General features: G+C 40.8%; 4 protein-coding genes across 6 annotated transcripts; 1 reads left to right on the forward strand and 3 right to left on the reverse strand.

Annotated features, from left to right (window-relative positions):
- Window positions 1-2901: 2901 nt before the first annotated feature.
- On the reverse strand, window positions 2902-8990 carry pheta1 (PH domain containing endocytic trafficking adaptor 1). Its single transcript, XM_061673398.1, has 3 exons — window positions 8808-8990; window positions 8285-8382; window positions 2902-6044 (listed from the first exon to the last, which is right to left on the reverse strand). The coding sequence occupies exon 3, from the start codon at window positions 6010-6012 to the stop codon at window positions 5179-5181; it is 834 nt and encodes a 277-aa protein (XP_061529382.1). The 5' UTR covers window positions 6013-6044; window positions 8285-8382; window positions 8808-8990; the 3' UTR covers window positions 2902-5178.
- Window positions 8991-12964: 3974 nt separating this feature from the next.
- On the reverse strand, window positions 12965-34287 carry prr16 (proline rich 16). The gene is made up of 3 exons (XM_061673399.1): window positions 33592-34287; window positions 27378-28457; window positions 12965-15597 (listed from the first exon to the last, which is right to left on the reverse strand). The coding sequence occupies exons 1-2, from the start codon at window positions 33724-33726 to the stop codon at window positions 27591-27593; spliced, it is 1002 nt and encodes a 333-aa protein (XP_061529383.1). The 5' UTR covers window positions 33727-34287; the 3' UTR covers window positions 12965-15597; window positions 27378-27590.
- Window positions 34288-37137: 2850 nt separating this feature from the next.
- On the forward strand, window positions 37138-57416 carry hsd17b4 (hydroxysteroid (17-beta) dehydrogenase 4). Of its 3 annotated transcripts, XM_061671978.1 has the most exons (25): window positions 37138-37283; window positions 37783-37836; window positions 41457-41564; window positions 42793-42852; window positions 43085-43106; window positions 43179-43225; window positions 44151-44235; window positions 44742-44929; window positions 46695-46786; window positions 46874-46898; window positions 47035-47163; window positions 49743-49852; window positions 50425-50537; window positions 50605-50728; window positions 51347-51398; window positions 51479-51550; window positions 51623-51726; window positions 51814-51879; window positions 51999-52068; window positions 53120-53226; window positions 53882-53968; window positions 54043-54126; window positions 54198-54339; window positions 54424-54551; window positions 56728-57415. In XM_061671978.1, the coding sequence occupies exons 1-25, from the start codon at window positions 37232-37234 to the stop codon at window positions 56815-56817; spliced, it is 2211 nt and encodes a 736-aa protein (XP_061527962.1). In that variant the 5' UTR covers window positions 37138-37231; the 3' UTR covers window positions 56818-57415. The 3 variants fall into 3 exon arrangements, with proteins under 3 accessions (XP_061527962.1, XP_061527960.1, XP_061527961.1); XM_061671976.1 differs by having other exon boundaries at window positions 51479-51726; window positions 56728-57416; XM_061671977.1 differs by lacking the exon at window positions 42793-42852 and having other exon boundaries at window positions 51479-51726; window positions 56728-57416.
- A 1981-nt stretch (window positions 57417-59397) lies between these two features.
- Window positions 59398-118568, reverse strand: LOC133399935 (dmX-like protein 1). Its single transcript, XM_061671980.1, is given in 52 exon segments — window positions 59398-61749; window positions 64556-64773; window positions 64892-64944; window positions 65121-65212; window positions 65434-65511; window positions 65981-66108; window positions 68171-68231; window positions 69008-69155; window positions 69784-69902; window positions 70071-70157; window positions 72648-72765; window positions 72981-73182; window positions 73277-73362; window positions 73517-73665; window positions 73756-73964; window positions 74639-74896; window positions 77337-77458; window positions 82990-83063; window positions 83249-83440; window positions 84584-84751; window positions 85151-85249; window positions 85613-86400; window positions 87184-87328; window positions 87525-87659; window positions 90718-90883; window positions 90981-91078; window positions 93041-93210; window positions 94894-95004; window positions 95128-95314; window positions 95408-95544; window positions 95776-96034; window positions 96612-97421; window positions 97582-97847; window positions 98411-98465; window positions 98467-98630; window positions 99664-99783; window positions 99885-99978; window positions 100364-100453; window positions 100632-100753; window positions 101467-102160; window positions 102741-102979; window positions 103097-103273; window positions 103698-103854; window positions 104451-104637; window positions 109259-109443; window positions 109541-109607; window positions 109786-109918; window positions 110003-110081; window positions 110436-110513; window positions 114492-114617; window positions 116256-116423; window positions 118199-118568. Coding segments are annotated over 51 exon segments (9036 nt in total). The 5' UTR covers window positions 116343-116423; window positions 118199-118568; the 3' UTR covers window positions 59398-61500.
- Window positions 118569-128334: the final 9766 nt, after the last annotated feature.

Consider the following 128334-nt stretch of genomic DNA (forward strand, 5'->3'; position numbering starts at 1 on the left):
GGACCGGTCGCAAGCCAATCACATGGCCCATTAGACAAATAAGCATTCAAACTCACATTCAAACCTATGGACAATTTAGAGTCTTCATGAACCTAACATGCATGTGTTTGGAATGTGAGAGCAAGCCGGAGTACCTGTAAAAAAAAAAAAAAAATAAAATGCATGGCTAGAACAAACTCCACACTGGAAGACTGCAGTCGGGATTTGAACTCCGAAGCTCTCAAAAGCGAGGCAGATGCGCTTGCCGCTAGCTCACCTTGCTGCCCGTAGTAAGTATTTGTTTAAAACAAATGACTTTCTAGTTGAGTATTGAATATTTTATTGCTTGTGAACTGTATTCTATGCAGGATCGTATGTTTATGCTCATAATATTACAACTATAGTACTTTTTCTTGAACTACAGCATTACTTTATCGTTTAAAATTGCTTTTTTTTTTCTCAAAACAAAACAAACTTTAGTTTTATAAAATTATGTTGTAACGAACATGCAGAATCCACACAAAAAGGCGAGGTTCAAACCCCGAACCAGGAACTGCGAGGCAGACGCTTGCTCACTGTGCTGCCCATGACGTCATGTGGCTGTTACAATTTATTTTATTTTTTTTGTCACCTGCCTGGCTCGAATAAACCAAGCTGCGTCATTTCACTTCATTTAATGTCAGTGAATCTGAATTTGGAATGGATGCAAATTTTCACAGAATCGCCAATTGTAAAATGTTGTAAGCCATTTTATTGATCATCAAGCAGGCACACACATTTCTTCTATCTTCTTTATACTTTGCTCATGTCCAGTTTATGCTATGGCAACACATGCTTTGATATTTTTAGGAAGTTCGCATTGATGGCTTCAGGTTGACCTTTATTTTGATGTTGCAAGACAGGAAGTACTTTCCATTTGTCCGTAGCGTCATACTACCCGGCCAATTTACAGAGCATTAGTATTTATAGTACATACCATTACACACACATTTTATAGACTTGTGCTACTTAACTTCCCTCACAGGATTAATAAATTATATGTATTCAATGAAATCTCGCCCGCCTATTAATTGTTTAGTTTAATGAAAAAATATATATGTATTGATGTAAAGTCCTCCATCAAAAATTGTACCATGGTCAAACTGATAAACAGCGACATCAAGTGGATGACACGCGAGCTTTTTTCTTCTCCTTTTTAAAAATACAATTAAGACCAAAAGTTCTTCATTCGTACAACCTACCTGTATGTTTCTCGGTTTTCGTGTCTGCGGACTTTTGTCGCCGAGTTGGAGAAACTGGAAACATGCACGAGATACCGAGACGTAAAGTTGAATAAATTGTCGTAAATCACCCATGTCGCGAAGCCTGTTTTAACTGGGTACCTAGAATAATAATAATAATAATCTTTTATTGTCATGAACATGCATGCATGCACACGAAATTTGTTCTCTGCATTTAACCCATCACAGTGAACACATACACGTTAGTGGAACACTTAAGTATAGGAATAAAATATATGGGATATCATCTTTCTCCTGTCTTATTAATCTATGACTTATATTTACTTTTTAAAAAGTATAAAAAATATGTAGAATTATGCACATACTAAAATGGAAAGGATAATATATATTTCTAAGAATAAAAACTGCATATGCATGTGGACTATTTTATACAACCTTATTGTGTTGTTGTATAATTTGCTGTGCAAAGTTTTTTTTTGTATTGTATGTACAAATATTTTTTAAAAATTCCACATTGTTCGATTAAAAGGTGGATAAAAAGTTAGAAATGGCTTGTAAAATTATTTAAAAAGTTCACACTACTGCCCAATCCTGACAGTTTTTATTTTGGTTGTTTACAGTAGGTGATTAAATATACTTCAAGGTACCATAATCATCAGAATGCTTGATATTGTGAAACAATACTGCCAAAAAAATCTTTTTAAATGACAATATGACAACTTAAAATTGTAGACAAGCCTTTCATAAACAACAATCCATGTCACATTTGATTACCATACAACTGTCATTGATGTCATTAAAGTGACATAACAGGGCAGTCAACTGTGATCAGAAATGATGGCAAATGCTGTCAAGTCAATAAAACAGATGCAATTGTAAGTTTGTCAGATATTTTAAAGTACAACAGCATTAAAGTATGCGTGATTGATAACATTGATTATTCAAAACAATACCTGGATCATGTGCATAAAAACGTCACAAAATGTTACATACAAAAGATCAATGACGTTATTCGAGTTGAAATTTGGCACTTCTGATGATGCGACAATTATTATTCATGCGGTTAAATCGGCACATTCACATCATATGACACCTGCTACCATAGGTGTTGGAAGTTAACAGATGCAATTGCAATTTGAGAAAAAAAAAACCCTCCCTCTTGTACCATGTGTGCAACATTCATGATAATGCTGTGCAATGATGCGAACCGAAGCCACCCAGCTACTGTCGGAACATGTCATCAAAATAAAGGAAAACAACATAGAAGCAAAGTGTGGTCCTCTGACGACACGTGACTGGGAAAATAGTTGTACAAACAAAGTGTTGTGAATGCGTACTGAGTCACCATGCCCGTTTTACCGAGCTCTGTCTTAAACAACTTCCAACATGGAAGAGGAAACATGAGGTCAGATAAGATAAGTTAGCATTTGTCCGCGTTAAGATCGCGAGAGGCGGGGTACACCCTCGACTGGTGGCCAGCCAATCGCAGGGCACAAAACAAACAGCCATTCATTCGCAATCACACCTATGGACAATTTAAGAGTGTGACAAAGTGTCAAGAGGATAGCTACTCTTTTGTCAATATTCCACTGACAATTGTCATTTAGGCAAAAGTGGAAAGGGAAGAGAGAAAAAAAAAAAAAAAAAAAAAAAAAAAAAAAAAAAAAAAAACAACAACAACAGAAAAAAAGTGATTTTAGTTTGCATCATCCCATATTTACATCATAGCTGATTCTCCTGTGCCAGACAGGATGCACAATCAATCACAAATACTGTCCTCACTGATTAATAAAACAAAGAATTTGTTGCCAAGGAATGATGTAGTCGCCATTGGTATTGTAAATTTTTTTACGTAGTTCACTGGACTTGATTGCTCAGTTGGCACTTCCAATGACACTGGAGCCACGTTCACGGATCAGAGCCCATAACCTAAGAACCGGCATTTTACCGCCTTTACACAGAATCAAAGGAAGCAGGATATTTCACACAGCATACTATGGTTGGGCATCGAGAATCGATTTGAACCGGGACTAATGTTGCGGCTCTGGCGGAATTGTTCAACTTTAAAAGTTTTGGTTCCCAGTTTCGATGCCTAGTCCGGCGATCCTGAACAAGAAGTGGCGAAAACCTACGACGAAGAACGAAGACGTGCTTGTGACCAACGGCGACAGCACCGAACAAAAGTGCGTCTTAACTTTGTTCAAATTAATGATCAGTCGCCTCAGTGCAACACTTGGAATAAGATTATATTGTGCAAAGGAGGAAAGGAATGAATGTTTGATAGCATTTGGTCCGATTCATAAATCAAAAATCAAAAAATCATTTAAAAAAATCATCGGTGTCATTTACTTTTTGTGCCAAAATGCTGAGTTTCGTCAGAAACATAATGCATCCATTCATTTTCTTTACCGCTTATCCTCACGAAGGTCGCAGGCTGCTGGAGCCTATCCCAGCTATCTTCAGGCGGGGTACACCCTGAACCGGTCGCCAGCCTATCGCAGGGCACATAGAGACAAACAACAATTCGCACTCACATTCACACCTAGCATGTGGGAGGAAACCGGAGTGCCCGGAGAAAACCCACCCAGGCACGGGAGAACATGCAAACTCCACACAGGCGGGGTCGGGATTTGAACCCCGGTCCCCAGAACTGTGAGGCAGATCTGCTAACCAGTCGAAGACCGTGCCGGCGGCTGAAACATTAATTAATGAATATTAAGTAAATTGGGTTAGCTCCACACACATTGGCTTTTAGTTCATAGGTTTCATAATGATACTGGTTATAAAGAACCAGGAGTCAAATGTTTTAGTCTATGCTGCGGGGTGCTAAGAAAATGGATGTTGATATTTTGGACACCCTTTACTTAAACCACGCAAACTTTTTTGGCCCAGCCCCCTAAAAGAATCAGAATCGAGAATCATTTGGAACCGGAATAAGGAACCGGGATCGGGACCGGAATCGCTCAAATTCAAACGATCCCCAACCCTGCAGCGTATTGCAGCTGGATCAATTGATGACGTCTGATATTTCATTGGACTGCACAACAGGGAGGGACAAATTAGTTGTGTGTGTTAAACTTCAAACTCTGGTCCCACTATTATAAAATTCCCTCACAGACAGTGGAAAAAAGTGACTACAATCTCAAAAGGCTGAAAAGTGCTGAGTCGACTTTGTTCTCCCCATTCTGTATTGATCCCATTTATATAGAACAGTGACACTGGAGAAAAAAAAGTCAGGAAAATGTCTGCTTTTACAGCCAGTGTAAAAGTGGTTCCTACCGCCATACAGCAAAAAAATTGCCAGGTCAACTTCTCCCCAGTCTGTGTCGGTGCTGTTTACACAGAAACTAGTAAAATAAAAAAGATGGAAAAATGCTGAAATTGCTTCATACTCCCATGGCGTGCCTGTGTCATATACATAACAAAGGCATGACTATTTACAAGGAAATGCCAGGTTGACTTTGCTCCCCACTATTTCATTTCGGTGCCATTTATAAAGAACAGCGACACAAAAAGGTAGAAAAATACCTGCTTTTGCACAGTTGGTGTAAAACTGACTACCACTTCCAAAAGGCGCGAAATTCCTGGGATGACTTTAAACCCCATTCCGTGTCTGTGCTGTTTGGACAAAACGGTGACACTGAAAAAAGGCAGCAAAATGCCATCTTTTGCAAGCAGCATAAATGTGGTTACAACCTCCAAAGGCAGAAAAATGCTGGAGTCGACTTCATTCCTCCATTCTGCGGTTGTGGTTAATGCAGAACAGCGACAAAATGGGAAACTGCTGGCTTCTACAGACAGTATAAAAAGTGGCTTGTGATCAGAATTTCAAACTTCCAGGGTGTAGTCTGCTTTTAGCAGTAAGTCATCGGGGATCACCTCCAGTCTCCGCCTCAACCCTGGAAAACGGAACAACGGAATGATCTAATCTTGGAAAATTTGATCCGTCTCCAGGGGTTCACTGACTTTGAAGCCACTGGGCCCTCAGCTCCTCCACCTCGAGTCCGTACCAGTCGTGGAGCTTGGAGAAGCATCCGGTGACGGGGGAGAAGGGGCTCTCGAGAGACGCTCCTCTTCTTCTGGGGGGCACCGGGGGAGCCCTGACTCCGTTGGTCCCGTGAGCTGTCAAGCCGTTATTTAGGGAGTCGGCCCCGCATTCCCAGGCCACGCAGGAAGACGCCCCCTCAGACGAACCGTTAGCCAAGACGGGGTGCGGTTTGCTCCAGGCAACACCGTTCTCCTTGGGACCTCCGGACATGAGCTGGACCTCATCCTGGTGGTTCTTTTGTCCAGAGCTGGACGACGTCGACGACAAGGAGGACGACGACGACGACAATCTGGATTTGGACGTTCGCTTGGATGCCCTGGGCCTGCCCTGTAGGCCTCCACCGGCCGCCTCCTGGATCTCCTCCAGCTGCCTCTCCAGCTCCTTGACCACCAGTCTCATGTAGTCGAAGCTGGCCCGCGACAATGCCTTGACCCACGACTCCATTGCCGCTTGGCTGTCGGCTGCCATCTTGTACACGCGAGCCCGTGCGCAGTCGAACTTGACGGCAAAGGCGAACTCCTCGGCCGACTCGCACAGCTCCACGGTGCAGCCCTCCAGAATGATGACGCCGATGGGCTCGCGGCCGTCGCGCTCCTCGAAGTAGAAGAGCATGTTGCCCTTGAGGACGAACCAGCGGCGGTGGTACGCCGTGTTGCGCTCTCCCTTCTTGAACAGGAAGCCCGTCTTGTCGGGCGGCGAGTCGCACGTGGCGTAGTGGGCCACGCTGCGTTCGTTCAGCTTCATCTTCACGCTTCCTCGGCGGATGATTAAATCATCTGCAGGAAAAAATCATCTTAGTCACAGGCCACATCATAGTTAAGGTTTCCCCCAGAGGGCTGCTATTACTGTGAAAATCACAAATGCATCAATGAAGAGCTGCAGCTATTGAACATATTTTAGTTTTCTAACGATTATCCCATCGATTAATCGGATAAAAAAACAATTTTGTATTATTCAACGCAATAACAATGTACATTTGGGACTATCAGCCTCACATTCTACATTCTACTGTAGTATCTGTGACTTTGAAAGTGTATGGCTTTAATAGGCGGGACCTGAACTGGTGAGTGACGTGGGCGTCAGCAAATGAGAGAGTAGAGTTGGCAGTTGTCCTTGGGACAACGAAACGTTCCCTCGTGTTGGCGATCGTACACGTGCTCTTATGGTAGTCATTGAACTTTAACCCTTGTTAAGAGTGAAATGATCCTAAACTTTGGACATTCTTTTACAGACTCTTTACTCCTGGCTCGCCGCCACCGGGTTAACTTATTTCTACACAGAGTGGTTCGTGCGACTGCAGTAACATGAGTCCATGGCCAAAAATTATCCCTGCGAAGCTACGAAGCAAAGAGTTTGCTTCAACCTCTTTTGGTAATCTAATTACTTGAGTTTTCCGATTAACCATTGCAGCCCTAATATAATGACCTAATATTATTACGTACACAATTTCTGCTTCATTTCATTTTTATATTTTCAACACATTCAAAAAATAATAAATACTATTGTTAAATTTTTGTAAAAAATGTATATGTTGGGAAAAAAAAAAAAAAGCTTGTAATACCTGTAAAGAAGTGAAGAAACATTGCAATTTTGGAAAAGAACATCCATTCAGCAAGAAACATGAAGTAGACACTATTTGCTTTAGTGGACAACACAAAAATGATGTAGCAGGGCGGATCTGGACCTCGGGCCATAAATTTGACACCTGATTTTGGAGATTTAAATCTCTTTCACAACAACATAAACTTTGCTTTGGCGTCACATGTACGCCGATAAACTGGGTCACAGCATTAAGTAAAGAACTCTAGTCACAGCGGACACATCCGTGTGTTTGGATCAGTGATTATTTATTTTTTGTCCTGTTCGGCTGTTAGGTCAAGCAGAATGGAAAATCTGTATCCCTTTTCTGCCGCAACAGTTTTACTGTGTCACAGTGGAGCTTTTAAGCTTCCGCTGTGGTTTCTTCGTATTATAATGGAGGTTTATTGAGAATCAAGAGTCGATCAGTCGGACAGAACAATTTTTTTATTTTCAAAGTGGAACTAAAAATAAACAACTGAGATCATATGGTTGCACATGTGCGTGCACCCTCTTATAAATGACCATGTAGCTGTGACATACTTTTTTGGCATTATGGCTAAAAAGTTCAACATGGTTTTAAGTCCCCAAGACATTTTTTCCCCCCACACGCTATTGGGAGAGATCAAGTTTATTTTTTTTAAATATATATAAAGCAAGGTTGAACAATTTGGCCATCATTCAAAAAGGTATGCGTGGCGCAAACACGACACTGCTCATCCCCGAAAGAACACCACACCTACAGTGAAGCGTGGTGGGCACAGCATCATACTTTACGGCTGTTTTTCTTCAGCTGGAACTGCGGCCTCAGTCGAGGTGAAGGGAATTATGAGCAGTTCCAAATAGCAGTAGTGTTAATACAAAACCTCCAGGCTTCTGGGAGAAAGCAAAAATATTTCAGGAAAAGCCTACTAGAACAGCTAAACCTCATTTAGGCTCAATGAGAGACACTTTGAATATATTATTATAGGTTCTGTAATGGTGTTTTGAAATGATTTGCATTGGTCCACTGTAGGTGTATGGATGTACTATGGATGTAATTATTCCATCCATCCATTTTCTATAGCTCTCTTCATTAGGGTTCCAGATGAGCTGGAGTCTATCCCAGTTGACCGAGGCAGGGTACACCCTGTACTTGTCACGGAGCACATAGGCACAAACAAGCATTTACACTCGCATTCAAACCTACGGAAACCGAAGAAAACCAATGCAAACATGGGGATCAACACGCGAACTCCATATTCGAATCCATAACTTACCGTAAGGCAGATTTGCTAACCATGTTACCTTGTGTTTATTGTACTCGTTTCATTTATTGGAAGTAAAATAAAATTTAAAATCCTAACAAACACCAAGTGTGGTTAAGTAAATAAAGACCCAGGCTAACCATAATGTGAGGAACTAGTGTTTTGACCCCCATCCAAACAAAGTCACTTACATGTACGTGGTCTCTTGTTTCCATCGCCGCTGCAAGCTCATTCATTTCCAAACGTCCACATGTCGTAGCTCATCTTTTAGGCCATTTTCAAAATCCCCCTGACAAATAGGGGGGGGGGGGGGGGGGGGGGGACACGACAGACATTTGACTTCACCATAGATTCGAAAATAACACGTCGCTGTGAGCTGTTTTTATACCCCCCCCCCCCCCGAAAAAAAAAATGATTCACTGCCTTTTGTCACCAGCTTTTGACGCATCAGCACTTTTCCGAGTGTAAAAACAAAAAAAACGGCGCCGTAAAAAGAAGAAATAGAACACAAAGTGAAGTGTGTGGAGGTAGACTTTTTTGTTTTGTTTACTTGTTTGTTTGTAGTAATGTGTGCATCGTTTTTCCAACACTTTGAAGGGCAGATGATGATTTACAGATTGAAGCATTAAGAGTTCCACTACGCGAGAGCTTAGATAGCAGCGTAAAGCGTACACATTACGACGTCAACTCGATGTATGTTATTTAGAATGTTACCCGCTAAGCAAAGATGTTTGTTCTGGAGCAAGTCGTCGCAGTGGGTCCATCTTTTATCCGCCTTCTTCTTGCTCCCATTTTTTCCCGATGTCACGTGACCCAAAAAAGAAGCGCTTGTGTTGTGTTGTGTTGTGTTGAGGCGGCCAGTTAGGTGGGCGGGGATTGGAGATGGACTTTCTTCCCATTCGGTGTGTGGCGGCATACAGATGGACGACAGAATAAAACGAACGCACCCTTTGGAACTGTGGGATACTGCAGTCAGTGCTGCTTAAAAAAAAACATGTATCCATCCATTTTTATACATTTTTATAATTGTTTACAGTACAGTATATTATTATTTATATGTGACAATAATTTCACAAATAATACATTTTTGTAATTTTAAATCTTTTGAATAATAATTTTTAATAATAATAATAGCATAAATAAGATCTTTTGAATAATAAAATAAACAATATTCTGCATTTCGGCATTTACTTTTTTTTTTAAATACCAAAACCGATGAGATACATTTATAACTGGGTAAAATTCAGGGAACTATTTATTTAGTTATTTAAATCTTCACCAAGAGATGCTGCTGACCCTGGGAACTCCGTGCACTTTTTTTGTTTTTGTTTGACATTTCAGTTATATTGAAAATGAGGAAAACATTATCAACCGTAGAACATTTTAGTGAGCTACTCATTTATTTAACTTATTTAACTTTATAAGTCATGCTGCTGAGCCTGGGAGCTCCCTGCACTTTTTGTTAGAATTTTAAAACAAAGATGTCTATTGTCTAGTTAAAAAAAAAAAAAAAAAAAAAAAAATTAACATGTTGCAAATCTGAAAAACTGTTGAATAAATATTTGCTGTGACTTGGAGATTGTATTATTCAAAGGTTTGACACATACTATTCCTTTAAAGCAAATGAATATCAGCTCCAAAAAAAAAAGATAAAAATAAAAAAAATATGTATTGTTACCTCATCTTTTAATTTATATTTTTTAAATAAAATTAAGAAGTAATATTTATCATATTATACATATTTAAAAAAAATATTTCTACTCAACATTAGGTATACATGCCTAATTTAATATACAGTATTTGGATTCGATTCCATGAGAGGGTGCTGGTGCGCCTAATAAACTGACCGTTGACTATGAATCAATAACAAATAAAAAAAATAGTGTGAATTTTCGAGAGCCACTTTTTTGCACATTTAGAACAATATTTGTCAACTTTATAGTTAAATCCAAATATTAAATGTTACACCTAAATCTCAAATCTAAATATATATTTAAATGTGAGATATCTAAATACGTTAAATATGTATAGAAATGTTAAATTCATATATATATATATATATATATATATATATATATATATATCTTAAATGTAAATTTAAATATAAATCTTAAAACTAAAGATAAATCTACAGTATATATAAATGTTAAATCTAAACCTAAATATGAATCTTACATTTGAATATAAATATTAAAACTAAAGGTTCAATTTATATTTAAATATAATTGGTAAATATAAATGGTAATGGTAAATGTTTCAGGTCAAACTAAATATTCAGCTAATGAACAAATCCACAGTGCCAAGAAACAGAAGCACCAAAATAAAAGCTGTGCTGGAAAAAAAGAACCACAGCAGCAGCAACAGTTCTTTTTTTTCTCCCCTCGCCACTAGTCTTTCCAAATCAACCTCCAGGGCTGACGTCCGCTCTTTTGCGGCTGGCGAGCAAACACTCTGTGGCAGACAGGCCAGTGGGAAGCACCGGTCTTCTGGCTGGTTCTCTCTTTTCTGGCTGGTCCCCTGCCTTCCCGGCTCCTGCCCCTTGACTTCCGTGCGACATTTCTTCATAAAAGTGACACTAAACACTCAAAGTACTCGTCAAATAAAGTTTCCATAACTGGTTTGTTATTTCAGGGAGTGATAATATAATTCCAAATGTCAATTTCCCTGGATAAGATGTTTTTTTTTTTTATGTTGTCATTTGATGCTACAAACACATCTTTTATTCTGGTACTTCCATTTCTTGGAAGTGTGGATTTGCATATTTACTAAATATTTAGTTCAACAGGAAACATTCAGATTTAGCATTTCACATTTCTATTTTATTTTTATATTTAGATTAAACATTTAAACAATTATTTAGCATCACCCTTTGAATATTTACATTTAAATTTAAGATTTATATTTAGAAATAGATTATGTAAATGTATGTATATTTAACATTTATATTTAATTTATATTTAGATATATAGTTAACATTTAAATAAATATTTAACGTAGATTTGAGATTGAATTGTAACATTTTATATTTGGATTTAACTATAAAGTCGACTAATATTGTTCTAAATGTACAGAAAAGTGACTTGAAAATTCAGAATTTTTTTTTAAACATGTTTTGAAGCTAAATGTGACAAAATGTTGCTGCTATTCTTTGCGTGAGCAGCTTTACAAACGGCACCCCACAAATAACCTCAACCCTTAAATATACATTATGAATCGAAGACTTTATCAGCAGCATTTGACATTTAACATAAAATATTGCATCCAATGCTCATGGTGCAGCATCAAGTTAGTTAAATTCATTACATTAAAATTGGATTAATATTTGGTGTGAAAGATAAGCATGTTTTTGTCTAACCGTAGAGACCAATTGCTTTTTCCAATTTCAATTTGATTGATATAGTCTTAATTTAAAATGTAACATTAATGTAACTTTAATCCCTGAAAGACAAATCCATTCCAATCCAATCCACAAAATCTATAACCCTAACAAGATAAACAGTGAAAAATAAAAAAATAATTGGAAGAAATTGATGGAACATGAAACACACACAAACATATACATGCAGTGCACTATATGGATTTACGCTGTGGCCTGCGGGGTACACAACATTTGCAGCTTCCGCGTAAAAGCATTGTCATGTTTTCCCTCAAGAGCCTTGAGTCAGTCCGTTCCAAGCTGTATGCCTCACACCAGTAACGTGCATGAATGAATGAACACTTGCTGCTGTGTGCATTCGTTTGAAGCAGCACATGTGAGGCAACACTTTACAATAGTCAAACAAGCAATCTGACAGGAAGACGAGGCCTTGTGAGGAAATACAAACGTTATTTGATTCTCTACATTAGAGATGTGCCATATTTGGTGGATGTTCAAAATGGAACTAAATTGGATGAGAATCTTGTTATAAAGAAGGGCAGCACAATGGACGAGCGGATATCTCGTCCGCCTCACAGTCCTCAGGTTCTGGGTTCGTCCGTCCGGCCTGTGCCTGAAGCTGCTCCTCTGCCCGGATTTGGTGCTGTGCAGTAAGTAGATGCACACGATTGTCCATGATGGACAAGATGCTTGTTCATCCTCCTCCTTTGTGCCACAGACGTCAGGCTGTCCAACTCATCCACACCTTCCACCTCAGTCTATTCAGTCGAAAAGCATCCGTTTTCTTGACGTTGCCCCCCAGCTGCATATATGAGGACGCTTGCCACCATAGACCGGAAGAAAATCCGCGGCATCTTTTCGCAGATGTTAAAGGAAACCTAAATATATATTTTGTTAGTCTTTAGTCTTAGCAAACTACCAGCAACAAACAAAAACTTTTTAACAAAGTTGGCCAGTAAAGATGATTCCGATAAGAGTTTGCAACCGCAAAATTGTTACCAGATAAGCTATCAGATAGCCTAGCTTCTTCGATTTCTCCTTCTACGTATTTTCCATCAGTCTGGATGTGCGCCATGCTGCCTCTAGCAGGTCAGAATTCATACTGTGATAGACATGGTTATGTATGTGGTGTGTTTCGTTGGTTATTTTGAGTATACCTCAAACTATCAAGATCGGTGTGTAAGGTGTACCCGCTAAAATTAGACATCTAAATCCTCTCTCTCTCGCCGACCAGGCCAAGCCAATGTATATTGTCCAAGTCCGAATGGTAATTTAATCTCAGCAGAACATTCAGGTTGAGGAATTAGAACTGTTGACATTCTCCTCTTCTTGATTCCTGCAACCCTGACCTTCAGCTTTTACGATGGCGCACTGCCACAGTCGCTGACCGTGCATTTGTTCTATCTTTCAGAGTGAGGCCGATGGCGTTTTGCACCACGAGGCAACCCTGACGGTCTCATCGCACTAATCTGCAATTAACGGATGCGGCTGTTGATGTCATTTTCATTTCCTTTGAAAAAAAAGCTGCTTTGATTCAGCGTGATGCCCGGGCTGACGCTTTCATTAACGCCGTTTTTGACTCCGAGGGATGCGACGAGCACAGCTGATGACAAACAAAGCGGCATTACGAACACACAGACAACATCAAGTGCAAAGTGTTTACTTCTCATAATCTCTTTTTCCATCCATTGGCAAAGATGTACAGCAAAAATATAACAGACTTCTCCCATCCCATCCCATCCCAGTTTTCTTTGAATCTTGTTGAACCCGGTCGTGGAAAAAAACCTAGGTAAATGAAACATTTATTTTGTAAAATTGACAGCAGTCTCACCTTGACTCATTCAAAATGACTTTTGATCATCTATTCATATTAATATCCTTATTCTGTATTTAATGTCCATTGCTTAGATGAACTGAGAAACAGATCTTTAGGCTAAACTTGATGGACATACAAGACAGTGGAACCTCTAAGGTCGAACACAATCTGGTTGACCTCCGATTTGATTAGATTTTTTATATTCTCTATACAATTGTTTGGTGATGCATCAATGTGCAATGCAATTCTTCCTCCAGGGCCCAACAGGTTGAAATCTCTCATGATTGTGACTTAAGAGGCATGTTTCCCCCAACTACTGACACATTTCAACTGCAGGTACTTTACTAGGAACTAGGAACATTACAAGAATTATTACCCCGCTTATATCAAGCCCCAGGCACCTTCCGATCTTCAGCACTGAACACCACGTCTGATCGGATAAACCTTGTGAATCTTGCAACTGAATATACTAAAAATCAGGAACTTGACGTTGTTGGTCAAATTCCAAATTGTATGACCTCGAGGACATTAGAGGTTCCACTGCACTGAAACAAATGAGAATGTACGATCTCTTATCAAGCTGGCAGTGTGAGGAGTAAAAGACAGGATTTCAGGGGGAAAAAATGCATAGAAAAAGACAGCATGGAAGGACAAGCTGAGCACTCACATTCACTCGCAGCACAATGCATTCTCGCCTCACACAATTGATATTCTTTGCGCTCGCTCGCCCAATGCCGCTCCGTCTGTGAAGTGTCTCTCGGCGATAGCGCTTCGTTATCGACACTTCTCAGTCGTCAGACACCATATCAAAAATATCCTCTATTGAAATGTTAAGTCTCTGTAAAAAAAGGCCTGAAATCTAGAGATACTGTGTATCAAACATGCTCATGTAGATTTGTATAGAAAGGAACATTTGATGCAAATTAATACCTGCTCAAAAATCAGTGTACATAATAGTGAGATGGATGATCAACACATTGTCTGCGACAAATGGTGCAAACCGACAGGACATCGTTTTTACCTGGCTTCAGTCCAGCAGAGAATCGGCCCACCTCTCAAAACAAACACACACATCCACTTATACTTCTTTAAAAGGCAATTTCCAGCTCTAAAATGTCCTCCTGTTGACTAAACTCACAGCTGCCTGCACTGACACCTTTTTTTTAGCCATCATTTAAGCGTTATTCCAACCAAGAAAATGAGGCTGATGTTACTGTGTAGTCCCCACAAAGTAATAGAAGTAGTATAAAAGTGCCCAAACACACGCACCACTACGACATACTGTTCTTGCTACAGTAATAAAAAATCCTTTTGTCTTTAGCGTTAAAGTTTTGGACAATGTTTGTTAAGAATTGAGCCAGGCCAACAAGGAAAAGCACCAAAATCAATAGGTTTCTTTCCTTGACCATGCAAAATTCATTTAAAGATCCGTTTACCATTGTTACTGTTGGATAGGTAACAAGGAACCTGAACTGATTTGTATTTTGCTGTCATTCAAACATCAATAACATTCTTGTTCTAAAGCATGACTTCAGCTACCTTGGCGCTCTTATGCCACAATGTTACAATCCAAGTTACAATTGTTACAATCCAAGTTACAATTGTTACAATTGCTTTGACAAAAATATTTATGCCTGAAGATCGATTACTGGTGGCTTGACAATGAACATAAACTGGTTTGGCCTTTGAACTGTTTTTATTACCATTCAAAATAAAAAATAAAAAAAATCTTGTTTGTTTTGTTGTTATGTTTCCACCCATCCATTTCCTCGCACATTCCTAAACTATGCATGTTAGCTTCACTAAAGACTGTGAACTGAATTCTGTGAATGAAATCGGATGCCAACGTGATCTGAGCTCACCCACCTCGGCCATTTTGTGTCAGCTTCTTGCTTTGACAAAGTGGAATTAGTTTAATTAGCAGTCATATATTATGACTGGCTTGTAGCTGATAAGGATTATGGGCAAATTTGGCATTTGACATACTTTATGTGTGATGGGATTGGTTACAAATAATTCATTAAGCTTGCCTCATTCAAAATAAATAGGATTCTTTTCTGTCCCAGTTGTCCAACTGCAATGAAAGGTCATGACTTTGCGAGGACTACAACATCTTCTGTCTGCACAAAAACCCCTCCTCCCCAATCCTCATTTCACCGTGCCTTCATGGAGGTTCCTTTTTTTTCCAGGTGCTCAGAATCCAAAGGCTGTATTTATCTCCTATTGGCGGAGAGCCGTCAAAAATAAGATGGATGCTTGGCCTCCCCTGTCCAGCATCCTTCGCAGGTGTAGCTGAAGGGTCTCAGAGGGACCTGCAAGGGAATGAAAGAGAGCAAAGGCGTTAGATGGAACACAGACGAGAGCCACTTGACTGAGCGGTCGCCGCGACAACTATTTGCACTGAGGGAAATATAAGTATAGTGAGGCGCGCACACGCACAAACATACCCGTGTACACACGTTGCACAACTAGAACCTTAATAGCGGGAAGCCATCGGGAGCATTTCTTTATATTTAAAAAAACAAAACAAAAAAAACGTGCAATCTGTGGCCTTTGGCACTCCTAAAATAGCCTCTTTTGTCATCTTGTGTCGCTTCTTGGAACACAAGATCATGTCTGGGAACACTGAAGAGGTAACGTCCTCCACTGACGTGCAGCAGATGCCACAAACCTTTAACAATCCCGAAAGGAGGGTAAAAATCTCCACATGCATTTATCTTTCTGTATATCTCAAGAGTGTGAGACAGACACACACCGATCTCACGTAATGCAATGTGACTCTGTAAAGCTGGAGTTTCCCCCACACACAAAAAAAAATGAGGCTGTGGCTGTAATTAGCTTAACTATGACTTAAACCGCCATGTGTCGTGCTCGATCTCTTTATTGCAAGACACACTGTCTGCACGACACACAAGGCATCTGTAAAGCAATAGTCCATTGTGGAAATTAGGTATGTTACTGATGAAATGCAGTATTTGTGGGTATATGTCTGCGTGCACAGGGAAGGATTCAGACTCATTTTCTTGCATCATGTTCAGGACAAGTATCACTCAAGTGAGCCAAACTCCCACTTTGAAAATTAATGAACTTTCTACATCATTTATGCAAACTTTCAGGCACACAAGGACTCAATTATTTTGCTTTGACGATTCCCTTCCAACTCTGCCTTTTTCAATCACGCCACTAAACTGTGATAAAAATGAACGCGTAGATGAGCTCTTGGCAGAGTGTCGTCCTCGACGATGAGCCGGAGACACGGCGACTAATTAATATTCACTGGCCAAGGGTGTGCATGTAGCTCAATCTTGACACCTTTATTGCACACTTTTACGGAGCGATATGCACTTGCCAGGTTGCAAAATGAAAGGAAAATAGAAAAAGAGGCATTGGGGAGTGTGAGCCTCTGTTTGACGTTTTTAAGACACTGCTGACAAATCAAACGTTAAGCTCTGAAGCTGGTATTCATTTTACAAGGATGTCAGAGTAAGAGCCGTAATGAGTTTGAAGGGCGTCCAAGCCAAAAGGTCCGATAAGCTCTGTAAATGGTAAATGTGCCTCATTTAGCGCTCCAATTCTCAACCAGTCTTCTTCATGGCAAGACCCTTTGCAATTCAGAGCCAGGATACCAGGGGGGTACACGAATATCAATAAGTGGGTCTAATTTGGGCCTGATTATACCCGTCCCATCAAAGTCAGAGTTAGCAAAGGCTTAATTGTCACACGTCTCGAAAAGAATATCCTGAACAATTATCCTGTCGTGTAGGGTGTGCTAAGAGTGATTTTTCCTCCCCAATCCACTTGGAAAACGGCGAAGCCCACAATCGTAACTGTTCAACCTATTCGATATCTACGATCACAAAGTCTTACGTGCTACCGTTTCCTGTCATGTGTGGGGTCTTTTGAATTTTAAAAATGGTCAATTTACAGATGGGGGTACGATTAATTCACTGAACACTATCAATGCAAGGCTACGTTACTTACCGTCAGTCATGATATTGAGTTTATACTGTATGTAAACTTTTGGGGGGATTATTACTCTGTCAAAATAAGAAACATTGATTTTGAAGGGCTGCCTAATGGCAAGGTAGCTTGAGCTCAAAGTTAAACTCGATCCACTGCAGATTGTTTTGGGCAAAGCAAGAACCACCTCGATTTAAAAGTCAAGTTGGCCAGTTATTATGCTATAAAAAAAAGAGAACCTAATTCAGTTTGAATAATGTAAAACAGAGGAGAAAAGTCAAATCAGTCCACATTAGTTTGCATATATATATACACCAATTACAATACTGATTTAGTCTTGAGTTTTGGGGAGTGACTAGTCAAAGCAAAAATACTACTGATTTTGGACAATAGATTCACATTCCAAGTAGGGTTGCAGCTATCGAACATTTTCAGAATCAATTATTCTACAGATTATCCCGGCGATTAATCGAGTAATCGGATAAAAACTTATTAAACAACAAAATGTGCCATTTGTGCTGCAGGTATTATTGTTGGGGTCGCTACCCTAACGTGCGGACACTGTAAAATCTGATTGAGTGTGTGTGTGTGTGTGTGGCTTTAAATGGTGGGGCCTGGCCTGGTGAGTGACGTGGGAGCCAGTGAATGAGTGTGGAGGTTTGGCTGTTGTGAGCTCAGTTTAGCAGCTGGCTGTTAATTCCACTCACCTGTTGCTCGTCTGCATGTCGATTGAGTGCCCGGGTGTCAGTTGTGGCCGTAGCAGCGAACCGTATACAGTGTATGAATGTGCTTATTACGTGTTTATTTTGTTACCGTTTGTTCAATAAAGCAATGGAAAGCGCACTGGTGGCTGCCTCTATCCTTTGAGGCAGAGATTTTTCTACAACATATTTTTGTAATATGTTGTAATTAAAGTTATTTGAATAATGGTTTCAGTCCTAGATCATTTTCAGCGTTCATGCTGGGTTTAAATCTCAACTGAGCTTTAATCTTTCACGACAAAGCAAGAATTTTAAAAAGTTTACTGATTATTGGTCTATACAAGAACCCTATTCATTTCGCATGACATAAAACAAAGGTCAAGTGGCAAGTCAGTTTATGGTTATTGTCACCTATCAGTCACATCACAACACTGAGCTAATCTTCTCACACTCACTCTATTTCATGACACAAATCTTATTGATTTTCAGACAATATCCGGGAGACAAGAACAGACTAAGTTGATTTGGGCTTGTTGTCTTTCACGTCAATGCAAGGACCCTGTCAATTTTGAAGAAGATGAGGGGCTGAGGTCAAATGTCTCTCTTTGTTGCGTCATCAAAGAACCCTGTTGATTTTGACATAAAACAGGGGAAGTGCCACAGCGGTTAGACGTCACCGGTAGCTACTTGTCACAATACTGAATTCATTCATTTCTCTATGCATTCTTTGTCAGCGTTCTGTCATGTTCCAGTCTGAACTGGGCTTCAAACATTCACGTCAACACAAGACTCCTTTCAATTTTAAAGCCATGCTAATGAAATTGCTGACGTCTAGGATTATTTCTCCATACCCTAACTAGCAAAATCAGTATTGATTTTGTTTAACACGAAACACTAGTCAAAATCCACTGTTCCTTGTCAGCTGTCGACACATCAGAATTATCCAGCAATGTTCTTCAAGCTCTCAGGGATCATCTCGCTATGTAAAAGCAGGAAAACTATTGATTTTGGGTTTCATGAAGTCATACAATCTGCACATATTTTTCTGGATTATTTCTTATGTCACACTATAACCTATTTAGGGTAAAAATATTCAAGAAAACATTGGTCAGAGATTGTACCGGCCCTCGTTTTTGTCTACTCTCAATCAATCAAGCAATTTCCGAGCCATTTTCCTCTCCGGTGGTCGCCTCGCCGGGAGGACAGTGTTGGCTGCATAGTGTTTTAGTTAATTATGGAAGCAGCAGGTGTAATCATTTGCCCAATTAGCTTTGACACTTTATCGCTTCGCTCCATCGCAAAGTGAAAACACATGAGGCACCGCCGTGTCATTTATCAGCGGAAGCGTAATGAGCGAGCGGCTCCATTTGTATTTTAAAGTTATCGAGTGGCGGACGCGAGTGAGAAACAAGCGCGAAGGGCCCGTCTGATGAAAGACAGCGTTTGAAAGGCTGCCAGCGGTGCCCAATGTACTGTATGGACGGAGCTCCGTAGACTACCAGGGGGGATTGTTGGAGAGTGGGAGTCGTATATCGTCAGGACGGGCTCAGACCAGAATCATCTTTATTTGCCAAGTATGTCCAAAAAAAAACCACACAAGGAATTTGTCTCCGGTAGTTGGAGCCGCTCTAGTACGACAACAGACAGTCAATTGACAGAGAACACTTTTGAGACATGAAGACATTGACAAAAACAGCCACTGAGCAATAAAGGGTTGCAAGTTATCTGGTAATGCCGGTACAAATGTTTTTGGTTTTATTCGACAATTGTGCAAAAAGATGCAGAGTCCTCTAGCACTTAGATGAAAAAGAGGTGGGCTACGGGGAAGTGGTGAGCTGCTGTAGGGAGTAGGTCAACACGGCTGACTCAGTCCTGACTCACGACGGAGCCGGTTAAGATCCATCTCCTCCCCGCCCATCCCAAAGTCGGAAGCTGATACATAAAGTTAAGTATACGTACAACAGAGGAAGACACCAACACCCTCATCCCTGATGTGCTTTGGAGCAGGGGGAATCTAAAGTGGCCCACATATACTTGGCAGTAATCGAGCTAAATTCGAGCAATCAGCAAAGGCCTGATTATCGGATGTCTCTGAAAGATTATCCTGAGCGATTATTCTGTGGTGTGGGGTGTGTTCAAAGTGCTTTTTCCTCCCCAATCTGCTCGGTGCCAACCATTTTCTTTTTTCCGAGACTTTATGTGTTTGAGCATTTTCCCTCCCTTGCGATCAAAGTCAGCAAAGGCCCGATTATCAGATGTCTCTAAAAAAGTATCTTGAGTGATTCTGACTGTAGTGAGTGGTGTGTTGGGTGATTTTTTCCCCCCCTCGTCAATCTGCTAGGAATATGGTCGGTGCTCACCGTATTTTACTTTTTTTCCTTTCCAAGATCTCATTATCTAGCAATTTTTTTTACCTCGTTATGGGTGAGGTCTTTCTCATGTTTGAAAAATCTGTTAAAGCGAGGTGCACACGTACCGAGAATAGGGCGTAATCTGAGCATTTTCCAGTCAAAGCCAGCAAAGGCCCCGATTATCGGAGGTCTCTGAAAGATTATCCTGGGCGATTAACCTGTGGTGTGGGGGTGCGTTAAAATATTTTTTTTCCTCCCTGATCTGCTCGGAAAATGATCGGGGCTGACAATCGTCACATTCAATAATCCCGATAGCTTTAGCGATAGCTTTTAAATGATATTTCTGCACTGTACGCTGTTTTAATTGCACTCTTAGTTTTTTTCCTCTTTGTTTTAAATGTTTATAAGATGTTTTTTCTCTCTTTGTTCTTAAATGATTTTAATCATGTAAAGCACTGAGTTACCTTATGTATGAAATGTGTATATAAATAAATTTGCTTTGCTTGTGTGTGTGGTCAACACAGAGTTCCGCGCAGCCACTGACTCTGTGAAACATAACAGCCAATGTAATGACAATGTAATTACCAGATAAGATAACAGTTAGCCGAGATTATTCTATTTCTTCTTTTATTATTAATCTTTTTTATTTTCCATCAATCTGACTGATCTGTAGCACTGTGGTGCCTCGCATAGGTCAGTGTTGGTACTACGACAGACAACTGGCTTGAGGGAGGAGACTCATGATTCTCAGTGGAAATATTGTTTTGTGTGTGGTGTGCAGTGTTGGTCACCTAAACTACACTACACTACACACACGCAGACTATAAGTAGCAACGCGATATGATTTGCCAAAAATGACTGTCTGTCAAAACGCTGAGTCTGGCTGGAACGGCCACCGCAACCTGAGTACAACACAATTTTGAAAATCGGATGATGGGTTTCGTTTTAGTTTTTAGTTTAGTTTTTTTGTGTCTGAAAAGAAATTCCCTTTTTTGTGAACGTTTTTGTGTGATATCGCCAAGAGAAAATCTGTTCAAAAAATTTGAGTAAAACAGTAAAAATGATTTCTCAACATATCTCCTTGACCGTCTCATTTCACCTGTTACTCAAGGAACCCCCTTCTCCGATTAGCTGACAAGTCGGCTAAAAATATCCACCAAATTCCGAAACATCAACACGTCAAAATTATCGTTATGTTTCTAACGGTGTCAGTTGATCTGAAAACTCGACTTAATTAGTGTAAATGGAACATTATTGTGAGAAGGGCAGTGTGGGCTGTAGAATAGGTCATGCACTTGAGCAACCAATTGTTTTTTTCATGAATTTATTTGTTATGGAGGATTTTAGAGGCAATTGAAGTGCTCATTCCATGTTTTTTTTGTTTTAATTCCACAAAGATGGCGGCCACTGGTCACGTTGCTACTGTAAGAGCAGTAAAAACACATGTGTAGTGTTTTCCTGGTCATATGTGGGGTCTCTCACATTTTCTACATTGGTTAAGATGTTAAAAATCGGTACGCTTTAGATGACACAAGACAACGCAAACATTCAGAGATATGATCGTGTTAAATGGGATTTCCAGTGTTAATTTTACACTGCTGCCAAACGCATGATCTGGATCAGACTCGGATGAAAGGCTTTAATTAAAGTTTCATTTAACTGAGCGGTTGAACGCTACACCCAGCGACCCTGTGTGCTCACAGCAAATTTTGGTCAAAGCAGATAAGATTTGACAGATACATGAAGGAAATCCACTTTGGTAGACTCTTGCGGTCTGATGCTCATGTAAAAACATAATTAACGATTCATTATTAAAAAAAACTCTCAACCAAAAGCACATTTTAGCTTTAGTCTAGCAGACACACCAATGTAGATTTTTCCTGGTCACGTCAAATGTTGACCACTTGTTGCTGGGCAGAGTTCATCAGGATCAATCATACCTGCCCTACAAGCCAATGGGAAAAGTGGTAATATTGTACTGGATGTCAGCCACAAGGCTGTTTGAATAACAAACTAGGAACTGATGTCATCGTGCCCCTGGACAGACAGCTGAGAGGAAAAGGAAACAAACAAAAAAACATTTTAATATAAAATATTAAAATATTAAAATATTAAAAAATGAACAGTGTCAATTTCCTCTCTCCACTGACTAGTTCATTAGCCAGCAAGGCAGCCAAAGTGCTTATGTGTTGTGCCTATCAATGAAACTGGCTGCACGCCATTCTGTAGAACACACTGCTCCGTTCATCTCAAGTGTGCGTGTGTGTGTGTGCGTGTTACTGTATGTCAGTGGGAACACACCACCAGACTCATTAGCCTGAAATTGTACAATGCAAATAGCAGGAATTGTTTGTGTCGATGAGGGCCATCACCTCGAGGACAAACCTGCATCTATTAAACAACACGTCCTCTCACACACTCGTGCTGTCTCGCTTCCCTTTGGCTCAATTCACACGCATGCATAATCCAGATGTTAGATTGAAAGGCCGCCGATGTCACGCGTTGGATTAATCAGTGAGCATATCCCACTCAAAAAGGACACCGCAAGTCTAAACAAATAAACACTCAACGGTTTAGACTCCAGATACTTATCACATGACATCTGCCTTACCAGTATAAATAAAACATGATTATATATAAGCAGCTATCTATCCAGCTATTTTCCATACGGCTTGTCCTGATTGGGGTTATTAACTCATTGCCAGCTGTTGTAGAGCATTTCGACTAATGTTTCAAGATCCACAGAATTTTGCGCACTGTGACAATAATAATAATAATATTCATAATAATTAATCATATCATCATGATAGTATCATTTGTATGCATTGTAACCCGCCGTAGTCTGTGACTCACCTACACTAACGCGGTAGTAAAATCATCATTATAATAAATACTGATATTAAGAACCCTTCTCGGCCATCAATACAAAACAATCAAGTGAAAAACAGTAACTACGGTGGCAACTGAGCGTGCCTTCTTGTGCCGCGGGATGACGTATTCTTACGCTGCTGAACAGACGTTGCCTATTGTTGGTTATCTAGTAATGTAAAACAAGGACCTCTTGCACATACAAATATTCATTTTACTGAGCAGATGCCAACGTAAATAGTAGCATGTAGCTGAACGCATAGTGGCTGATGACTAGCTTGGAAATTCTCATAAAAACATGCCAACAAACTGTTACATGTTCCCGCTCTGTCTTTTTTTTTTGTCTGTGAGGCATTTCTTTTCCTAATTGTGAGTAGCTTTATTGTGCAGATGTTAACTGATAGCTGGGATAGGCTCGTGCCCCCCCGACTCTAATGAGGACGAGCAGTACAGAAAATTGATGGATGGATGGTTAACATCTCTTTTTACATGTATGACGATTAACAATGTTAAATTGTTACTTGCGGTTATAAACGATTTTATGATGAAATTATTTCACTTCACATTATTTCTTTCAAAATTAGTTTTGAAATGAGAACAATTTGCAAGTCAACCGGCATCACGGAACCGATGGTATTCAACTTTGGAGTTTCCACTCTAATAAACTATGCAAGGCTGCAGTGTTTAAATAACATCAGACTGCAAACGTGTGACAAAAGGCCATTTGTGAGCAGACCTCGACACACTGGAGGAGGCTGTACTGTACTGCCAGTTCTGAGCAGATGGCGCCGTTGGACATGTTCCATCCTCAGAGGAAAAAACATAAGCTTGATGCGTCTTTGAAGTCCTGCACCTGTCCAATTTGGCAGTCGCCACCGTCGCCTTGACCTTGAGCCATCCCTTTCTCGAGGTACTAAGAGCCACAGCGGCACATGTGGAAACACCTGTCTGCCACCAAATGTCTGCAGATGGGAGACCTAACTCGTGCTGACCTGTGTGTGTCAGATTTTGGGATAAAAAGACACTTCTTTTTCCTTTCTATGCCTCATTTCTTCTTTCCAGTTTAGCTGTTCCAGAGGACATAATCGAACTGTTTTCATCTAATGTATTTTTACAATAGAATCCTGTATTTTTGGGGGGTAACAGATTACAAGGCAATGACAATCTCGATACACCGTTCCCCAATTAGTCACCTGCTGCACCATCCATCCATCCATCCATCCATTTTCTATAGCGCTTATCCTCATTAATGTTGTGGATGAGCTGAACCTTATCCCAGCTGACGTTTGGCCTGATGTGGGGGTACGCACTATACTGTTCGATAGCCAATCATATGAAAAATTTAGGGTTTTCAATGAACCGGAGTACCTGGAAAAAACCCACACAGGAGCTGAGATTCTAACCCTGACCCTAGGAACTGTGAGGCAGACGTGCTAACTACTAGCCCACCTGCTCTGTTGTGTCATCTACTTATGACAAATAAACCTCTCCTTAAACTAGACCCCAAAATGTAACTAAAGTATCTCAGTTCATATAACTCACACACTGACATTAAATAGTTAACTCGCTGAGTCTACTTGATCTCAGTTGCAAACCAAAATAGCAGCACTGAACAACATATTCTCAGATGAATTCAAGTGCGGAGTCTGACTGCTTCCCTGTGTGGTATTAAAGATTACCTTACGTTATGTGATTACGTGTAACGTTCTACTCGACTCTTGACATGTGATCGCTCCACAATGTTGTGTGCATCCATGTTTACGCTCTGGGGAGCAATATATGACTTATTTGTGCAATGACCGCCTCGGTGCTTACCTTTTCGCTACATTTCTCCATGTACTTTAGGCAAGAAGCGACACCTTGGACTGGTCATCAGCTAATCACAGGCCACATAATAGACAAAGAGTCATTCACACTAACATTTATGGACAATTTACAGTCAATGAAGCTAACATGCATGTTTTTGGAACTTAGAAGAAAGCCCTATACAAGCACATGGAGTGCACGGAATCTCCACACAGGATAGTCAGAGCTGCAATTCGAACCCTGAACCTCAAAACTGAGAGAGGCAGACGTGCTGAAGGCTACTGTACCGTGCTGCCCCATTTCTCCAAAATTCGACATTGTTGGTCCGTCATTTTCATATTGCTTTAAACACCAATTTCACCTGAAATAAACTGTTGCAGACCAGTAACATTGTCTAATATTATTCCAGAACTACTAAAAAATAAAGGACCCCCCCCCCCCTCCTAATAGTCATCCCGCCCCATCTGTAGTTGAGTAAATAAAGGCCCCGAGCCACTAATTGTGAAAATATGTGAATAAGTGTTCCATTCCGCTACAGTGCATTCACCAGTTTGCTTTAGGATTTGTTTCAGATTTGTTGTTTGTTTTTTTACTGATGCAATAGAATGCAAGTGATACTGAATAATATACACCTCTATTAATAGACACAGATGTGCCGCTGAACCATAACAACATCAAGCAGTAGGTCAGATTCCTGGATGTGTACGTAACAATTTACTCAGGCCACACTGCATCCATTACATTCAATTTAAAGCAGCCCAGTGGTTTTTGCGTAATCATGCTGGCAGATGGACAAACAAGACAGCAGATGTGGGTGAACATTAACATGAAAATTGTTTATGTAACGCACTGCCGCTCCTAAAAGACACAGCATTTGCCCCACATTTCGGGCTCAGTCATGATTTCACTTGAATTTATTCTTTGTTACGTTCCTCATTTGTGATGAAAAATGTGCAGCGGACGTAGCAGAGTCGTGGGGGCCGATGTCAGCACAAAGGTCGTGTGAGGCGCTTTGCGTTATCTGCTGTAGACTAATGCAGCTAATTAAGGGCATCACCGCAAGGAAGGTGCTACTATTCTCAGCCTACTCCAGGGGATGGTGTCGCCCCAACTCGACCCGCTGGACATGTCCCCCAAACACACACACACACACACATATATACACACACGCACACACTCGATTTAGAAAGTCACATGCACACAGAGTTCACGCACAAGGGCGGTGGCTCTTTTTAACAAGAAAGCTAATGCTAAACTGTGATGTTACGTCGGCTTTATGTGGAAATGAATGCTTTGTGCCCCGTTTGTGAGATAGATGATGAGAACTGATGACCTTACTGCATTTTTGAACAGAGCTTTACTGAGAACAATTTGACCGCAATTATCCTCAAACTTTACAGAATCGGTATTTGTTTATGTCAAAGCAAGAAAACGATGGATTTTGCATATCCACTATCCAAAGCAAGATTATGGGGATAGGATAGGGGCTCAATTTTCAACTAATCAGCTTTAAAACCGTATTTGCCAAGTCATAGATTGCAGAGGTCGGTCCAAGGTAAGATTAGTTAGTACACGTTACTTGTCAGGGCTCTGTAAGGGCTCAATTGTCTATCATCTTTAAAATCATCTATTCGTTCATTCAATTTTGCACTTTATCTAATGACAAGGTTGCAGAGGCAGCTGGGGTGAAATAACATTGCGACCATTTTGCAGTTATTTGCTATGTCAGCACAAAATGATCTTGATTTTGACAAAAGAATGTAGAGGTAGCTTCGTCTTCAAACATTCCCTTCAAACCTTTTGGTAATTTCTCCACATCAAAACAACCCAATGAATTTTTAATAACATCTGATGCATGATTTTCTGAACTACTATTTTCTACTCAAACTTGCAAAGGTTATGTCAGACTATTGATTTAGTCTCATCAAGTCACGTTCTAGTTATTTTTGTGTCATAGAATATCTGAAATGCAAAGGAAACAGATTTCCTTATTTGCGCCACGAAATCATGAATTAAACAGTGGTACTCCGACTTCCCGAGACTCGTTAGTACCAGAAGCCTCCATACAGACACAGATATTTACCCTTGAGTTTTAGTACAGTCAGCCCCCTCTCTAATGAAATATTAACATTAACTCGCTGTATATTTCAGTACAGACTGGTTTGGTCGCCATTCAATCAGGCCACATGAACTGCACACAGAAAGGACTGAGCTGGGATTCAAAATCAGGAACTTTCAATGTGAGTCTGACGTGCTAACCACATCAATCACCCACAAATCAAGTAACACATGAACAACCATAAGCTAATAAACTTAAATGCAGCCAAGCATGCATTAGTGCACATATACAATTGCCCCTTTGTTCCTCCTTGTGACAAACCCATTTTCACAAGCACACACACTCACCGCTTGGTCTAAATCTGTGTGCATACGTCTCGGAATCCATGGTGGGGCCCCTTGCTCTATTCCGCTGAGATTTCGCCTCCCTTGTCTCCCATTTTCCAGCCTCGCTGTTTGAATAATCCCAAAAATTGGACTGGAGCAGAAGGGGCTCACTAAATAGAAAACACTATGAACGACTCAATATTGTGTATGATAGACAGGTCACAGGGCTTGTCGTCAAACCGTGGTTGTGGTCGATTTGCGCAGGATTGTTTTCTGGGGTTTGAGGGAACCCGAGTGGGGAGGTACGCAAGGTGGGGGAGGAGGAGTGCTCGCCTTGGGTGGAAAACTGTGGCTGACCGAGAGGCCGCCGTTCTCCAGCATTAGTTGGTGAGGAAGACAAGGAGGGGAGGAAGGAGAGCAGTAGTGCACAGGGCTGAGTCGCATGTCGTTCAGCTCAGCCTGCAAGTGCAGCTCTGAGTCATCCACGTCATATTGGAGGTCACAGTCCGGACAGTAGCCGTGATACTGGACCTTCTCGCTGAAACGGACACGTTCCCTCTCACGGGGCTCCCTGCCAGGGGCCTTGGGGCATTTGTTCTTTTCGTGGCGGAGAAGGGGCATGGGTCTGGGCAGTGTGGGAACCAGGCCCGACTCCGGGACACCGCTGTCATTAGTAATGAAACACGACGTCGGGGAGAATAAATCCCGGTTTGGGTTCAAAGAAAAAACAACACCGTTCTTCAATAAGGATCCATTAGCCTTGGATATATTCCCTGATAGGACTAACGTCGGCTGAGGCAGATTCTTCCCGATGTAATCCTCGGATCTCCCCGAGGTAACTCTGGGCGGCGGCAAGGGCGGGTGCGCCTTCTTGTGTACGCTCAGAACCGCGGGAGGGAGGGCGAGGATCGGGGCGACGGGGGCCGGCGGTATGAAGAGGCAGTCGTCAGCGAAGAACTTCATCTTCTCCAGGCTGGACGCCGTGGTGGTGGTGGTGGCTGTGGAACTGGAGCTGGAGTTGAGCGTGTCCGTCTTGGAGCTGTCCGTCAGGCCGTCCTCCAGCTGCAAGTCGCACGTCAGGGTGTCAATATCGTGGACGACCTGGCGGAGACAGGACGTGTCACAAAATAAATGACATAGATATCCTCAGCCAACAACAACAACACTGTAGAAATAATGAGCATTATCATGTAGCTCCTCATTCTAATCAATGCATCGAAAAGCTCAAAGTGTAGCATTTAAATGGATACACTTTGATTGGCGAGGCTGATTCAGGAGATTAAAAATCAATTAAGATATCACACTGACACAAGCACCGTGGGGAGAAAAAGAAATAACAATTTATGGGGACGGCCATAAGCCTGCCAGACTCACATCTGATTGATGGACTGCAACGATCCCATTCAGCATCACAAACACGAAAAAAGCGGCAAAAGCCACAAAATCCTGCATGGAAATGTCAGCTGTAACTCAGAGCTGGTGGAAGCAAAAGTGAAAGGAGACAGACTTAAATCCAGGAGCTATTCCAGATCTGGATCTTTATTTCCTTTGAGCCATGTTAAGATCTGCAAACAATCCATTAGCTGATTAGACAACTAAATGGAAAATCTGGATTCAAATTCAAGATGGTTTGATATATTAACTACAGTACTTAGCTTGTGTAGAAAAATCTAATTCGGTTGAAACTGGATAGCATTTGACAGAAGCGAATGTGTTCACTTTTAGGCCTACTGTGGTGTCCTACAGTGAAATCATATAAGATTACAAAATAGATAAGATTTCATTTGTATTTTTAAACATATTTAATGACATTATCAATGGAAGAATACCTATTCTTCATTTAAAAAATAATAATAAATAAAAATTTGCACACACAAACTGGAGCCAGAAGTTGCATAAAATTATGCAGACATCCCACTAGCCACTAAAGAGCACAAAAAAAATTGCATCATGATTCTGTATGCAATTCAAGATTTTCTTCAAGTTACTCAATTTTTGGGTTCGGTCGTCCCCAGAGTTAGGCACCAAATTTCATGCAAATCCTCTGACATTCTTCTTAGTCTTTGAAGGAAGAAACAGCAAAAACTGCCTCATTCGCAGTGCAGCTTCCCCCCCCCCCCCCCCCCCGTTTCAGAGAAAGCAATGTTGGCATTACCGCCAGACGAACGGCTACCCAACAGTAGAGCACGTTGCAAATAACATCAGATATCAGCCCTGCAAGCGACACAATAGGACAGCGAGATGATCAGTCTTGGTTGTGTGCATAGTGTGCCAAGGTGGAAGAGGAGACTGGAGAGATGCATAGTGGGAGAATCCAAAGAACACCGTGAGAGGAAATTAGGCCAAGAACAGAAAGATTTCGAAAGAGTAAATTATACAAAGGAATCTGCTGCCTACTGTGCGGTAAACACAGAGAAAGTATCTCTGCAGACTATACTGCGTTGTCAGTGAACAGCAGATAAATGGTCAAGTGTGAGATATGCTATTGGCACATAGATAACGCTAGTATTGGAAAGGAACTAAACCAGGCATCAATTCCTGGCAATCAAGAGGCGGACAAAGCACAACATGTGGGTCTGAAAACAAAGCAGTGGAATGGGTTTATTATCTGAGGCTGTTCAGTGCTTTAGCATCAATGGGATAATTCACACTGAATGCAGCTTGTTTTATAAAAAAAAAAAAAAAAAAAGAAATATTGTTTTTGTACAGCTGTTCACGTTGCTTTAAAGTCAATTGGAGTCTTCTGGGTTGAATCGACCGTGACATCCATGGTTGTCAGATTGGGTAAACAAACGTAGCGAAACACACTCACCATTATGAAAGCCGGCCCATATTTGTGGGTAATTACACAAGATTCACCTAGGTCGGCTGACTATCCTACTTCTGACGCTACTTGTACACAGAGGACCCTCAACCAGGATTGGAATCCATGTCTATTATGGTGAAATTTTTCCATGAGCAGAAGAAGCTAGCTTGATATGACTTCAGCTTACTGATGTCCCCTCTACTGACACCATTTTTCATGGAGCAAGAGGACTACCCTTAACCCAGCTTAGAACCTAGATCAACAGTATTATGTATTAAAAAACAAACAAACAAAAAACCTGCACACTGACTACAGTGTCATGGTAGCTCCATCAACTTTCTGATCATCCCACTTCTGTTCTGAACTCTGTGAAAAAAATGACGTCAAACATTAACACAAGCATAAAATGGTCAATAAAGTTGGTTGAAAACCTCATCGCCAGCACTTATCATCATCTCTTGTTTGCCTTTTTGTCAAAAGTTTAGAACTCTAAGAAGAACCATTAGCACACAGCTTTCACATCTTGCACTTTGGAGAGGATTCCGTCGGCTCAGTCTGCCTTGAAGCCCAGATGGAGAGCTGCAGTTCTGGTTGTCCTTTGGGAACTTTCTCCGATCTCTACAAAAGGATTTATAGAGTTCGGCCAGGAGGATCATCTTGATCTTTTTATTTTTTCCTCACAAATACTGTTCTCTACTGATTGTTCTTGTTTGTTTTAGGCCATCTGGTCGAGGATAGTAGACCATGTGATGCCCTCATTTGGCTTTTATTGGTCTGCAGAATGCCGATTTTCAGTTCAGTGTGGCAAAAAGTTGCTAGTAATAGTAGCAAGTTGCTACTTAAGAACGTGCATGGTCTTAAATGACCAAACTGGCAAGTGGCCACCATCTTTGTGGAACTTTCTTAAAAAAAATTTAAAAATAAAAATTTGAATAAGCACTTTAAATGCCTTTGAAATCCTCAATAACAAAAAAATTGATGACTGACGTACATGACCTACTGCCCACACTTCTCTGCTTACCAATAATGTTCCATTTGTTTTAATTAAATTCAGTTTTTAGGGCACCTGACGGCATTTTGACACATGGAGTTGTAGAACGCCCTCGGAATTTCAGTCTGGACAAGCTTATTGGTGGATATTTTTAACTGAAACTTGTTAGCCAATCGGAGAAGCGCTTCCTCCCTGAGTAGCAGACGAAACAAAAGGGTCCACGAGATATGGTGAGAAATAATCAAGTTATTCTGTTTTCTCTAAATTGCAGGTGTTTTTTTTTTTTTAATTACCAGATTTTTTTTTCTAGGCAATAGCATACAATAACATTACCCCCCCCAAAAAAATTATTTTTCCGGAACCCATCACCCGATTTTCAAAATTGTTGGAGCGTTGTATTCAGGTTGACATGGCCAATCCAACCAGATTTGGTATTTTGACAGACTGTCATTTTTGGGTAGTCACGTTGCTACTTGAATAGAGAAGCGTAAGCTTATTTCGCTCGCTACATCAAAGTACCACAAGTACCATCCACTCGCTGAGCTTGCCATATGTTGTAAAAGCCAGCAAGGCACTCTTTTATCTACCATTAATCCTTTTATATTTTGATCACCTGCGCCTTTATTTGTCTGAATTTCGGTTCCTCTGTCTTCTTTTTCTTGTTCCTGAGTTCAGTGAGGCAAGGCAGAGAGCAACATATCATGCACAGTCTTGAACACAGAAGCTTATTTCTGTGCCAGCACAGCAACATTATTTGTCAGCAGATTTTTGGACATTTTTGGAACAACTCAATCTTGATTTTGGAAAAATAAGATGAACTCTGAGCAGTCAGTCTTTTGAGATATATCTTGCTGCGCAAGACGTAAGAATGACCACACAGTGCATTTAACATTATTCAGTGATGATAGGGACCACAGTGTTCTCTGAGAACATCAAGGACAAGACAATTTTTTTGTAGTCTTGTGACATCTCTGTCTCTGAGCTCTTCACAGGCAATTCCGTCAACCTTGTGGCTCGGTTTCTTTACAGAGACGGACGGGTGTGTGCCTTTTTAAATGACCATCGAGCCAATCAAGGCAGCACGTGAGACCTGCGTGCACGTTTACACAGCGACACAGCAGCTACTGTATATGTATTTAGATGTGTGACAATGACAGCATCCGGTGTGACATACTGGATAAAATATGGACCGCAACAATTGCTTTTAACACAAAATTGCCGGAGAAGTGAGTGGTTAAACGTCACATCCCTCTCCCGAGATCACGTGCCCCCATTCCGTGCAGTTTATACAGAAGAGCAACATGAAAAACGGTGTTCACAAACACTAAAATCAAAAGGCTCATTGATTGCTTACTTTTAAAATCAAACGTATTTTGATCTGAAGCATTCATGAAAATTACAGCAACAACAACAGCTGTCATTCATTTTTAAATAACCATATAGTCTGGTCCACACAGTTCCCTTCATCTTCAAGACTTGTGATGCAAATTGTGTCTCGCCATTTGACTGACAAGAGGAGAAACAGATCGAGCGCCAAAAAGGCAGATAAAATAAAGGCCCGGCCAGATAAAGTAACGGAGCTTAACTCTCACCGCGCTTCTAAAACGGATAATTTGTTGGAACACATGCAAGACGTAAGTGCAGTATCCCAGCGTGCAGCCGCTGCTGTAGGCCAACCACCACCCGGCCGGGCCTGTGCCAAACATCTGTGCAGGGTGCCTCCTCAAAGCCAGGCTCGCATCCAGCACCCTGTCTATCAGATGCGTGCATTTCAAATGGATTATAGGCCAAGGCTGGCATTGATAGCAACAGCCCCTTGAGGCATCTTTTCTGCTTGCGTGGTGTCCGAACAAATGATCCTCTGCACAATTTACTGCAAGCTACAAGGGAGGGGGGGGGGCGAGGAGCAAAAGGGAAGGAGAAAAGAAAGAACATTGCACACACAAAACAACAAAAGATTGATTACAGCGCCTTCATGCTCTTATTTATCTCCAATGCTTGGTGGGCGACATGGAGATAACAGCACAAAGTTGCAGGACATAAAAGCAGAAGAGGTTGCGCTTGAATGGCTGTGAGGGTCCTTCTTAGAGTTCTTTTGACTGAAAAAAGTGAAGATGAATACGAGCGGAGGAAGCAAGGGACAAGACCGGGACGGGGGTACAGCTCGCAGCCAGTCGGCATATGCTCCAGGATTGTGCCAGGGTGATGATGAAACATGATGTAAAAAGTAATGTAGGCTCCCAGTCCTTAAAGCTTCTATGTGAGTCAAAGTCATGGGACTTCAGACCATCTCCTGTACCACATGTCTTCCAGAGCAGGGGGAGGAGTAAAAGGTTGTTTGTGCATGTGCCGTAAGGAGCTTGACATCACTAGCATCTATTAAAAAGACACCTAATGAAGACTGAACATTGTGTGGGTGTGTGTGTGTGTACGTTTACCTCTTTAAGCTCCTTGGCCACATCCTTGAGGTCGCCCAGGATGGTCTCCAAATTGTCCACGATGGTCTTGATCTCCCTCTTCACTTGCACTTTGGAGACTGCTCCCTCTGCGCCGTCGGCGGCTGTCCCGGACATGCTTGACACTTTACGGCCGCCCTATTCCCACCATCGTGTCAACGAGTACAACCGTCTTCACGCCGCGCTGAGGACACTTTTTTTTGTTTTTGGGCCATGTCCGCCCTCCCCGTGTTGTTTTCTCCCACTCAGGTGCCCTACATCGCGGTCAGCCGGGGCAGGACGCTGTCGCTGCCAAGGCGGCGAGCTAACGCCGTCCGCCACCGCGCATGCGCACTCGAGCGCGACAACCAACGCTTGAGTGTAAATATTGTGTCATAATGTCTCCGACAATGTCGAGTTGGGTTGTTGTTTTGGGTCCCTTTTTCCTCGCTTCCCACCTTACCCGACCGGTAAAAGCAAGCCAGACGCCCGCGAAGATCCCCTCGCGCGAAAGTGCGCCAAATTCAACATTTTGTTGAGAAGACGAACGTGTTCGTGACGTTAAATAAAAAATTAATTAAAAAAAGAACAGGAGGAAGAAATGGAGGTGACGAAAAGGGGAGGAAGCACAGGAAGTTGGCCGCACCGAAGAAGCAAACTCAATTGTTCTAATTCTCCACAACCGTCGACTATTTTCGTCATAACACGCCCCTCTGTCAGAATTTGTCGTTGGGAAAATGTCCCCGGGGGGCGGGAAGTCGCCGCCGGTTCACTGCAGCCCAGGCGCGGTTCTCTGAGCCAACCTGCTCCGTGTCATCGTGTCTGCATCGCGGCTCCCTTGGAGAGCCTGAAGCAGTCGGCACACGAAGATGCTTTCTCTCTCCTCTTCCTCGTTTTTTTCTTCTTCTTCTTCTTCTTCCTCCTCCTCCTCTTCCTCCAACTACTCGTTGCCACTGACTAATAAAACTGATAACATACTTAACATTTGCGCGTCATTTCGGCTGTCACTTAGCTCGAAAGTGAAACGTATATATAACCTGTACAAAAAAAAAACAACATCTTTTTGCGAGTGCAGGTAATGTGTTTGCAAAAGTGTGGACACCTCATAACAGGGTATGTGGCTGTGTTCAGAGTTAACCAATCACATTCAAACTTATGTTCAATAGGAGTTGGCGCACACCTGCCACCATTTAAAGTCCCGCTCATTAACCCCAAATAAAGTTCTGATGTTCGAGTAGGGGCGGCACGGTGCGTGAATGGTTAGCACATCTGTCTCACAGTTATGAGGACCTGGGTTCAAATCCGGCCTAGCTTGTGTGGAGTTTGCATGTTCTCTCCATGCCTGCATGGGTTTTCTCTGGTTTCCTCCCACGTCCCAAAAAACATGGATGGTAGGTTAATTGAAGACTCTAAGTTGCCCGTAGGTGCAAATGGTTGTTTGTTAATGTGTGCCCTGCGATGGGCTGGCGACCATTTCAGGGTGTACCCCGCCTCTCTCCCAAAGATAGCTGGGATAGGCTTCAGCACGTCCACAACCCTAGTGAGGATAAGCAGTATGGAAAATGAATGGATGAATGTTCTAGTAGGCTTTTCCTGACATTTTCGTAGTCACATCTGATCGCACAAGCCATGGTCCGCAGCTTCCACAGCATAAGAGTGACCTCACTGGTCAAATAAATAAATTCAATATGCCATGGAATACAGTAAAGACAGTCATCAACCAGTGGAGAAAATAGAGCACAACAGCGACATAAGCAAGAACTGAACAACCCTCCAGAATTCATGGAAAGATGAGAAGAACACTGGTCAGGGAAGCTGCAAGAGGTCAACAGCAACACTGAAGCAGCTACAGGAAATTAGAATGAAAATTAATCTGTTTAGTGCATGTGACAACAATCTCCTGCCATCTTCATATGTCTGGGCTATGAGGGCAAGACAGTAGGGAGCCTTATCTTGCAAAGGAAAACACCCAAGGCCGGCTGCATTTTGCAAAACACACTTGAAATGTGTTATGGTCCAATGAAACCAATTCATTAAGGTATGTTTAGTGCACACTGCTCTTCACCAAATGAACACCATAACTGCAGTACAGTGTAGAATGGTGACGACAACATCACACATGGATGCTGTTTTTCTTCTGGGCCTGGAACTGGGGCCTTAGTCAAGGTGGAGGGAATTATGAACAGTTCCAAATAGCAGTCAGTGTTCGCACGAAACCTTCAGAAAAACATGTCAGGAAAAGCCTACTAGAACATTTGATTTTTATTTGAGGTTAATCGGAGACACTTTAAACGTTGGCAGGTGTGCGCTGACTCCCATTTAACACAAGTTTGAATGTGATTGGTTAATTCTGACCACAGCCAAATCTCCAGATATGAGTGTGTAAACACTTTTGCCACGACATCTCAGTTGTTAATTTTTATTTACCCTCTTAGAAATGTTGATTTTTGTTTCCCAATTGCATTGTACAGGTAGTACATCACATTAAGTTTTGAAATTTGTTCAATTAGTTATCACTCTCTCATTCCGTTACACAGTAGCACAAAAACAATAGGTGTACTTTTTCGAGAATATATTGCATAGGTGTCAATTATAGGCTCAGGGACCAAATCCGACCTGCCACATTATTTTGTGTGTCCTGCTAAAGCAAATCATGTCCATCTACTGCATGTTTCTTGCTACAAATCTGTGCCAAAATTGCCAATTGACTTAATTTTTAATAACGCAAACATGTTATTGTTTCCAAACCTTTTATGAAAAAAAATTTGAATCTATTTTCCATGTCTACTGATTTAAAAGAAACTACAGGGTTACTGAAAAGCAACTGGCATTAACATTGGTAATAAAATCCATATTCCCGTTACAAATTTATTGACACAGATCAGAATCAGAATCAGAATCAGAATCATCTTTATTTGCCAAGTATGTCCAAAACACACAAGGAATTTGTCTCCGGTAGTTGGAGCCGCTCTAGTACATATGTGATACATATTCTTCATTACATGGGGAAATGAAATTAAATCGTCATACATTTCATAGCATGCTGCAACCTTAGCTGAATAGTCAAGTGACCGGCCATCTGGAAAATAAAGAATAAGAATGAAAAATCCCCATTAATATTGTCTCTGTAAGACATTTTTTTCATAATAACATCAGTGATCCCCAAAAAATTCTAGAAGCATTTTCTAACTTTTACAAAGCTTTTCATCCACTCTTTACTTATCTATCAATTTGTTGTGAAAATTAAATATGATGAAACAATTACACATACACGTTACAATATATTGATTTAACTGGTTTAACTGGAAGTCTTTTTTTCTTTAATAATACGACTTTATTCTCATAACTTTACAACTTTTCTTCTTGAGAACAAAATATTTTTTAACATTTATAGGTAACATTTATAGACTTTTTCCTACTTTTTAAAAAAAATTCCGACGGCATTTAGGAATACACGTTAGAATAATGCGTGTGTGTGTGTTGGGGGGGGGTTAATGTATTCTGGCTTCTGATTGGCCCCAGCACAGTAAGCCCCTCCCCTTTGCGGAAGTGGAATTTACCGTGAAAGTTCACCCTGCTTGGAAAAGAACCCAAGTGACAAGCGGTCCAGCTCGTGAAGACGAGAAATAACAGAACAACAGCGATGTCTTTGACATTTGATAGAAGAGTTGTGCTCGTCACCGGTGCCGGGGGAGGTAAAATGACCTTGGAAACATTACTTTTCCGGATATTCCCTCGGCTGTCACTAATGCTAACTCTGTGCACTCAATTGTACCTACACAGTGGTGAGCTTCGGAATGCTACCCATCTGGTCAGGATGATTATGTTAGTAATATTAATCACGGGATGGTTATGACAACAAGTGCATTATTCTCTAAGCATTTCTTTGTACCAGCGGTTTGTTGTCGCATATTGCTGCAAACAGTCCATGTGCTTACAAGTAAACGATCCCATATAACTAAAACAGCACTGGAATTAATTGAAGGCCAATTTGTAGAAATGATACTGAGCCGGTTGTTCGATAAATCCATCAAAAGACAAGACATTTGCTTCCAGTAGACCACAGGGTTCAAAGTACAGTCAAGCCGAGCGTGTGAAAGGGCACGTGCAGCAACACGAACACAAACAGACAATGTGGGTGTTCATTTAGTTCAAAATAAAATAATTAAAACTCGTGTTTCTTTCTGTGCGCAGGTCTTGGGAAGGAATATGCACTGGCCTTTGCTGAAAGAGGAGCATCTGTTGTAGGTAAATATGGACTCTGACCTCATCCCCTTTAATTCAGATGTTTTTTTTAAAAGGAATACTATTGTGTAAATCTGTAAAAAACAATATGTACAGTGTATGGTACTAAGGAGTATTGGGGCCACACTGAATATCAAATAAGAAAACTAATAGAATACGGTTTTAGAGTCCCGGGACTAAGGTCACCATATTATAAGCCACCCAAAAAGAAAAAGTTTAATATTGCAAGATTAAGGTACAATATAACAGGAAAACACTTCTCTAGAACTAAGAGAGTTTTTCTGTCAGTACTTAACTGGATACACAGCATGTACTATTCACACGGGGGAAAAAAACTGTACGAGAGTAAAGTCATGACATTGAAAGATAAAGTTGTAGTCGAATGAATTCTTTTTTTTTTTTTTTTTTTTTGCTATTTTAAAAGAAGTCTTAATACACAGGGAAAATTTCATTTTATGAAGTTGTAATATTACAGGGGGAAAGACCCTAGAGAATAAAATGGAATTAATATGATACAAATGTAATTAAATGAAAATAGTTATGAAACACTATGGATGTTTGAATGTTTACAAAAGGTTATGAGAATAAGTTTTAATATTAGTAGAAAAAATATGTTTATGAGATGTAGATTTCTCTCGTCATTTTACAAAAATTGTTCATATTGCCATGGAAAAAATGACATTTTGTAGTAATACAGTCCTAATGTTAGGAGAAGAAAACTAATCGTAAGAATAAAGTGGTAATATAAGAACAACTTCTGTAATTTTAGCAGCAAAAAAAAGGTCCTCGTGTTACACGAAGAAAGTAATAATATAAAGAAGTGACTTTCAAGAAAATACAGCAATAGTCTCCATATTTCAAAAAACAGTGTTGCAAGAAAAGGTGTGCTATTGCAAGAATAAAGTTACACTACAACAAGAAAAAACATTTGTAAGAATAAGTTGACCTTATCTGGAACTATGAATGTTTCCTTTCAATGCTTAACTAGCCAGACAGCATGTAATATGATTCGGGGACGATTCTATGAGAATAAAGTCATATTATTATGAGGGGGGAAAAAAATAGTCATTTTATGAGAATTAAGTTGTAATATTACAGTGACAAAGCATAATGCTTTTTCTTTTATTACAAAAAAAACCCCAATACAAATTTGCATAAGAATAGTATAATGAAGAAAGCTTTTACAAGAATAAAGTTGGAATACTATCTTAGAAAATGTTATTTTACAAGAATACAGTTTGATTATGATATGATAAAAATGTTTAAAAGAATCATATTTTAATATTGCCCACAAAAGAAAACATACAAACTTTATAAAAATAAGCCTAATATTATGGTGGGGGGAATCCGAATTTTTGAGAATGAAGTTGTAATTATTTTGTCAGAGTAATTTTCCAAAAATCTTACAAGAAGAAAAAAAGACAAGTTATGATATCACAAGGAAAAAAAGGTACTTTACAGGTAGAATATTACAGAAATAATGAATTTTTATAAGAATAAAGTTCGAGTATTAGAAGTGAATAAGAAAACAAAAGCCAAACAACAACTTGTCATTGTATGAGAATCAAGTCATGGTATTATAGGAAAATTAAAAAACAATTTTAAAAGAATAAAGTTGGTATATACGATAATGTAGTTTTACAAAAATACATGTAGAATATTACAACAACAAAATATTTGAATTTTAGGAGGAAAAAATGAAGTGGGAACCAGAAAATGTGGAAGAATGAAGCTATAAAATTCACGTAATATTGCAAGTTTATTTTCGTGATTTTTTTTTGTTTTTCAAAATAACTTACCCTATTAATTTCAGTGTAGCCCTAATACTCCTTGGATAGATATAAACAGTGAATATAAAGTCGACACGCCCCTGTTCAAATGGTTTTTGTGATATCAAAAAATTACTAATCAAAGAAATTCCAGAACAGTCGAGAAATAAAGTAATTGACATCTCTCAGTCTGGAAAGGGTTACAAAAGCCATTTCTAAAGCTTTAAAATTCCAGTGAACCTTAGGGAGTGCCATGATCCCAACATGGAGAAAACATGGAACAGTGGTGAACCTCCCAGGAGTAGCTGGCCTACAATGATTACCCCAAGAGAACAGCAATGATAACTTTTAAAGAACTGCAGACCTCCCTTGCCTCAGTTAAGGTCAGTGTTTATGACACTACAATAAGGAAGAAACTGGGGAAAAATGACATCCATGTCAAAGTTCCAAGGCAAAAACAACTGCTGACCAAAAGGAACATAAAGGCTTGACTTACCTTTTGCAAAAAAATACATCTGAATGACTCCCAGGACTTTGGGTAAAATATTATATGGACTGATGAGATGAAAGTTGAGCTTTTTGGAGGGTGTGTGTCTCATTACATCTGGTGTAAATGAAGCACAGCATTTCAGAAAAGAACATCATACCAACAGTCAAACATGGTGGTGGTAGTGTGATGGTCTTGGGCTGCTTGGCTCCTTCAGGACCTGGACAACTTTCTGTGATTGATGGAACCATGAATTCTGCTCTTTAACAGAAAATCCTGAAGGAGAATGTTCAGCCATCAGTTTGCGACCTCAAGCTGAAGCACACTTGGGTTCTGCAGTAGGATAACAATCCAAAACACACCAGCAACTCAACTTCTGAATGGCTTCAAAAAACAAAATGAGGCGTTTGGACGGGCCTAGTCAAAGTCCAGACTTGAATCCGGTTGTATTGCAGTGGCATGGCCTTGAAAAGGCAGTTCATGCTGGAAAACCCTGGTGAAGTCAAACAATTCTGCAAGGAAGAGTGTGCCAAAATATCTCCAGAGATGTGAACGACTCATTGCCAGTTGAGAAAATGCTTGATTTCAGTTGTTGCTGCTGAGAATGGTTATTAGGTTTAGGGGGCCAATACTTTTCCATGGCACTGTAGCCGTGTTCAGAATTAACTGATCTCATTCAAACTCATGCTGAATGGGAGTCAGCACACACTTGCCACTATATAGAGTGGCTCTTATTAACCCTAAATACTGTAAAGTTCAGCTGTCGTTGGAGATTTTGAATGATTGCTTCATCTTTCGTATGTCATTTTTTTATATCACAAAAATCTGGTATTTGAACAGGTGTGTGTCAAGTTTTTATATCCACAATAAGGTTTACAGTGCATTTTTTATTTTTATTTTTACAACAGCTCAGATATTTTCTTTTCCTAGTGTGTCATCAGCCTGGTGTATTTTCTAGTATTTACCTATATACTGTAGCTTAGAATGATTTCTTGCTGAGTGTGAATTAACATTATTATCATTTTGAATTATCATTTTGCAAGGTTCACAGCTAAGCTCAATTTAAGCGGTGCTGGATCATGCCACTCTGCTTATGCTGTATGTCCAAGTGGCGCACTTGTGATCTTATGGAGCATCCTCAGCTTTAAGAGGATCATTGGTAGCACATTCTAGTGCGCTGTATTGATTGACACAGTGATTTAGACGCAAGCGGTGGCCATAAACATGTTAAATAACAGCTACTATCTACATCGAACTTGTCCTTGAACTGTGTGACGAGGCCTAGCGAAATGCTCCTAATCACCAGCAAAGAACTGCACTCATCGGCCATTTATTGCTAATCTTTTTCTCCTCTTGCTACATTCAAGTGAATGACCTTGGGGCAGACAGTAAAGGGGGTGGAAAGAGTTCTGCGGCTGCCGATAAGGTTGTGGACGAGATAAAAGCCAAGGGAGGAAAGGCAGTGGCCAACTATGGTGAGAAGTTTTTGGACCAGCCGTCAACCTCTAGCTGCATTGTCTTCTGTCATGTGTCACTATCTCTCCTTGTTTGACCAGATGATACCCCATTTGTATCCTCCACTTTTAAATTTTTGTTTAATCCATTCCAGAGTCAAATTTTCACCATCATAAAACTTATAATTACAGGCAACATTAACATTCCAAGAGTAACGAATCCGAGTGAGCTGTTGCGCAGTGTGGGATTCGACGACTAGTTTTCATGACGACCACCGGCCACGGGTTTTGCTTCAATTTAAAAAAAAAAATGTAATGGTTGGTGAACACCGTCACAGATGAAAATAAAAAATGCACCAGTCTCGCACAAAAAAAAAATTCGTACCAATACAGAATATAAAGTATATTGTGTTTTACAACAATACTCAACTATATTTATGATTTCATATGTACCTGTGGCAATAAAGCTAAGCCTGGAGAGTCTCTCTTGCCAAAATGCACGGTTGCAGTCGGCCAACAGCCTTTTAGAATACCCACAAATATCGTCGTCTTTGTGGCCCTCTTCTTCCTTGACAATCCCACCATGTTTTTGTGGTTCAGTGAAAATTTTACAGTACAGTATATTGTATGTGGAGCCCCAAAACCCGATAAAGGGTCACGGACTGTGTCGGTAAATGTACGGTGCTCAATCGCTTGGTGTGCTGCGAAGAGTCGCTGTAATTAACATTAATATGTAACTGTATTTTTTTGTGATGGCCCACTTCAGTCGCGTTCTCCCATGTTGCTCGTTGTGCATCAGGCCCAACATTTTAATATTAGTAACTGTAAAAAAAAAAAACTATTGTAAAAAGAGTCAGTCACTTCATTAGGGTGTCGGGTGTTCCGGAGCCTATTCCTATCGCAGTCTTCTTTTTACACTTGTACAGTGGTTAGGTATTGTTAAAATGTTACATAAAACATTGGCTGTACTGTTAATATAGGTTTTATGTTGGTGACAGTAAAACCCTGGAACAGATTATCTCCTATGTATAATTTCCAAGAAAATGTCAAACCAATTGAAATGATGCATTGCAATCAATAATTGTGGCTATCGGACTAGGTTAAGTAATTGGATTCTGTTTGTTTGTTTGTTGTGTATTCTTTTCATGAGCATATTATTGTAACGTTCAGTTTTAATAGAAAGTCACTTAGCTGTTTTTAAAGCTCCACTATCCACCCCCCCCATCTCGGCTCGGCCTTGCACGCTCAGACTCCGTGGAAGACGGAGAGAAGCTCGTTCAAGCGGCGCTGGATGCGTTTGGAAGAATAGGTGAGTGCTAATCAATGGGCCAGAAGCGGCAGGAGAACAGGTGGTGATCAATAACATTAATCACGGCTAGCGTACTTTTTTTTGGGCGAGTCTGTTCCAGAGCTGTGCTTCGTTCAGTATGGGCTCACTCACAGCTAGTGGGATAGAGCCGTTGTTAATGATGTTGTTTACAACTGTGACAGCCCTCGCTTTTGTACCTACAAAATCTCATATCAAATATCTTGTTTTTCAGATATTGTCGTAAACAATGCCGGGTAAGCCATTTCATTGTGGAAAAACAACTCTTCCATCACTGTCACCGTTTACAACCCTTTTCTTTTTGGAAGGATCCTTCGTGACCGCTCATTTATCAGGACAAGCGATTTGGATTGGGGTAAGGTCATGAAATGAATTATTACAGGGGGTGCTCGGTTTACAACGGTCCTTACATATTGTTCCCCCGCTATAAAGGCGGTTCATCGTCCGCACCCCTGTTATATTGCGTTTTTTTTTTGTTTTTTTTTTGTAAAAATATTTTTTGATGATTTTTGCTAGGACCTGACCAATATGAATTTTTGATACGATACTAATTCCGGTATTTGGCAGAGATAAATTCCAATAACCGATTAACAGGCCCCGTCTCTTAAAGGCACATATCTAACACACAGACACTATAATACATACAGTGTTTTCAATACATTTTATGCTTGCGGTTCTTTTTGCGTTTAAATGTTTTTACATTGTGTTTAAAATGTGTGTGTGTGTGTGTGGGGGGGGGGGGGGGGCTCTTTATTGTAGATTCTACCAGTGAAATTCTACAATGTAAAATTTCACCTATCGCTGGTGGGTCTGGAACGTATCTCCCACGATAAATGGTGGTTCACTGTACCAGGTTTAAATGTACAGCATGCGATAAACTAGAACACTGAATGTTGTCATGCATTACAAGAAGGCATGCTCAGTTTGTCTGTACTTAGTTTTTAAAATTAAATGTATTATATTTATGGCTTGGAACTGTTTTTCATACAAATATTTATGGTAATTACGAATTTACTACTGCGTTAGCGACTACCACATGTTCCAACTTGCGTCGGGTTACATCGCCAGCGTTGGAATGGAACTCCATCATACACCAGTGACCCCTGTAAATCAGTCATGAAAAAAAAATAAAAATCAATACAGTTATTTGAGGTATATTTATCAGTTTAATTAATTAATGGCCAATTTAACAAATAATTTTACATTGTAATAAAGTCATGCACATTGGAATTATTTAATTGAATTTGTATTATATTAAGACAATCTCATATTGTTTTCAGACCTCATTCACAGAGTTCACCTGCGAGGCTCCTTTTTGGTGACCCGCGCCGCCTGGAATCACATGAAAAAACAAAAGTTTGGCAGGTAAGTCATGCTCGCATGTATTAGTGCACAACCCTTCTCCTTACAGAATGCTTCAGTGTAAAGACAGACTCTACAGCCTCAGGTAGTAATACATAAATCAGTCGCTTGATGCTCCTGAATATGGTGAGCTCAGTTGGCTTCACGGTGTTACAAGAAAAGAGAATCTGCATAAAAGGCTCAGACAGCACATTAGATATGGATATGCAAATGAAGTCAGGGAAAAAAGAAATGCGTTAATTTGACTATGCGGCTCTTAAGATTGACCTGGATAATTTGAATAGTCTTTAGACTGAATCAGTGCTGATTCGTGTATAAATAAATAAATAAATAAATAAATAAATAAAGGGGTCTTGAACAATAATTGTAAGTTTAAATACCCGTTAAAGGATTTTTTTCAATAAGGTTTGACCTCGGCTCCCTCGTCCATCTTGTCACACATCATTTCCAAATGTCCCCCACCATTGACTCCCATGTGATGGCTGCCATTATGCATTAACGCCACCTAGGATCATCATGACGGCTTCAGCCGCGGGCATCTACGGCAACTTCGGCCAAGCCAACTACAGCGCAGCCAAGCTGGGCCTGCTGGGCCTGTCCAACACGCTGGCCATCGAGGGACGCAAATACAACATCCACTGCAACACCATCGCTCCCGTTGCCGGCTCACGCCTCACCGAGACCGTCATGCCTCCAGGTAAGCAAACATATGACATAAAGGTAGGGGTACTTCAAGGTTATGGCAGTTGAATGACTTGGATTTCAACTGATCATTCCCCCCAAAATGTCCAAAAGTTGCAACAAGAATCAATGATTGAAACGAAAACAGTGGGCAAACGTTTGTGCTCAAGTGCCACATTTGATTTTTAAATAGGCATGTGGGCGAGGGATGTAGTTAAATTTTATTTTTTTAAAAAATGTATGATAAATTCTTTATTTCAATATGAAAATAATTTTCATTCTAAGGAATCATAATTAACTAATTAACAAATTACATGTAAAAATGTTAAATGTATATCCATCCATCCATTTTCAACACCGCTTATCCTGGTTAGAGTCGCGGGGCGCTGGAGTCTATCCCAGCTGAGTTCGGGCGAAAGGCGGACTGCCCCCTGAACTGGTCGACAGTCAGTCACAGGGCACATGTTAAATGTAATATTTATTGTCAAACATTTTCAACCACCGAGAAGTCCCTGTTATAGCCAAACTTTGACCGCTGCAAGGCTACCTCGTTCTTTTTCCATTTTTTATGGGGGAAATTAATTAGAAATTTAAATTGAGCTGGCTGGGCTGGTCCGTTAATATCAAATGGTGATCCATGGTCACCATGGCAACGAGAGATATTACTTCTTATTGCACGCCAGAATACCTATAAAATGAATTATTATCAGGCACAAATATTGCATGTTGATGGGAATCTGCTTTTAAAATTAACAACTTCACATTCTTTTACTCTCCTTGTGATTTGTTGGCCAGTCGGTGTTTGCAATCACACGGTATAGTCACGCGGCTCTCCGTATGCACGGCCTTAGCGCCAAAAGCAAGAGCGATATCGTTTTTTATAAAGTCCTCTCAGGGCATGGAGCCATTTATCAATTTTCTAGAGATCTTTTCCTCATTAGGGTCATAGCTGAGCTGGAGGTGATCTCAGCTGCCTTTGGGGCGAGAGGTGAGGTACACCCTGTTCTGGTTGCCAGCCAATCGCATGGCACATACAGTTTACACAAACAACCATTCACACTCATCTTCACACCTTTGGACAATTTACAGTCGTCAATAAATCAGACCTGCACATTTTTGAATGTGGGAGGAAGCTGGAGTACCCAGAGAAAACCCACATGTAAACTCCACACAAGCGGTCCCGAGCCAAGATTCAAACCCAGAACCACGCGACTGTGAGGCAGACGTGCTAACCGCTATTCTTATGTGCTGCAGGCAATACTGAAATAATGGAAAATATGCACGATCAAACAAAAGTTTATTATGGGCATTTGTGGGTTAAATGTTTTTGGGCTTTCCAGAACAGTTCCTTTGAGGTTTTATTTGCTTTTAGGATTGCGTGGTGGGCCACATCAAATACTCTACTGGGGTGGTAAATGGCCCACGGACATTAGGTTCTCCTGGCCTAAAATCTCCCTTTGTTTTTAATGAACATGTGGACCTACTACACTACTATTGTGTAATGTTAGTCATGATGGTGGTACGTGGAGAGCTTTTTTATAGGTGGTAATTTTTGTGTTTGAGAAGAACCACTGCTATAGACCATAAAAATGACTGAAGAAGTGGTCCCCTAGAACATTTTTCAGATGTAGTCATGCACAATGATGATGTAGTTAGACAACTAGCTGCTATTTCTATGCACCTGTCTGCCCTAAAATATGTTGTTAACGTTGCATTGAAGTGATCCTTGCAGCCTTAAAACAAGGCTGTGGTTTTCTACCATCTGTGTTTGTTTTATTTAGATCTGGTGGCGGCACTGAAGCCAGAGTACGTAGCTCCCATGGTGCTGTGGCTCTGTCATGAACAATGCCAAGAAAATGGAGGACTCTTCGAGGTATCACAGCGATGTGTCGCACCCACTGATATTGAAAGATGGCACAAACCTTTTCTAACATTTCTAAGATGATTCATTCGCTTGCAGGTTGGCGCTGGCTGGATTGGCAAATGTGAGTCTTTTTGTTTTTAGCACTGTCTGCATGCATCTGATATTAATTAGCCTCGAGCGCCACCGCCAGAATTGTACATTTGCGCTTGCCGGGATTTTAAAAAAACCTCTCAATGTGCGTGTGTATGTGCGCGCAGTGCGCTGGGAGCGAACTCAGGGCGGCATCACTAGACAGAGGAACCAGCCCATGACTCCCGAAGCTGTCAGGGACCAGTGGGACAAAGTTTGTGATTTTACAGACGCAACCAAGCCCACTTCAGTACAAGGTCAGTGATTCTCTGGCACAAGCGACAGACACTGCAAGGTTAGAAGTTCAACGCTTGCAGGAATAAACAAAGGGGAGAAAGTGCCACTCCACTGCTTCAATTCTGAAACGGTACACTGCCTGTAAAAGACACTTTTCCTTTCGGTATGAGTCTTCTGTATAAGCAGCACCGACAGGGAATAGGGGGACAAAGTCGACCCTGGAAATTGTCCACTTTCAGAAGAGTTGTTTCAGACCCTTAAGAGGCAACTATGTGTCAGGAACAGCGATGCAGTTGAACAACAGATTCACTTCTTATCGTTAATGACTTGGGGATAAAGGCAGACAGCAATTGGCAGGCGATCACAATCCACTTTTACATTGCCTGTGAAAGCAAGCATTTTTCAGCTCCCCTACATTGCCGTTCCTTTTAAACAGCACTGATGCGATAAATTCAACCTGCATAATTTTCCCGTGGGGAAAAGTAGTATCGGGATTCTTCCTGTTTGTTAGCGAATGCCAGAAATCCAGGACAGGAATGTTCGTATATCAAATCAATATTCCCCATTCAAATAAATTGAAATTCCATGAGTCTGTTCCAGCCCCCCAAAATAATAAATAAGAAAGAAACTGGTTTATAAAGTGTAATTACTAATTACTGTTAGGACAGGCTGGGAGTTATTTTCGCTATTTTCATCAGGGCGTGGTCCCTAACCCTCGTGAATAGCAAGGGTTCACTGTTCAAAACTAAAAATTGTCCTAAGATTAACTAGAAAGAGCCACAATGCTCATTGTTCATTTTACCTCACAGAACCAAAGCAACCGTGCCGCAATTTCAATTGATTATTGATGGTGCAGGTCAGGTGTAATCCCCTTTATTTCTTTTTATTTTTATTTTTTTGTGTGACTTGTATATATAGTCCCATATTTTTTTTAGCCGAAGCAAGCATTTATCTCCAAATCTATAATGGACATTTGTTATTTCTTTAGTGTAAAATCGAAACGGAAACCATTTGGTCCCAGCTCATCTGTATTCCTCCTTGAGTTTGCCTCCAGTAAAGTGAGGCAATCTGTGGTTAGAGGTGAAGAAAAGCAAGTAAAGGTGAGGAGTGTTTAGAGTGAGTCACACATGATTATTGTTGTAATTATAATTTAGTGGGACTTCTCTCCGCCTCCTCCATCCCTCTCAGTCATGCACCGGCAACGAGGGCGGCGCCGTTTGCGTTGAAGCGCACGGGGGTGGCGGCCCCGACGGGAGCTAGCCGGTCTCATTAGCATGGCTTTGTGCTGCCTCCTCATTTGTAGTTTATTATTCCCGAACCTTGTTGCTATAACTACCTGCCAATAGACGACAGCCCTCCTTTAACTCTCTATTTGAGATTTTTATCAGTCCCGGAGCTGTTTCCTTTGTTCTGTTTCCTAGTAGCTTTGAAATGCTTCATTTTATCGATGAATCAATGCACGGAGAGGAAAAATGGCACGCATACCTTAAATTGATAAAATGTTGGATTATGTCCAACTCATTTTGAGATTGTGTTTATTCCCGTTAGACACATTTGATTAGAATAATCCTTAGTTTTATTTGATCTCTTTAATCTGTAGAAGGCCTTTAATGAAAAAGAATGTATAGTGTTATCACCCACCGTCAGATTTGAAACAGGCTTTATTGGGTTAAAAAACCTGGGCAGGTCTATGGAAAAGTGGTGACTTTTCTTATCCCACTTCTGACACCAAATTTTCATGGGAATCTAATGACCCGACCCACCTTTTATTCATGATCTATTGGCTTAAACAGGATGTGAAGACTCACGGAATTAAATGTTACAACTCTGCATAATGTTACAGTGTCTTATTTTTTATTTATTTATGTTTTTAATCCAGTACAGTTCAGTTGTACTTAACCTTTAGGTACAATATATTTACATGTAACCTAGATGTTTATTTCCCAAAATTGATTTAGATAAGAGTTTTTATTGAACTTGTGTGCAATATGTTTTAGTTGAATCATTATTAGGGTACAGTTTTTTTTATTTTCGTATATTTAAGCGCAGTGTTAATGTTCAAACTGCGCATAATGTTACGGTAGCCAACTAATACATTTTATTGTGGGCCGCTTATGGTTTACCTGTTAGGTGGATGGATTATTTTGGCAAAGGAAAACCACTTACTAACAGAGTTAGACAGATTTGTGAACAGTATTTGATAGAAAAAGGCCTTAAGAAAAAGTTTTAGCTCTGTGTTAAGATCATGAAAAATGGGAACAAAAAAAAGGTTAGTGTTTTATATTTTGTTCAGTGTATTTTGATGTTTTTTTTGGACTGGTTACAGCTGACAGTAACCGTTTGTTGTCTCAAAGAGACGCTACAATACAACAAATCTCATACATACACTCGACCGTATTTTGCCAGGAAAATAAAAAATGCGGTGGGCCACTGTGCTATTAACCGAGATTAGAATCGTAACCTACTGGATCTTCGTCTACAGCACGTGGGCCATGTCTTATCATGACTACCATCTCGCTTCTGATGCCATGTGTAGCAAAATGAGACACAGTAGTTGCCTTAACCAGGATTTCTCTCTCTTTGTCTCACCTCTTTTCAGAATCTCTTCAGTCCATTGTGAGCGTACTGTCCAAGGTGGAGTCGGGACAGGACGTTGACGCCGGCCCAACTTCTGCTCCTGCTGCATCCTCCACCTCTGGCATCAACCCTGTGAGTAGACGCATACAACGTTAGCATGTTAATATAACCTTAACAACTTTACTCTTCAGAGTAGTACAAACTTTGCAGCACAGTACAACAGACATTTTTCGCATTTCTAACTTTAATAGTTGTTGAAGTCATAATGCCAATTTGATTGTATAGATAAGTGAAGCGTGTATGTGTGTGTGGCCAAGCACATTAATGATTCATTACTGGGGTCTAATAGTTAACGCTGGGCAGAAAGGCAGCGTGTCCCCGATGTCTACACTCCATGGCGGTCTTAATTAAAAACGGGGCCGTTAGTGCTTTGGAGGGGTCGTCATTGCTGCTGCTGGTCACTATTGTGCAGAGCGGGAGCAATCACATCCGTTGGCCTGAATAAAAAGCCAAGACGACGGCTATTAATGAGCATAATGAAGAAGCGGTTGGCTGTGAGGGGTTCACAGGAAGTTTGATTTGTTAATTAGTTTAGTTAAACAGAGCCTTTAAAGGTGCCAAAAGGCAGGGGAACAAATACATCACACTGAACTGCAACTAGCCTAAATACATGAGCATGTAAGCGTCTCCTCTCTTTGTGTTAGACTGCAGCAGTCGGACAAAAACTTCCCCCGACAACGTTCAGCTTCTCGCACACACAGTGCATCCTGTACGCGCTCGGTGTGGGCATGTCCACCAAGGACCCCGACCACCTCAGGTGTGTGATTAGTACCGCTAAGATGACATGTTCAACTAAACAATGCATTTCCATATTGTTTCTCTAGGTTCCTGTACGAAGGCCATCCAGACTTTGGCTGCCTCCCCACCTTCGGGGTCATTCCCTCCCAGGCGGCCATGATGGACGGCGGCCTGAGCTCGTTGCCTGGACTCAAAATCGATTTGACACAGGTTCGGAAAATGCAGCGTACCACTAGTGGTATGCCAAAGACTCACTAGATTAAATGTTCAAACTGCAGAATCTTTTTACTTTTAAGTACAGTACATTTGCAGTTAATTTTTCAGAACTGTTTGTTTTCAAATATTTATTTTGGGTGAAATTGTATTTTTCAGTAATACTTAAGTATATTTATAATTTCCTATATACTGTAGCGAGAAAACAAAGCGTGGAGAGTCTCTGTTAGAGAAATGCACGGGTGCAGTCAGTGAACGGGGCGATCGATCATTGCCAACATTAACCTCTCAAAACATCCACTTGCTTTCATATTATTGCCCGTTTCTTCTTTTTGTGGCCCTTTGCTTCTTCCTTGACAATCGTTCCATATTTTTATTGTTCAATAACAAATACAGTACACTGTATGTGGAGGCTAAAAACCAAATACAGGGACGCAGTTTTTGAATTGCAGCGCATCATTAGATGCGTGGTGTGTGGTATAGAGTCGCCAACTTTAATTTGATTCTCCATTGAGGTATTAAATGACGTTTTTCAGCATGTTTGTGTTGTTGTTGACATAGCTCTACTCTACTTTGTCCACTGTTTAATGTCGTGGATGTACTGTATGTTGTCAGGTGTTACATGGCGAGCAGTACCTAGAGCTCTACAAATCTCTTCCCACCTCTGGTATGTAACACTCATCATAGAGCCTAAATTCCCAATAAATGTCCAGAAGTCAAATCTTTATGATTATTATTTGTTTAAAGGACAACTGACCTCGGAGGCCACCATCGCAGACATTTTGGACAAAGGCTCCGGGGCTGTTATCCTCCTTGAGGGTGAAAGAGTCCTCACGGTTTTTCATCCTCCCGACTGTACAGCTGTTAAAAGTCTTTCCCTTCCTCTCTCAGTGAACACGTACAGCGGCGACGAGCTGCTCTGCTTCAACCAGTTTTCTGTGTTTGTGGTCGGCGCCGGAGGGTTCGGAGGAAAAAGAACATCGGAGAAAGCCAAAGTGTGTTATACTCAGTGTTTTTATGACAACACAGTACGACATTAGGAATATTAATGCCGCTTCCTGCTGTGTACGATAACCCTGCAGCCTCTTGTGCCGCCACCTCAGCGAGCTCCAGACGTCGTGCTGGTTGATTCTACCACTAACGACCAGGTGAAGAGACTGCAAATCAAATGTGAAAATAATCAGCAAAGGGATTCCCAGGCCTCGTTATTGTAGATGTCTCCTATATTATGATTTATGACTCTCATCTCCTTCCTGCGTGGTCCCAGGCAGCCTTGTACCGTCTGAGTGGTGACTGGAACCCCCTCCACATTGATCCCAGCTTCGCTGCCATGGGAGGTAGGACTTGAAATACTTTCATTTGTAAAGATATGTTCAATCTTGCATCTGATGTGTTTTAAAGAACCATATTGTAATTATTTTTTAATACAATTTCAAACAGTTCCTAACATGTCTATGACAGAAAATACCCCAAACATCAGGAATTATATTGCACTTTACACATCCTGTTCCTTGTCTTGTTGAAATTAGCTAGTTGGTAACAGCTAATGCTACATTAATTTGTGCATCCGACAAAATGCAATGCAGCTCTGCTTACCTTTTGGCTTTGACATGGCTGGAGGGGTGAGGGGAGGTGGGCATTTCTGCATGATAGTGACTGGATGAAAGTGTTTCAGACTAGAGTGAGAACCAAGTAGTGCCCAGACTTGCCCCCGAAAACCCCAATTACTTCAGTTATCTGTATTGACGGTAACAAATGACTAGCGAATCACAATCGAATCGTTACTCTTTGTACAATTCTGTAATAATAGTCCAACAAATGAACAATCCAATCTGTTTATTTGAAAACTATCTATTGACCAGGTAAGAGTACGCTGGCGTGTTTTTAGCAGAAACTTTTATTTCCTTTTTAGTTTAAAATAGCTGACTTTAACCAGGATCCCTCGACGTACCTTGGCCAAAGGTAGAATCCCGGGTCTGTTTTGAGCTTGTGGGTTCCATAATTCCTTGCGGACCGGACCAAGCTGTCGGATTTCCAGCTAGCCTGCTGGCTACATAGCCACGCTGCGTTTGGTCACCTTTCTCCCAATAAATCTGCCGTGGTCGTCCCCTCCAGCGATGGCTCATTTTCGGCTTCCGTTCTGGCCGTGTTAACCGTGCACCTCATTGGAGCTAAGCTAATGGAACCCTCCTTCAGAGGAGAGCTTGTGTATTTATTTTAAAACAAATGTTATGGCTTTTGATTCGAATGCAAATTTCTGATTCAGGATTTTTTTTTTTCAAGCGCATTCACGAGTCAATTCGAATCACCACTGATTCGTTCGTAGCGCGCACAAGCCCTTCAAAAGTCAATTATCTATAATGTGTCCCCTTGAAAATATTTGTTCAGGCTTCCAGGCACCCATCCTGCACGGCTTGTGCTCGTTTGGCTTTGCGGCGAGACACGTCCTCAAGCAATTTGCCGGCAATGACCCCGGCAGATTTAAGGCCATCAAGGTTTGTATAATTGACGAACTCAAAATGCTGTTGGTGGGAAATACAGAGTAACTCACGGCAGTAAAATGTTTTTATTTGCTAACTACAACAGTAGTATGATCTAACCATGGATAGCACAAAAGTCTTGATACAAAATGGAACAATACAGGAAGTCCTCAATGACGGAATTTGGCACAACACGCCGTAGTCTATCAGTAACACAGTAGTGATTGCTTTATATTATTCTTTTTGTTTTTCATACAGTCAAATGAAAAACAGTGCGTACGGCAGTGAATGTGCATGACCACGTATTTTTACGTTTAGTACGTCTACTTTATTGTGCACTATTCGTAACAAAATGTCACACAGTATCTTGAGGCCGTCGTAAACTGAGGACCCCCTTGTAGTATTTTTTCCCCCCCATATATTTAACTTGTAACCTTTTGATGTGGGCCGTGTCCAAATATCTCAGAATATGCAGTGGGCCACAAATGCCCCCCCGCCTGGACTTTGGACACCATTTTAGCGTAATCAACAAACCTAAATGCATGTGTTTACAATGTGGGAGAAAACCGGAGTACCCGAAACCCAATTTTCTCTGGAATCCATCAAGAAAGTACTCCCATCCCTCCCCTACCTTTTTAAAGCTTAGTTCTGTGCCCCCCGCCCCCTGCAGGTCCGCTTTGTGAAGCCAGTGATGCCGGGTCAGTCTCTGCAGACGGAGATGTGGAAGGAAGGCAGCAGAGTTCACATTCAGTGTAAAGTCAGTATGGATCATTCCAAGCAAAACACTTGTAATGCCAGTCAGCACCTTACCTGCTCTTTGGTCTCTTCCAGGTAAAGGAGACTGGAGCCGTGGTGCTATCAGGCGCTTACGTTGATTTACACGAAACGGCCGAGACATCTCAATGTCTTCCTCAGGTGTGTATGTGTGGACCTCACCTTTTTGAAAAGGAGGTCGCAACTTTAAAGGTTTTCTTCGGGCGGTACAGGCGGAGGGAGACCTTCAGAGCGAGCTGGTGTTTGCTGAGATCGGCCGCCGCATCCAAGACTCGGGCGGCGAGCTGGTCAAGAAGGTCAACGCCGTCTTCGGCTGGGAGATCACAAAAGACGGCAAGAATGTGGCTGAGTGGAGTGAGTGAACGCAAGCACGCGGTTGGTCACGATTCACCGCTCGAAACACGCCAGGTTTAAAAACGGGACTTTGTCGTTCGCCAGCCATCGATCTGAAGAACGGGAGCGGCGCGTTGCATCGCGGCGCCTACGGGGGGAAGACGGACGTGACTTTCACGGCATCAGATGAAGATTTCATGGAGGTGGTGCAAGGCAAACTCAACCCTCAGAAGGTAGGGATATGCAGAATATAGTGCTACCTTGACTTAACAGCTCCCCAACTTATGAGTATTTGCCTTGATATTTTTGCTTTGTGTTGTGAGCAAAAACTGAACTTAAAGGTCACTGAGCTTCAGAGTGGAGTGGAAAAAAAATAAACGGAGCAATTACTGTAAGGTGAAATTTCTGTTTATGAACAAAATATTTGGACAAACGTTGCTTGGGCTCGTGAACCACGCTTCCTAACATCCACGCAGAGCGTTCAGTTCTGCTTTCTCCTACACAGGTTAAACAGCTTTTCCTTTGGGTGTCACTCATTTCAGGTACAGTGGATCCCTGCGGATTCACCTAAAAAAATAAAAATCCCAATTTTCCAAACCCCCAAAAATGCTTATTGGTGGTTTATCCCCTGCTTATTCAAGAATGTATTTTGGGTGGTGGTGGTGGGGGGGGGGGGGGGGGGGGGGGGATTAGTACATTTAATTTTTTTTTTTCCCCAGTGCAGTTATAATGGTTGTCAATTAAGGTCTAATTTTCACTATTCGCGGTCCGGCCCGGTCCCTGTCCCTCGCGAATAGCCGGGGATCCACTGTATCTTTGTGCAGTGGCGGTGGCGTCCTCTGAGCTTTGTTGTTTTTATACAATTGTTTGGAGTGCGCTCATCTTCACTGCTTGTGCACTGAACAGAGTGCCATAGTAAAGCGAAGCGTTCAAACCATCATGTCATCAACCTGTAGTTCTGCTAGTGATCACAGCGCAAGGGCACTTTTGATGTTAATTTCAGCCGACAGCAGAGGGCAATATTTCCCAACATGGCTGCCTCCAGGGATCGATGAAAATATCTATTTAATTCTTACTCCATGAACGCAATATTAATCATTATATAGTGTTTAGAGTACTGGTGGCATATACAACATATCCATGCTCAAAAATAGATTTGCATTATACTTCCCGTTTTAAGTCTAAAGTGTGTCAATGGCTTACAAAAAATAATTATTCTGCCACAATTGCCCTAATTAACATTGGTAATAACCAAAATAATAAAAAAATAATAATTATCTGTAAATGTTTCATATACACCAGTATCTTTATCCAAAATTAGATATCTTCGTTAACATAGAATTACTGTTATACTTGAATTTTCAGTTTTACAAAAGTAAAACAAAGGCAAGCTTTTTTTTTTTTTTTTTTAAATGTCAAATTATTTAATCACAATTTGATAATGTAATCTAAATTGTACTGGTTAAATGTTATGCTTGATTCAATTTTGACTTCTGAGTGAATCCCAGTGAGCAGACTCAAATTTGGGTATAAAAAGGGGAATTCAGTTTAAGTTAGTCATTCCTCTTTCAAAATGGTAACTTGGACAGCTTGTCGGAATTGAATCTACTTCAAAGCACTTGATTGATGATGCTGGAGGGTCTGTAAGCACTGTATACATATTTCACAAAATAAAACATTTTAAATCTTATTCTACAAAGGCAAATTAATTTTTTTTAGTTCCTACGGTGAGAGGAGAAAACTAGAAAATAGCATCAAGTGAGATGGCAATACATTTTTTAAAAAAGCATTGTGTATGTAAATTGTGGGGTTGGAACACAATTGTGGTATGCTGACAAAAATTTGACAGGCAGCTTTTGTTGCCACTGGTACCCAAATTAGGGATACAACCTAGGTATGTCATCAGCATACAATGCATTGTCTTGAAAAATCTAATAAGCAGCATTCAGAGCGTCATGTTTAGCATTGAAACACCAAAGCCAACCTTAAAAGAGCAGTGCTTTAAGTAGCGCTAGGCTTTCTTCCAGAAATAATGAACCTTTGAGGAGAAAGTCGTTTTCCCCGAGAGTCCTTGACGTACATGAGTGAAAGTAACCAATTTGTAAAGACTTCTTCCTTTCATCACGTCACATAAAAAGCCAGTCGGGGGAGCTCTTTCAAGACCAAAGCACTCGCAGGTAATCAATGGTCATCATTTGATATCTCTGCGGCATTTCTTCTGTTACTGACGAGCGCTGAATTAATAGGCTGGTCATGTTGCTATGGATTGATCCAGCGTGTTTTGAGGATAGCTGGTAGATTATTGCAAAGGACAGCCTTGATCACAAGTTCAGCTGCCTCTTTATAACTTTTTTGCCCAAATATTGTGATATTGGGGGGATGAAATGTTTCTTTTTCTCCGCTATATAGGCCTTCTTCTCAGGGAAGCTCAAGATTCGAGGGAACGTCATGCTAGGCCAGAAGCTGGAGGTCATCCTGAAGGATCATGCCAGGCTGTGAGCGCCTCCCACAACAGCCAACCCACTCACTGGAAGGGGGTGTTTCATTTATCTAGCTAATAAAATCCATACACAGCCCGCAGGAGCATTTGTTTTAACCAGCCATGAAATTCTAAATTCAAAAGTTCAATGCAACTATTATAAAAATAATCATATAATAATATGTTCATAAATTAATATAGTCCTCTGAGGACTTTATAAAAAGGTTTCCCACCCCTGATGTAAACTAATAGTTGCCTGGATAGGATAAGCCTGTTAGCATCTTCACAGGACATCCATCACAATTAATTCAGAAAATTAGTGTAATTGAACTAGTTACTCACTTTGAACGGATCCATCCCGTTGTCATTTTCTGACCTTGATGTGCCAATAAAATCTTACTTATTGATCTCCAAGGTCACTTCAATCATGTTTTTCTTCCTCTGAAATCACACTTAACACTGGCAGAAATGAATTTGTGGAAGTGATCCTGACAGCCATTTAATGAATTGTACAGAAATGTTTCTCTTCTCATCAATGCAAATATGTGGAAATTTAATATAATTTTTTGCTCTCCTAATAAAATAAAAACTTGAAGCTCATCCTGGTGTTGTTAATTCATTAATACAAATATTCTAAATAGGGATAGGCAGCCTGGCGGACTAGTGGTTAGGAAGTCTGCATCACCGTCACTGATGGTAGTAACGAGATACTATTTCCAGACAAGTAGTCAGATTATAATTACTTATTCAAGCCACTATGCATTACTATTGTGGTTATAATGAGTTGCACAAGGTAAACAAAGGTACTTTTGGCTGGAAGAGGCTTTAATGAGCAATAGCAACTTACACAGTTGGTAAGCTGCAAGCTAAAATTTAATATAGTGAACAGGACCGAGATGCCATTGTTTATCATAATGAGCAATAGCAAATTACAGTTGTTAAGTCGCAAGCTAAAATTTAATATAGTGAACATCACCGAGACGCTATTGTTTATCATACAACCCACAGTCAGGGTTTCATGAAAAAAGATTCTGGGACGTGCACAGCTTCAATGTCGTTACACTATATTTTGTCATTTTCCTCAGTAAAAAGTGTTAGAAAGGTTCTAAATATGAATAATTGTTGCTTATTTCCATATTAAGAACAGTTAGGCTGTAATATTTACCTACCATGTTAATTGTGCAATGCATTGTGGGTGGATTATTCTGTAGTGTCTGCGAAGTTGCTGCCATCCGACCATTACCTCAGGGCTCAGGTTGTAAGTCCTGAAGTTCCCCTTTGGGTTCCATAATGTACAGTTCATTGTGTGCCTTTTAATCAACCACCTTTATTTTCCACACACATTACTCGTCTATAGGTTTGGATTGAATGGTTGCATGTGCCCTGCGATTCAATGGCGACCAGGCCAGGGTGGACCCCATCCAAAGTCAGTTGTGATCAGCTCCGGCTCACCCTCTACCTTAATTTAGAAGAGCACTATATGGAATAGACGGCACGGTGAGTGACTGGTTAGAGCGTCTGCCTCACAGTTCTGAGGACCGGGGTTCAATCCCCGGCCCCGCCTGTGTGGAGTTTGCATGTTCTCCCCGTGCCTGCGTGGGTTTTCTCCGGGCACTCCCGTTTCCTCCCACATCCCAAAAACATGCATGGTAGGTTAATAGACAACTCCAAATGGCCCATAGGTGTGCGGATGGTTGTTTGTTTGTATGTGCCCTGCGATTGGCTGGCAACCAGTTCAGGGTGTACCCCGCCTCCTGCCCGATGATAGCTGGGGTAGGCTCCAGCACGCCCGTGACCCTTGTGAGGATAAGTGGCTCAGAAAATGGATGGATGGTTGGATTTTAAATAAATTATTTTACTTAAGGAGTTATTGTGTAAAATTTCATTATTTGTCTGGATTGTGACCAAACAGTTGGGCAATTTTTCTCTGTCCATGACTTGGCAGCTAGACTGGGCAAGGATGCTGGGGCCACTTTCAAACAACGGCCATCGGAATAAATGGAAATACTATCATGTCAAAGCCAAAAGGTAAGCAGAGCTGCAGACTGTTTAGCGTTAGCTGACAGCGTTATCTTCTGATAACCTTAATATTCGAATGACATTGTCGATGAGGGGGCAAGGTGATATTTTTGTTTGACAATATGTCAACTGCATGTGCTCCAAACAGAGATCTGCACACTAATTGTACTAGTGTAATTCTGTGGCTTGGTGATGAAGTGCTGCCTCCAAGAGTGAAAATGAGAATGATGCTTTTTACATCACCAGCTTGGCTTCTCAAGAGTTCCAGTTGTTATGGTAACCGAAGTTGCACTTGGTCTTGTTCCAGCAGTCAGGGGGTGGAGTGAAAACTGATTACAATTAGTGTTACAATGTCAGTGATCATTAATTAAGACAACTGAAAATGCACAATTTGTCTTCTTTAATACTAATTGTTTAACAAAAAGGTAAAATCTTTTTTACAAGCTCATCTGAGCCAGAGCTATTACAAATCCAGATCCAAATCGTTTTATCCTTACATAGATAATTTAGTCATCTTTTGTTTTCAGCATTCGTCTTATACAATATATAGCGCATTGTAAAATGGAATGAAAAGACCAGTGTAAGGTTTTTTTTTTTTTATTTGCATACTTGGGTTGAGTAGAGTAGAGTAACGCACTTGCTTTGATATAATTTATTTATTTCTCCAGCTTGTGTAGATGCAAACACTTAGCATCAAATAAAGGTATTTATCAACTCCACAAGATGTGGGGAGTACACTACACATCGTTATTTTCCCCCGGACGCTCTCAAGAGGTTTGGGAAAAAAATACATGAATTGTACCGTGATTGTTTAGACCCAAGAAGGGGAAAGAAAACCACCCCTGTGCCTTTCCCTCACTGAGTCAACGTGTTTCATAAGATCATACAGATGGATATGTACACAATAGTCAAAGTCGCGTACCCATACTTCTACAAAGAAGCGGAAGGATGTCAAGTCTCAATGGAGTATGAGGGCCTCATTTTAAAGAAAACAAGTCAAAGAATATAGTTGGCATATGAGAATTAAGTTGCAAAAAAAGCCCAATTTTAACAAGAAAAAAGTTGTAGTATTATGAGACCGTAATGCTGCAGTAGTCCCAACTCCTTTACATTAGCTAGTAGCATGAACCCCTAGGAAGCCACAATGAACAATGACGGCATTAAGAGGCGTGCGGGCAATAAAAATAATTTGAGAAAACAACAAAAGAATCACTTTTAATTAATGAAAGTATCCAAATGAAACACAGATAGTAGAGAAAGTGTGCCATTATGGGAATAAAACATCTGTACAAATAAACAGTTAAAACCTGCTCACCCACAAGACTCCTTTTTAGCTTATTTGGGAATAAACAGCAGCAGCAGCACCCCCCCCCCCAAAATAGAAAAAGGGGGTGCGCCCAATTTACGAGGGGCACTGGTTAAATTACAACTACGTTTTGTGCAACTTTATACGAAGAATAAAGACCACTACAGCTAGTTAGTAGTCAAAGATTAAGGACACTTCATACAATTGGCGAGGAATATATATAATGTGCTGTACATCGCATCATATTTACATTATTCTGAACTGCTTTATTGACATTTTACACTACTCACAAAAAGTTTGGGCCATTGGGGTGACATTTTAGTATGATGCTAAAATGCACTATAACCTTTACAGGTAAACTTAGTTTCACCTCCTACAAACTTTTGAATGCACATTTCCAACTGTTCAGTGTTTCAGTCCTTTTTACAGTGTGTTGTTAAAGATGAATGGACCAATACGTTCCCTGGTTGAATTAGAACTGGTATTTAAACAGTCCTCTTCATCATGCGATTTTGACATCATGACTCCAAGACAACACCTAACAATTGATCAACAGACTCAAACAAGATTTCCTCAGGGTAGTGACGTAGAGTAGCCACTGAGCTTAGAGCGTCACAGACTGTCATCAGCAGGTTGCAAAAGGGAGACTGGTCACCGAAAGCATATAGACGTGGCTATCCTTGGAAATTTTCAGGGATCAAACCCCTGTTGTCAATTTTGACTTAAGTTCCTCGTGAGAGATCAAAAGGTTGTATAAAACGTATGGACATACTGTTCAGTGGGATTGGTGCATTCAGAAGGTTATAGAAAGTCAAATTAAGTTCACCAGTCTAGGTTATAATGCATCTTATATTCATCCTGAAATGTCACCCAGAAGCCGAACATCCACATTTTGCGAGCGTAATTCAGTTTCACCGTTATGTGCAAATAGAAATATGATGCCTTTCCACCGCCCTGTCCGAAGCTGAAAGTGTTTCCGCAGGGTCGACGTGACGACTTGCCTTACCTCTAACCTGCCTGCAGCTACTCTAGTCTTTCTCAGGTGGTCGCAGATTTCACCTTGTTCCCGACACACAACTGCAACAAATGACAAGTGGTGTATATCTCTGCTCAACTGTGCTTTTAAAAGCCAAACTTTCCATCGGGAATGTATGACTGTATCGAGTGTGCTTGGATGGTTATTTATCGTCCGTTTACAATCAATGTGAGCTAACGAGGAGGAGATTGTGGCGCTCTTACCTCCTGGCCTATGCTGCCCATCACTCACCGAGATGGCACATGAATCTCAGCTGGACTTCTAGACAAAAAAACAAACCCTGCAGCCACTTTGAGAGTTTCCGAGTGCATCGTGCTGGTGGAAAATCTCCACAGTCCCTGTCTACAAGATGAACTTGACGTCATTCTTGAGGTTGCCGTGGTGATGCTGTTGGGTGGTGGTGTTATTGACGCTAAAACGGTTGGGCAGGATCCTCATCTTCAAGGTGCCGTCTGCGCCGCAGGAGAAGACGTGATTGGCCGGCCCCACCTCCACCTGCATGACACCTGTGCCCAGGTTGCGGAAGAGCGACTGGCGAGCGTGTTCGTTGGGGAAGCAGTAGAGTAGACACTGCGTTGCCAGGTTCCACACCTAAGAAGACATCGGAAACTGTTTTTCAGCGGGATTACGAAACCTTTTGGAGGTTTGCACCAAGGAAGAAATCATTAAGGTTGCAGATCCAGAAAACAATGAGGATCGACCAAAAAATGTTTTAGGATTAAACTTCATGCAATCAAATACGGACTTGCCATCAAACATTAACTTGGTTCAGGATCAAACGTTAGCGTATGACATTCCACAACATAAAAAAAAAAAATCCTAACGATCAATTATCCATCCACCCATCCATTTTTCCTTATTAGGGTTGCGGGTGAGCTGAAGGCAATTCCGCATGATCAAAAATTCGTATTGAACAAACGATAGCTTGGCAAATGCAATACGATTGAAAAGGATCAATTGTTAGCCATAGAAAAATTAAAAATGATCAAATGTTCTCAACCAACGTTAGCTTCATCTAACTCCACATGATTGAAAAAGATACAAAAAAACTAACATTTACCATCAAAACATTTGTAACGATCAAACTTGATCCAATTTCACAATTGAAAAATTGTAATGAAATTTTAGCTCGAACATATCTCTTTGAGCATCTTAATGATCAATTGTTAACCCTCGAAAAATTCTTTAACACCCAACATTAGCTTCATTAAATTCCACGTTGGGAAAAAAATAATAAACAGACATAAGCTTGTATACTCAACGTTGGCACAATCAAACTTCACATCATCAAATATTCTTAACCATCGAACGTTAGCTTGATCAAATTCCGAACAATCAAAAGCTTCTTCATGAACAAAGAACCAAATCCTCAGTCATCAAACTTTACCCCAAATTTCACATGATCGAAAATCGAGAAATTCTAAAATGACCCCCCCCCCTCCCAACGACATAGTATTATACTAGTGTATATATGACTCGTAAAAATATTTTTTTGTATTATGTCCAAGTCTAAAAGTGTGACTGTAAATGAACGTGTAGACACTTCACAGGATGACACACGTCCACGTTATTAACGTCAATAATGTAGCAGGTTGCTAGCATGTTTTTTCCCTTAATAATAAAGCTCCTCCATTTTAAAAACCAGCATGGGAGTCATTTTATTTGATGAGCCCCTGCACAGGCGCAGTCTGTATATATGACTTAATTAATGTCACATAATCTGGGCATTCCATACGTGCCCATCAAACACTTCAAACTCCATGTTGCTTTTCAATCAGCCGGCATGCAATTAAAAAGTTCACATGGTGGGGGAATAGTGTGGTTTGAATCTAAAGCAGATGTGATGACAGACGAGGCGTCTCTGTAAAGACTTTGCTCGCAGTCTTTCCCGAAGTTTCACTTTTGTTAGATGTCAGTCAAGTTGTTGAGAAAGCAGCTGCTTCGTCTCAACCCTTGACACCGATTTGCACTTAATCTGATGGCTGTGCCCAGTGGTACTTTTAATTTGTGTGTGGGGGGGAGGAGAAAGAAAAAGTTCGAAATTGCCATTATCTATTTTCATTGAGCACCACTGTACTCTGTGCAGCTAGAGAGACTGAAAAGAAGATCTGTTCTTACTGATGAACAGAGGTGGCAAAAGTATTCACAGGTACTTTTGTACTTCTACTAAAGTACAGATACTTGAGCCTGAAATATACATTTTTCCTGTTATACTTTATGTTGTATTGTCATTTGCGGAGGTTGAAAGAAGTAACAATCCTATTTTGACTACAAGTATGAAGTAGAGATATCTGAGAGTAAAAGTAAAAAGTCGTTTGAAAAACACATTCAAGTCAAAATCTTACTTACCACCATTGCTGATGAGATTACGGGAACATGACCTTCAAAGCAGTACAAACAAACCAGAACAAGAAGCCTCAAGAGACTGCAGACCACCGCCAAGGTTTAAACATCAATAAGCGGCGGCAGTCTAACATCTTAACACTTAGGAGGAAAATAACTTTCATTTAGATAAAAATTTTTTTATTTTTTTTAAACAAAACGTAATAAAATCCCACACATGACAAACTGATGTGATGAATTTTCACCGATGTAACCCTCTGAACATGTTAAATGAGATTCTCCATGTTACATTTACATTCCTGTCAAACACAATAAGCCTTGGCTTGACATAAGAGCTTTTGGCCCTGTAAACACATAGCATGTTACATTTCGAAAGGGATTTGACATAGTTATCTCAATTTCTTTTTCACCCATTTGTAAATTATATGAATGTGCTTTAAGACCATTTCATGCAAATTTATTTAGTTTGTTTTTAGATGTTTTTAAATGGCTGAAAAAGGATTGTCATTTTTAAAGGATACGATATATATAGCTCTGGAAAAAAAATGGAGGCTACTGCAAAATTATCAGTTTACGCTAACAAATGTCATGCTAACAAATCTTCATTGTGATGCAAAGAAACTGAAACTTTATCATTTTCTGTCTATGATTGTGACAAGCACACCAATCAGCATTGACCCCAAGGTCAATCCTTGATTATTAAGCCCTCTGATGTATCTTTTGTTTGTTTAATTTTGCAGTGGAGCTTCTGTCACCGAGTGGAAGAGCATTTATTTGCTCTGACTTCTGATATAGATAAATAAACAGTGATATATTTGTTGCAGTAAATATTTTTTGGACTAATTAATTGAAATTGGATCATTTCCCACAGCATACATGATGATCTCTCGTGGCACACTAATGTGCCGCTGCACAGTGGTTGGGTCTGCTTTAAAGGGAACCCTGCATCTGTCCATTACTCAGAATTTTCTTTTTTTTTTTCATTTTTATATTAGACAGTGAGAAAGGTTACACACAAAACATAACCTCCTCAGTGGAGGTTGTACAAGGGTACCTTAAGGCTGCCTTCTGCAGACCCGCTGATGAAGCAGTCCTCGGTCGGGTTGACGGCGAGTGCTTTGACGGGCGAGTCGTGTGCCTGGAAGCTCTGGCGCTGGTGTCGGTGAGGGAGCTCCAGGACGCTGATCCAGCCCTTCCTCCCGCCCGTGATTAGCAACTGTTGCCTGGGCGCCATTAGCAGCACGGTGGCGCCTGACTCGTGGCAGCAGAAGGCTGCAGAAGGATGCAAAGTGAAGGTAAATGAGACCCCGCGGGATGCATTAAGATATGAGCAGGGACTCCATCTTCTTTCTGATGAAGTCATGTCATGAGTGTTCTACATGCATCTCACCGTGTACAAGGCTGTTAACGGGAGTCACCAGAGTGTCCCATAGGCACACATTCCTGGGGAGAGAAACAAAGCCCTCTTATTTCTGTGGTTAATGGAAACACATTGGTAAGCAATTGAGTATACTGTACAGTGGAGCTTCTAAGGCCCTTGATGTGGTAAAATTTGACCAACCAGCATCCCAGGAAGGTTCGAGGTTCTACTGTGTACAGAATTTTGTAGAATGTGTTACCGGTTGTCTGTGGAGAGACCCGCAGTGGCAATGAGGGAGGAGGATCCCACGAAGACAAAATCATGAGCCGTCTTGTTGTGGCACTGCAGAGTCTGGCGCACGCACACAGACACACGATGCTTACTAGTACTGACAGTAATCGAGAGGCAGCAGAATAGTAAACAAAATGAAAATGCAAGGAGAAGGGGGAAGATTAGAAGGGACGGTGTTGTTGAGATGTCACCAGAGAGAGTTTGACTCAATAAGGAGTAGACAAATGTTGAAAAAGGAAAAAGACAAGCACGTGACTAAACGGGCTGATGTGCAGGCGTACCAAATAGGGTTTGGGAGCGGCCCCGCTCGTGTTGGTCTCCCAGAGGCTCAAACCGCCATCAGCATCCACGATCCCAAACTGCACAAAAACAAAAAGTAACTCTGTTGGAATTAAGTCAGACAGTTTGTTTCATTTATTTCCCACAGCAGGCTCAATGTTAGCTGCACCGGGGACACCTGTTGAGAAGCGTCGCTCCCTTCAGGTAGTGCGCGCCACGCTCTAAACTGCATTGCTTACGTAAGCATCTGCTGGACATGTTTGCAAATTCTCTAAGCGTTTCTCTCTCTTTTTGGGCTGAGATGACAGAGGAGACCGAGACTGTGTCGAGGCACAATCTGAGGACATGTTTCGCGGGAGGCGAGTGCACTCAGCTGAACAACAATGTGCGCTGAAGCAAACTCCCCGCTGTGCTTCAAGCCAACATGGCAAAGTTGAGAGGATATGTGAAGATGTCACTCAGTGGGACAGGCTCACATCAAAGGAAAGAATAGTGAATGATTTTTGAAAACAGCAACATTCAATGGGAACGACAGGGCGACTTGGCAACCTTATTTCCTTGATGGTTGAATCGAATCCTGGTCACTCTGGAGTTGCCTGGACTCCTGAAGCAGATAATCTGCTGGGAGTGACCCCACTCGAACATCCTCACGCTCCCATCTTGAGCCCCAGTCAAGTCTGAAGTACCAACAAGCAAGAAAAGACAACGATTATATAATCTGTGGTGACATCAGTGGCAAGGGGGCCATCAGATGGTGCTATTTGGGGAATTTTGTTTTTAGTACAGAACAGTAACAGTAATATGCAGAAATAATAATAAAAAAGTTGAATTAGGTCCTCTTGGAATTGCTTCTTACTACTCTTCCCATGAATGAATCACCTTTTGGGGGCCTCAACAAAGGCACCAAATTTACATACAAGTAAGGTGTATTTTACAGACAAAAAAAAAACATTGTAAGGGTGGTTTGGGGGGGATCCCCCGGGCTCTCGCAGAGAATGTTTTTGATTTTAACATAAATTAAGCAATCTGGAAGACTCTAGTACAATCAGGCAAAATAAGCAAATTGTATTCACGCAGAAAAACATTTATTTACACCGTTCAAGTACATGTTGATGTACTAATTTAGGATTAAAATTAAATTTGCTTCATTTCTTTGCTTTTTTGTTTTGGCCTCCAACTTGCACCGTGCCGATGTCCACCCGCACCTGATGCCTGCTTCAAGCTGTGCCACATGAATAGCATCCTCCTTTTTAAGCGCTCTCATTCTGGGAAAGAATTGACTATAATCATTGTCTGTTTCACTTTATTTTTCACTATTACCAACTTCAAAGGCTAGTCCCAAAAGCATCCTCCAGGAAAATATTAAGTACAATATTTTTCTGTTTTTATTGGACATTGCTAAAGTTGAAGTTAGTTCATTCTGTGTTTTGACATATTCCCTAACATCGCTCCGTCGCTTAATACACTTAACTTTAACATCCGTAAACTAATTAGATAAATGTAGGCGCGTTTCTGAATTAATACAAGATGTACTAGTGGATCAACTCTTGTCGCCAATGTTACGTGTGCTTCGCTATTTCACTGGGACCACAACCAGAGCCACGACCCAAAGCACCTCAATGCGAAAATACAAAAGACCAGTGCAACAAATACGACACTGGATGATCTGATGAGCAAAAATGTTGCTTAAACGTAAGAGTAGCAATTGTGGATGTCCGCTCCAGAGGTGGTAGAATAGGAAAATATTGTACTCAAGTAAGAATACTGTTACTTGACAATAATGTGACTCAAGTAAAAGTAGTCCTCCAAAAAATTCACTTAAGAGTGAAAAGTACACATTGAAATAATTATTCAAGTACTGAGTAACTTCTGATTTTTTAACCACAGCATGAACAATTAAAAAAATTAATTCTGCAAATTGCCATGAAGGGTTTTTTCTGCTCTTGTCAACTCCTGTGATTTATCCAAATCCGGTCTCGAGCGCACAGGCGGAATCTCAGGCCAGCATATTAGTCCGCCGCGGAGTAATATTCACAATTACATCTGTGTGCAGGTGGTGGATGTCTGGAATGGATCGAGCTGCCAGCGCTGAAGGAGTACGAAACAGTCTATGACGACAGCGACGGACAGCAACACATGGTTGTGCTCTTACGTTTGATTACCCAGGCAGAATTTGTAAGATGCGTACAACTGGTAACTAGTTCAGGGTGTATACCGCCTCCTGCCCAATGATAGCTGGATAGGCTCCAGCATGCCCGCGACCCTAGTGAGGAGAAGCGGCTCAGAAAATGGATGGATGAATTTAGCACATCAAAATTGTCCTAAATCAGCGAAAAAAAATCTTTGACAATAAATTTGTTGTTGTGTTATTTGTTGTCTGTGTATTTTTAAACACTGACATTGGGAGAGAAACTGTTAATTTAAAAAAAAAAAAAAAAAAAAAAAAGCACAACATAGACAAGAGTTATATAAAAGAAGTGTTTTATATAGATTAAAAATGCCACAAAATAATGAATGTAGAAAGTGATTAATTTCATGCACATTCAACTAGGGAATCAGGATATATTTGATTAGAGGAAAAAGAAAAACATCTTAAACAGGAGGCATCAGGCTACCTTCTTACATTAACAGCAAACATAAGACTACATGAAGCATATTGTGAGTAACATCGTGTAACAAAACAGACAACAGAATGTCAAATTAAAAGCTGTAATCTCTGACAGATCGATTTGTACTTACAGTACGGCAGCGTGGGATGTGAGGTCATTCTTCTCACATTGTTGATATTTCTCTTGATCATCTGAGGGAAGAAGGTGAAGATGAGGAGGAGGACAAGATTCAATGCAGAACTTAACTGTGGTGCCTTTTTTTAAGTACACTATTGCTACGTACATTGAAGACCTTTTCACGCTGAGCTATATGTGCTATTTGTCATTGACATCTGTAATTTCTTGTTCTGTAATGCAAATGTTTGATGTGTTCCAATGGATACCATAACATAGGTACAACTACACAAAATAATGGGATCATATACAAGAGCTGTACCACCTTCGATAATGTCAATGATGTATTAAAACAAATGCACTCAGTCTATCAAGTCAATTCTTGTTGAATAAGATAACGTCAACTTGTGTGACGTGACTGTTTACTGTCTTAACACTGCAAACAAATGACTATTTAATTACATGTTTCTCTTACTGGCCGTGTGCAGTCATTAAGAACAGCAGGTTCTCTGGTGAATCTGAATGAAGGTGACTCAAAAACATTCATCTTAAGAAGTGAAACCAAATCAATTTTTCAGCTGCTGACGGCAATCTGAACCCACCACAGGCCTCTCCACGCAGTGCGTGGGAATTCAAAGATCAAACATCTGAGGCATATTTGACAATTTAGTAAACATGCTCACATGAGTGAATGTGATGCTGAACGACTGTTGATGGTAATAGAATTGCTGCATTTTTATGAAAACTGTATGCTTAGTTGCACTAATAATTGCCCAAATGTGTCACAGCGAGAGGCATAACAGGGAAAAGTAATTAAATCCCACAACAACAAAAATTAATTAGTAGAACTAACCACGGAGGCTCCCCGGCCTGTCTGATGGCCTCCCAGCCATGGCATGTTGATGGGCGTACCGGGGCTGCTGCGAGTGTACGGCGTGGTGCCATGCAAGGTGACAAAGTCATCGTGTGTATGGACAACCAGGAAGTCATCGGTGCCCACTCTGCAGGGAGGGGGGGGAGAGAGAGAGAGAACTATTGGCATCTAGCATCTAGGTAGTTGTGTTAGAGAGAGAACTATTGGCATCAAGCTAGTTGTGTTTTTCTGGTGAAACTAATAGAGCCTTGCATAATTTCACATTGCAAAACAAATTGAAAAAAAATTACCCTGTTGAGTCTAACCGCAAAATCTTATTAAAAAGAACTAGACCGTATTTGCTCAAACAGTGGCCATGGGCATTGAGTTTGTCAATGTGTCTGTTTGGTGGTAAGAAATATATCTGAGGGTTTCATCCTTTATTTGTTCAAATGAATACTTCTAACAAACCGCAATTCAAATGAAGTTGGGACATTATGTAAAAGGTAAAAAAGATTTGCAAATCCTTTACAAACTATATTCTATTGAATACACTACCAGGACAAACTAATGTTCAAATTGATAAACATTTTGTTTTGACTTTTTTTTCCAGTGCAAATATTCACTCATTTTGAATTTGATGCCTGCGCTTCATAGAGGACACTAAACAAATACAGTACTGTATAGAAATTTTGCAGTATGCAAACACAGGCATTTTGTCCTGATGGCACCAGTCCAGCGTCCATCTAACAAGAGAGAGGCAACCCCTCTCTTACCCTTTCGCTTCAACCTCGTCATCATCGATCCACGTCAAGATCCGTGTGGCCAAGATGGATGACACATCCAACTCCTGAATGTCATGTGTAGAGGCCATGACTAAGCAATTACGATTTGCCTGGAAGACACACAAAAGTGAACACATTGTGGGTGGGAGTGAGTGGATGAAAACCGACATCCTGTTTTTGGTCACAAAATAATCCATATGCATATTCATAAAGACAAAACGATTGATTTTTGTGCCATTGTATCTATTTCTTGTGATGTGTATATCTGGGAGGTGTACCTTGTTGATGGCAAAGGCCGTGATGATGTCTGACTCCTTGTGAATGATGCGAGCCTTCCCCCCGGGGCAGCCCAGACCTGACTCAGTCTGTGCGCATGGGCGCGCGCGCACACACACACACACACACACACACACACACACACACACACACACACACACGCGCACACACACACACACGTACGTACACACACACACAATGATCATAACTTTATTATAAACAAATAGTCGCCATAACTTCACAAAGTATTCTGCTTCTAACTACAGAGCCATTGACCTGACAAGATAAATATTAAAGTGTCAAATTATTTTTCTTCTCTCTTTTAAAGATAACAGCTGACGTGCCAGAAGCCAAAGCACGAACCGGGCGCTGCTTCTTTGTGTCCAACACTGTACATGCTGTCAGTGTATTTATGCGCACGCTTGTCGTGCCTTGAGAGGTTAGGAGGGGACATGTAGGGCTTTATTTTCCCTGCACTGCTAACCTCCAGTGAGCAACATAACCGGGTGAGTGCCACGAGACAGCAGGAGAGAAGCGGCCTATGAGCAATAAGTACAAGCACAACCGCGGAGGTGACTGTTATATTGTGATTCCACAATTATTCAAAATGAGATGCACCCACGGAGCAGGAGATTAAATCACAGTCTTTACAGCATTTATTCAAGAGGAAACGGCCGTGCCTCTTTCTGTCAGATGCGATAAAGTACAATTTGACTCGCAGAAATCTAAATATGGTGGTTTGCCATTTACGCAGCGCGCATAATCTTTGCGGGATGCAGATCGACTGCGACAGTGTTAGGTCCAAGAATGATAATTTACTCATGCGTTGGTACTCTCAAATATGGAGACAATGGCGCTATGTTAAGGGAAGGAGCTAAAAAGGTGGTGTGTTGACAGCATCAGCGTATGACACAATGTAGCTTTATACTTCGCATGAATATAAAAGAAAGATTCACCTTAAAACACTGGTGCCAGTTTTTTCAAGTGAACCGTTATGTAAACAAAAATACTATTTGTGTCAGTTGGATAATGCGTGGGGAGATTGGTCATCCCCTGTAACCCACTCTGCAGTCATGACCAATCAAGCCACGCTTTATCCAACTGTTACATGTATGTTGGAATTGAAAGGTCCACGTGCACAACATAACGTGGATCGAGTGTTTTTAATTAACATATCTTCGACAACAGGAAAAGGCTGCAAATCTTTAGATATAAATGCTCCCATTGCACGGGTTATTTTGTTGTGTTTATCTTAAGTGGCACGGTAAGTCTGTTCAAAAGGACTTTCTTTAGATACTTGTTTTGCTGGTGGTGTGCACTGTTCAAGAATTATTATGGTCATACTGTTCACAAAACGAATGTCCACAGGAACCCCATATACTTTATTTTCACTAGTTTTTCCTAGGTTCCGTGTTCTCTTGTCTAATATTGAGGTTTCCGAATTGTAAGTGAAGGTATAATTAACGCACTTTTTTCTGTGTGTACGTCTTGATCGGAACTCGAGTCTAACCACTGCAGCCAAGGCACAGTGAAGAGATGTTGTAAGCTCATTTCTACGTGTTTTGGCTTTAAAAATAAAGCTGACATGAAAAGGCAACTCCCATATTCATTTATGGCTGGTAGCAGCAACATTACCTTTTGAGTTGCTCGACTATCGTGTGTCCAGCAATTATTACATCAGGCTATAACCATGTAAGAAGCTTAGCCATATTGTTTGCGTTTCCTGAAAAACTACAGGACGTGTAAAGCAATGCTTGCAGACGGTATAATGTCATAACAGTTTTCACTCCATTGCCATTGTATTTCAACGGCGAAACCGAAATTAATCCACACTGGAAATTTGAATGAAGCTGGTGCTTCTTCAAATTTTCATCTCTCAAATCCTTCACTCATGCTATTGGTTTTACCCCATCCGTGAGCTGTAACAATTACGACTGTCAGTGGGTAAGCGCGCGCACACACACAGCATCAATGCTAAATGAATTGCATACAAAAAAAAAACGCTGTCTGTGAGGGCATATTGTCCCGTGCAGAGCATATTGAGCGGTTTTACCAAGTACTGTCTCATCCCTAATACATGTACATACACATTAACAATACATCGACTGTACATGGCAGCAGTACCTGATGGTTTCCTGTCTCGTCCATCCCTGAACATTTCATATCAGTCTGGTCCTCAACCAACTTTAATGATTTGGGAGGTAGCACAACACAAGGGACACAGACAGACACACACACAACATCCAGCAAGTAGTGGACCATGCATACAAACAAACAGAGAAAGTGAATTATTTTGCTGTTAATCAAACAGGCAGCAATTACTTGAATGCAATGAATGCATCATCATGCAACTGGAGGCAGTAACAATACATTTTATCATGCAAAGCTTAAAAACAAAAAAAAAACAACAAAGAACAATGAAGAAGTTAATTAAAAGCAGTAATGACTCAGTTGTAGGTTGGTTAAATAAAGATGTGATTACAATTCTGCAGTGACAAAGCAGTGTTATTTGGTGGCATTATACGGTTGTAGGTGTGCTACATTCATACATCATTAAGAACAGTGTAAAATTGGCGTACCTCTCCGGCGTCACATTTCTTGGTAAAGATGTTTTGGATAAACGTCTCCTGCACTTCGTCCTGCTTTACCAAGAACTGCCAAAGGCGCTTGACAGGGAGCGCTGAATGATGGCTCGTCCTGCAGACAACAATAAAAAAAAAAAAAAACAGACCGTGTCAGCCGTATGAGCTCACTGAAGCCAAATTAAAAGCTTGAAAAATATTAATTATTGCCGTTTTGTGCCACTGTTGCCACTTTGTAATAAATATTTAAGCTTGTGCTTGAGGCACAACACATCAATCAGCCAAATTGTTTCTTCAAGTGCCATCCCAACTAGAGAGTCACAGGAGTACCTAAATGGGGTATTGGATGGTTCAAATAGGGCCTTGTGTCTGAGGAGGGCGGGGCCTGTCGTGATAGCTTCCTCCTGGAAGTGTGTGGAGATGTACTTGGAGGTGGGGCCTCCAAAGATTTCTAGTCTTTTTTGCAGCACCTGCTCCCAGCGCTGCAGTGTCTTCAGGACACTGTGACACAGCGGGGAGCCCACAGGCAGATCTGTGTCGAGTGGAATTAAAAACAAGACAGAGGGTGACAAAACAGCCACACAGCAGCTTGCTAGATGTGTGTGGGTGCCACAACTAGTACTGACCCAATAGATCATATCCAGCCATCGGGTAGAAGGACTTGAGGTTGACTTGCACCAGCTGAACCATTGCCAAGCGCATTAAACACCAACTGCAAAGAGAAAACCATTACAATACATTGTAGATAATAGGAAGATAATGATTTATAGTGGTCCAACGTTGCCCTCATAAAAACATAACATTTACAGGCAACCCAAAAGCACGGCAAAGGGTTGAATTGTGTTGGTGCTGGTAGTGATATGCACCTGTATGAATTGTTGTTAGTATGCTCTTTTTGAGGCGAGTTGGGGTCAAATGTATCGTCGTATTCATCCTCTTCCTCTTCTTCATCTTCACTGCCCTGGCTGTCTTCTGAGTCATATTGAACTCTGTTTTCTGATGGTGGCAGAAATGGCTGAGGGAACAACAGAGGACCACTATCATTAATATTAGCTCTGTGGGGAAAAAAATACATTTGGATTTTTGAATGAGTCTTCAGGGATACCTTAGCGATAAAGTAATCCCAAATGCTGAGCTCTGGAGGAACAAAACATTCTTTGAAAATGGAAGTGGCTTCCTGGTCCACCACATGTTCAGGCTTTGGACTGGAGGGGTGCTCCTTCTCTATGCCGGATTCTTCCTTCGATCCGCTCCGTGACGAAAGCAGGCGGAAGAGTCTGGGCTTCTTATCAGAGACGTCTGTGCCTGGCGAAGCTGTGAATTTAACGCATCTGTCGAGTTTCCATCTTGTTTTTAATTTATTCAATTGCTATTACAGCTATCCAACAAGTTATTGATGAAGAAAGCACACAATAATAAATTCACTTAAAGGATACTTCATTAGGTACACCTTCAAAATTAAAATCCAATATATATGAAAGAAAATCTGCTTTTATGAAAATAATTCTCAATTTACACTGCCAGTGAGTATTCATTTAATAATGATGACTATTGGTTGTAGTTCATAAAGGTGTAAAGCAATAATGATTACAATTGATTGTACTTTGCAAAGGTGTAAACCTTAGATCATACTGAGATATGTTTCTCATGTCTCTCAATAAGTCAACATTTACATTTATCTTTGAGATGGATTGTGCCGATGTACCTGCTAAGTATTTATTGCTTAGGGCATTTCAGTGTATTAGTTTTTAGGATTAATAGGGTGTTATCTTAATTGCAAAAGCACTGAACAGGAGTATAACAGACAAGTAAAACTAAAAGCCAGAGTAAAGTTGTAACGAGGATGTGGCCAAAACAACTCTCCTACAAAGGCTGATAAGATCTTACAAGGTCCTAAAAACGAGAACTAATTCAGCATGTCTGATTTAAATTGGCCCATTTTTTTCTGCATTGGTGCAAATAAACCCAATTTCATCTGCCTCACTCACCTGGTGGGGGAGTTTTTGCTGGACTGTTGGCTTTCTCAGTGATGGGGGTTCGCACGCCTCCTCCGAACACCTTGACCCAAAGCTTGCTGCTAAGAGGGTGGGCCATGATGCGAAAGAGCTCGTTGCTTGAGTGAGTGGCCATGCCGTGAATAAAGAGGCTGAGGTAAACAGCTGTCAGGATCTCACAGAGCAGCACGGCTAGGCCCGGTTGGCTCTCATCTCCTGCTGAGCTCAACAGACGGATCATTGAGACGATACCTAGAGAGTGGCACAGCGGGGACGAAGGAGGTGAAGATTAAGTTAGAAAAGTGAGACTTGGAAAAAACAAACTGTTTAACTGGCTAAATAGAAAAATAATGATAGGTAGTTTAAAGTAAACCTATTTCCAGACATGCAAACACACCAAAGGCATGAAAAAGGTGACAAAACCAAAACTAAACATGGGGGTCTGGGGGGGATCCCCCGGGCTCCCACAGAGAATGTTTTTGATTTTAACAAGCTGGAAGACTTTGAAGAGTACAATAAGGCAAAACCACCACATTTTCTTAACAAAGAAAAACATTTATTTACACCGCTCAAATGTAAAAATTTAAGATTAAAATTAAATTTGCTGTATATCCGGCAGTAAGTCGGACTCGATTCCGGTGAGGGTTGGACTCCACCAAGGCTGCCCTTTGTCACTGATTTTGTTCATAACTTTAGTGGACAGAATTTCTTGGCGCAGCCGAGGCGTAAAGGGGGTCCGGTTTGGTGGCCTCAGTATTGCATCTCTGCTTTTTGCAGATGATGTGGTTCTGTTGGCTTCATCAAGCCGTGACCTCCAACTCTCACTGGAGCAGTTCGCAGCTGAGTGTGAAGCGGCTGGGATGAGAATCACCACCTCCAAATCTGAGACCAGGGTCCTCAGTCAGAAAAGGGTGGCGTGCCCTCTCCAGGTCGGGGATGAGATCTTGCCCCAAGTGGAGGAGTTCAAGTATCTTGGGGTCTTGTTCACGAGTGAGGGAAGAATGGAACGGGAGACCGACAGGCGGATCGGTGCAGCGTCTGCAGTGATGCAGACTTTGTATCGATCCGTTGTGGTAAAGAAGGTCCTAAGTCGGAAGGCGAAGCTCTCGATTTACCAGTCGATCTACGTTCCTACCCTCACCTATGGTCACGAGCTGTGGGTCGAAATGAGTTTCCTCCGCAGGGTGTCTGGGCTCTCCCTTAGAGAGAGGGTGAGAAGCTCGGTCATCCGGGAGGATCTCAGAGTAGAGTCGCTGCTCCTCCACATCGAGAGGAGCCAGATGAGGTGGCTGGGGCATCTGATTCGGATGCCTCCCGGACGCCTCCCTGGTGAGGTGTTCCGGGCACGTCCCACTAGGCGGAGACCCCGGGGACGACCCAGGACACGCTGGAGAGACTACATCCTTCTGCTGGCCTGGGAACGCCTCGGGAACCCCCACGGAAGAGCTGGATGAAGTGGCTGGGGAGAGGGAAGTCTGGGCGTCCCTGCTAAAGCTACTGCCACCGCGACCCGACCTCGGATAAGCGGTAGAAAATGGATGGATGGATGGAATTAAATTTGTCTCATTTCTTTGCCTTTTTGTTTTGGCGTGCAGCTTGAGCGAGGCCCATGTCCACCTGCACCTGATGTCTGCTTCAAGCTGTGCCACATGAATAGCATCCTCCTTTTTAAGCACTTTCATTCTGGAAAAAAATTGACTAAATCAGCTGTTTCACTTCATTTTTCACTATTACCAACTTCGAAGTCTAATCCCAAATGCATCCTCCAGGAAAATATTAAGTACAATATTTTTGAGTTTTCATTGTCCATTTCTGAATCTGACGTTAGTTCATTCTGTGTTGTGACATAATCCCCAACATTGCTCTGTCGCTTAATACATTTAACATTAACATCTGTAAACTAATTAGATAATTGTAAGCGCGTTTCCTAATTAATACAAGATGTACTAACGAATCAGCACCTCAACACGAAAATACAAAAGACCAGTGCAACAAATACGACACGGGCTGATCTGATGAGAAATAAATCTTGCTTAAATGTAAGAGTAGCAATAGAGGTTGTCCGCTCCAGAGGTGGGTAGAGTAGCCAAACATTGTACTCAAGTAAGAGTACTGTTACTTATTACCAGGAAAAACCCATGGCATAAGATTCATGTAAATGGCCTTTTTTTGTGTGTGTGTGTTCAAAATGGCGACTGATTTGCTTGTATCACCTATCATTCTGAAACACTAGCATGTTTTTAAAGACATCATACAACATTACCCTTGAAAATAAAAGATTCACAGATGAATTGATAAGAAAATGTGGCGAAAGTGCACGTTTACATGCACATGAAGACTTTCCTATCTTACACAAGCAACACAGGCTCTTGAAATGACATACAAAGCTCGTCTCTCACTCACACTGTATAACTTCAACATATTTCCTATTTAGACACTGCTTTCGAGCAATCTTCCAGGATTATCAAGAGCACAAAAACAGAAAGAGATGAGATTTTTTTAAAAATATATATTTTTTAAAAAGCTGATTATGTATGATATCCCTCCCAAGAAAAAAAAAAGCTGCAAATAGCAAACACTATTTAATATCATTCCAAAGAAGGGTCATGCCCTCAACTATTGCCAGTTGAGTAAATAAACGCCTCTGGCCACTAATTGGGGAACTATTGTTTTTGTTTATCTAGGTTATTACCTGGCCACTGTGCAGGAGAAGTGTTTGGCTGAATGGACCCATCCATGCCGGCGGCTCTCGCTGGATGCTTCTGAGAGAGCAAAATGCTCTGATACACAATTCCTGTGAAGTTGTTCATGTGACTGCGGGAGAAGAACCGGCAGAGTATGTGAAGCTGTAGGTTTGTTAGACATCAAATGTACAATAGAATAAAAACAAAAAAACAAGGCCTATTCTGTAATACAAATGTGCAGCATGGTAATTAAGTTTGATAATTCATCGACAGCTTACACTGCATTTTAAAGCTGGTATTTTTCCTGTGTTGCTGTTCAGTATAAAGGGTACTGACAGAATGGGGTTATGAAACCGACCTGACAATTTATCAGAGCCATAACAGGAGATGTATATTTATGTGTTATGTGTTATTAGGGTTTCAGCCATTACAACAAAACACAAATCACACACATGTAGGCAAGGAAGTGATGTCATTTGATGTGAATGCAGGATCAGAAACTGTCATCCCAAAGCCAGTTTCTATCAGAATAGATCCCGATTCAGCAGCCATTTAAATTAGCAGTCATCCAAATGCACAAATGCGTCAAACCCAAAACTAAGACGTGGCAAACTACAACACCCTAATCTGTGCACGGAAGTACATGAACATCAAAAAAAGTTATCTAAACAAAGAATGTCATAAAGGCAGATTTGATAAACTGTCTCCCTCAGAAAAAGTTTAGTCCCTTAAGTCACAAACAAATGTACTAGGGATGCACTGATACCAATACCAAAACTGTACATCTGTACTCTTACTTGGGACTCCCAAAAATGCTGCGATACTACACACTGATACCAGTTTACCAGCCTGACATAAATTCCGTGCAGGTGGAGTAGGAGCTATGTCAGCTGTCAGTATACTTTAAGGAGACTGATGACAACACTTTTAGGAAACTACAAAATGGATGACGAACTCTGCTCGGATGGTGACTGAGGTGGCCGCGCTCCGGTCACGAAGCTGCTGTGTGGAAAGCTGGGTGGGCGTCATGCTTCAGCACAGCAATTAAGTAAGCAATAGTGAGATAAAGTATCACTTTAGTTGTTCTATCACAGTTTAATTTTATAAGAATTATTTTATTTCATTTGACTTACTTTATTTTGCAGTTAACACATATACGAAGGATGTAATTCTATGTGAATATCTGCAAGACTAACATTCCTCTTTGACTCTAATCCACTTTATGTCCTCTTTTTACATAATGCTCCTGAGAGTTCAGAGTGACATCACATAACAGAAACTTTGTGTGACAGGCTAAATTTAAGCAAAATGTGAGGAAAGACTTGGAAAATTATAGTTGGATGTTGAAATGTCAGTAATGACAAGTTACCCTACAACTGCTGTATTTGAGTAAAACTTGCCATGTTCAAGTTAGTTTAGTTAGTGTTTTGGAACAATGATTGATTAAAATTAAACGTTATCACAATTGCAAGACCCCCTTAGATTTTTCACTCTTTGCATATTGCAGCGATTTGTTAAAATTATTTAAGTTCATTTTATTCCTCATTAATGTACACACAGCATCCCATATTGAATTTCAACAATTTTTGCTGATTTATTAAAAAAGAAAAACTGAAACATCACACAGTCATAAGTATTCTGACCCTTTGCTGTGACACTCATATTTAACTCTGGTGCTGTCCATTTCATCCTTAAAATGGTTCTACACCTTCATTGGAGTCCAGTTGTGGTTGATTATACGGATTGGACTTGATTAGGAAAGCCACGCCCCTGTCTAAGACCTTACAGCTCACAGTGCATGTCAGAGCAAATGAGAATCATGAGGTCAAAGGAACTGCCTGAAGAGCTCAGAGACAGAATTGTGGCAAGGCACAGATCTGGCCAAGGTTACAAAAAAAATAAATTCTACTGCACTTAAGGTTCCAAAGAGCACAGTGGCTTCCATAATCCTGAAATGGAAGACGTTTGGGACGATCAGAACCCTTCCTAGAGCTGGCCGTCCGGCCAACCTGAGCAATCGGGGGAGAAGAGCCTTGGTGAGACCGGTAAAGAGCGGTAAAGAAGAACCCAAAGATCACTGTGGCTGAGCTCCAGGGATGCAGTCGGGAAATGGGAGAAAGTTCTAGAAAGTCAACCATCAATGCAGCCCTCCACCAGTCGGGGCTTTATGGCAGAGTGGCCTGACGGAAGCCTCCCCTCAGTGCAAGACACATGCAAGCCCGCATGGAGTTTGCTAAGAAACACCTGAAGGACTCCAAGTTGGTGAGAAATAAGATTCTCTGGCCTGATGAGACCAAGATAGAAATTGTTGGCCTTAATTCTAAGTGGCATATGTGGAGAAAACCAGGCACTGCTCATCACCTGTCCAATACAGTCCCAACAGTGAAGCATGGTGGTGGCAGCATCATGCTGTGGGGGTGTTTTTCAGCTGCAGGGACAGGGAGACTTGTTGCAATCGAAGAAAAGATGAATGCGGCTAAGTACAGGGATATCCTGGATGAAAACCTTCTCCATAGTGCTCAGAACCTCAGACTGGGCCGAAGATTCACCTTCAAAAAAGACAATGACCCTAAGCACACAGCTAAAATACCGAAGGAGTGGCTTCAGAACAACTACGTGTTTTTGAATGGCCCAGCCAGAGCCCTGACTTAAACCCGATTGAGGATCTCTGGAAAGACCTGAAAAGGTCCACCAACGTTCACCATCCAACCTGACAGAACTGGGGTGGATCTGCAAGGAGGACTGGCAGAGGATCCCCAAATCCAGGTGTGAAAACTTTCTTGCATTATTCCCAAAAAGACTCATGGTTCAAAAGGGTACTTCTACTAAATATTGAGTAAAGAGTCTGAATACCTATGGCTGTGTGATATTTCAGTTTTTCTTTTTTAATCAATGTAAAACATGTCAACAAGTCTTATTTTTCTGTCGATATGGGGCGCTGTGTACATTCATGTGGAAAAGAAATGAACAAATGATTTTAGCAAATGGCTGCAATATAGAAAAGAGTGAAAATTTTAAGGCGGTCTGAATACTTTCCCTACCCACTGAGTATACACACACTTTTTTTTAACTAACTGATTTCAAGACATTTCTTAATTGGGGCTCTAGGATGATGAACTGTGGCATGCCTTCGCTCTCTCTCTATGTAAGCTTGACTGGTTGATCCAGGCGATGGATGTATCCAGTGTACATTGCAGCATGTTTCTGAGCAATTTTAAAGTGTCGCCAAGGGATGCATAACTTTGATACAACCTTCATTTTCAACCACTCCACTGACACGACCCCCTTAATGACACAGCACCCACTGGTCTATTCAATTGTTTTGCTGTAAAAGTGTTCATGTCACACCCCTGGTTGCACTTGCTGGAAAACTTATTGGGGTAGAATGAAGAGAAATAAGGAGCATGGACACTGGTAACCATGCATATTAAATAATGCAAGGGGTGATGCACGCATGCGGTCAACTCAGACAACAAATGGGATGATATTCTCTTCTGGTTTTTGGAATACAGCAGTGTGGCTTTCGAGGCTTAAAAAGGATGTAAAAAATGTACAGAGAGCTTTTGAAGCTGCTATTTGTCAGTCTTGATTTAAATTTTTTTATTAGATTTGTTGCAGATGGCACCAACATTATTTTAAAAATAATATGCAATGTTTTAACATTTAGGTTTACAGTGTTGTGAGTTTCTGTCATGTTTCTTGATGTCTTACAAATGAATTTTAAATTACGCTTGACAAGGCTGGTACTCTTAATGCTGGAAGCTCTGTGAGCCTGGAGAGATTTTGCGAGAGAGAAAGACTCATTTTTTTTAAAGGCCGCTCTGAAACGTGTGCTACATTCTAAACGTAATTAATTGAGGACTTGTTTTTTTCATGTTCCTCATGTGACAGACTTTACACACACACACACACACACACACACACACACACACACACACACACACACCAACCATCTCTGGCATGCTACTGGGACTTGAAGTGCCTAACTAACTAGTGCCTAGGTCTATTTCTAATTCAACACAGTCTTTGTAATGTTAATGGATTTTAAAAAGGTGGAGTGTCACTTGCCTCTGAGGTCTGATGAATCTGCCGTTTCTGTGTTCTCTTGACAACGAAATAGTGTGAATTTTTAAAAACGTGTTGTGCGCCTTGAGTGTTGACAGAATTCTGTTCCATGACTGTGTTGTCTTGGTAACTATACCCATGTGACCTTCAGTGTACTTGACCATAGGAAGCGAGCAGATTCCTCTAAAGCATATATATGTCAACCTCAGGCCCGGGGGACAAATTTGGCCCACGATGTAATTATATTTGGCCCACAAGACTATATTAAATGTGTATTAGAGCTGGCCCGCCAATATATATAGCACATGCGCCACTAATATTACAAATCCCAGAATGCTTTGCTAGTGTGTTGGCCCATCAGTCTTGCCCGACAAGCGCCCCTTCCCTTTCTGTTGCAGTCGTTAGCAACTATGCTAACGACTGCAAATTGGTACTCAACTATGAGTACCAATTTTTGATAGTCATTACGTCTTGCAATTGTGATGAAAATGTGTTTCATTTCAATCAAAGTTTGTTTGAAAACACAAAGCAAACATTTTTCAACATGGCATAAATTTCACTCATATATCGTTTTTTTTTTTAGAGTAACAACTTGTCAGTACTGACATTTCAACATGCAACTGCATGTTTTTTTCAAACAGTCTTGCCACACATTTAACTTAAATGCAACAGAAGGCATTTCAATTATGTGCTGTCTCAGTCTGAACATTACAGGGCACTATGTAAAAGGAGTACATACAGTAGATAAGAGACGAAGAAGAAATGAGATGAAGAACAGTCTTGTGGATGGATATTCATGTCATACAGTTTAAAAAAGACGTTCACATACATTACATTAAAAAGTCGAAGAAAGTAGTGAAAAATTGTCCCAAAAAAATCATTCACTCATTATTCTGGCATTTAGCAAATAGAAATAAATTGAGTAATCATTAAGGACCTAAAGCAGGAAAATGTTAACCTGATTTCATGTCAGACAGTAGGAAAAATGTAAAAAAAAGTATGCATCTTTTTATATAGTGTATGTAAACATCTGGTTTCAACTGTAGGATGCAATGTTACCCATGTGTATTTACTAGAGTGAGTAAAAAGAAAAACAAAAGTGCTTCTTGAGGATACCACAGGTTGTAAAATAAAACTGTGACATGACAAATCAAGTGATAATTTATCACACTTTTTCACTTATTGAGACGTATCAATGGCTGACCACCGACGCTACCCATCCAACCTGATTAACCTTGAGAGGATCTTCAGAGAAGAATGGGAGAAAATGCCACACAACAGGTGTGCCAAGCTCATAAAGACACACCCAAGAAGACTTGAGGCTGCCATTGCTGCCAAAGGTTCTTATGAATACTTATGCACCTATAATATTCAAATGTTTACATTTTCAATAAATTTGCACAACTGTCTGAAAATATGTTTTTACGTTGTCATTAAGGGGTATTTTATGTATATTTAAAAGAAAACTATATCAGCTTTAGAATAAGTCTGTAACATAGCAAAATGTGGAAAACGTTAAGGGGTGTAAATACTTTCTGGTGGCACTGTGTATGTGTGTTTTATATACATTTTCCCACTGTAGCTGCTTCAGCTTACCTATAGTGCCCGTCACATAGACACTGATATATACAGGCAGACAAGGAGGCAGCCAAAGTGTGCATTACATATATCTGAAAAGATAAGAAAAAGTGTAAGAAAACAAAACATGCATTGCTGTATAACCAACAAGTACAATTTTAAACGTCTTGAAGCACGTTTTGTTGTATGTGGAGGTTATATCAATATAGCTATTTGCTAAATTATAGGTCATTGTATTAAATACAACAATACAGTGAAAAAACAAAAAACACCTGACCTCGTTGTTAACGACATCTGGATGTGGAGGAGAGTTGAGCGTGTTGATGGTCTGCAGGATGTCGTGCGTCAGGTTGGTCAGGTAGACGATGGGATTGGCCACCACAGTCTTCACGTTGGCTGTACAAGCCATCAGGAGAGGGAGTGAGGTGTGTTGGGAGCTTGTCACTAAAGCTGATGGGCTGCAGTTGTCCTGTTAAGACATCACACAGCATGATCAACTCAAAAGTATACATAGTTATTTTTTGGCATGACATTAAGAGATTAGATCAGAAAAATCATCAAACTGACCTTGTTTACTAGAAGCCTAAAAATGATGCTCTCTGGGAAATAATACCCACGGCCTTTTACTGTATGTTTCTCCCGCTTGATGAATGTCAATAATTTGTTACAGAATTCTTTTAACAGAATCTGCACACAGACTGACAATGACAACCTAACCGACAGTCACAAACCACTGCTAGTTCCTCAACAACAAAAGGAGAAAACTACAGGACTACCACTGGGATAAACTGCCTTTATTGCCTTGACTGGAAAAATCAATGACTAACGGGTTTGTTTTGAGGTGGCAGCAAAATAAATCGGCATGTGGTTGGTGGCACGTGTTTTGAATTCGTAGCTCAAGTTTTCAAATGTCTGTAACTAGAAAACGATTTAGAATGGAACCTCCGACATCAAACACCCCAAAAGTCACGGTTATGGTCAAATCATTTGTCAATGTCAAAATGTGTTGTGCTTTTTCTCTGACTTTTTCCTGATGTCACCACAGAAGGGTACATGTGATGGCAAATTGGAAAATTGTAAATGTTAAGTATGTCACGAAAAAGATTGCGTTCGGCTTTGGACCTTTTTAACTCAGTAAAATAAAGGCAAGTAGTAAAAAGAGGAAATTATGTAAATTTTGTTAAACAGTTGTGATGGTAAAGATAGATACGTTATTCATCTAGTGAGGAAAATTAAATCAATAAACAGTTGAAAACCAAACAAATACTTGAAGACCATGTAAGGTAATTTTCATGTTTTGTTAAGTGCTAAAAACATGCATCTGACTCACAGCTGAAAGCTTTGCGATGCGTGTTTTTGCAGAAATGCCCACAGCGTCTGAAAGCTGAGAGATTGTGCCATTTCTACACAATTTTAAAGCCTGATTTTTACATATATAGAAAAAAACACACACACACATTGTAGTATACAATACATTGTAGTATACTGTACACCGCCTGCCACCCAAAGTCAGTTGGGATAGGGTCAAGCTCATCAGTCATCCAAAAAGAATAAGCTGAAACAGAATATGCAAAACTGAATAATATTGCATGGCGGGATATACTGTTATGACCTGGTGAGATTCTTGAAGCAGTAAAATGAGCTCCATGCGAACAGAGGCCAGTCCTCCGCCATGGGAGCCATACAAGCTGCAGTAACTCAGGAACATCCTCAGTAAAGGCTGGTTACTCTTCAACCAGTTTCTCCTGCTCCTCTGACTGTCTCTGCAAGGACTTGTGGGCTGGAAACAGGAAACATATTTACTTAACGTTTTAATACTGATATTGACATACATGCCTTGTAAATACTCCCAGATATAAATCAGCTGGAAAGTGTTACAAGATCATCTGTAGTGTCAGCACTAAAATAACAAATTTGAAAAATAAATGTTTTAAACACAACAGCAAGTGCACTCACCAACTGTGTTTAATAGTAAATTATGCTGGTGACATTGAATCGACACAAAATTGTACTTCCCGTACATGTTGCGTGTAAATGCTAAGAAATGTTAGCACCAAAGACGTAAATTAATTAATGCAAATGAAAAGAACAAACATTCCTGATACACTGTGGTGGGGTTTTATCAAATTCCTCAAGAACATGTAAGCGAGCCAGAAGAGGCATAAGATCTAACACCCACCGGTTCGTCCTCCACCAACCCAGGGATATGTGCATCTTCTAGGGCATACACCTGTGGAAGACAGGGGTTGTAACTGCAACAGTGCTGGAGAGTCACCACCTATAAAGGGGATCAAACGGTTATATACAGATGCTGGTTTACAGAAGAGTTTACATACAGGGGGTTCTCGGTTTACAGTGATCTCGACCGACAACATTTCAAGGTTAAGAACGGTGTGCAATTAAATAGTTTGAGCAATGGTAGAATAGTTGGTCACGCAGCACAAGAAGGGCCGCTCAGTTACCGCCGTACTCACTAATTTTTCCATTTGATTGGTTTATATACAGTATATGGCCTACAAAAGATTTACTGTAATAACTTTATTACTGCTTAAGTGATAGACTACGGTCGGATCGCCGCCATAGGAACGGAACTTCGTCGTAAACTAAGGACCCCTCTATATGTAAGACGGCATACAGTTACCTCTCTTTCCAACCACTGGTAGAGCTGGTAACGTAGTTTTCCTCCATCCAGTTCATATCCTGTTGAAAGTGTCCTCAGCTCATTGGTCAGAATCTTCAAACAGGCAGTAAACTTCAGCTGTGCAACCAAGACGTCATCAGAAGGGTCAATGCAGTCACTGCTGTCCTCATTGTCCTCACTGTCCTCGTCCATCCCTGCCTCCATTGGAGGTAACATGCGGTTGTGCGTGTCGTGGAACACATTACTGTTATCTGCAGGTCTACAACTTTTACCATTTTTACTTTCCTCCTCCTCCTCATTGTCGTCGTCTTCGTCATCTTTGTCACTGTCCCACTTCAGCTCCAGGGGCTCATCTGGATGTAAGAGTGATGGCTGGCTCCAGTCAAAACTTAACACTGAATCAGACTGGCTGTTAGATAAGCTGTCCCCGCCTGACTCGTAGCCGTTCAGCGCAGGGTCAGACCAGTCCTGGTTTGACGTTGGCCCGTTTTTACTCCCAGCACTGAACTCAGAGGACTCCTGGTTGAGTTTGGAGCTTTTGCGGACTTTGGGCATCTTGGAAAGGACTTCCAGCGCCAGCATTGGGCAGCCTGCTTGCAGGTGAGCGTATGCGGCAGTGAAAAAGAGTCTTCTCTCCTCAAGGCTAATGGAGTCAGCTCTCCGACCTTCTGCGGTCAGGCTGACTTTCGCCTTTTCAGAAGAGCCGAAATGGCGACGGAGGAGGAGCGGGTGGGTACAGAGGTAGGTGTAAAAGTTGAAAACCTCGGCGTTACTTGAGGACACAGAACCTGTCACACACACACACACACACGCACACGACACATGAACTTGTCTCTTCTGTCAGTGTCAACTTTTAGCAGCCGTTAAGAGTTTGGGGTGATAGACAGTTTAGTCTCTTTTCACAAAAGCAGAATAAAGACGACTTGGGGGTTTTAAAGCATAAGGACATCACATTAATAATTAAGTCTTTGACTTTTGTCACACGATTGATGTTAAAATGCACTTCGATAATTTATAAAGGGTGTACCACAGGGACCTCAACCTGAGACTAAGACGGTTAATAAGCCTGTCTGGTTCATGTTGAGTTCAATTTAGCCATTTTTTCAAGATATCCTTGAAAGATTTATTAAATCAAATGTTTTTACGATCCAGTAGTGACATTATGCCTTAGTTGGAAAAATAGAGAGAAGATTTGGCAACTCATTCCAGTTTTTCTTTTTAACCTGCATTTGACAAAGACCATCCATCACAGAATGTTGGTCTACTTAACCTCGTCTTACCTGTTCTATTTGGATCAAACACCTTATTTCTATCACCAACGATGGTATTCAGCAAATATATCACTGTGTATAGTAGTTTTGAAGGAGCAGGAACTGAAGTAATGCCTCCTCTACCAGTCATCAGAAAACTCCTCCACATACCACAAATATTTAATACCAGTATGAGTTCTCATCAAATTAATTAGCTTGTGTTTTCTCACTTGAACGTGCCCACATTAGTTAGTCAGTACTGCACTATTGAGTAAATGCAATCATAAAGCCAATTAGCCGAGAAACACACGGCCGACATACCAGTATCAGTGGAACCTGACTTTGTTTTATTGGTAGTCTGCTCCAGCAGAGTGTCCAAAGCTTTGCTGTAGTCCTCCAGGACCCAGTGGGCCATGCTCCGTAAGAATGGATCCTGGTGCATCGGTATCTGAAATATGCAAAGGGACTTTTTAAATAAAAAAGCAAAGATAGCAGACGTTACGTTTATCGTTATCATGGATATACACTTTTTGTCTGCATCTCTGCAGTGTACTAGTCAAAAGAGCATTGGAGGATCAAAAGAACACCTGGTTGCACTCATTAAATGATTCTTTATCTTCCAGTGAAAAACAAGAGTCCCTGAAGCATGTGACATTGAGCACAGCACCTGTTTATCGTGTCCCAACACAGTGTCTCTGGAGGATCTTTTTGTAGGTGGATGCCGTCTCAAACTCTGACTCATATAATCTGGATATCACAAGAGCCAGCTGAAGGTCCTGCAGTTTTTCTAAACACACCTGAGAGAGGAAATAAACGATCACACTATAGTAAGTACCAAAAACTGTGAGAGAGTTTAATTTAAATACAAAAATTTAAACATAAAAAAACACCATGCTCCCTCAAAAGGTAAGATGAAGTGCTGTTTTTGTACTTGTCCTTACTACAGAGGTGTGAGGTGCATTTCAATAAGGCTACCTTTCAGCTAAAGAGACTAACCAAAATCAATGATAGCTCTTTGCCTGGACGAATCCTCATTTGAATGAAGTGCTAAAGAGAAGTCCTAGTTACTCATGCAGATTAAATAATATGACTCATTGCTTCGGGGACTTTGTAAACAGAAGTAACCTTCATGAATAAAGGTTAACCAAAGAGCTGTGCGTCTTTTGAGTAAATATGCAATACGCAGAAACACTAATATACAAAACACTGTATATACTGTAATTTATTGTGTATAATACGTATTTTCGCCCAGAAATTCATCAAAAGTTGACAGAATTTATTACACATAGTAATAAGGGAACATTTTATTTTCACATTGTATAAACTAGTGCTCTTCACAAATGGGTGGTGACACCGAATCTGCATTTTCGGATTCGAATCACACTACTGTATTTTCACGACCATAAGGCCCACTTAAAAGTTGTCAATTTTCTCCAAAATGGACGGGGGGGGCGCCTTATAATGTGGCACGCCTTATGTGTGCACCGAGTTCCAAAATCTATAAATGTTGTGTGATGAGTGTTCCGCTTGACTGACTGGGAGCATTTCCTGCCGACACGCTGCTTATACAGAGGAAAAGCGGATGTGGCTGAGGACAGCATGTGGACGTAAAGGGGGAAGAATGCGCGTGAAGGACGACGCTAAAGGCACGCCCCCAGTAGGTATATAGCGCCGGTCAAGCCAGCCTCCACTCGTGAAGTAGCAATCAAGCCAGCCGTCCCTAATTTTGTTCATACTAGGCATTACGGTAATAAGTCGCCAACTTGCGACGAAAACCACCTTCAAAATAAAAGTTTCCCAATTATACGGATGTCAATGTTCTTCGGTTAAGGAATGCAACCAGCAAGGTTAATTTGAATCTTGAGATGTATTAAAAATTTTTGTTTATTAGTTTTCGGAGACTTTTATTTTGAAATACAATATCAGATCTTCATCAAACCTCTTTTAGTGGAGTCCTTGGTGGTCTGTCACACAGATCTGGACTTGTCTTGCGTTACCAATGGGATTATGTTGGGGTGGCTTTGGCTCAGTAGGTAGAAAAGGTTCAAATCCCTGCTACGACTGTCCGCATGTCGAAGTGTCCTTGGGCAAGACACTGAACCCTAATTTGCTCCCAGTGGGCCTGTCAGCACCTCACATGGCAGCAGTCGCCCATTGGTTCATGAATGTGTGTGTGTGAATGTGAGGCTTTGTAAAGCGCTTTGGGCACTCTGATGATTTAGATAAAGTGTTATAGAAGTGCAGTCCATTTACCATTTATTTTTCCTAAGATATCAAATAAACTAAATGTTTTTAATGTATCTCAAGATTCAAATTAACTTTGCTGGTTGCATTCCTTGACCTATTTCCGTAATGCCTAGTATGAACAAAATTAGGGGCGACTGGCTTGACCGCAGTCGAAAACTGCACCTACGAAGAGACACGCTTACGAAGCACAGTTTAAACTGCAAGCTATCAGTTACGCGGAGGAACATGGGAATCGAGCTAGCCGCGAGAGAATTCAAGATCAACGAATCCATGGTTCGCAAGTGTAGGAAAGCAGGAAAACGAGCTTCGCCAAGTCAAGATGAAGCTGAGTTTGCGCGGAAAAAAAAAGAAAAACACAACGCGGAAACAAGACGAGGTGGCCCGAGTTGGAAGACCAACTCCAGCAATGGATTAATGAACTCCAACCGCTGGACATCCATGTAAACAGGGCGTTGTGGGAGCGATGGATGACAGATGGCGAACACAGTTTTACTAAGACTAGGAGGCAGCGCCGGGCGACTTGCGCCACAATTTGTGAACGGATTGTGGATGCTTGGGCTAACGTGTCTGCTTGCACTGTTGTTCGAACTTTCGTAAAAGCCGGAATCATTTCTGGAGGAGCCGCACGGCAACGAGACTGACTCGAACCTGGCGTGTTTGTTTGAGAATTTGCCCAGCTGTTCATTTCGGATACAGAAGATGAGGACTTTGATGGATTTGTGGATGAGGATTGCTAAAAAAAATAACGTGAAAATAAATACTTCAATAAAGCACAACCGAACTCAGTTTTGCTCCCGCTGCATTTTTAAAAACATTGTTTTAGCGTGCGTGCATGCATGCTACCGTATGTTTTACCATGCCTGCGCCCAATAATACGGTGCACCTTATGTATGTGTTAAATACAGAAATAGACCCCGTAACTGAGACTCCGCCTTTTAATACGGTGCGCCCTATGTTCGTGAAAATACGGTACTTGCTTTATTCTAACAAGAACTACATTGCTGCCACGCCGCATTTACTTAAAAGAATACCAAATATTTCACGTTTAGCCTTTGTTTATGGCTGCTGCCATTATGACTTACTGCGCATGTGCATATGTGCAGTTGTACAGTAGCTACCGTAGTCTTGCAGGTGATCATGCATCATGGATACATGTAACCCTCTACCGTGACGATGATCTCCACGGAAGGAGACTTCCAATTTCTGTGCCCGAGGAGCTGCAACGATTTTCATGGCAGATGGCAATCACGACAGAATGAAACGGAGAATGATGAGCCAGATTCTTTCAACACATCGCGAAAGACGATTGACGAGAGCTAGCCAGCTAGCTAAAGGTGGCAGATGTTTCCAGCCAGACAAAAATTTGTTTGACACCCTTGCGTGTAGTGTATTGCACATGAGAAATTACAGTATTTACTATTCCACACAGCCACTCAAAACAGAACTTCAGAGGACATGACATAACAAAATTGTTGATTGCATTGTGCAGAAAGCTGCTGAGATACGTAGATATATTTGTGACTTTGTGACTAATGTTTAGCTTGTGGCTGAAGGCCTTTGTAGTCATATTATTCACAGCTGCACTTCTCAGGTTTAAGATTCACTTGCCTCTACTGCATCCTTAAGGGAACCAGCTAAAAGGAAGAAGGCTGCTGAATGATGAAACCGCTGCTTCCCCAACAGAGAGAAGGCATTTTTCAAAGCTGCTTTCCTCCATCGGTCTTCACTGAAGTTGTTGCGGAAAAATTCAGTCATTTTGGCATTCTTCTGTGATCTGGAGGTTAAATTAATCTTGTGTCACTGGTCTCAAATGAAGCATGAGTTGACTCATTCGAAATGTGATGCACGAGTTTCACATCCAAAAATTCTACCTGTAAAGTCCCCAGACCACTGCCTTCTTCTTCATTGCCAGGTAAAATATGGCTACATCCAAAGGATCATTACTTCTCTGAAAAGTGGCCTTAGCAACCTGACAAAGGAAAGAAACAACACAGGCTCACATTCTGGTACAGTTATATCCACAAATTACAGCTTTATGTGTGAGAGAGAGTATTGTTTTGGATTATGTACAGTATGTTGTTCATAGTCACCTCAGTAGATAACCATTCATTTGTTGAGGAGGCACTTGACAGGTTGAAACAAACAGTGGTGTGATTATTTACTAATGCGGTTTGCTTACGAGCGCTTAAATCCGAACCTGGAACGAAACTGCGTAAAGAGAATGGTCTCAGTCCACTTGCAAATGATAATTGTAATTTTTTTACTTCCATCAGCAACAACAGCTACAGTAGAGTAGGGCCTGATCCCAAATAGCAGGTGCAAAATTGAGTGTTCACTCACTCTAATGGATTATGTGCATTTGTTGGCAAAAGGTGTAAAAGTGGTGGAAACTGACAAAGTTTTGATAGTTTTCACCATGGAAAATGTAATAGAACAAAATGAAGTGAAAATTTGAAATAATTTTGTTTCGATAACTTTTGGGAAGGCAACAACCACAAAAAAGTCCTGAGCCAACATTTTACAGAAACCCCACGAAAACCATGGTTTCTACTCCAGTCATGGTTTCCACTCCCAGTAACTTTGTTGTCATAGCTGCTGCCAGTGACTTTCATTCCTGCCCCCGCCTTTCCCGGCAACTTTTGTTCCCGTTCCCATCACTGGAAGCGGTGGGGGAGCTCCCGCTCCTGTTCCTGCCCAATCCTGTGATTAATAGGGAAATTCACTTCCACGGGACCAGGTGGGAATCACGAAAAAGTCTCAGCCTCTAGTTGGAATTGGATGCATATGTTCATTCTGCGTAACATGGTGTTTAAAACTTTGAACAGCACATCTGAAAAACTGCTCTGGGAGAGGCCAGAACCAATTGCCACAGTGTGATGAATGTAGAGTTGAAGTTTTGTCATATGAGATGTGGCATGACTGCTTCTTGTGACTGGCTCCAAGTCAGCCCCTAGATCAGACAGAAGCTCCAAAAATGGCATTCCTGAACAGATGATATGTTGTAACAATCTTCGTTTGTGCCATTTCAAAAACGTTTACAGGAGCGGAAAAGTTCTCCCTGCCATCTCTCATTTTGCCAGCGCTAAGCTGGCACCACTGTGCGTGCTGGTTTGCACCTGCCTTTCAGACTCGCTCTTTAAAGATGCAATGTCAGCCATTGCAATTCATCTCAGGTGTGATAAGTCACGTTAGGCATGCTTAGTTAATCAATTTACATATAGTTCTCCATTTTGCACTGTTTGGCAGAGGCAATCCTGGGTGCGCCTGGTTAGTAGATCATCTTATAAATCTGTTTACGTGACCATTGATCAATCAAGTTCTCGCCCATTTTGCATGTGAAAACCTTAGTAAATCAGGCCCTTAGGCCCCAAAGAAAACATCCAAAACCACAAATATTGTGAAAAGGAAAAAGGAAATGTGCCATTTCGATAATTGTTTGACAGGTCAGCTACTTGGCGGCAGGGTGATTGACTGGTTGGCATATCTGTCTCACAGTTCAGTGGCCATGGGTTCAAATCCGGGCTCCGGCCTTCATGTGTGGAGTTTGCCTGTTCTCCCCATGCCTGAGTGGGTTTTCTCCAGATTCTCGAGTTTTTTCCCACAGTCAAAAAATATGCATGCTAAGTTAAATGACAACGCAAAATTGTCCGTAGGTGTGGATGTTTGAGTGTGATGTGGATGCTTATTTGTGCCATGCAACTGGCTGGCAACCAGTTCGCCTAAGGTCAGCTGGGATAGGCTCCAGCAAACTCGTGACCCTTGTGAGAACAAGCGGTACAGAAAATGGATAGATGGACGTGTCTGCTATGCAAATTGAAATATTGAGGTCCGGACCGTCGCCGTGAGAAATCTTTTTCAATCAGACCCCTCCGAATTTTAATTGAAGATCCCTGCCCTAGACATTCATAATGATCCCTGAATGCCTTCTCACCTTCTCAATGCTTCTGCGAAGCTTGTTAGTGCTCCGAAGCCACCAGCCCACACCCATGGAACGTAGCTCAGGCCAGGTGGGCTCTCCCTGGTGGAGGGCAGGCAGCATGTGAAGCAGCTCCTCTTCAGCTTCAGAGTGGAAAGCCCAAGCATAGTGACATGTCGATAGGCCTGTACAGGAGGACAAAAGATCAAGGAGCTATTGACTTGCAAGAATGTTAACATGTTTAAGTGTAGATGAGCTGCATTTTGTAACTTTTTTTTACTCCACAGCTATAGAGCGTAATACCCTGTTCAAGGGTAGCTTTACTGTGGCAGTTAAGCGTGATGAAAACTCTCTCTCACTGAGACTATATTCAAGGTTTACAACAGAGCTACAGTCACTATTTTTCAGCTTTTATTCACCTCAAACTCGACACAGTAACTGGAACAAGAAGATAGAAAGAGCCCAGTTCAGCTCGTTAACCGGTACATTAGGGCAACTAGTGCTTTTGAATCAGGGAGACCAAAATGGTTTGGGTTTGCACCTTGTCTCATGGGGGAGATATTTAAGGGCAGAGTGCAAAGATTTAAACATTTTCTTTTTTACAAACGCTAACTGCCATTTTGAGGTGATCTTATAGCATTTATACAGCAGTTTAAGCGATAAATATAACTAAAATTTGTCGTCTGCATTTTGAACCTGACTCGTCTACCCATCTTGTGCTATCGTTGAATAGTTTCAGCTGTAACGTAACAAATGGCACAGCCGCCGTTCATTTGGTGTTAGCACGCACGCATGCATGCACACAGCCACATCCTTCAGTTTATTGCCGCATATTTTGCTATTCTACAATGTTTTATAATGTGGCACCAGGTTGTACTAATGATACGGGCAGTGATAAGAGTTTAAGCATTCCAAGCAATAAAATAACAATAGCGGGGGGTGGGAAGCTCCACACTGGCGATAAAGTATAAATACATTTCGAACTGTCGCGTTTTCTGAAACATTTAGCAGAAAGTATTGGATACAGGGCCCAACTTCAAATCGGGCTGAAACCAGCTGTGATGACAATGATTTTCCCTTTGACAATTGTGTCTTCAACCCGGACACCGGCTGCCATGGTAGTGGGAAAAGGAGCACATACAGGAAGCATGTAAGGACTTCTTTGCATTGACTACGACTACAATATCGGTGGTGATTATGCACTGCGCATTAGAAATTTATCAAAATCATTTGCAGTTACACTTTAAAACAAAATCAGCTGTCTGTTTACCTTTAATTTAAGGTTGACTGATCATGACTGTGTAGCATTTTAACCCCCGACAAACTGCTGGAGCAAATATACATTTATAAATATATGTATATATACATATACATACCAGTCTGTATTTCCAAACCGCTCTGTGCGATAGTGTCCCCTTTTCAAGCGTCCTACGTTGCATTGAACCAGTTTCACTTTCAAGATATCTGTGTAGCTGTTAAATGTACCCACTAGCAGCTGTCAAAGACAGGCTCTGACATCCTGATCGGCTAAACCATATAGGGTTTGACCAAAAGTCTACTTTCCGTCGGGTTCTGTGTAGAGTATATAAAACCCCTTCTGCTCGTATTCCAAAACATAGCTCCCCATTCAAAGTACATGCAGGATGCTAATGATAAACATTACATCACTTGAGGTAGCCTTTACGGTGGATAGAGTAACTACACCGAGGATGTCTCAAAATTGGTAGGAAATGTATGGTTAACAACTTGCTGTCAATGATGTGTATGTATTACAAAACATTAATGCAAATATGAATTTATACCGACCACCATAAAACCCTTGCACTCTTGACCTTGAAAATTTATTGAAGGCCACTCTGCCACGTTACCTTGTCGGAGCAGCTGTGCTCTGTGGGCTGGTGGCAGAGAGGTAGAGAGGAAGGTGTGTAGTCTGACAGCAAGCAAAAACTTCAGACCGCAGTCATCCAGTGTCTCTCCACCTACATAGACAATAATCAATAGCACATTTCAAAATATTGCCACAGGATGTTCTGGAATGGCTTACTCATCCAAGGCAAGACTATCGATTGACTTCATCTTGTGCCCTCACTCCAAAGCAGTACCTTTACTCTGGTCCTGGGTGTCTTTCAGGTCTGTGCTGGTTGTTGCAATGGTGTCAGCCAGTGCCATGAGAGACATCTGCTCCATGCGAGTTAAGCCTGGCAAACTAGAATGGAGGAGATGACTAGACAGAACTTGGGCATGCTCTGGCCCAAAGTATGTGGGGCTGTACTGGGACAAGTCAATGACCTATAGCCAGGATAAAAATGCATGTGTCAAATTTCAGTGTCAATTAAAACTATGCATTATAATTTTTAGGAATTTTCCTTATCAAAAGCCGACCTTGTTCCCAGCTTCTTCTTGCACATCCTGATCCAGAGGATCCAATTCAGCAATGCTGGGTGTGTGAAATAACTCATCGTAAGCATCCGTGTGACTGGATCCATGCCCGCTGTCACCACTCACACTGCCCACTTTTTCTATGGGAAAACAAAATGGAAACTCAATTACGCGAGACATTCTCCTCTTGCCAAAATCTCCTACGGCCAAGCTGAGAAAACGGATCAATTTAATTACAGTATCACCAGCAGAGAAACTTGAACATGATATGTTCTGCTATTACATTACCATAGCCCAAAAGGACAACAAAATGCTGCTTTTAACACCGGTTTGTTTGAACATAAATGCATGCCCACATAGTGAATACTGACCAGGCTTTGAGGGTGTGTCCTCATCAGCTGCAAGAAGGGCATAGAGAGGAAGCGGAGGAATGGAGCTGATCTCTGTGTAGTCCGGTGTGGAATTCTCATCCTTGCCAAACATCTTCCTTTCCCTGGCGGTGCTCCCTCCCGCACTGATCGTTCGAGAGCGTAGACGTTTTTCTGCGTTGGTGGCGTTGTCTTTAAGAGCCACGATTTCCCCAGCTATGCATTTCACCAGGTGGGAGAGGATGGCTTTGGCACGGTGAACCTTAGGTGACACCCAAAAACTTTTGTTTCCTTTCACAGTAAAAATCAAAACATGAACAAACAGTGTTGCCTTATAACAATGACTTCCATCCACTGTGCCCCGGCACATTAGTGAGACATCAACAGGTGGGCCGTGGGAAATTATCCAGTTTCACTTAATTGGTCTGAAAATTATTTGACAGATAATGTATCTTTGTTCATCTATCTGTGCAAGCGACGTATGGTGACAGGAAAAACAATTAAATGCTTTTCCATTAGATGGCAAAAGTTAGTTAACCTGTTTGTCCGTCATTAAGTATAGATGTACAGTATATTATTTTTGTGACATTTTTGTACAGTGGTATTGCCGTGAATTTTTTTTAGTGTTGGTAAACCCTCAAGAAACACACAAATATAATAGAAATGGATGGTTGTAGACAAACAATGTATACCACCAGGCTGTAGGCAGATTACAGTTTCATTAAACCTTTAAGAAAAATTCAACACATTTGCCAAACTTGAGGAAAGCGATTTTTGTATGACTACATAAAATGCGAGCAATAAAACCAATGTGTTGATGTGGGATACAATATACTCACTTTTCCTAGATCCATTAGCTCTAGTAATTGTACTGGGTGGTACTGGGGCAGCGTCGGAAAGAGCTGGTGAGCTGCTTCAAACAGTCCAGAATCTTCCATCTCCAAAGGAAGGTCGAAGGCCGTTCTCTTTCCACTGAGCTTCTGGGCCAGACTCATCATTGACCTTGTGAGGGCCTTTTTAGGAGGGGCCAGTAAGGACGTGGGAGGCCCAGGACTGAGCCCATTCTCTTGGCTTTGTCTAACGGCTGATACAACGGAGGACACACTGCTGCAGATATCTGTGTCCATGGCAGCATTGGGTTTTGGGGATGCTGGGGGCTGCCACTGGGAGTAGACATGCATCTCACAGTCCATACCTACCACCAAGATGCCATCGCGTACCCAGGAGAGGGAGACTGGGATGGGCGGTGAGCCTTCAACAGAAGAGACGAGGTTGACAGATCTAAGCAGAACCAGGCGTGACAAGCTTTGGTTTCGACTGCCATCAGATGTTAGACAAAGTTCAGGAGGCTTGCCAGAGAGGCGGCCATATATATAAATCTTTGTTCCTATGCCTACAGTAAGAACATGTGATCCATCCTCTTGGGAGACCCAGTCTAAGTGAACCAAATTCCTCTGAGTAGAACCAAGGCAGTGCTCAATAGGCAAAGACAAGTCTATGTGGCCACATGGAGATGTGGTGTTGCTAGGATCTGTTCTATCCAAGACTATAGTCTGCTCTAGAATCCATTGTGAACCACCTGTGGATTCACACTGGAAGATGCCGATGTAGACCAGCTGTTCTCTGGCACTTGCTAGGGAAGGCCCTGGAAACACATTTGGACTGTGCTGCACACGTTACGGTAGGAGTGACGTGATGGTTTATGTTGGTGTCGTACAAATAAGGTGAAGAAGCCAGGGCGGGAGGGCAAGTCAGAACTGTGTGAGAGTTTAGCTGAGGTGTCAAGTTCAGAGGTGTTTCTGGCGTCGTCTGCCAGTAGGCAACTGCCATCCGCCCAGTGTGACAGCAGCTGACCTGAACGGGGCGACCTGGCACGCTCACAGCACTGCAATTGGGAAGCCTCTCTTCCACCAGGAGAGGCCACTCCTCCCACTGATACACCAGCTTTTCATTACAGGAGGTCTCAGATGCCGTGACATTACACCTCCAGAAGCACACTCTTCCATCAGAACATGAAGTAGCGAGGAGGTATGGCACACGGCCTGCTGGCAGGGAACATGATGCACTGAGATGACCTAGAAGGAGAGTCAGAGTAAGTGGAAGCTAATAAGTACAATTACAGTAATCACACCGAGCCTTGCTGCAAATAGTGACAAAACTGTCCCCATCCCTACATTTTTTTTTACAATGACCTATATTAATTGTTAAACCGTAAATATACCACAAAGCATGATCCCAAAACAGTATAATATAATTTCAAACTCATTTTACATTACCCTTAAAAATGAATGGCTTACAAACAACTCTAAAAATTTACATGCACTAGACTCTCTATAATAACCCAGGTTAAACTTTCCCAACATAGAAAGCTTGGTTCTCATATTCTGTCACTTCAACGTACTTCCTTGGACCAATTACTATACTACTTTCCTATTTAGACAGGACTTTGGCACCATCATGTGGCATCTTAGGATGGTTCAAAAAGTGCACAAACCATAAATATGAGAGATTTTCAGCTGATAACGAACGATAGGTTGAGAAAAAATGCAAATGGGTGAAAATTGAACCACAAATGTGCATGGGGTTACAGTATGAGTGCGTACTGAATTTGTCATGTATACAATATGCGGCTGCTCACCTGCTGAGGGTGTAACGCTGATAGCCTCCACCCCTACTGGCAGAGGCAATTCTTGGGCTGTAGAGTCGCTGTGTGGTTAGGCAAAGGCGACATGCGCTCTGCAGATTGGACGTGCAGGGTATACTCTTCTGAATTATCGGCGAACTGAAGGTATCAAAGTTAAACTGAGAGCGGCTGGTTGAAGAAGCTGTGGGGGAGTCTCGTGGTGAGAAAGTCTCATCTGCGGGTACGAAAACAGCAAACGTCTATCTCTTTTTATCAAATGTTTCTCAGAAATTCAGTACACTTTAACCCATTACAGGAAGCTTGCTAAAACACGGTGTTCCAAAAAAATCTGACCTCAATTGAAATACATCTGACTAACTGCATGTCCTAGTCAAATGAAATCAAATAGGCTTGATTTATCAAAATACCAAGGTTATACTTAAACGGATATATATTTTATAACAGATTTCACAAACGCTCAATATGCACAGCGCCTGTGGCACGGTGATATTTTTCTTTTTGCCTTCCTCTTTTCTGTGCCATGTCAAAATCTGTTTTCCTTCTCCTTTGTGTATTTTTATTCAGCATATTTTAACACATCAAACATATTTTCATTGCTGGTGTTAGATCCATTTCTATGCTGCTGCTTACAGGACACTAGAACACACAAACTAGCTTTTGATTGTTAAAACTGACCACACTATGTTATGAGCACACACACACGCACCACAGACATACCGATAACATTCAGACTGAGAGCAGGCGAGAACTGGTTTGATAAGGAGCCGCTGAAGGAACGGACTGTTATATGAAAAGGGGAGCTACCCCGCTTCCGGATCCCATGGGAGAAGGAAGAGCGATCAGCGTGCGCTGAATGCTTCAACTCGATCATAAATTTGTATTCTTGATTTTGTTGTATTAAATACTAAAAAGAAAGAAAAATTAAGTTTAAAAAAAAAAAATTCTTACAAATCTCATTTGAGTGAGAATTGGTTATGTTATTATATTATGAAATTAGGTGAACACCCTGTATATAAATTTAAACCTGAACAATATTTGCAGTACATTACAAGATGTATTATAAACTATACAATGCAATTATATATTTTTTTCTATTCCAATACTGTCTATTTTTCCAAACGAGGAGTCCCTTTTCTACACAAGATAAAAATATGGTTCCTTGCCAAACAAAGGATAAAAGGATAAGCTTTATTTATTGAAAACAGATTTTTACTAGATGGCCGAGAAGACTGGATAAAAGCACGCACCCATGGTGACGGGTTTAGCTGCGAGATGAAGATGCCACATCTGTAGGAGGGAGCGACCACTTGGGGTTAATTCAACAACCACGAGAAAAAAACTTGCAGCGAAGGTGGGCTTGTTATGGGCTGCAGGAAAGCATAGAAAATAATACACTGTATTAAGAGGTGAAGACAGAAGAGGTGAAAAAAAAAAAAACTTCCTGTGAGATATTAAATTGTATCTATACCAGAACAAGATGAATCCGTCATTTCCTGTGAGCTCTCACTGCCGAGTATTAGATCCTCCTCAAATACATGCAAGAGCTGTGTCTCCTTTCCCTGCTGTTGAGGACAAAAGCAACCATTAAGATACAGACACTAGATCCCAGGCTTCATCCACTGTGCAGCAGATGCACACTGACACATGATGTGTTAACATTACATACACAAACATAAATTCAAGGACGTTTCAGGGAACACGGGAGATTTTAGTTTTTTCTACGTGGTTGACAGAGAATCAAAGTTTCCTACTGATAGTTTCATGCCACACAACAGACTGGCAAATCAAAACATGTACGTTTGTATAACGACCTTTTTTCAAACATCAAATATTTGTCATCAACTTAAAATGTACTTCCTTTTTTCTTTTCCATGTGTAAATCATGTTTTATTCCTCATACTCCATTAATCATCCTCTTCCACAATATATAACTGAATGTGTACTTACAAAGTCAGTAACGGCATCCAGCTCAATGATACACCCTGGTTTTGCTGTCGACTGCTGACTGACGATGTTGAACACCTCGCCAACATATTTCTACAGTAAAATGGAAAAAATTAAACAGCAAGAATTTCCAATAGCAACAGTAAAGTATCTCAATGTTTCTGTGGTGAGGTCCAATGGGTAGACATGAATCAGATTTGTGTATCTTAAACTGCCTGAGCAGCATTGACGACACCCTGTGGAGAGTGGAATGGGCTGGTGGTAAACTTACTGATATCTCAGGATTGGAGAGCTCGCTGAGGAGTTTCTTGGCTTCAATAACTGCCTGATAAAGCCTGAGTGAGTGGCCGTCACTTGCAACAAAGCAGGCACTGGGAGAGTTACAATATACACCTGGCAGGAGAGAGAATTTTATTTATTTATTTACAATGTCACCTTTCACAGCATGCACAGCATGTTAAAATGAAATCCAAGGTTCTCTCGAGCAATACAGCACAAAAACATAAATGCACCAAGGTTTGTTTAATTTGAATGTATACCACTTTTCCACTACCGTACCATGTCTACTCACCTAGGTTTGGGAATGTTTTTCACTTCAAAACAGTACAGCTGAAATTGAAACTGAAAAAAAAAAAAAAAAAAAACAACTACCGCATTGATTGCACCAGGGATACGTCCAGACCCACCCGTAACAGGTTAAAATCCACAATAGCCTGGCTGACCAGGCAGTATAAATAGCGGCTGTGGCTAAGTCAGGTAGAGCGGGTCGTCCAGTCACCCAAGGGTCAGCGGTTTGAATTTAAATTGCTCCCAGTGTGCCTGGTAGCGCCCTCAATGGCAGCAGCCGCCCATTAGTGTACGAATGTGAGTGTGAATGGGTGAACGTGAGCCTTCGTAAACTCTTTGGAAGATGTTTCGATAAAAGCGCTATGTAATTGTACTCCATTTACCATTTGTAATACCTGGTTTTGCCAATGGATACATGTCATTGGGGAGAAAAGTTATTTAGGTACTGTGTAGTGGAAAACGTGTGAAAAAGTAATGTAAAGTAAAAGTAATGAAAATAACCCTGAGCAATTCCTGGCAGTTAAATAAAATGTCCATACCTAAACAGCTGCTGGGGATGAGTGTGGGCAGCCAGGCTATGTTAGAAAAAGCTGAGGCGTGAAGAGAATTGATCCGAGCCAACTCAGACACTCCGCCAGATAGGGACAGCGGCCCCACAGGGTCGACCCTCCACAAAATCAGCTCACTGTAGATTGCATTGGGATCCTGCGAAAAGCCCCCTAGGGACAACCGGCTGGGCCGCGAGCCATGGGTAGCAGAGAAGACCTCTGGCGGGGAGAGGATGTTGTCCGCCTCGGGGGACCTCAATGCATTGTGGTGTGAGGTGGTGAGGAGCAGAGGCAGTAAAGAGTGGCAGGCCAGGTCGTTTAAGTGGAAGCGATGGCCACAGTACCTTGACTTGTGAGACACGCTGAGCACCGTGGAGAAAGCAGAATCCTCTGCAAAACTCACGCCCCACTGGTTGAGGGAGCCGTCATCATGCTTTGAGATCATAAGCACGCTCGGGGTGAAAATGCTCAGTCTAAAACTGCTGCTTGGGGTGGCTTTGCCTTGACGTCCGTAACTTATAAGCGCAGATTTGGTTTGGGACAACGTATTCCCTGGTGGCCGTTGTCTGCCGTGTTGGATGGCCAAATCCACGTTCTTGTTGCAAGCATACATAACCACACTGTGACTGAGAGAGATGGCATCCCCTGCAGGAAACGCCACAGGGATACGGGACACAAACGACACCTGGGAAAAAGACAGGGACAAAATAGTACTAAATAAAATTTGTGACTCAGAGATGTCTATGAGAAGACCTCTGTCGTGTTTATGACGAGGCCTACTTATTTCTGAAATATTCAACTAACAATGAAACAAAAGAAGTGATTGTAAATGTGAAGACTGAAAGGATGTCTTTCTTTATCTAATTCTGTCTGGAGCTAAATTAAAATGGCTTTTCAACAATCAGTATGCACTTAAATCATAACATGTAATAGAATAAAAGCTGCCACTTTGAATGGTATCTTTAGTTATGCAGAGATTCTCACATTTCACGTCTAATACAAATAAATCGTGGGGCCTGAATTTGATGCGCTGCATATAATTAAGATTGCAATCATCTGAATGTGTGGATTAGACTATTAGAAGAAGAGCTGTGCCATCTTAGATGTCAGCTCAATTAACACCGTGATTGAGTAGAGTTATTTTTCCCTTAAGAAGCAATTGGGACTAGTGAATACATACACAATCAATTAAAAGGTTACTGAATGTGTCAGTTTGTAATACCAGGGTGAAGATAATTTAAATGTTAATATGGCTTGACAAGTACCTGAGCTTGTCTAAACATTCTGGGATGATATTCATCTATCCAGTCCACATTCCAAACCAACAGTGAGCCATCCACGGGATGGATGCTGAACAACATGTCTGCTCCTTTGTTCCACTCATCCAAAAGCACGTCCACTTGGTGCTCCATTGCTGCGAGAGAGAGCTCCATGGCATCGGGTCCTTGAGGGTCACTTGGCCTGCTACACTCTTCATCTTCAGAGTGATTCTCATTTTCAGGATCTAGATGAAAACCAAATGCGACCAGGAAGAAAAGGCAGAGTGAACACGAGAAACTGAATATGACCAGCTTCCTGATGTATGCGGCTTTAATTGCAGGTTAGTAATATTTTTCTCTACCTTCCTGAGAGTATTCATTCTGTTGCTCCAGGCTGCCACAAAACTGCTGCAGGAAGACTTCCATAGCCAACGTCAAGTGAAGCTCTTTGTTGTTGAGCCAATGGACAGTGAAAAAACCTCCGAGCTCCTCATCCTCCACGGAACTCAGGGACGATATGGAGGGAAGCAGTGGAATGTCTGCATTAGAGGAATATGTTAACGAAGTATATACAACAAAAATAAAAAAAATAAAAAAACTGTCATGCACAGAAAATGCTTTTATTAAAGCATCATGTATAATATGAAGACTACGAAAGCATAATTCAAACGTCACTTTCAGGTCATGAAAAGCAACCGGCAGCAAAATTCTGGTTGAACAAAGTTGCCCCAAAAAAAAAAAAAAAAAAAAAAAAAAAAAAAAAAAAAAAAAAAAAGGCACAATTCACATTCCACAGCGCAGAGCATAGAGAAGTGAATGCACTCACGTACATGTACACCTTATTATACAAGAAAAATTAAGGGCCACGAGGAGAGCCTAGTTTGAAGGGGTTCACAACATTTGTTACATGCGCACAAGATAGCGGTCATATTAAGCTTATGACATGGACGTGATGAGTCCAACCTGTTGCAGGGTTGATGCTGGCCGCTATGTGAAAGTGACAGAGTGCGTTGGCATGGGGAAGGTTGCTGTTGCTCTTCTTGTGGTTGTAGTGTCGGCTTTGGCTATGGGGCAGGCAGCCAGTGAGTGAGGGCTGCGGCACATCCCGATAAAAAGCAGACTGAAGAAAACAAAATATGTAATTAGAATGACCCCTAATATTTAAAAAGCAGTGAAAACCCTTAAGCTGTGAAAAAATAATAATGATGGGCGCAGTACAAAATGGGTTCATATCGCCTCTGTCAATGAGACTGACACAGGTCAAACCTTCTTTGGAGATAATGTAACAAATGATAAACATTTTATAAATCAATAAGGCTTCTAGAGTCCCCTGACTCAATTTAAAAAAATGAAGATTAAAACAACACTGCAAGTTGGAGGCAATCTTTTCTTAAAAAAGGGGAAAAAAACTAAAAATGACTAATTTCACTTTGCTCCACTTTAAATTTGAAACAAAGTTAAGTTTTCCACAAAATACTAATTTATCTAGCACCTGTATTTCTCAGAGTCAAACTGTTGTTTAAATCTAAATAAAAAGTAGAAACGTGGCAGCATAACGGCAACAGCCAGGCCAGACTGGTGGTAACTACTAAGTCGCGTGGGATGCATCTATTTGAGGGAGATGATTTCGCGATGGGCGTCTACTAGAGGCACGACCACTATTCACAGAAATACGATAATCTGATACATTCTGAACACTTTATTATAGTTTCTTACTTCCTGTGATGTCCCTTCTTGCATTCTTCCATTGCAGATCGTGGAAGAGCTGGCAAATCTCTGAGCATCACTGTGTTGGTTACCATGGTGACCTGATAGAAGACTGTCCCCCGGCAACAGGGTCTCTGCCCAGAGCCGACACACGCTGTCCTTACAACTGGTGAGCAGGACATTACACACTGAACCACTGTGAGGAGAGCGGAAAGGTCGAGTTATTGAAGAAGGTCAGTGGGTTAAATGTCAAGTGCTTCTGCAGGGAAGACAATACAGTCGAAAACTCAAAAGTCTGTCAATTTGGAGTTCAACATCACTCCATTTTCTATACGATGTTTTCAGGGGGGACATACAGTATGGACAAGCATTTACACTCACATTAACACCTTCGGACAATTGAACAGTCTTCAATGAACCCAACATGTACCTGTATATTTCTGGAATGTGGAAACCAGTATTATACGAAAATGAGAATTAAATATTGATACACAAAGTGTGCACAGTTAACAATGAAAGTCTGAGCCTGGAACTAATTGATTCACTTTAGACTAGATTAGAATACTTTCAGGCAGCATAATAGAATGGCTTGTGTTTGACTTGAGTTTCAACTGCATAGTGAGTAGTTATGGGAATCAAAATCCAAGTAATTCGATTCCTAGGAATCGTTTGTTTGCTTGCCTGACGATTCCACCTCATCGATTCCTCTTACGTCGCAAGTGAGTGATGTCACAAGCAAGAAGTGCATTTTGGGTTCTGAACTTTTCCAACATCAGAAGCACGCTAAAATTTGGCTGTATTTCACGTGAAAAGCTGATACCAGGGCTATTTGCAATACTTGCAAAGCTTTAATTTCATCAACAGAGGGGAATACGTCCAATGTGCAGCAGAAACATTTTGTATTATAGCATATCTTCATGAAATAATATCCATGCATCCATTTTTTGCACAGCTTATCCTCACTAGGGTCGCGGGCGTGCTGGAGCCTATCCCAGCTGACTCTGGGAGAGGCGGGGTACACCCTGAACTGGTCGCCAGTCAATCGCTGGGGACATAAAAAAGCAAGCATTCATACTCACATTCACACCTAAAGAAATAATATACAGAATGATAACGACATCAATGATATATATCATTTGCATAACTTCATTCCTTCACCCAGTGCGAATTGATAAGAGAATCCATAAGGAAAGGTATCAATAAGCAGTATCGATAATGGAATCGGAATTGCGTCCCTTATTATGAGAGTGTGAAGTTCAATAAAAATGTTTTTAAATAATACTGAAAATTGAAAAGTACCTAGACGTAGAGGGCCTATACTTTATTTTTCTTACTCTTATTATTCCGCCGTTTTTTTGATGTGTATCTCCTTCCTCATTTTTCTTCCGATTCACACTGTTCCAACTTCAATGTGTTCCAAAAATTCACGAAATGCAGGCTCATATTTATCCAAGGGAAATATTACCCACATTACCCACAATTTCCACATTTTACACCCAAAGATTTCCCATTCATTCCCAATGAGACTTTCAACAAAATTCTTTCACATCATTCACTTTGACATTTAAAATATTCAACTCATTCAGAACTTCTTCAAAACACATTCCCATATTCCCCACATTTTCCACCCACATTTCACATTTTATTATGTTAAAACACCCACATTCTCCCCCATTCCACTCTATTCTGCCTTGTTTCCCCCCTGCTTCCACATTTCTTCACCAATTCTAACCATCCCACTTACTACATGTTTTCCACATTCCCCATATTACTCACATTACTACATTACCCACATTCTACACTGTGCATCACTGAAATACCCGCATTTTAGCCACACATTCTACATTTTTAGCTACAGTTTCTTTATTTCTCAACCGACTCGCACCGTTCCAACTTCTGTGGTCAGATTCAAATGTCACGAATTTTCAAAATAAAAGCCCAAAATTCAAACTTTTTACAAATTTAGCAATAACTTCCTTATTTATCAATGGATTTGCTCCATTCCTACTTCTACGTGTTCAGCTCGTTGAAGCCAACCTGTGAACAACTACCCTAAATCAAATTTCACGAAATTTCAAAATAAAAGCCCGAAATTCAAAATTTTGCTGTAACTTCCTTATTTCTCGACGGATTTGCACCATTCCTACTACTTCTGTGTGTTCAACTCATTCCACTTCATTCAATATCATTCCACATTATTCAACATCATTCTACATCATTCAATAAGATTCAATAACATTCCACATGATTTCTACCAGCATTTCAGCATTCACACGCAATTTCTCCAGGAATTGCATTTTCTAGTTACATATAGTATACACAACACATTGATGAATAACCAGTTGTAAAATCAGAAGCCTATAAAAACATGTTTATCAACTATTACATTTCTTTTCAAAGGGGAATTAGTAACGAAAAATGCTTGCAAATATTGCAACGGTATTACACTAGAACTAGCAATTTTGATTTGGTTTCGCAGTCCACATATGATGATGTGGCGGGCCGGATCTGGCCCCCCGGCAACCAGTTTGACACCTGTGCCATACAGGCTTGATTACGTGTACTCCTTATGCGCATCACAGAACACAGAGAATTGTGGATCCTCCCTCCCTCTCTCTTCTAAACTGACCTTACAACACTCACAAGCACCGCCAATCTGATATCCTGATGAATAATCTAATATTCCTAGTATGTCAAACCAGTCGAGCAATACTCCTGAAATGCTCAGGGTGGAACATAAGCCTTGCCAACAAACCCACATCATGTGCTTGTTAAATTTAGTTTGTTCCTGCTGTATCTGCATCTCTAAATAGCTTAGTGAGCCCCAGGTTACCGTTGTCAAGGGTAACTGGTTGTTGGCTCTTGGCCCGACATAGCTGGCAATCCTTCTTTTTGGCCAAAGTTTGGGCCCACAATTAAGTTTGTGCACAACAGAAAGAAAAGTGACTCAATTCTAGGGTTAGGTTTGTTCAGTGCCACTCAATTGTCTCGTGCAAATTGTGTGGAATTAATTAAGTGTTCACAAACACACCAACTACTCTGTTATGGGGAAGTGCTGTACTCTTCGGGGGGCAAATTGCTGCCCAACGTGCCAACTACTTTTGAAAACAAGAGGTTCGTTTGGCATTTATATGAAAAAATATAACATAAAAAACATTGCATCCACTACTCGGTGTTTTCTCACAAAGAGATCTGAAAGCGTATAGTGTCACATTGGTTACTGAAAGATGAAAATGCAGCAGAAATTCAACTTTTTGCATGACTGGCGACTATACATTGAAAAGCCCATATCTCCGCCTTATGATGAGTCTGACATTTATTTTTTTAAACAGATAAATTTTATGTGTTCACCTGTATTGTTAACAGAATACAGTGTATATAGTCGCGGTTCGGCACGCGTCGTCTCACCTCTTTGGAGATTTTTTTCAATATTTATTTTTTATTCCTATCAATTTATTGGGACCTACCCTATTCCCCCCCCCCCCCCCAAGAAACTGCTTCTTGGTATAATTTTCCCGCTTATTTATGCTTTTAAAGAAACTGGCTTTTAAAGAAATTAAAATGGGCGTCAATTATTCGCATATTTTCAATATTCGCAGACAGGCCCGATCATTTCCCCCCGCGAACAGCGGAGGTCCCACTCTATGACCAAATCCTTATCCCCCGCGAACATCGGAGGTCCCACTGTATGACCAATGAAAATGTAGTTTGGAAAAAGTGTGATGGCTTATGAATGTAATGTATTGAGCTACAGCACAGTACACGAGTGGTTAGCACATCTGCGTCTCAATTCTGTTTGGAGATTGAATCCTAGCTCCACTTCCCGTGTGGCGTTTTCATGTTCTCCCACTGTTTGAATGGGTTTTCTCCAGGTACTCCAGTTTCCTCCCACATTCCAAAAAACTTGCATGTTAGGCTTATTGAAGACTAAAATGTCCTTAGGTATGAATAGTTGTTTGTCTATATGTGCCCTGCGATTGGTTGATGACCAGTCCAGGGTATACGCCGCCTCTTGCCCAAAGTCAGTAGGCATCGCAATATCACCTGTGATGCTTGATTATGAGCGGCATAGAAAATCTACAGTATGTAAAATGTCAATGTATTTATTACTTTGATGACACTGCTACCTTTGCTACATGTTTTGCTTGGCTAGACAGTGGAACAAAACATTCACCTCTTAAATGTATATATATATTTATATATATATATTTGTTCTAATAAGAATTATTATGGTGCCGCAGAAGGTACGTGTGCTGCATGGTAGCTTGGACATTAAAACACAGTGTTCACAAACACACCAACTACTCTGTTATGGGGAAGTGCTGCACACAACGACATTAAAACGCAACGTACAGGTGATGATATAAATCTACGTTTCTTGTGCTATTCGATCAAATAACGGTCAATTATAGTGTGTGTTTTTATAATTAAATGTGTTGCTGTAAACCTTTTTTTTTTATTGCTTTGTTACACACAACAACATTACGCTATTCAAAAGGACAACTGGTAGGCCCTATCGGAAAGTCAATTTGAATGCATGACATTGCTATCCCATGATGATGTATGTCATTTAGGCTACAAACACCATCTGGGTTCACAGGTCACCTTACAATGTGAAAATACCCAAAAAGAAAAACACACAGTAAGGTATGTCCAATAAGACCTGTTCTAAATAAGGCTGTTGATACTTCAATTGTTTTATCCATCGCTACATTGCGAAATCCATACAAGTTTGTGTTGAATTGTGGAGTTTTCCATTATACATAGATAAGTACAAAGAGAAGGATGTCAAAATGCTACCTCTACAGTTTGCATACCGTGGCATGTACTTGCTGGTCTTCCTCCAGGAGAAGCCAATAACAGAACGTGGATGGCCCAGGTACACGAAAGAAAAGGCTAGCTCTCCCTGAAAGTCGACACTGGATTCCGGAGGGGTGAAAAGTCTGAAACTTCCAGACTTCCACTTATTAGTGCTGTACCACACCTTTATAAGGCAGTCATCCTGGGGAAAAAAATACAGGTAAACACTAAGTTGTGTCTATTTCGGCTAAAATAACAAAAATATAAAATTTAACCACAATAGTTTTTTTTTTTTTTACCTGCCCAGCAGTAGCAAAGAATTCTCCATCAGGAGAAAACTTCATTAAATTGACTGGAGAGGCTGTCCTGTAGACAAGGTTATAGTTTTAACCTCAGTTATTCTACAATGCCTAAAAATATTATCCCACGTAACACCTAGCAGAAATGGCAATATATCTATAAGTGCTGAACACACAATAATTCATACGTCGTTAAGGAAATACTGCCATAAAAACACACTAACCAATTATCATCAATAACTTACTTGCTTTGCCAGATACATCCCCAAGTACAATGACAGTCTCTTATTTCTGCCTGCTTTCCTCCGTCAGCATCTTTCCCTCCATCAAAATGAGACCATAACTGCAGGCAACTGGAGCCTGTTAATAGCATGCTCCCTGCACAGATAACACACGTACACTATCGGAATCAACAACAAAATGTCTTTAAACCATGGTGTTTTGTGTGCAAACATCAAGTACCTTTGGGGTGCCATGCCAGGTTGCGCACCATAGACTGCAAAACAAACTGGCCAGTCTTCTGCCATTGGCAGTTTAACTTCTGTGTGCAAATAGAGGCTAACATTAGTATGTACAATGTGACACACGTGATTAGGCCACACTGCTACATCTAAAATTGTAATACACGGAAACAACTGCAATGAAACAGGTACTGTGCGTTTAACAAGACTTCTGCATTGGTGTCACAACAGGAATAAATTACGAAAGAATGCCATGGTGCCATGTTTTATTGCTTGTTTCAGTTATGCATAATGTCAAAAATAGTAGACAAACATAATATGTCTTCCTGACCTCAGACATTATGGGACTTCAAGTCAAGTAACTTCCATGACCTAGCAGACATTGGAGAGAGCTTTGATGGCTTTTTCACAATGTAAATTAAATGGCTACTCACTGTCAGTGATGTGACTTTTTGATCCGGATGCTGAATTGGCTCAAAAATGCATACAATGCTTCCATAGGAAGCTGCAATCTGCCAGAAGACAAAAAATGAAGATAGTAAAAGGTATTAAGGGCAGAAGAAAGACTATACAATAAATTACACATGCTATTTAGAAAAACAAACTATATTAATAGAAATACCATTTTCACCACATGGTTTGTTAAATACTGTATAAGGCTTATTTTTACAATTTCCACAGAAAACTATGTGCAAAAGCTATTTATTAATAAGGATAGTTCTGGGACATGTGAATTGTAAAAAAAAAAAACTTGTTTTTTTTGCTGAAAAAAAAAACAACAAAATTGTAAAAAAAACTTTGCGATCATTTGCATATTCATGTGGTATTATTTAAAAAGCGTCCACGCAGTCTTTCACATACATCCCAATGTTAAGGGGATAAAAGTAGTGTTTCTTCAACTCTGACAATACCAATTATTTAATATAAATTTCTTACACAAGTTAGGACCATGTGAGAACTCAAATACATAAGTACATTTTATCTGAATATGCGCCAAATAAAACTGTGATCTGTGCTATGCTTGTTTTTGTCAGTGTTAGAGGATGAAGCAGCTACAGATGAATTGTATGAAAAACCCTGAATATATACTAGACAAGGAAAAAAAATGCCTCAAGTCTATAAAAAGCCAGTGTTGAGTCAGCCCTCAATTGTCTACCATGCAAACTTCTCCTTAATGATTCATTCAGGGCTACACGTGCTTTCCACAGTTCACAATATTCACCAGATTACTGGAATGAAAACAAAGAACATTCTCTTAATAAATCACAGGGCTCCGGTCATTCAGGCAGTCAGCAGTGTAAGTACTATGCACAATCATGTCAAGTAAGTAAAATACATGCAAAGTGAAGTATACGAATGGACACAAGAACATTTGCACAATGATGTTTTCATATGATTTCAATCAGTGTGTTTCACCTACAGAGAAAGCACATTTACTCACAAGTTAATTAAATTAACATTTTTGGTTTACTCTGCTGTCTGCAGCCAGGTCTGCATTGCAAATGAGAATGAGTTCTCAATTGCCTTACCTTAAATAAATGTTAAAGAACATCCTTTTACCGGGTTTTCAAGATAACTTGGGTTGGAAATGCCCAGGATGCCCTTTTCAAGCCATTCTAGATTGTCTTTTACACCTGTAAATTCAGATGGCCGCATTTCTCATTACAAGCCGATGTGCAAATAAGCTTTGCTCTGATTGGATCACTGTTATTCTTAAATTAAATATGGAAAACAGCTTTGCTTTGATTGGTACTTGGCAATATCACGGCGTCTTGTAACAGCCAAGCGTTCATAGCAATGTCGTGTATGGATTCTTTGATGTGGGGTGAAACTATCATTGTGAAACCGAATTCACCAAGCACTGGATTGTTGGTCCACTAATAAGGGAATGTGAGCTGAAAGAGGAAGTGGGTGGAAATTAAGAACGGGGGGGAGGGTATTTTGAGGTTAGGCTCGTCAGCCGCTCCCATTGACTTCAATTGAACCTGCATGTGACGTTCATCGCTGGCCACAATGAATTTAAGCTTCGCTATTTGATCAACAGAGACATAATGAATTATAACTATAAATTGTTATAAAACAACATGCACGCTTTTATATACTATATTTGTATGGCAGGCAGCTGAGCCTCGCTCGCTTACAACCCGGACATGCCGTGTAGCTGTTCAGCTGAGATGAGTGAGTGGGTACCAAACACGAAGTGGGCAGGTACCCACTCACTGGAAAGGTCACATGCCATCAAAATTAGGGGTGTCGCAATCCGATCTTTGAAATCGGAAATTGGTCTGATGTCAGCAAAAATATGAATCGGGTCGGACTGCATCTCCAATTTTACCACGCTTATACAAGCAGTCCATTCCATACTCCACTCCAGCGCTTCTATCCATCAGCACCCGGACAGCGTGCAGAGCCCATGTGATCACAACAACTGCTTGCTAAGGTGCTAACATATTAGCAAGGAGTAAGAGTGAATGTTGCTTGCTTAAAGTCATTTATTGAAACTCCACTTGAAGTTCACTGTAAAACTAAACAGATATAAAAGATTTACACCAAGTGAATGTTCAAATACATCACAGATTAAGTTTTTTTCATAAAAATCACTAGCTCAAAGCTAACACACAATGAATGAAAAACACCATTGACAACCTAACAAAAATTAGCATCGAACTCGCGGCACTTGCATCTCTCAAAATAATGAATATTGGTACACAAACGCTGTATAAACACATACAAACAGGCAATAAACAATACCCTCTGCATATAGTCCTCAAACTCTCTGAAAAACAAGTTATAATAACAATATGGCACTATTAGCACATCTGCCTCACAGTTCTGAGGACCCTGTCTCGCCTGTGTTGAGTTTGGATGTTCTCACCGTGCCTGCGTGGGTTTTCTCTGGGTACTCCGGTTTCCTCCCACTTCTTTATCATTCAGACATGTAATGCATATTTCATACCAAGGAAGACAAACCGAGCAGGACTGAAATTTTGGCTCGGGATTGGGATCAATCTCTGTGGAAGTGGGTTCCCCCCAAAAGAAAAACTCAGGATTGGAGGGGATTTTTTTCCCCCAAACAGTTGGGATTTGGCAAGATTATTATTATTTTTTTAAACACTTGGGATTGGGAGGGAATGGGAGCAGGATTTCTATTTTTTTGTTTTTTATTTTTTTTTTAAAACACTTGGAGGTAGTGGGAGTCAACATCTATTCCCGTGCCAGCTTCTCGTACGTATGTACGTGCACGCACGCATCACACACACACACGCACACACACAACGATATTCAGGCCTAAATTGAGCATGTTCCTCTCTTCCGATCAAAGACGGCAAAGTCCCAATTGTAGGATAGGATATCTCTAAAGATTATGTAGGATATCTCTAAAGATTATCCGGAGTGATTACCCTGTGGTGTGTTCTAAACACACCACACACTCCCCGATCTGCTAGGAAAACAGTCCGAGCGCACAACTGTAAATGTTACACCTGTTCATTATTTACGATATAAAAATCTTTGTATGGTGGTCAACACAAAGTTCAGTCGAGCAGTGTTTTGTAACTTTAATAGTGAATCGCAACAATTGGTTTAACAAGAACACACAAGAGGTGACTCCAATGGCGAAATGTAGAGGTGTGAAGTAAACTGCATGAATTTCCGAGAGGAAGAAAACTTTGAGACCTCCCTGTTAGTTCACATGCTGTTTGTTTGTTTCTTTGACCATCTGACTGTATTTATCTGTAGTATGTGAATTGATCAGATTATTTTCATTTAGTAACATATAAAAACCAAGCTTTGAGACCCCTTCTTGGCCAGACCTGTAAGATCCTGCATGTCTGTGTCAAACTGTCTGACCTCTTTGCCAAGATAATAAACTGCACAAGTAACCTTGTCTCCAAATATTTGTATTAGTTATTCTCTATCACAAGTATTTTTTTTCCCACACAACAGTACTTTCCGACAGTGACCCACAACCTCTCAGTCTTGATTTTACAGCATGATTCGACAGAACGTTTTGTTGCCTCCTTGTGAGCAGTATCGAATTAAAAGTATGTGAGCACCAGTGACGACCATCACAAGTTTAGCACAATTAAACTGCCTCATAATGAGGAACATGATTGGCTTGGTTGTGAAACTTTACAAGATATTCAATAATCCTCATCTTAAATATGACCCAAATCCACCTTCATAATGTTGATTCCTTGATAACAGCAACAGTGGATTCTCTGTATATCTTTTCTGCACAGGGATACACAGCTCCTCTTCTTTTGCTCTTTTCATTTTTTTTTAAATCAACAAGGATTATGACAAACAATGTGATAAAGTCACGAGCATTGCTGTTATGGAACTAACACCATTATTATGAAAAAGCCTAAGCAAATGTCAGTATGTCCTCTTTGTTCTATTTTATTTCCTTGTGTCTCTTGAAAATGTTAGGCAAAAACAGTCAACTATTAAAAGTAATAGAAATGGCATCACCGGGAAGTTGACCCTACCTGTCCTCCCTGCAGCGAGCAGTCGACACATCCCACCTGGATATTTCCATGTTTGGCCCCTGGAATGATCTGCACTCGTTCAAAATCGCTGCCCAAAATGACCACGTCACAACCAGAAGCATAGGCCTATCAAGATGCATAAAAGAGAGCAATGAGAGGAAGAGGTGAGGGTGAGGTCAAACCGATAAGATCAGCCTTGACATTCACTTTGACTGTGGCTCCTAACAAAAGGTGAGAGAGAGAAGTAGTTACCCTATTGATTTACTATCCAAATACAGTTGCCTTTGAGATACAGGAGGCAAAATAAACCGTATGTCCGATTTAAAACAGACAGACCTTTTTGCCGTAATGGGAAGTGCTTTTGCACCACAATGTCCAAGAAACGCAGTTAATTTTGCAGACCACAAGTTATTTTCACTTTTTTTTTTAATGAGAAAATTATATTTACAATAAATGTATCTTTGTTCCTCTATTTATGCCAGTGAGGCATAGTGACAGACAGACAGAACAAATGATTGGTCTTCTAAGATGGCAGGAAGTAAATACACTACTTAATGTATCCACTTTTTGTGACATTTTTGTTTATTGGTATGCCGTCAGATTTTTTAATTGTACTATGTTGTCTTTATGTTCCTTGCCTCCATAAAGGCTGGAAATCACTGCTCTAGTCAGATCGTGTATTCTAATCAGTCAGGTCAAACCAACATTACATGACAGAAATAATTGGTGTGAACTTACTGAAATAAACTCTCTTTATTTTTAATTAAATGACTTCACCCACACCGAAACTTTAGAGCATGATTCGACAGAACAGCGGCATGTTTTCGTTCAACCGTTCGTGCTACCACTAGCTTGCTATGCTACATAACATTTTATTGCCTGCTTGTGAGCCGTATCGTATTAAAAGAACGTAAACATACCTCAAGCAAGCCTTAAACGGACCACCAACACACATTTTCCCCCATTTTGTCTTTATAATACTGTCGGCTCGCTTCACTCTTGTCGTCGCCACGGTAACAAGTGTATCCGGTCGCATTTGAGTTGACAAGATAAAGCCCAATGATCGTAAAAAACGGGATGCGGAATACAAGATTTTATTGCAGTAGTCTGGCAGTGCAATCGTGAAAGAGCAAATTTGTCTTGTAGTCTGATCCGGGCATTACGTGTTGTCTGTCCCACATTGCCAAAGTTTTTTTTTTTTTTATTTTTTATTATTATTTTTTTTTTTAAATAACTTCTTTGGCCGTCAGATATTTATAGTACTACGTCAAAAGACACGCGACAAGGATAAAAATAAACTAGCTTTTGGATTCAAATGTACTGCGCACGCGGCGACGCGGAGTAAATGTCTTTTGCGGAGCCAATCAATGACGTCATTTGACGGCGAATTACATTAAAGCCAATCAGCATAAAATGCTAAATACCGGCCGGTACTGATCAGCCCGATCAAATTGGTGTAAAGTCTGATCACAACTTGTCCAAAGTTGGCATTTTCAGACCTCTAAAAGCAGTTGTCATTTATACCCATGGCCAAAATGGCATTTTTTGTGCAAATGCCCTCATTTACATCTAGCATGCTATTTACCCCCATCCACCCACCCTCCCAACCACTTGGACCAACTGTAACTCCCCATCACCCAAACTGTAACTAACTCTACATAAGAATTGTATTGAACTGAAATATGCCACTATAATGCTTGAAACAGATCACTTTGCCAACCAGAGTGGCTTGGAGAGAAATAAGAAAAATTTGCTGTAACTTACCGTGAATGGTACATTGTTGACGCTCCCTACAGAGAAACAATTGTCCCCGGGGTTAACTGCCCCTGTGAGGACCTGATGAAGATTCATGACCCTGGTGAATGCTCTTTCCTCCTACTTTCACACAACAGTCGTCATCATTTGTGGCATAAAATGTGATGTGGCCCGGCTCTAAGGGAGAGACGAAAGGAAGGACCGATAAAGTGTGATGATATAAACAGAATGTTTTTTGACCGTTAAGTCTTGAGTTCATCATCGACTGATCCAAAAGTCATCACTGCACCACACAGTGGAACCTCCAGAACAAAAGCTTTAAAAAATAGTTAACTTTACGGTTCTATGGTTATCAACAGAAAGTGCAAAGCACACTTGTGGAGGTAACACTTCACTCTGGTGAAGCCTACGATGATGTTTTTTTTTATCTTCCGAGGAGGTAAAATTTGAGTTGAACTCCAAATTGTACCACTTTTGTGGAGTTGGACTACATTTTCAGCACAGGAAAGCTTTCTGCAAAAGAAACAATTAGCACAATAATGCGTGGAACCGCAACAAATAAATACATATGGCGTTTTGATCTGACTCATTTAAGAAAAAGCATACTTTTTAAAAAATATTTTACCAAAAACAAGACCGGCAGCACGTTCACTTGAAAAATATGCAAGGCCATCTTTGAAATATCAGTGAAATAGAAAGTAAAACAGAGAAATGCAAATAAACTACATTTTTGGAGTGTGGCTACAACAACATTCCAATACGCTACACAACACAAGATGAGTCTGTCCAGCTCATAAACGAGAAAAACGTGACGGGACCCCACTAATTACAACAGTTACATCCATTCAGCGCAATGGTGAGTAGAATTTTTAATAATTTATTTTTGTTTGGATTCTATGCAAGTCCGTCAAAATGTCTTTACGTAAAACCGGTTTGGGAGGAGAAAAAGATGAGTTAAATTATTTTAAAGACATCGATTAATCGACTTCAACTCAAAAACTACAAAGAAATCTTTAGTCGTTCAATCCCTTGTACTGTGGACCCCCAGGGTAGAGCCTGGGTCTGACCGCGAACAACGAAAACGTGCAAATAATTAACACCCATTACAATTGTGTCAAAAAAAAAAAAACATTTTTTTTAAACCCAAACAATTCTTGAAGAAGCAGAGATATACCGCCAATAAGTGATTTCCACGAAAAACGGGGGTTGTTCCCACACACTTAAAAATTACATTTTAAAAAGTAAAAACAATCAAACAATGTTTATTCTAAATTTAAAAAAATAATAATAAACCACAAATGGGTGAATCCGCAGGTGTGAATATGCGAGGGTCCACTGTACAGTTTAACGTTTGGACACACTTTCTCAAGTTGCTTGAATGAGAAATCGTGCCAAAACTTTTGACTGGTCTTGTGCACTTTTTGAGACATCGTTCTAATCGAAAACATCTGCCTTGGCTTAATAAAGGTCGGCAAAGTCTGCATTAAATAGGATAGGTGTACCTAATGAAGTGTCCAATGAGTGCATGCCCAATTTAACCGCGGAAGTTGGTGTTTTAGCTAATTAATTGACAAGATAAACTCTTCTGAACACGTTTTGTCAGTTTAGAATGAGATACGACAAGTGTTTTTTTTTTTAAATAATAGTCGTAATAGTTCGGCTGGAATGAACAAGAAAGCGGTCAATTCCACGTCCTGCATCTTGTGTTGTGGGCACTCACGTGATAAGTCGAGACTCGAGCACATTAGAAACAAGGACAACCACACCACAAGAGGCATTTAAACTGACACAATACGCATTTAATGTTGTCGTCAAAGCTATTTAGTATTCTACAACTACGCTTCGGTACCCGTCTTTGGACTTGAACCGAATCGTGTCAACTAGGCTGTCAAGTTTAGCTAGCCACCATCACTAATGGGCTCGAAATGAACTAATGTGAAACTAGTACTTACCTCGTGTCGTACTTTTGGATAATGTCCCGCCGATATAACGTCCACCGTCAATGCCTCCTCCCTGGAGCAGCTTTAAATTCAGGTACGAGTGTAACTGCCCGAGCAAGAGGTTCGAACTGGTACCGATTCGGTCCACTCACTTCGCTAGCTTTAGCGCACTAGCCCCGGGAAGCTCTCTTTTACAGCTCGCCGTCACACGGGCAGGTTTAGAGCACGTAGGACACATATTCAGCTCCCGAGAAACCTCGCTTGCCTAAAACGTTGCTACTTCTTGAACCGTAACCCACAAGGAGCCAACCTCTCCTCAAGGTTAGCAAATAGAAAGCTTCATTAGACGAGGCTACGGTGGAGATGCGTCATGATAGCGACCGTGTTGACGCAGTGCACCCTGGGACTTGTAGTTGTATTCGACAGAGCCGCGAGGACCGGTTTGTCAGTAATTACTGCTCTGTAATTATTTATCGTCACTTTCTGTTTCCACCGGAGTGTTTACACAATGACTTGCGCAAACAAATAACTAAAATAGCAAATAAAACGGGAGGTCACTCATACCCAGCGCCTCAATCATTATGCTGAGTGAGATGATAATATAAATAATATTGACTACTCCTTCAGGTGATAACAGGTAGACTATTTTTTAAGTTAATTATACTAATTAATTGCATATTTTTACAGTGTAATGTTTTTTCTTCTTCTTCTCATGTTTCTGGTCCAAGAAAAGGCCAGTGAGGAGAGCATTTACTGAGAGGTAAGTATGCAAACGAAACACTTAAAAAAAAAAAAAAAAAAAAAGCTTCAAAACATACGTAGGTAAATTCAAAGCAAGCCTAAAACATGGTGAAAGTGGTCAGGTATGTGTGAAGCTTGGGTGATCAATAGGTGTCACTGTTGCCTAATACTCTGTACAAACTACACTTGTCTTTGGCTACTGTTGTCATGTAATGAATACCATTTACAGTGTCAATCAAAACGGATTAAACTAAAACGGAGTACACATTAATTACTGGGTACCTCATGTTGTAGTTTGTGAGAGTATTTGTTATTACAATCAGTTGTGAAGCTTTGAAGCCATTTGAAGACTCAGATTAAGGGCGATACAAATAAACTTGATTTAGCACAAGATGTGTGTTTGCAGTGTAATTTAACCTAAACTATAGACCAAACAGTAGTAGAATACATGTTAAAAACAGTTTAAACTGAATATATATACATAAATAAACAATACTGTGCCTAGGCAGGCACTAGCTTTATTTTTTTAATCATCTTTTTAAATGATTTTCGCCCCAAAATTATTTTGACATAGTAAAAAAGTAAATAGGACAGATACACTTAAAGACTTAAACTTAAAGAGTTTAAAGGTGCAGATACAGGAATTTGTTTTCACCATTTGAGTCACTGTGGCATTATTGGAACTCTCCACCCCCAAAATCATAATGGCACCCGCCGTCTGTTCAACATCCTCAAATCTGCTGAAACTAACAAACAGATGGACAAACAAACTCCACACATGTGTACCCGTGAAATAGATAGGTGGTTAGCTAGGTAATTAGGTCGATAGATATTTCCAGAATGACTGCAACGATCCACAGAAAAACAAAAACAGTGCTGAATTAGGAAATAGTGTGGGAGGCTTCAAAACAATTCTATGCAAGTGCGGACAGGGGACCAACTTTACCAATGGATAATAAAATGGCTGACACGTCGTGACATTAGTGGAGACTGGCAGCGTTTATTGTCAAGGCGTCGGATGATGAAAACAGTTGAGAAAGTAGGTCGGAACATTGCAAAACATGCAGCTTTGCAGAATAAATGCACAAAATATTATATTGTATGCCACTTCTGCTTTGGTTAATGAATGCTGTCTGTCTGAAATGTATGTTAGAAGACAACCTAAGAATGTGTATTTCTCTGCACATGGGTTCAGATTTTTTTAGGCAGCATCTCATCATAGACATCAGCAAAGGCCAATACTGCACGCATAAGCCATGTCTTCACAAAAATAGCAGTGACAACAGGAAACATGGCTGGGAAAAAAATATGGTTCTTGATTTTTTTTCCCCCCTATATATTTCTAATAATTATATGAGTCAAAGTGAATTATGTTTTAGTGCAGAACTAAATCACAATTCTCTGATGCTGGTTTGACCTAATTAGTCCTACTTGCAACTGTCATGAAAGTGTAAAAATAAGTTAACCACTGTGTAATAAAAAAAAATCAAGTAAAAATACTCTTCCACTGTTGGCCTGTTGCCCTAGTGGTTAGCACATCCACCTCACAGTTCTGAGGTTGACAGTTTGAATCCGGGCTCCGTCATTCCTGTTTGGAGTTTGCATCTTCTCCCTTCGCTTGTGTAGGTTTTCTCTGGATACCCCGGCTTCCTTCCGCATTTCAAAGTCATGCATGTTAGGTTCACTGAAGACTCAAAATTGTCCTCAGGTGTGAATGTGAGTGTGAATGGTTGTTTGTCAATATGTGCTCTGCAAAAATATAGCGACCAGTCCAGGGTGTACTGACTCTCACCCTCCTCTGTGACCATAATGAAGACAAACAAAATAGAAAAGGGATGCTGTATATATTGTCAGAGTTGCAGGTTTTTGTGGTGTTGAGCCAAAATGTGGAGGAAATGAAACAAAAATAAATATAATCGCAACAAAAACATACAGTAGATCATAACAGATATGATGATATTACATTGCTGTAAAATGAAAGGAATCTAATATATTTCTAAAGTCACAAAACAACCAAAAATACATTTTGTTATGTTTTGACTAACACTAAAAGTTGCTCAAACTTGGAGATAAGTTGGACACAAAAAGAGTAATTTTAAAACAGCAGATTTTGCACATGGACACACAAGAGGGCAGTATTGAAGCACCTAAAAACCAAAACAAAACAAAACAAAAAAAACCTCACATTCCATTTCTTGCAAGCGAGCTCTGTTGCTTTATGCAAAAAATAAAAAATAAATTCATTCTCCTGAAAATAAACCCAAAGGCTGACTTGTGCAACTTTTTAAAAACCACACTAGCATAAATCTCTATTGTCAAACTGGGGTCTCAATTCAGATATACTGGGCTGTAAGATATTGAAGCTATTGAGGGATGAATCATTTCTTCCTAATGCCTAATCCATGAGTTTTATGGGTGTGTGTTCTTCCCATGAGTTGCTCTGCGGCGTTATTATACTGGTTTGACAAGAAATATTGATGTCCTATATGAGCTGTAATTACTGGATCTGGAGGTAAGAGAGTAGTGCCAGAATGAGGTTGGACTATGAGTGTGGCCGTGCTTTGATGTAGCCAGTGAGGAGGAAGGGTAGGAGACTAGGGAGGCAGCTTTTTCCACAGGAAAAATAAGTTGCTGAAATATAGCCGACAGCCAAGAACATAAGGCCTTACCATAATAATAATAATAATAATAATAATAATAATAATAATAAATCATAATGAAGCAAAATGACAACTACAATCAGTTATTTTGAAAAAGGTTTCCTCTTGATTGCAGTGATCACCCAACAATAATTCATTTTGGCTCATGGTGATTATTATTTGCTTCCTCTAAAACCTTTATAAAATAATCTTTTCGTTTTTGTGTGTGAACAAACTCGGTGCACCAGCTGCGTGGCACTGCACTTTCCATGTTGATGATTCATGCTCTTTTTTTCTCTCTGCTCTTATTTCCATTGTGTGACTGTTGAGGGAGTCAAGCACGATAGTCAAGTATTGTTATTCAGCCACAAAAAAAAACCCTTAACTAAATGTGAATCGTTTTAAAGGTAATAGTATCATCACATCTCTCAGGATTTTGACTGTTTTTATTGAGAAAAAGCATTGGGGCAGCAATTATGTCATGACATGGCCTGGATAAGCTCTTTATCTATGTTGTTCACAGACTTTCCAGTGCTATGGTTGTCATTTAATTTGTTTCTTTGGAATTAGCAACAGCAATCTTCTGGTGTCCTCTCTTTATTTGTTCTGATTCTCAGTTGAAGGACCCTTGGTAGTGTAGCGGTTCTCATAGCTGACATTTGTGAAGTTGTCGTAGGATTAAATCCCACACAATGCACTCTACACAATTGTACTGTTTGACTGGTGACTAGTCCAGGGTGTAGTATGCCAATTGCCCCAAAGCGGGGCACACATTTCCGGATAATCGGTAGAAATTTAAGCATTTCCTTGCCCCTTATGAGCAAGTCAACAAAGGCTAGATGTCTCTCAAATGTATCCTGAGCGATTATCTTACAGTGAGAGGTATTTTAAGAATGATCTTTACACTTCGATGTGCTTGGAATACAGTCAGGGCCATCAATTGTAAAACCTGTTCAATATTTATGATTGCAACTCCTTATGTGTGTAGTCAACGTCTTGATTGTGACGTGAAATATAATACTAGCATTGCTGCTTGTTTTTTCTTCTTTGTATTTTTTTTCAAGCAGTCTGGATGCCCTGTGGAACCATGCTGCCTCTCAGAGGTCAGTCTTGGTACTACGACAGACATCTAGTTTGGTTGTTTAGATGTGATTGTTAGTGGAGATTATTTGTGCGGAGAGCTGTGTTAGTCATCTAGAGTACACCACACATTGGAAGAGCAGTAAGCACACACATGGCATTCCCCCCCCCCCCCCCTCCTTGTTATTTCAAAAATTGGTATTATGTACCCCGCTTTAATATTTTGGGTTAGGCGCATGGATGATTGTAATTGGTGACTCCACTGTGGCCGAGTAACAAAATGTATGCACCAACAAAATCAAAAGAAGAAGCACTGTCAAAATGTATTGTATTTTAATTCTATAAGAACAGTGCCAAAAATGTTTGTGGTGTGTTTATATCTACATGCTCTATTAATCAGTATTTAGTTACTTTCTTAGGTATTACAGCTTTTCCATTCACTTTCCAAGCGAACTGTTATGCCTGATTTCCATGTAAATGTGGTGACCTGAGTGGAAATGACCTGAGCTGTGAATATTGTTGGGACAAGTGGAGGTGTTTATTACCGCTGCCATCTGCAAGAAATACGAGGTGAGAGGTTATGTTTTGATCGCCATTTGTCGGTTACCGTAGTAGGTTAATCACTCAGTTAGTCAGGTTATGTAACAACTAAAAGAAATCCAAGAAACTTTAACTGGTGTATGGACCAAGGGTAAGCCAATAACATTTTTGCACAAATTCTGATTGAAGATGAAACAGGTTGAAGAATGTATTTTCAACTTTTACCTTCCATTTGTATCAGGGAAATGGCTCATCAGTTCACATGACACACGTTTTGAACCATTTTGATAGAGGGATGTCCCGACCCAGAAAATAATGGAAGTGGAAATAATCTCTTCCAGGGTCCGACTGTCAACATCATAAAAGGAGTTTTATCTATGCAGGCTATCTTTTAAGAAACATTTTAGCGTCACACAAGACATACAGTACACTCATAGTGACGGGACATCCCGCCCGATATACAGTATGATGACATATTTCATTACCATGACGAATGGGGCCGAGATACTGGAGGTGTGGCTGCACTTAGAGCATCGAATGGTCGAATGGATGGTACAAACAGTCAAACACACAAGTACAAAATGAGAACACTCGCAAGGAGCAGCTGTTAACTTTTGGGGGTGCTCTCGCTGAAGCTCGTATGTCGAGTTACCACTATACTGTATATTCTTCATCTTACATTCTTCTCTTTATACCCCTAGTTGAAGCTGCTCCTTCTAACGGAATTAGCCACAAAAAGCACCATCATCAATTGTGAATTGTACATCTTCTGCGACTTTTGTCTTCAAAGGTTCCACTGTAGTTTGTGTTGAGCACGAGGGACAGCTTGCGTGTCTAACTGCTCACACCTGCTCATTTGTGCGTCACTGCAAAGTGTGTATGAGTGGACCTTGTGCATGTTTGTGTTGTGCTTGGACGACATCTCATCCTGGCTTAGACTTCCCAACGTGGGAGGATGAGGGGCTGGCGGGCAGGATATCCCATCACTGCACCCACTTCCTTCATGTCTTCCCAGCAGCCACAAGCAGGGAAACGTCAGCAGAGGTCAACCGGACCCCTCCCTCTGTCATAATCCTTATATCACCTGCCCTCCTGCCGTTGCTGACAGCAGTACTTTTCTCTCATCACGACATCATCTTTTTCTCTTTGTTGTCCTTCAACCTGACTTTTCTCCATGCCTATCACCTTCATCTTATTTTTTAAATCCCTTTTCAGCCTTCCATTTGTCTCTCTTTGGACCTTTTGAGCACCCACCATCACTCTCGCAGTCTCTCAAAGACACAGAGAGGGCTCAGCGGTTCCTCTCTCCAAGACCTTTTGTTGTTTGTGCATCTGATGTCTCCATTGCCACACAATTACTTTACAGCCTGCTTTCACAGACAGACTGGAGATTAAAGAGAATTCGTTCACTGGAGAAACCCTATTGAACAAAGGAGGACTTGCTGTGAGTCAGTCCAATGTGTGTCAAAATACTCAAGCTAAAATCTGGGGCAAGAGGTAATGCAATATAGATGTAATGTCATCATGAATACTGTATGATACACAACAATGTACTGTAAAGATGTAATTATGGCTATTGCCTAGGGAGAGCAACATAGGTGATGTCATCCATTTGATTAGCAGCCTATCCTTTTAATCCACTCTGTCGTCATTAGAGCTCTTTTGAAATTTTGTTTCTTTGTCATTGATATTATTCTTAGGACCAATTAATCCACATTTTGAGGTATTTCGCGTACTGAAATATCCACTGTAATTTGAAGGCGTTCATCCTGGTGAAAGTGTACATTCGATAGGGGTGTGCCCCCCTCTTATTGGCTAGGCAACGCCTCCAGAGTTTTTTCTTATTTTAAACTCCATCCCGAAGCCGGTTTCCTTTTGCAATGCGGGATTTGGTAAGTGTGTCTGTCATGAGTCCATTCATCCATTTTGTCCTCATTGGGGTGAGGGGTATCCCTGCCAACTTTGGGTGTTGAGGTGGGGTACGCTGTGGATTGGTCACCAGCACGGGGGAGAACATTCCATTTACATACAGGAGGGCCAGAGCCAAGACTGGAACATGTTTTTTGGGGTGGATTGTTCAATGGCGCCTACCGATTTTTGCAGTATCTAAGTCCAAAGTACAAGTGTGAATAGGGGTGTACAGCTGATAAATTTGTTCAAGATAGCCAAGAGTCAAACCTAAAATCTTCTACTTCACAGTCAGACTCTGTATAATGGTATTGAGTCCACTGTCTGCTGCAACTCCCAAAATTAACTTACCCAGTGCTTGTGCGGGTGTGAAGTTCCATTCATTGCCATTCGCCACTCATAGTTTGGATATTCTCTTTTTTTCTCAACATGTTTAGTATTTCTGCAAGCAGCGCTCTCTCTTAATCTCGGTATTTGAAGTTCAGAATGTCATGTCCTCTTTTACTGAAGTCATAAATTTGATAAGCAAAACAAATCACACAGCTGTGCTGCATTTGCTCAGATAGTATTTGGATTGATTTTAAGAGCAGGTTGTCTTCATCATCCGGTGTTTTGCCATCAATCTTTGTCTGAGTGACTCCAACTGTATGACTGATGTGTGTTTTTACAGGATTTAAACACATCCATATCCTGATACAGGATATGTGTGACAACTTCAAATGTTTCGCCTTAACATTTTCAAAACACACTTTTCTGTACCTGGTCTCTAATCGCCACTCCATGAAATAATCAGTGTAAAATTATAACTTGATTTTTTTTAAAACAGATTTTTAATACACTTGTGGTGGCCATAATTCATTACCATATGTGTTAAATCGTCCCTGTCTGATTTATGTTGCCGGTGTCGACCCTCACCCATGGTGACCTACATTTACTTTCATCTGACCCATCAATCATTTAGCGGCTCAAAGACAAAGCCTGTCTCAGGTGGGATGCAGAGCATAATGGCAAAAATGCTCCAATGACACAGTAAAGATGTACTGTATAGCCTATGTTGTAAATCTGAATAATCCTTTGATTTTCTACTGGGAATAAAACAGAATGTGACCTGTGATTAGGGTTGGGCATCGAGAATCGAGAACCGATTGGAACCGGGAGTAACGGTTCTCCCGGAATCATTCAAATGATCTAATTTCGGTTCCCAGTTTCAATGCCTACAGTCCGCCGATCCCGAAGAAGAAAGTGGCGAAAACCAACAAAGAAGAACGCGCACGAACATGTGCCTGTGCCCAACGACGCCGGCGAACAAAAGTGTGTCTTAACTTTGTCAAAATTAATGACCAGTCGCCTCAGTGCAACACTTGGAACAAGATTATATTATGCAAAGGAGGCTTTCACGATGTGTAGAAGTCTGACGTGCTCCCTCCCACTCCAAGCCTCAGCCTACACCACGCGGAACTTCAGTGAAGTAAAATTGAGTGAGTGAAACACTGAGACAGCTAACAAGATAAATGGTTGGTTGCACTTTTGCACTGATGGTTTTTAGCATTTATTTTCGTCTTCAAACCAATGTAAGAGCCGATGAGAGAGAAAAAAAGCTTAACATTGAGCTAAAACTTCACTCAAACTAGCAACTTTATAGCACAATGAATTGGGACAAAATTCACATCAACGTCTCACAGTATCGCAAACACTAAACTTGTGCCTCATCGGTGGGTAGGTAAATGAATCAACGTTTTATAGTATTTGTATTAAGTCAATTGGGTTAGTTCCGCACAGATTGCCTTTTAGTTCATAGGTTTGATATTGATACTGGTCCTAAAGAACCCCGAGTCAAATATTCATTTTAGTCTATGCTGCAGGCTGCTAAGAAAATGAATGTTCATAATTTGGACACCCTTTATTTAAACCATGCAAACCTTTTTACCCAGCCCCCTAAAAGAATCGGAATTGAGAATCGTTTGGAACCGAAATCGAAATGAGGCTCCGGAATCGCTCAAATTCAAACGATGCCCAACCTTACCTGTGATACAGAGAATTATAAATAATGCTGTGCTGATAATTTTCCACGTGTCTTTATTGTCCTTTGAAGTTAATGAGTTGTTGGTACAATGTTAATAAATGTCCTTTCCCCATGTTTGAATATAATTTATTAAGTTATTCACGAGTCATTCTCCCTGCGACCATTCAGTCCAGGCATTCTCAATAGTGGTTATCCTGTTCACGGTCACTTCTGGGTCTATCACAGCTCACTGTGGGCAAAAGACAACTATGTCAACTATAATAACCACTACACTGCTACCCTCTATCATGCGTATCCTGTTCAGAGTTTCAGGGGGTGGATTCCAAAGCTGGGCACTGTATGAAGCCGGATTCTGAGTTAGTGGATTCACTTTTGAATCTTATCGAGTGCTGTGAGGGATTCTGTCAACCCTGACGGCTGTTTCACAAGTGAAGAAAAGTTATGATTGGATTTCCCAAACTCTGTCCTTTTTTTCCCTCGCTTCACCTTTGTTATGTCAATTAACATTATTTACAAATCATGTTCTAAGTATATTGTTGAATTATTTAGTTTTGCAGTAGACTGGAAGGTTAGAGTTTGACATCGATAGAAAAATCTAAATTTCACCAAGTGTTTACTTCTGGATTGGATACAAAACTCAGTATGTAGCACCTTTTGTTTGAATTCACCCATTTTTCACATGAGCAAAAGTATTGGAACATGTGATTGACAGCTTCTTTCAGTCTGCTCTTTATAGGGTTTAAGTCTGGAAATAGAAATGGCCAGTCCAAATTTCTTTGACTTTCTGTCACAAGTTATTTTACTTGTACAGTGTAGGTTGGAATTGAATTAATAACTGAATCACTGATAGCGTAATGGTCGTGTGACGTGTGCGTTGGGATTTGTTTCTCACTCAGTGACAGTGTGAATGTGTCTGTGAATGGTTGTCTCGCGATATGTGCCCTGTCGTTGACTGGGAACCAGTCTAGGGTGTTGTCTGCCTTTCGCCTAACGTCGGCTGAGTTGGTCTCCAGCTCCCTGTGACCTTGAACCGGATAAGTTGTATAGAAAATGTACGGCTGGATGGCTGGATACATAAATGGATGGATGGAAATTGTCCTATCTGATTTAGGATGAAGGGCGGACTACACCCCTAGACTTCACCATTCAGTCACAGCACAATTGAGAATGGGACATTAAATGGGAATTGATCCCACGCTAGCAGCATGAAAGTCAGC

The sequence above is a fragment of the Phycodurus eques genome, chromosome 3, assembly GCF_024500275.1.
Source record: "Phycodurus eques isolate BA_2022a chromosome 3, UOR_Pequ_1.1, whole genome shotgun sequence".
In the NCBI taxonomy this organism is placed as follows: Eukaryota; Metazoa; Chordata; class Actinopteri; order Syngnathiformes; family Syngnathidae; genus Phycodurus; species Phycodurus eques.

Bases quoted from the DNA above. Each gene is read 5' to 3' on its own strand.
- prr16 (XM_061673399.1), bottom strand. From the start codon at position 33,726: ATGTCCGGGACAGCCGCCGACGGCGCAGAGGGAGCAGTCTCCAAAGTG. The intron at 28,458-33,591 runs GTAAACGTACAC...TGTCTCCGCCAG, and splicing joins TGGCCAAGGAGCTTAAAGAG to GTCGTCCACGATATTGACAC.
- hsd17b4 (XM_061671976.1), top strand. From the start codon at position 37,232: ATGTCTTTGACATTTGATAGAAGAGTTGTGCTCGTCACCGGTGCCGGG. The intron at 44,236-44,741 runs GTAAGTCATGCT...AACGCCACCTAG, and splicing joins AAAAAACAAAAGTTTGGCAG to GATCATCATGACGGCTTCAG. The intron at 47,164-49,742 runs GTCAGTGATTCT...ACCTCTTTTCAG, and splicing joins CAAGCCCACTTCAGTACAAG to AATCTCTTCAGTCCATTGTG.
- pheta1 (XM_061673398.1), bottom strand. From the start codon at position 6,012: ATGAAGCTGAACGAACGCAGCGTGGCCCACTACGCCACGTGCGACTCG.